Source organism: Pelophylax lessonae (genome assembly GCF_965119305.1).
Source record: "Pelophylax lessonae genome assembly, chromosome: 6".
NCBI lineage: Eukaryota > Metazoa > Chordata > Amphibia > Anura > Ranidae > Pelophylax > Pelophylax lessonae.
The window spans coordinates 47,442,595-47,586,773 of NC_138773.1; the positions used below are offsets into that span (position 1 = coordinate 47,442,595).

The window sequence follows — 144,179 nt, forward strand, 5'->3', positions numbered from 1 at the left end:
CACATGCTGCGGCTGTGGCCGTGCTGCTGAGGCATTTTTATCTCGGTGTGCAGAGTATGACAAGTGCCACTGAATGTCAAACTTGCTATAGGGCCGTGCCACAAACACGATTGCGGCACAGTAGCACAAAACCATAGGGTTAAATCAGGTGGTGAGGAGATGTATAATGCCTCCTCACCGCCCATCAAATGCCCTCTGAAAAGCGATCCGAACGTGGATCGCTCTTCAGAGGGCACCAAACTCCACTGCGAGTGTCAAAGAGCCTACAGAGGGCATTTGACAGGCGGTGAGGACATATCGCCTGATTTAACCCTATGATGCTGAACTACCATGCCACAACCCCATGCATTGCACGCAGTCTCATGGGACTCAATGGGCGAGCTTGATAGGCAGCAGTGTCTGCCAAGCTCTGCACTCCGAGTTAAAAATGCCGGGGCCGCAGAGGCTAGGCATCGCACCCGTGGCATTTGCACTGCCCCATCTGGCTCATTTTGGTGGGATAGCGCCCATTACTGCGCCTCGCCAACAAATCCTGCATGCGCGATTTTTTGGCAGCACCCCGTAACGCATGTTATTGCGCTGCGCTGAAACAGACGTTTGTTGGGGTGCCATTCAGAACAAATGCAACGACACCGCACAAGCTTGTCGCAGTAACGCAAGCGTTATCGTATAAACATGGTGTGAATGGACCCAGCTCATGTCATTCATATGCAAAATCAGACCCCTATAAGCAGAAATCCAGCCACACAAGCTAATACAATAACAGACCAAACTCTATATACTAGCTGCAGATATTCTTTCTTATTTAAAAGCAACGATTCAATGCAAGCTTCCCAGGCATGAGTGCATGAGATGAGTCTGGCAGCCAGGGGGTTAACTCTCAAGCCTGCAGACACACACTAGGCTTGAGTGCAGGGGGGGGGGCAGTCCAGGATATAGGGGGTGTGTCCAGGATGCATAGGGGTGTTCCCTGGGTGTACTGGGCAGGGATAGCACTCACCAGGCTCCACCCATACTCTCAGCAAGCAGGAGGAGAGCAGCGCCTTGCAGTTTTATACTGAACTTCACTGCTGGAGCTATGGGGGGGCTTTGACATGAGATTTCCCCCCCACAAACAACAATAACAAGCCCTGATACTCTTTCTAGGCAGCTGGAAGGACTTTTATTGGAATAAGCCCCATGCCAGCCATAGGAAAGACAGACTGACCAATCATCACAGGGAGAAGGGACAACCGGCAAGATGAACGGTTTGGGGTTCGATGACAGCTCCCTGGACCAGCTCAACCCGTCCCTGTGCCTCCATGAGAGCAGCGACATCGACACGGCCCTGCTGAGCGACATCGATGGTGGGTGACCCCGGCAAGTTTCCCTTTAACAGCAGTGTGGCTAAGGTGGTGTGATCAGGTGGTGGGGGGTAGTGCCCCCCCCTCTGCTGGGTGGTGCTTTGGGTAGATGGGGGTGCCCTGTCTCTGGTCCCTGCACCCCTTTGGATATGTTGATTGGTCCCTAGAACTTGCTATTAGCTTAAGTAAGTTGAGGAAGTGAGAATTGGCTAACTGGATACAAAGTATCCTTATTGGTTTCATTGTAACTGTCAATACATTGTAACTTTTAAATTCATTGCAACTGTTAATCCATTGTAACTTTTAAATTCATTGTAACTGTCAATACATTGTAACTGTCAATACATTGCAACTGTTAATCTATTGTAACTGTCAATGTTTGTTACAAGGTAAGTGTCAAAGCTCCTGAGATTACTTCCAAGGACACTTGGCTCCTCAAGAGGCGTGCTGACACTGATCTTGACTTTTTTTTTCAAAGAATTCTAACATTTTCTAACACTTGAACCAATGATTCTGCCAACGTCGTACGATGAGGCGATCCGTTACACCCTGAAAAGGAGAACAGGGACAAGAACCTTATTTTTAGACCCTCCAACTGTTCCTGCAAATTCAAGAACCATTGACAACTATGTCCCCATGCTAGGAGGTTAGGGAAGCACCAAGACTGTTTTCATGTTCCTTGCAGAACCTGATTGCATTCCTGCAGCTGGGACCTGTAGTCCTACAACACTCTAAAGTCGATTTGTCGTATTAAAGGGTGCAAGTTTAAATTTTTGAGAGCCAAGATTAATTTTTTTTTATTGGTTTCTTCGCTCGCTCTGACACGTGGAAATGTGGGCCAGTAACTTTCCTTGTGGCTGGAGTGAAAAAAAAAAAATAGCCTATCTGTGGCCTGTTGATATCATTCCCCCCCCATGTGCGTCCTGTCTATTGTAGATTCCCACAGGCGTCCTAGGGTTCCTGACTGAGGCCACACCTCCAATGTGACGCAGCGCAGGGTTACTGTCGGTCAGTGCCTTAGTTCCAGTGTAAACCTTCTATTCTCTATAGCTAGGCAGAAACAGCGAGGGTAGGCGAGAATTTGGATATGTTTGTTTTAATGCAGAATTTGTTTATTTTTTTATTTTGCGAACATTTTTTTTTTTTTTTTATACATTTTTTAATTATTATTATTATTATTATTATATTTTTTTTTACTTTTTGCAAACATTTTTTTTATACATTTTTAATTATTTTATTTTTTGCGAACATTATATATAATTATTATTTTATTTTTTATACTTTTGTAATTATTTTATTTTTTGCGAACATTATAATTATTATTTTATTATACATTTTTAATTACTATTATTAATAAATATTTTTTTATACATTTTTGATTACTAATATATATATATATATATAATAGTAATCAAAAATGTATAAAAAAATATTTATTAATAATAGTAATTAATAGTAATTAAAAATGTATAAAAAATAAAATTATATATATATATATATATATATATATATATATATATATATATATATATATATATATATATAATTATTATTATTTTATTTTTTGCAAACATTTTTTTTATATATATATATATATATATATATATATATATATATATATATATTTTTTGTATTATATTGTATTTTTTATACATTTTTACTATCAATAATTACTATTATTAATTCATATATTATTATTTTATTTTTTATTTTATTTTTTGCAAACATTTTTTTTATACATTTTTAATTACTATTATTAATAAATAAATATTTTTTTATACATTTTTGATTACTTATATATATATATATATATATATATATATATATATATATAATAGTAATCAAAAATGTATAAAAAAATATTTATTCATTAATAATAGTAATTAATAGTAATTAAAAATGTATAAAAAATAAAATAATAATTATATATATATATATATATATATATATTTATAATTATTATTATTTTATTTTTTGCAAACATTTTTTATATATATATTTTATATTATATTGTATTTTTTATACATTTTTACTATCAATAATTACTATTATTAATTCATATATTATTATTTTATTTTTTATTTTATTTTTTGCAAACATTTTTTTTATACATTTTTAATTACTACTATTAATCATTTTATTAACTTTTTTTTTTTTTTTTTTTTTGCTCAGATTTAGGGTCTCTGTGTTCTGCATTTGTTTTTTTAACCCCTAATTCTGAGTACCAATTAGGTTTGATCATTGTATTCTTTGGGGGGGGGGGCAATCCTATGCAGAGTGGTTCTGCTTCTATTTTTTGGTATCCAGCATTAGAAAGGATTGTCTCGTTGTTTGAACTGACATGCTTGGGGAGGCTTCTCATCTACAAACCCCCCTCAAAAAAAAAAGGGGGGGGATTCATGAAAGAAGCCCAGCTATAGGGCCTCATGCACATGGGGTGTTTGCCCACCTCTCCTTTTAGGTCCCTTCCACACTTGTAAGACCTGAAAGTCGCACGACTTGAAGCAATGCCTGTGTAATCTTGAGGTCTATGGACCTCAAGTCGCATCAAAGTTGGACCAAAGTCCAGGGAATACTTTAAAGTTGTTGCGAGAATAGAGCAGTGCACATGACTACAAATAGTGACTACTGCTCCTTCCAAAGAGAAGTGAGGGGGAGAAAAGGAGAGGCTTGGGAGCTCACTGAGGACATTCCAGGGAGACAGGAAAGTATGGAGTATGCCATCCAGTACTGGGCACCGGTGCTCAGGAAGGATGTGCTGGAACTGGAGAGAGTCCAGAGAAGGGCAACAGACCTAATGAAGGAACTGGAAGATCTCAGCTATGAGGAAAGAATACAAGCATTGAACTTATTCTCTCTGGAGAAGAGACGATTGAGAGGGGATATGATATCAATGTACAAATACTGTACTGGCGACCCTAGCATAGGAAACAAACTTTTCAGTGAAAGGGAATATAAAAGGACTGGTGGCCATTCACTAAAATTAGAAGAAAAGCGGTTTAACCTTAAACTGTGTAAAGGGTTCTTCACTGTAAGAGCAGTAAGGATGTGGAATTCTCTTCCACAAGCAGTCGTATCAGCAGGGAGCATCGATAGTTTCAAAAACTATTAGATGGGCACCTTGATGACCACAACATACAGGGGTATACAATGTACTATTGACATAAACACACACACACTCATCATAGGTTGAACTGGATGGACTGGTGTCTTTCCAACCTCACTAAGGCCCCTTTCACACGGGCGGTGTGCCCGCGGACTCCGTTTTGCTCAGCGGGAATCGATCCGCCGATCCCCCACTGAGCAGGCGGATGACAGCTCCATCTCCGCTCTGTGTGCAGAGACGGAGCTGTCAGATCCCCGCTCTCCTCTATGGGGGAATCAGATGAGAACGGACCGCCTGTCCGTTTTATATTCGATCCGATCCTCCAGGTGGATGGAAAATAGGGTTTCCATCCGTCCGGATTTCACATACAGGAATGGGTCGGATAGCAGCGGGTGTCAGCAGACATGTCACCTCTGACATCCACTGCCCCATAGGGCTGCATGGAGCATCCGATCAGGTTCGCCTGAAAAACTGACAGGTGGATCGGATCGGAAAGCCCGTGTGAAAGGGGCCTAACTATGTAAGAATGACTATGATGGGGTCATGATACTGCAGTATGGTATTGCATTGCAAAATTCCCCTTGGGGTCAGAAAGCGAGGCAGGCGTTCAGGAGGTAATATCGCCTCCTGAACAATGGCAAACTGGGTCTCAACTGCGACCACAGATCGCTTTTCAGAGGGGTGGTAAACAATTCCTGAGAGCACCACAGAAATGATCACAGGCTTTTACACAGGTGTATGAAAGCGTACATCCACATGAGGGTTGTATTTACCCGCATGGGATTCCCGGGTGTTCCGCTGGAAGTTAATTTGTGTGGATTAGCGCCTGCATGGACACGGCCGCTGCTCCCAGTTTGACATCCATGAGGGTGCTGGTGCGGGTCCCTGAACTGGCACAGTTTTTGTGTTCCGGGAATATGCGCCCACATAGATTCCAAATGGGTGGTTGCTTATTTAATGACGGAGGGGTGTAATTTGTCAATGAAGGGCAGTGCAACCGGTCCCCTATTTAGGGGCTTCTCTAGTCCTCCAGCAACACCTCATCTATCCTTTACTCCAGGGGTCTTTAAACTATGGCCCACCAGTTGTTCAGGAACTACAATTCCCATCATGCCTAGTCATGTCTGTGAATGGCAGAGTTTTACAATGCCTCATGGGACATGTAGTTCCACAACAGCTGGAGGGCCATAGTTTGAAGATCTGTGCTTTACTCCATTTGTATATCTGTGAAGAAAAACACCTGGCACTTCCAAGTATGGAGGGGGGGCATGGGACGCACTTCCTATGTGACACAGCTGGTGCTTGCTAATTGGTCACTCAGGTAACCAATGCTGTCACATGGGCCAAAGAAGTCGTGACTCGGAGCTTACACAGGGTTTCCTCTCCTCCCTACAAGTGCTGGAGCACAGGGTAGGTGAGTGTGTGCAGCTGCAAGAGCCGCCATTACCATCAGCCTGTCTCTGCCTGCATAGTCAAATAATCGCTTGCCTCTGGAAAGTCTGAACCCAGCATCTTTGTACAGTTTGAAAGTCTTCCTTTGTGCCGACACTGTTGCACCATAAACCTAGAGAAAAGCTCCCAGCTCTGTGAAATTATTTTTCTGTCAGGCAGCTTTTTGCTAGGCCGGGAAAGGCCACATCTGCTGAATCATTAGACTCCGGGCCCACAAAAGCCTGCCAATGTTTACATGTTTATTTCTGGTACTCCCCCCATGACAATGGATTTGCAGAGCCACGTTCCCTTCTCCTGACTAGAAACATCCAGAGAGGCTTCATCCAGCCGCGTGTGTCCAAACATTGCTTTTGTTACTAGGCCCGGCAGTAGAATTGCCTCAGACTGCTACAAAATGGAGGCCGGGGTGTGCAGCAGCACAAGAACGCTTCAGGACTGCGTTCCTCTGGTGCGCTCCGGCCGGGGCTGCGTTCCTCTGGTGCGCTGCAGCCGGATCTGCGTTCCTCTGGTGCGCTGCAGCGGGGTCTGCGTTCCTCTGGTGCGCTGCAGCGGGGTCTGCGTTCCTCTGGTGCGCTGCAGCGTGGTCTGCGTTCCTCTGGTGCGCTGCAGCGGGGTCTGCGTTCCTCTGGTGCGCTGCAGCCGGGTCTTCATTTCCCCTGGTGCGCTGCAGCCGGGTCTGCGTTCCCCTGGTGCGCTGCAGCCGGGTCTGCGTTCCCCTGGTGCGCTGCAGCCGGGTCTGCGTTTCCCCTGGTGCGCTGCAGCCGGGTCTGCGTTTCCCCTGGTGCGCTGCAGCCGGGTCTTCGTTTCCCCTGGTGCGCTGCAGCCGGGTCTTCGTTTCCCCTGGTGCGCTGCAGCCGGGTCTTCGTTTCCCCTGGTGCGCTGCAGCCGGGTCTGCGTTTCCCCTGGTGCGCTGCAGCCGGGTCTGCGTTTCCCCTGGTGCGCTGCAGCCGGGTCTGCGTTTCCCCTGGTGCGCTGCAGCCGGGTCTGCGTTTCCCCTGGTGCGCTGCAGCCGGGTCTGCGTTTCCCCTGGTGCGCTGCAGCCGGGTCTGCGTTTCCCCTGGTGCGCTGCAGCCGGGTCTGCGTTCCCCTGGTGCGCTGCAGCCGGGTCTGCGTTTCCCCTGGTGCGCTGCAGCCGGGTCTGCGTTCCCCTGGTGCGCTCCAGCCGGGGCGGCGTTCCCCTGGTGCGTTCCAGCCGGGGCGGCGTTCCTCCCAACCCAACCTATTGTACCGGGAACACCATGCATGTACTGTGCGTTTTGAAAAAAAGGCCATGCATGGGTTTTTTTTTTTTTTTTTTTTTTGTTTTTTACGGGTTATGCTAACGCAGGGCAGGTTTACACATGCCATAACAGGTGTTTAATGCACTGCAATGGATTCCTTAAAGTGGTAGTAAAGTCTTGTGTGACATTTTTTACCTACAGGTAAGCTGATAAGGAAGGTTACCTGTAGGTTAAATTAATATCTCCTCAACATGCACCGTTTAGGAGATTATCCAGCAAGTAGCAGCCAGTGACATCACTGGCGCATGCGCTCTGAAGGAACAGCATACCTGAACTGTTCCTTCAGAGCTCTGTGCTGTGCCTGCACAGGAGTGACATCATTGCGGCTTGGCCAATCAGACGTCCAGAGCCTGCGAACTTGGAAGGAAGGCTGGGTGAAGTTGGAAGCCGTGATAGCGCACCGCTGGAAGGCTTCATTTTAAGGTGAGTATTTCAAATACTAATATTTTTTATATTGCAGATCTGTGTCACAACTGAAAGCAGAGTTTGTGGTTGCTCCACCGCTCTCTATGGTTGAGTTGGACTGACAGTGCCCCACTTCCGCCTGTCAAACTCTGCAGCTCGAATCAAAAATGCAGTGACTGTGGCATGTGTACAGCCCTCCCAGACTGTAATATTGGCAATCTGGTGGCCAGTTGGTGGGTAGTAAAACTGTAGTTCAGCTGCCTGTTTACTGCAGTACTAGAAGGGGGCAATGATGGTGGGATCCTATAGATGAAGAGGTCAGGATTGTACTCTGGTCCAATATTCGACAGGGAAAAGTCATGGGAGTACTGGTGAGGGGGCCTTATTATGGATAGCACAGGGCCTAGGGTTGTACTCTGTGGTCCAATATTCGACAGGGAAAAGTCATGGGAGTACTGGTGAGGGGGCCTTATTATGCTTATTTTCCTTCATGAAAATGTTCCAATTTTACAGTCAGGGAAAGGTCATGGGAGTACTGGTGAGGGGGCCTTGATGGTAGGGCCATATTATAGATAGCACAGGGGCCAGGGTTGTACTCTGTGGTCCAATATTCGACAGGGAAAGGTCATGGGAGTACTGGTGAGGGGACCTTGATGGTGGGGCCTTATTATGGATAGCGCAGGGGCCAGGGTTGTACTCTGTGGTCCAGTAATGGTCAGGGAAGGGTCATGGGAGTACTAGTGAGGGGGCCTTGATGGTGGTGGGGCCTTATGGATAGCACAGGGGCCAGGGTTGTACTCTGTGGTCCAATATTACAGTCAGGGAAAGGTCATGGGAGTACTAGTGAGGGGGCCTTGATGGTGGTGGGGCCTTATTATGGATAGCGCAGGGGCCAGGGTTGTACTCTGTGGTCCAATATTCGACAGGGAAAGGTCACGGGAGTACTGGTGAGGGTTCCTTGATGGTGGGGCCTTATTATGGATAGCACAGGGGCCAGGGTTGTACTCTGTGGTCCAATATTCCAGTCAGGGAAAAGTAATGGGAGTACTAGTGAGGAGGCCTTGATGGTGGTGGGGCCTTATTATGGATAGCGCAGGGGCCAGGGTTGTACTCTGTGGTCCAATATTGGTCAGGGAAAAGTCATGGGAGTACTGGTGAGGGGGCCATGATGATGGGTCCCTATACATGATGGGAAAGAGGCCAGGGTTTGGCTCTGTTGACCAAATGGCAGACGTTGTGGAGGAATGGGAGTATTGGTGAGGGGAGATGATGGTGGTGCCATACAGATGAGTTTGCCAGGGCAGTGATAAATAAAGGGGAGCTCTGGCTGTCACTATGAAAGAAGGGGTGGTGGGGGAATGGTGAGGGGAAGTTGACAGAACAGGTGGGTGAAAGGTATGCTGCAGGGAGTCCATAAGTGAGGGGGGTTAGGTTTCAGTGTTGCGGTCAATGTTCTAGGTTATTTTCAGGCTTGGGTTAACCAGAAACCTGTACTGAGAGTTGATATTGCTTCTCCTCGGCTATATCTGGCCTAAGTACCTTTCCCAGGTATGCCACCAGCAAGGAACCTGCCTCCATGCCTCACCAATACTAGAGCCATTGAATCAACATGGCAGCCAAGACACGGCATTTCCAGGAACATGTTTTAGTTTTTCCTCCTTCTGGTCTTTTAGCTATCCTCATTAGAGATTACCTTTTGTCATCGTTGGCTCCCAAGTGGCCTTTTCCCCTATATTGGTTGGGCTGAAAAAAATGGTCGTAACCTCTGCTCATACTTTCTCGTCCAATTATGGCAAGCTGTCCTGCTGCATTCTCCTTGCAAGAATCTTCATCAGAATCGCAGCCATAAGAGTCATACAGGAAACTCTTCGCAACCCCTTCAGCGTAAAGATCACCTTTTTTAAATAGTAAAAGTAAATATTACTGCAATGTTTGTGTACTTCCACAAGGAGAATGAACGGCCGCTGAACTATGGGCTTTGCAAACATTAGGCACTTGATGATCTGTCCTTTGTATTCTCTGACTGTTCTGGATTGCAGTAGTAAAGTGGACCTGTCATTTACATTTACACTGCATGTGAATCCACAATTTTCATTATGATTATTATATTTGGGGCTTTGTGGGCCTTTCATGTTATAGACTGCAAAGAGTTGTCAATCAGACCAAGCAGGGAAGGGTAAGAGCCCCTGTCAGGCTTTTATTGCTTTGTTTGGAGATTTCCAATCCCTTTCTATCGGGGCATTCTTATCCTCCCTTCCCCATAATGGGGACACAAACACATTTTTAATAGGGCAAGAAGGGATAAGGTAGTCATACACTAGTAGTTTGAACGAACGTTCGTAGGAAAATTCTCTTAAGTACATTCAATCACATAACGAATGTCGTTCGAAAAGTACATTTCATTTTAAAACATTTGATTTTTGAAGTTAATGGACTTTCCTGAACAAAAACCTATGCTGTTAGAAATGAATTCCTTCATGAAAATGTTCCATTCTGCTCTTCTGAATTTTCTTGTTGCATTGGTCAAGAACGAACGTCAATGTGACCCCCTTCACAATTAGAAAATGAAATAAAGGTCCTTTAAAATGTAAACCTTTTCAAAGGAAATTCTGTCTGTCAACAATTCTCTCTCTGATCTGTGCAGTAATCCAGTGTGAGACTTTCCCTCTGTACAGGAGCTTCCTTTTAATAAAGACCGCTCACTACTGCTCTCTCTCATTGTACAGGGTGGCTGGTCTTGTCTCCGCCCCTCCTGTAGCTTTCTGCAGACCCCCTATAGTGGGTGGACCTGCTGGGCTCCTCCCACAGCTCTGCTCAGGCTATGTACATACAGCACATTATCACTACTGTGCAAACCCAGTTATTACCTTTTTTTTTAAAAAGACATTTGGTGCACTTATAGTAGATTTAGATTCTTTGCGGTTATTAAGAAATATATTTAAAAGTTTTTGTGCCAGGGGCTTTAAGCAGATTCTGTAATTCATCCAGATGCCATTTACAAGTAGGCCTCCTGCACATGGCTGATTAGGGCCGTGCACCATTCAGATGGGTGTATTTCTTCGGCGGGAACAGCCAGGTGTTCAGATCAGCAGCAGACAGGAAGCCTGTACAAATCAATACCGTCATCCATAGCTGTTTGCATGTTTTGTACATAAAGGTGTGCACTTGTACATGTAGACTGTTCACCGCCAGGGGTGCACATCAACCCCTAAAATGCAGGTAGGACAGATGTGCGTCTCTACATGTAGACTATTCACGTCCAGGGGCACACATCCGTCCCCCAATGCAGGTAAGACAGATGTGTGCCTCTCCATGTAGATCCTTCACGTCCAGGGGTGCTCATTCACCCCTAAAATGCAGGTAAGACAGATGTGCACCTCCTACATGTAGACCGTTCACGTCCAGGGCCACACATCTGTCCCTCAACGCAGGTAAGACAGATGTGCGCCTCTACATGTAGACCGGCCATGTCCAGGGGTGCTCATCCACCCTTGAAACGTAGGTAAGACAGATGTACGCCTCTACATGTTGACCGTTCACGTCCTCTACATGTTGACCGTTCACGTCCAGGGGTGCTCATCCAACCCTGAAACGTAGGGAAGACAGATGTACGCCTCTACATATAGACCGTTCACTTCCAGTGGTGCTCATCCACTCAGGGCCGGTGCTACCACTAGGCAAACTAGGCGGTCGCCCTAGGGCGCAGCCATGGTCAGTGCCACATTCCTCTCCTGTCACATCCTCATCCCCAGTGGAGGTCATCTCTAGAAATGAGGGCACTTTGTATATTAGGGGGGTAGCGTGTATAGGAAGGGGGTGTAGGGTTAAAGGGGGGGAGGTGTGTATAGGAAGGGGGTGTAGGGTTAAAGGGGGGCAGTGTGTGCAGAAAGGGGTGTAGAATTAAAGAAGGGCAGTGTGTGAAGTAAGGAGGGGGAGGGGCAGTGTGTACAAGAAGGGGTGTGTAGGGTTAAAGGAGGGTACTTTGCATATGAAGGGATGTGTAGGGTTAAAGGGGGGCAGTGTGTATATGAAGGGGGTGTAGGTTTAAAGGGGGGGGGTCAGTGTGTATTTGAAGGGGGTGTGGGGATAAAGGGGGGCAGTTTGTTCAGGAAGGGGGGTGTAGGATTAAAGGGGGCAGTGTATACAGGAAGGGGAGAGTGGGGTTAAAAGGGGGGGCATTATGTACAGGAAGGGAGGCAATGTTTACAGTTTGTTTTTTTTGTTTTTTGGAGGGGGGGGGGGTTGCAAGGAGCTGGTCTTGCCTAGGGTGTTAAATAGTCCAGCACCGGTCCTGCATCCACTCCTGAAACCTAGGTAAGACAGAGGTGCGCCTCTACATATAGACCGTTCACGTCCAGGGGTGCTCATTAATCCCTGAAACGTAGGTAAGACAGATGTACGCCTCTACATATAGACCGTTCACGTCCAGGGGTGCTCATACACTCCTTAAACATAGGTAAGACAGAGGTGTGCCTCGTCATATAGACCGTTCACGTTCAGGGTTACACCTCTGTCCCCCAACGTGGATAATGGCTTCATGTATGATTCCATGCAGACCGTGTCATCGGGGAGTAGAGATTACCTGCATTGGGGAAGATGTGCGCTCCTGGATGTGAACAATCTACATGTAGAGGCGCACATCTGTCCAATGGCAGGTGATCATTTAATATACAAGAAATGCGAACAGCTGTGGACGGGGTTATTGATTTGTACAGGCTTCTTATCTGCGGCTGATCGGAAACACCTGGCTATACTCGTCTCAGAAATACGCCTATCTGGGGGGGATGCATGACCCTGATCGCCCATCTGCAGGAGTCCGTACAGTTGGCCCATAGAGTTGGCACAGAAAGTTATCAACTCACAAGATTTCTAGTAATAAATTGAATTTTATTGAGACGATGGGGGATAAAACAGAACTCCCTACCGGCCGGCTACATAGCAGTCGCTCTCATATCGCCATCCTGTGTAGTGGCAATGTGATTGTCAGTTGGCCTGTCAATGTCCTATAATAACCCTGAGAAGGAGGAGGCAGAGCAACTGAACGCAAGTAACCTTGAGAGACGAGAATGGTTCTTCCTCCGTCTATGGCCAGCCTGGGCTGGCTCCTTTGGCTCTCCCTGATTGGTTCCCAGCAGTCACCTCATCTGCGAGCTCTGATTCACTCTGGTCCCCCCCCCCCCCCCCCCCCCTCTTGAGCTTCTTCCAGCAGAGGTGGAACTGCTAGAAGAGGTGGAGGGATGGGAGGGTGTGGGAAAGCCAGAGAGGGACACACAATTCCATGTCTCTGTACTTACACTTAACATATCCACATTTCTCAATGCTGCGTTGGAGTGTCAGCTCTTAGGGCGGGAGCGACTCCGCATTTTCTGGGAGTCGGGCTCCTGTGCCTGATACTTGGCGTACTCATGGAGTGCACTTTTGAAGGTACAGCATTAGCAAGCGGGCAAGCTTGGCATCCTGTAGCACCCTGTAGTTTGTACCCAGTTTCTGCACTTTGATGGGGGGCTTGAACTGCTTTAAACCTAGTTTTTAAAACTAGGTTTAACTTTTGCATATTGCCAATAATTGTTTTATCAATTTTTTTTTACAATGCCATTGCAGACGTTGAAAAATGGCACAAATTTTTGGTTGTACCCCGGTGGGTGTTTGTAAACAAATCGAATATCGTTGGCGATTCATTGAAAGGCGTCCGACCATAGTGTAGTTTTTTTTGTCAAGATTTGTCGGCGTGCAGGATCGTTTATGCAGTGGGGCAGTGAATTATATTGTCCCACGTGAAAGGTCCTTTCGCCGTAGAAAATGTTGGAAAGACAGCCATACGCGCATTGACTCATGATTGCAAATCAATATTTATTTTTTTTATCGCTTTTTAAAATAATTGAACGATTACAATAAGACCAATATATTGGATTCCATTTTAATTGATCTGTATATTAAGATCGGCTTCTGACAGTTTGTTCAGTTGATGGGAAATGATCATTGGCTGATGGAGTTGCCCGCACTGACATCAATTGGAAGCTGTCTAAACCAATCAAATGGAGGGTTTGTGGTTGCTGATTTTTATTTGATTCGGCTATTTTGGTCGCATTGCGTGATCAGGTCATCGTTTTTAATCCCTTCTGTGATTTGGGAGAACATTTTGGCTGCTTGGACTTTGCTCTGGTTGTTTTTGTAAATTCTTAGCTTAAGCAACCTGTAAGATCATTCCATAGATTGTACAACTCACATCGCCTGTAAGATCATTCCATAGATTGTACAACTCACATCGCCGCCATAGACTGTAGTGTAGTATTGTACAATTTTAACACACACTGCCTCATTAAATATAAAAACCTTTTTCACTTAATACAGTCCTTACAGTATGAGGCTAGTCTGGGTTTTATCCTGCAAATCCCAACATAAAGGGGGTGTGAGGTTGTGTGTTTTTTGCATCAGTTAATGATCGAAGGTAGAACAAATAAAACTAATTTGCGGTATGTATCCGGTAATCGAGCATACGTTTAAATCCAAGATGCATTACATGCAATAAAAATTTACCCCATTGTAAACTGCACAGAGCCTGTACAATCTACATTATAAAAAAATAAAAAAATCGACCGACAATGATGCATTTTATGGAGGGTTGCAGTCACACGGTCCTACAAAGCTTCAGACAAAATAATGCCTCGTACACACGTTCAGATGATCGTACGAAAAAAATCGATTTCGACCTGATCGCACGATAATCTGATTGTTAGTACACAGCTTTCGACAGCCGATCACGACAGTTCGTCCAACAAATTCCGAAGGGACAAACAGAAAAACTTCTGTCGTACGATAGCCTAGCGAATGACGATCGTTTAATAGTATGCGTCCGCTAAAAATCGACAGACAAAGACCGCGCATGATCAGAAACACTAAAATAACCCGGAAAAAGCCCGGCTGCCATTGTTTTTAGTTTTGCACTATCCGATACGAAGCTAAGCATCCAGGAAGCTTTTCCAGAATCGTACGACAAAAAAAATCATACGCTAAATACGCATTGTTGAATTCGATGTTAGTATCATGCAACAAAATGCGAACGATAAGTCGTCCGATATCTGAATGTGTGTACGAGGCATTAGTCTTGCATATTATAATTTTTAATAGTTCATATGTAAATTGTTTATATAAAAATTATTATCTATGAAGAATATTCTGCAGCCCCTTTTTTTTTTTTTTTTGACTGTATTTCATTAGTCATTAGTGATCAGTAAATTTCTATCAGTTCGTCAGAATATGCAGTCAGCAGCTGACACATCTAGATTGAGACTGAGCTTTACTGTTCTTCACTCTCAATCACCATACCACACTCTAAAGCAGGAGGCCCAGCCCGCACATGTAATGAAGAGAAATGGTTTTCAAGGCCCAACTCCAGGACCAACCTGCACTGCAAGGTTTAATGGCTCATTTTGGCTAAATGGAAAAGAGCTCTTTTTAGTGATCCTCCACTCCCCCGGCAGATGGTACTGCCCCTGTGGTGCGGAACAATCCTCTGCATCATTTCCAGTGAAATGCTAAAGACCCTCCATTGGTCTTGATGTCAGGACCTCTGCAATGTGGGGGAGAAGGTTAGGACAAATGTGGGGACACCAAATTTCTCACCAGAAGTCTCACTTCCTGGCGTATATACACTCTAGTAAAGGAAATCTGGGGAAATCTCCCCTCATTGGGGGAGCAAAGAGCAAATAAAACCTTTTGAGATTTTAACTGTTCTCTACACTGTCTAAGGCTAAACCATATTTATTTATTTTTTTATTTTTTTTTTGTTCTCAAAAGTGTATCCTCAAAAAAAATCTACAAATAGAAGTAGTTCTATTTATCAGTGACACACCTTCCTATATCAGTGACCCACTGATAAAAAATCATTTATGATTTAATCACATTGACCTACTGCAGGAAAACTTTTTTGAGGGGGAAAACATTTTTTTTTTTTAACAGTGATTCCTGAAACTGTCCCAAGTCTGCAATTATTTGTCCTGGGTTTATTCCACATCACCCTTCTCCCTTCTATGCAATAACTCCAAACAAAACATTTTTCTAGTGTGGATAGTGGCAAGGGGTTAGACCCTCTTCTTCTTTCTTCTTCTTCCTTCTTCTTTTTTCCTTTTTTTCTTTTTTTTTTTTTTTTCTTTTTTCCTATTTCTCTCCCAACAGGAGGATCTAAGCTCTTGGTATTTGAGGACTATTGTCAACAGAAATGAATGGGATATTCTCTAGTAGGGATGACTGCTCATTTTGGTGAGATTGTTCATTCCTGTCGGTTTCTAGGGACAAGAATTGCAGCAAAATGTCTCCTCTTGGAACACTGATAGCAATAAATAACTGAAAAGTCTGAGACCACCAAACCAAGAGTCCAAAAACTTTTACTATGATACCTTGTCGCAAGAAAACCTAATGCCCAATGTGTTTCTGGGGCTCAAAGATCTCCCCCCCCCCCCTTCTTCAGGGATCAGGCACTTTTTATATGGTTCAAAGGACAGAAGAAATGGAGCTGTCACCAGGGTTAGTTGTTCACAGGTGAACAATGAAATGTCCCCAGAATTGGATTAGCAGTTAAACTGGCCTTTTCTAAACCTTTTTAACACGAAGAGACCCTTAAAATAACCTTCAGGTCACAAAGAACCCCTGGCAGTGTCGACTAGATCAACAACTAATGGTACATTAGTGTGGTGGTCGGTGGGAAGGACATCTCCTCCTCCTCCTCCTCCTCCTCCTCCTCACCTTTACATTGGTGGTCGGTGGGAAGGACATTCTCTTTCTCTCTCTCCCCCCCCCCCTTTACTTTGGTGGTTGGTAGGAAGGACATTCCCCCCCCCTCCCTTTACATTGGTGGTCGGTGGGAAGGACATGGTCCCCCCCCCTCCTTTACGTTGGTGGGAAGGACATTCCCCCCCCCCTTACATTGGTGGTCGTGGGAAGGACATCTCCCCCTCACCTTTACATTGGCGGTCGGTGGGAAGGACATTCTTTCTCTCCCCCCCCCCCCCCTTTACTATGGTGGTTGGTAGGAAGGACATTCCCCCCCCCCCCCCTCCCTTTACATTGGTGGTCGGTGGGAAGGACATGGTCCCCCCCCCCCCTCCTTACATTCCCTCCCCCCTCCTTACATTGGTGGTCGTGAGAAGGACATCTTCCCCCCCCACCTTTACATTGGCGGTCGGTGGGAAAGACATTTCCCCCCCCCTTTACATTGGTGGTCGGTGGGAAGGACATTCCCCCCCCCCCTTTACATTGATGGTCGGTGGGAAGGACATGGTCTCCCCCCCCCCCCCCCCCCTCCTTTACGTTGGTGGGAAGGACATTCCCTCCCCCCTTTACATTGGTGGTCGGTGGAAAGGACATTCCCCCCCCCCCCACCCCTTTACATTGGGAAGGACATTTCCCCCCCCCTCTTACATTGGTGGTCAGTGAGAAAGACATCCCCCCCCTTTACATTGGTGGTTGGTGGGAAGGACATTCCCCCCCCCCCCCCCCCCCATTTACATTGGTGGTTGGTGGGAAGGACATTCTCTCCCCCCGCCCCCCCCCCCCTTTACATTAGTGGTTGGTGGGAAGGACATCTCCCCCCACCTTTACATTTTACATTGGCGGTCGGTGGGAAGGACATTCCCCCCCACCCCCCCTTTACATTGGTGGTCGGTGGGAAGGACATTTTCCCACACAAATAGTTGAAGATTATTGGCATCAGTGGTTGCTGATCTGAGAGGTTGAAATTGCTAATTGCACAAGAAAATTCTTTAACACTAGGATTGCCTGGAACCCCGGTTGAGAGGCTGTGCTGAACTGATCCTGGGCACCTGTGTATGGGTAATCCTGCTGACACTGCCATTTATGTGCCCTTTGAACCATATAGAACACCTTACCCCTGAAGGGACGAGATCCTTGAGCCACTTAAATGAGTTGTCGGTTTGCGATTAATCCATTGCAAGAAAACACAAAAAATAAATTGGACCCAATCACCCATGGAGCCTAATACCCAGGTTTATTTAAAGTGGAATTTCACTCGCTCAATTAACATTATTTCTAATCGTCGTGCTGCTACCATTCATAAAGAAAGAGGAAAGTATATCATATTTACTTGTGTTTAAACTTTTTTTTTTTTTTTTTCCTGGTTTCTTGCGTAGGCAAACGTCATACATCCCAGGAGTCTTCAGGAGAGGGGTTCTCAGCTAAGCACACCCTTCTGCATGCATACTGGAGCTAAGGGCAGATGGATTCCAGGAAGTAAATGCTACAGAATTCATTTTGCTCTTACTCAAGAGGGACAGTAATGCTAGGGTTTTTTTTAAAGTGATTTCTCAACTAAATAAAGCATAGAGCCAGGAATAGATGGGGGGGGGGGTTTGCTTTGAATATTAACCACTTTACCACCGGAGGATTTTGCTGTCTTACGTCCAGGCCACTTTTTGCGATTCGGCGCTGTGCGACTTTAACTGACAATTGCGCGGTCGTGCGACGCCATACCCAAACAAAATTTACGTCCTTTTTTTCTCACAAACAGAGCTTTCTTTTGGTGGTATTTGATCATATGTGCGCTTTTTACTTTTTGCGCTATAAACAAAAAAAGAGCGTTTATTTTGAAAAAATAACAATATTTTTAACATTTTTTTTTTTTTTTATATGAAATTCCCCCCCAAAAAAAATGTAAAAATCAAATTTTTTAAAAAATTTCTGGCCAATTTGTTTTCTGCTACCTATGTTTGGTAAAAAAAATCACGATAAGCGTATTTTGATTGGTTTGCGCAAAGATTTCTGTCATTTTTGGTGTTTTTTTTTTTTTTTTTTTTTTTTTAACGCGTAATGTCGACGATCTGCGATGTGTGTGTTTTTTTTTTTTTTTTTTTTTTTTTTTTTTTGCGGGACTGCGACATTGCGGCGGACAGATCGGACCCTTGACTGACATTTTTGACACTTTTGGGGGTACCAGTGACATTACTGCAGTAATCAGTGCTATAAATATGCACTGTTACTGTAAAAATGACACTGGCAGTGAAGGGGTTAATTTTATTAGAGGGAGGGGTTAATGTATGCCTGATGCTTACTGACGTGTGGAGGGGGAGGTGACTATTATGTGACAGAAGGACAGAAGGACAGATCGGATGTTCAGCTATGCTGAACACTCCGATCTGTCACTCCCTGTCACTTAGGAGATCCGCTCGCTCTGTTTACACAACCGGGCGGATCTCCTCACTCGATTCCCCCGACGATCGGGGAAGAGCGGCGGCGATCGCCGCTGCTCCTCCCCTGGCCCGACTCCCGCTGTGACTGAAAACAGCGGGAGCGCGCCTCCGGCGGCGCGCGAGCGCCGCCTACAGGGGGAGGAGTCCAGCGACGTAGGTCTACGTCGCTGGACGGGAACGAGCCACATTGCTGCAGTAGCAGCAATGTGAGCAGAGGTAAAGTGGTTAAAAATAAATCTGTGTTTTTGGTGCTCAGCTGCAGTGAAGATTCGCTTTAAGGAGTATACCTGTCTGTCTGAAAGACATCTTGCTGTAGCTACTGTGTCCTATGTGAATCCTATTGCATTTCCTCAACCAGAGGCGTAACTAGAACCTTCAGGGCCCTGGTGCAAGAAACCATGAGGGGCCACCGGACCCCTGGCTGGGGCCCTTCCCTTCAAGCCTGGGGCTCTTCCCACTGATCCTGGGGCCCTTTTTACTCTCTTTGCGGGACACTTTAGTACGGACCCTTTCACAAGTTCTGCAGTGGGCCCCCTTCCTGCCATCTTGGGGCTTCTCCATGGTGTTGGAATGCCAGGGACCGGGAGCAGGTGTGACCTTTGCGATCCTGGAAGTACACCCACTGGTGTCAGTAGTTTTTATTTTTTGGTATTTTATTTGTAATATTTTTTTTTTCATTTTATTTTATTTTTTACAATGTCACTGACTATGATTCTGTCCATTCAGAAAAGAAGGAGCTGGTAGATTACATATTTACCGCCCCCCCCCCCCTTCCTGGTTCTCCATTGTGACACATCCCCTGCAGCAGCCGGCAGGAGAGGGGAGGGAGCACAGGGGGGGGGAGGCAGGGGAGCACACAGGGGCCCTGAGACAGAAGTGAACTGGATAGGAGGAGTGGCGGGGGCAGCATACAGAGGAACCAATCTCCTCCTTTTTCCTCCCGCAACTACAGGAGGAAAAAGCAGGACAGCGATTTCTCTACATGCTGCCCCCGCCACTCCTCCTATCCAAGTGTACAGGGGAGCCGCACAGGCCCCCTGGAGCATGGGGCCCGGTTGCAACTGCAACCCCTGTAGTTACACCCCTGTCCTCAACCATGAAACCTTGATTAACTGTATTCAGTGCCTCCATCTATACATATTACCGCAATAAATACCTGACAGAAGTTCTAATCCTACCTTGCGCTTAACTGATCAGATAAAAACAATTTTGGTGCAAGAAAGGAAAAAAGATGTGTGCAAAATTTTAGTCTTTTTAGTTTTTTCTACAGATAGCGGCCACAGCTGAGTAGAAAAGCCTGTCCCCTGACAGCATGCTGCACAGATCTCTTGCTCTCTGCATGAAAACCGTGCTTTCTCTGTAGAGATCGCACTGCAATCTGTAACGCTCACGTCCCTTACTGATTGGAGAGCTCTAGCTCTGACCCGGAAGGGGGGTAGTTGGACTTCTACAGAGACTACGGCTTCCACGCCAAGAGCAAAGCTCCTTCTCTACAACATGCTGGCATGGGACAGGCTTTTTTATTTATGCCAGGATTTGTCTGTTTTTCTTTCTATAGTATTGTATGAAGGTTTTCATAGATGTATTTTTTTTTTCTCCCTCTAGATATGCTCCAGCTCATCAACAACAATGAAAGTGATTTTGGGTTCTTCGATGCATCGTTTGGAACAGTCAATAACCTGGCGCAGGACCCCACTTCTAAAGTGGACCTGGCAGGAGGGGCCGCCCTCAGCTCCCTGGAGGGGTTACTGGCTGCACCTACCACCTCCACCCCCATGAAGATGTTCCCGCTGTCCAATCCAGGTTTCCACAGCCAGCCAGCTGCCACCCCACTTCCGGACAATCTCATGCACCAGCTGAAGTGCAGTTTACAGAGCATGGTGAAGGATGAGCCCATGCAAATCTCCCCCACCCCACAGCATGTCCAGACCAAGCTACAGGCCCCACCCACAACACAGCATCTGCAGGGCATGCTGTTCGGGCAGAGCTTGGTTACATCTTCGCAGCCTCGGTTTAACAACCAGCCCGTGCCTGGGTACCAAGAGCAAAGCGCTGAGCCAGGTACTTGGTACCAAAGTAGTTGCACAATGGAAAATTGTAAACTGAATGTTCTGGGACCACTTTGTTGGGTACCCATAAGAGGTGTATGTGATTAGCACCCTGGGTTGACTGCTGCAGTCATGTGATGCTCAGGCTGGTCTTAAGGGGTTAGTTCACCTTGACCTAAAAACTGCCTATGCGGTTAAGGTGCACCTGTACAAACTGTGCCGCTTTGACTAAAGTTGGATTCCACCCTTGCAATAGATGTAGGCCATTTATGTACCTCCTGAAGCCTGGACGAAAAACTCAGATGGAGAGATGGAGTCATCCCGTTCTGCATTGTTGCGAAGACACACCCTACTGCTATTGCTCACCCCCAACAATATAGGAGAGAGCTCTCAATCCCCTGCACATGTTTGGCCCACTATCTCCTCCATTGCGGCATCACTGATCTCGGAGCTACTGCAGCAGGAGAGCATATGCGAGAGGGCTTGCATCAGCTGGGATTGCGTAGGTTGGGTGGGGCAGCAATAAGTCTAGGTGCAATGTAAAGGACTTTTATTGAAGCAATGCAAAGTCAGTTTGCAGTAAACCTGGCTGGTAGACATGGGAACACTCAAATTCCAGCAGCAGGTAGACAGCAGGTTTCAGCTGAACTGACAATGCCCCTTAAGAGGGGCAGAATGTGGCCTAGCTGATTTGTGCCCAAGTGACGAGGCTGTCCAGAGAAGTTGCAAGCCCCATTCCTTCCCTGCCGCTGGTTCTGAGCCTTTAAGACAGGGTACCCATCCTTGCGCTACTCACTGGCAAATGGGCTCCACCTGACCCAAGATGGCAGCTAGAGCCACATGGAACAGCAGCATCTAATCAGATTGTTCCCTAGTGACCCAGAAAACCGTAGAGGAACCGTGTCCCTCTTAACTTCCTTTCCCCTGCAATGCTGCTGCCTTCTGCACAGGAGAAGTAGACTGCACCTCCATACACGTGTCTTAGCAATGTCCTAGCAGCAAGGAAGGTTGAGGGAATGCCATCTAAGCACTAACAAGCAGGGCCCACTGATTTCTCCTGTATTGTAACTCCGTGTTTCACGGCACCCTTTACAATTAAGGACCATTTTAGGGCACCCTCTAAAATTATCGACTATCTCGAGGCACCCCATTTTAAAATGGTAAAAAAACGATTCCAATAATTTTATATAACACATCAACATCCACACATCTAGAACAACCAACATTAGAAGTGATTTATTCTTCCAAATCCAATACACTTTTGCACACTGGTACTGACTAGTATTCCAATGTTTCTTTTCTCCATCACTCAAAAATGTGACAACCTAGTGCTGACAGAGTGGCAGGGGAGAGTCATTGGTTGTTAGGACCCCGGCAGCTAGAAGGTTGTAGTGGTGCAAAATGAGATCCTGACGCTTTGCGTAACTAAAAGGTGGTAGGTTTCCTTCACCTGCTGGCTTGTATACAAATTTTGGGGTAATTTTTAGGCCCCATGCACACAGGGCGTTTTTTCAGCTGCTGTTAGGAGCATCAGACTTTAAGCTGCAAAAAAAAACGCCTCTCCATGTTATTCTATGGCCTCATGCGCACACACAGGGCTTTTAGGAGCTCCAATTGGAATAGGCGTTTTTGAGCTGCAAACAGAACCCAGGACCAGTGCTGTCTGGAGCTGCAGCGTCAAGCTGTAAAAATGCCTGACGCCGCTAATGGCTCATTAGCGTTGCTTATACAGCGTTAAGCCACGTTATACGTTTTTTTGAAAATCAGTGGTTCCCTATGGGAGCCCATTGATTTGAATGGAAGTCGCATCACAAGTCTGATCAGGATGATCCGACTTGCGGTGCAACTTGCGCTCTGAGAATCTTGAGGGGGAAATCAACACCAAAATGGGAAAAAAATGGGGTGGCCACCCCCCCCCCCCCCCCCCAAAGTTCCAAACAAGGCCCTTCAAAACGTTTTTCTTTTCAAAATGTCTCCTACCATTATTTACATACACTTCCTTTTTATGGGGTGAATGGGTAGGGGTACAATGTATCCCATACCCATTCACATAGGGAGGGGTCCGGGATCTGGGGGGCTTCCAGATTCCGATAAGCCCCCTGCCCCCTGCCCACGGCCCAGGGTTGTCTGGAAGAGGCCCTTGTCCTCATCAACATGGGGGCAAGAGCCCCCACCCCGCCCCAAAGCACCCAACTCCCCCCCCCCCCCCCATGTTGAGGGCGTGTGGCCTGGTTTGGAACCTTGGGGGGTGACCCCCCATGCTGTTTTTTCCAATTTGTGGCGTGGAATTCCCTCCTCAAGCTTCTCCAAGCGCAAGTCGCACTGCAAGTCGGATCATCCTGATCCAACTTGCGATGCGCCTTCCATTGAAATCAGTAGGCTCCCATAGGGAACCATTGATTTTGAATGGAGGCAGAAAAAACGCTGCTAAAAGCAACTTGGCCAAACGTGCAATAACGCCAATGGAAAAAGCTACTAAAAGCACATTTTTACAGCTGCTTTTTCCTGGCGTTAGAAGTGGCTCTGCAGCTCGTTTTTTCTGATGCCCTGTGTGCATGGGACCTTAGGCACCCCTAAAGATACCTCAAGGCACCCTGGTCGAAAAGGGCTGTAACTGTACTGTTTGTCCTAACGTTGTAAAGCCCTGAGAAAACTGTTGGCACTATATAAATCCTGTATAATAATCTCTAGGAGTTTTTCAGGCAGACTTTGGAAGGTTAGCAATTGGCTTACACCTATAGCAAGGGCATTTTTCAACTTTGGTCAAAGATGGACAGTTTCTAATCCTCAAATGTCCCTTACATGCATAGGCTGTTTTTTAAGTCTAGTTCAAACCCAATCTGGTCTCAGGCTGTTGTAGCCAGTCCTCTTGAAGGCTGAACATGTCCATTCAGAGTGTTATTTCATACATAATAGAGATACAAAGTAGTATTTTCGGCAGTTGTCTTGTGTTGGTGTGAAAAATCTGCCCATTCCTCTTCTCTAATTGTGTTTAACTCGCTTGAAGTGGCCTGTGCTCAGTTAAAACCTACTTTCCTCTCTTCTGCCAAGCCATACGGAGATTTTCCAACTTGGGAGTAATTACAGGTTTTCAAAGCTGAACTCCTTCCATCCAGATTTCCATCACAGCTCGGTCACACAGCACCACCCTGTTTATAGCAGGTGACGTGAAATATTCTCTGCTCCAGCATTACATAATACTTACAGGCTGAGAGACCAGACCTGTAAGTGGACAGTGAAGGGGTAGCAGCAGACGGGAGTTCATCCATCTATCACTCTGCTCTTCTCTCCATTCAGCATGCTCCCTGTTAACATATAAGCCCCAATAAGAACAAATATTTGCTAACTACAGAAAATGAGGATAACCCAGTTTGTGATGAGTTGTAGGGAATTCACCAAGCATTAGTGGTGACTGTAATAAAGCGTGTACCCGCACACAGGAATAATTCCTCAAGTATTGAAAAGTGCTGGTTTAGTTTAGCTGCTGCTGATCATAGAGGTGTAGGCAGAGGCATAACTAGAACCTTCAAGGTCCCCAATGCAAGAAACCATAATGGGGCCCTTCCCTTCAAGCCTTGGGCTCTTCCCACTGATCCTGGGGCCCTTTACTCTCCTTGCGGGGCCCTTTATTACGGTCCCGCAGCTGGGCCTTTTCACAAGTTCTGCGGTGGGCCCTCTTCCTGCCATCTTGGGGCCTCCCCACGGTGGTGGAATGCTAGGGCCTGGTTGCAAGTGTGACCTTTTCAATCCTGGAAGTTCACCCACTGGTGTCAGTAGTTTTTATTTTTGGTATTTTTATTGTATTATTTTTTAGCATTTTATTTTTTACAATGTCACTGACTATGACTCTGTCCATTCAGAAAAGGAAGGAGCTGGTAAATTACATATTTACTGACCCCTTCCTGGTTCTCTATTGTGACCCATCCCCTGTAACAGCTGGCAGGAGAGGGGAGGGAGCACAGGGGGGGGGGGAACAGGGGAGCACACAGGGGCCAAGAGACAGCAGAACACAAGTGAACTGGATAGGAGGAGTGGCGGGGGCAGCATACTGAGGAACCAATCTCCTCCATTTTCCTTCTGCAGCTACAGGAGGAGAAAGGAGGACAGTGATTTCTCTACATGCTGCCCCCACCGCCCCTCCTATCCAGGTATACAGGGAGCCGCACAGGCCACCTGGAGCATGGGGCCCGGTTGCAATTGCAACCCCTGTAGTTACGCCCCTGGATGTAGGCCTCACAAAGTCTTTGATGTAATATGGGTGTCCGCCCTGCTAATATGGAATCTACACAAAAATGCTAGTGCTAAATCAATACATTTTAAAGTGCAATATTATTATCGTAAATCAAAATATACAATCAATCAAGCAATAAAGTGAAAATTGTAAAATAAAAAGTCTTTAGTGCTATAAGGCTCCATTCACACCTGGGCGTTTTCAGCTCCAAAAACGCTCAAAAGAAACGCTTCCAAAACGCCCAACAAGTAAAACCCCATTCATTTAAATGGCCCCTGTTCACATCTGAGCGTTTTGCAAAACGCCTGTAGCTGAAAAAAGTACATGAGCTTCTTTTTGGGCTGATTACCAGCGTTTTTGATAGATGTCAATGAAAAACGCCTAAAAAAATTGCGGTAAAATCGCGGTAAAAATCGCTGTAAAATCGCGGTAAAAAACGCTACGCTCAAGTGTGAATGCAGCCTTAAGTGACAGTGCTAAATAAACAGTCCTGCCGTGCTTCCAAAGTGCTTGTGCTTGAAATACAGTATATGTCGGTGAATCCCTCCATGCTCCCCTCCTGAGTCCCTACTCACCAATATTATGATAGGTATTGGCATATAGTGCTTAATAGAGCTGCACGATTAATCGTATGAAAATCGCGATCTCGATTCACCCCCCCTGACGATCTAAACCTGACATATTCTTGATTCTTTGCATAGCTGAGGGAGCAGAGAAAACAGCTGTGGAAAACTCCCAGTAACTATAAACAAAATGATTACATTGTATCTTTCCTCCCGCAAACGCCTATCAGCATTAAGGCCCCATGCACACGGGACGTTTTTAACGCCGCTGTAAGCAGCGTCAGGCGTTTTCTTTTTGCAGCCTAAAAACGCCCCTCCATGTTATTCTATGGCCTCATGCACACTCAGACGTTTTTGAGCTGTAAGTGGCTTAGACGTTTTTAGGCTGCAACAAGAACCCACCACCTGCGCGTTCTGAGGACCAGCGTTACAGCGTTAAAAACGCCTGACGCTGCTAAAAGCTGAATAACTTTGCTATAACGTTGCTTAACGTGCGTTAAGCCACGTTATACGTTTTTTTTTCTTCCATTCAAAATCAATGGTTCCCTATGGGATCCTATTGATTTGAATGGAGGTCGCACCGCAACACCGCAAGTCGGATCCGACTTGCGGGGTGACTTGCGCTGTGGGAATCTTGAGGGGGAACGCCACGCCAAAATGGGAAAAAAACGGCGTGGGGTCCCCCCCAGGGTTCCAAACCAGGCCCTTCGGGTCTGTTATGGAATTTGAGGGTAGCCCCATGCCGAAAAAACGGCATGGGGTCCCCCCCAAAATCCATACCAGACCCTTATCCGAGCATGCAGCCCGGCAGGCCAGGAAAGGGGAGGGGACGAGCGAGCGGCCCCACCCCCCCTGGACCACACCAGGCCACATGCCCTCAACATGGGGGGGTGTTGGTGCTTTGGGGCAGGGGGAGCTCTGCACCCCCCACCTCAAAGCACCTTGCCCCCATGTTGATGAGGACAAGGGCCTCATCCCCACAACCCTGGCCGGTGGTTGTGGGGGTCTGCGGGCAGGGGGCTCATCGGAATCTGGAAGCCACCTTTAACAAGGGGGCACCCCAGATCCCGGACCCCCTCCCTATGTGAATGGGTATGGGGTACACTGTACCCCTACCCATTCACCCCATAAAAGGCAGTGTATGGAAATAACGACAAGAGACCTTTTGGAAAGTTTATTAAAAATCTTCATCCGACTCTTCTTGTCTTCTCCTCTCCGGGGTCTTCTGCTCTTTTGCTGTCCGCCCTTCTTGTCTTCTCCTCTCCGGGGTCTTCTCCGGGGTCTTCTGCTCTTTTGCTGTCCGCCCTTCTTGTCTTCTCCTCTCCGGGGTCTTCTGCTCTTTTGCTGTCCCCCTCTTCTTGTGTTCTTGTCTCCGGGGTCTTCTGCTGTCCCCTCTTCTGCTGTCCTCTCTTCTTTTCTTCTCCTCTCCGGTCTTTTGCTGTCGGCTGTCGGCTGTCTTCTTCCTCCGGTCCTCCTCCGACGACGTCTCCGCTGATTATGCCTATCTCCGGTCTCTTCAGCTTATTATATAGCCATTAGGGGCGTGGCCCCGATGACGTCATCTGGAGGCCCCGCCCCCTCATGTCACATATGACGTCATCTGTGACATGAGGGGGCGGGGCCTCCAGATGACGTCATCGGGGCCACGCCCCTAATGGCTATATAATAAGCTGAAGAGACCGGAGATAGGCATAATCAGCGGAGACGTCGTCGGAGGAGGACCGGAGGAAGAAGACAGCCGACAGCCGACAGCCGACAGCAAAAGACCGGAGAGGAGAAGAAAAGAAGAGAGGACAGCAGAAGAGGGGACAGCAGAAGACCCCGGAGACAAGAACACAAGAAGAGGGGGACAGCAAAAGAGCAGAAGACCCCGGAGAGGAGAAGACAAGAAGGGCGGACAGCAAAAGAGCAGAAGACCCCGGAGAAGACCCCGGAGAGGAGAAGACAAGAAGGGCGGACAGCAAAAGAGCAGAAGACCCCGGAGAGGAGAAGACAAGAAGAGTCGGATGAAGATTTTTAATAAACTTTCCAAAAGGTCTCTTGTCGTTATTTCCATACACTGCCTTTTATGGGGTGAATGGGTAGGGGTACAGTGTACCCCATACCCATTCACATAGGGAGGGGGTCCGGGATCTGGGGTGCCCCCTTGTTAAAGGTGGCTTCCAGATTCCGATGAGCCCCCTGCCCGCAGACCCCCACAACCACCGGCCAGGGTTGTGGGGATGAGGCCCTTGTCCTCATCAACATGGGGGCAAGGTGCTTTGAGGTGGGGGGTGCAGAGCTCCCCCTGCCCCAAAGCACCAACACCCCCCCATGTTGAGGGCATGTGGCCTGGTGTGGTCCAGGGGGGGTGGGGCCGCTCGCTCGTCCCCTCCCCTTTCCTGGCCTGCCGGGCTGCATGCTCGGATAAGGGTTTGGTATGGATTTTGGGGGGGACCCCATGCCGTTTTTTCGGCATGGGGCTACCCTCAAATTCCATAACAGACCCGAAGGGCCTGGTTTGGAACCCTGGGGGGGACCCCCACGCCGTTTTTTTCCCATTTTGGCGTGGAGTTCCCCCTCAAGATTCTCACAGCGCAAGTCGCCCCGCAAGTCGGATCCGACTTGCGGTGTTGCGGTGCGACCTCCATTCAAATCAATAGGCTCCCATAGGGAACCATTGATTTTGAATGGAAGGAAAAAAAAACGCTGCTAAAAGCAACGTGGCAAAACGTGCAATAACGCCAATGGAAAAAGCTACTGAAAGCACGTTTTTACAGCTGCTTTTTCCGGCGTCAGAACTAACTTTGACGTACGTTTTTTCTAACGCCCCGTGTGCATGGGGCCTTAGTCTCCCAGTAACTATAAACAAAATGATTACATTGTATCTTTTCCTTCCCTCTGCCAGGGAGAAAGGAAGTTTAACCTCTTAAAAACTGGACCTTTCTCTGACACTTGTTGCTTGCAAGTTAAAATCAGTTTTTTTTGCTAGTTAAGTACTTAGAACCCCCAAACATTTTATATATTTTTTTAGCAGAGACCCTACAGAATAAAATGGCAATTGTTGTAATATTTTATGTCACACTGTATTTGCGCAGCAGTCTTTCAAATGCAATTAATAAACTTTAATGAATAAAAAAAAAAACGTAACAGTAAAGTTATCACAATTTTTTTTTTTGTTACACAGAGAATCGTGAGAGAATCGTGATCTTTATTCCAAGCTAAAAAATCGTGATTCTCATTTTGGCCAGAATCGTGCAGCTCTAGTGCTTAATTAGCACTGTGAAGTATGGCAATCATCCTCCTTCTTCTTCTTTCCCATTTCCAAGCTCAACTGGTGGTGAAGGAAATGGTGCCGTTCCACATAGTGTATGGTTAGGATAATCTTCTTTCCTCGATGTTTAGGCTCACAATAAGGTACATGGTAGAAATGAGAGAAGGATTCTCATAGTGTAAAACTGTAGCATTTATTTAAAATGTAAAAACCAATCCGCTTACAAGTTAAAAAGCAGTAACGAACAGTGATTTCCCATGGTGAACGCTGCTGTGGCGTGCGTTCCAACCACCGGATATGACGCCACAAATCGGTCCCCTGACTGACGCGTTTCGCCGCCTCAGAAGGCGCCCAGTGGGAGGGGCGAGGGCCCCCCCTCCAAACATCTGGAAGAAATAAACAAAGTACACCAAGATTCAAGGAAGAATATACATGAGAAATGGATTTAGACAATATTTGTTTATCCTGGAATTTGTTTATATTTAAAAAAAAAAAATGTAGAATTTCTAAAATCCTAACCATCACAATTGGCATTTTTATTAATCTGACCTAATAAGATATCAATTTTAATGATACCTTTTTTTATCAGGTGCCTAATTCAAAATTGTCTGTTTTTTATTAGCTACACAAGTGGTCTCCACCCCACACAGCACAGCAAGTCAACCTCTGCAGAGCATCACAGGTCAGCCTCTGCAGAGCATTGCAAGTCAGCCGGTGCAGAGCATTGCAAGTCAGCCGGTACAGAACGTGGCCAGCCAGCCGCTGCAGTGCATTGCGAATCAGCCTCTGCAGAGCATCCCATCACAGGCTCCAACACTGCAGAGTGTGGCCACCCAGCCTATGCAGACTCACCCCGCTCCACAGATCCAGCAGTCGCTTACCATCCACGCACACACCATCCCTTCTCAGCAGTTCCTGACCACCACCAGCGGCACTTCCGTTGCCCAGCAAATCCAGCAGGTGCCGGTGAGTGAGCTCTGCATGTGTGAGGTTGCCCCTTGCTGGATTGTTTCTTTTTAGTAACCTCAACTTCTTCCCCTTTATCTGCATCCCTCACAGGTTCTGCTCCAGCCTCATTTTATCAAGGCAGACTCTCTGGTCCTTACGGCGGTAAAGACGGACACAGCAGTGATGTCGGGCGTCAAAACCTCGCCAACCACCACAACCATCCAGACTACGCCTCTGCAGATGCCGGTGAGGCGTTTAGATGGGACAGAGTAGGTCTAGGTTGTAGTCGCACGTCAGGCAGATTAAGGCAGCCTCCTAAGGGCATCCATAAATGGCCAGATCTCTCCCTACGCTCTAAACTCCCAGTGCAGTAAATCTAAGGATATGGCCAGGAATGGCCTACGCCTTTGAAAAGGCAGCCTGAAATCTCACCTCACACTTTTCCAGTAGTGGCAGTGAGCTAAAAACAGGAGCTGAACATTTTATGGAATACAAAATCGAATTCCCATAGTTGCCACACAGGCTTAAGATATTACTGCGGTTACGAGCATAGAAAAATGTATGTGATTGGACAGAAAAGGGGCAGCAGGATTAACAAGGAGGTCATCCATGTGCTCCCCCCCCCCCCCCATAAGCATGGGGAGCTTTCGTTGGCAGCAAAGAGGACAGCCAGACCCTATAAGATTGCCCATCTTTTATCCAATTTAACATTTGCTAAGAATAAACAAGTAGCTACAGAGCTGTTTTTCTTCCACTAGCTATATTGTGCAGCAGGTAGTTTGGGGGGTAAAACACTTTTCAGATACGTATTTCAAAAAATGGGATCGAGAAACATGGGGCTTTGCGGGCCAGTGGGAGTAGAAGGATCAGACCCAAAACCAGCTTATATAAAACAATTTTACATTTTATTGATTTTAGAAATAAAAAAACATGGGCAATCATGCACATGTTCAAAAGGACAAAACACATAGAAAGAATTGCTATAAAATCAATCAATAAGAACATAGAAATACATCCCGTAAGGGAAAAACCAAAAGCCTGTGTAGGATGGAAGATGGGTCTCAGAGTGGAAAGCGGTCAATGTAGGTCCCCAGCAAGCCGACGCGTTTCGCTCAAGGCTTCCTCAGGGCCTGAGAGACCATAACAGACCGGTATTTCTATAAATAACATCAAATATAACAAAATAACAATTAGTAACTCATAAGTCCATCAATGAAAATCATTGGTACATGTATGGTCATAAATAACAGTGGTTTTGTACTGACCCTTTTTAATGACTCAGGAGGTGGCAAGTTGTAGCGACACATAGAACAATAAATATCAGTCCCTCAGTATTCATATATAGCCTCCGTCAGAGGCGTAACTAGAACCTTCAGGGCCCTGATGCAAGAAACCATGAAGGGCCCCCCAGACCCCTGGCCGGGGCCCTTACCTTCAAGCCCAGGGCTCTTCCCACTAATCCTGGGGCTCTTTACACTCGTTGCATGGCCTTTTATTATGGTCCCGCAGCAGGATTCTTTCACAAGTTCTGCAGTGGCCCCCTTCCTGCAATCTTGGGGCCTCCCCACAGTGGTGCAATGCCAGGGTCCGGTCCCAAGTGTGACCTTTGCGATCCTGGAAGTTCACCCACTGGTTTGCTACCGGGCCCCCTGGAGCATGGGTCCCGGTAGCGATTGCAACCCCTGTAGTTACGCCCCTGGCCTCCGTGTTGTACATATATTCACATGATTTGTCTAAGCTTAAGTGTCCAGCCTCTTAATCACCACAAGAGCAACGCTGCAAGATAGAACCCATGTAAGTATATATATATATATATATATATATATCACTCTGGGTGTAATGGAGGGTATTTGTTTTCAGTTGATATTCGATGGCAAAAATGTATTAACCCACCTTTTTATGCTAGAAAGGCAACTTATTCTAGCTTGATAGCCAGAATTCTCCAATATATCCAAATATTTTTTATTGTTTTTTTATATGTATTTCAACTGTAAACGTTCCAGGGCTATCTCCGGCCCTGCTATTACTGTATGTAATAGTACTGTCAGTCAATTGTGTATGAATTGTTTTTTTCTCTTGTCTTAGACCTTGGTAAGTGGAGGAACCATATTAACAACAGTGCCGTTTATGATGGATCCAGACAAGCTGCCTATCAACCGTCTAAATGCCAATGGAAAGATGGCAATGTTAAACGGCAAGGGAGAAAAACGTACCGCCCACAACGCCATCGAGAAGCGCTATCGATCCTCCATCAACGACAAGATCATTGAGCTGAAGGACCTTGTGGTGGGAACCGAGCCCAAGGTAAAGCCCAGAAAAGGAACCTTATTACAGATCTACTGTTTAATTATAGATAAAGGAAAATGGCAAAGACTGATAAGTAAAAAGATGTCGTGGCCATGGCTGGACCCTTGCTATACTGAAAAGGGGCTCTTCTTCTTCCATTGAAATTGATTATCTTATTACCTATTATCTATTACCAAAACATTAGCGTACCAATAAACATATCCTGTTGATTGAACCTTTTCAAAATATATTAGTGCCTTCTGTTTTATCAGTAGTCCTAAAATCACAAGATGGCACCTACTACCACAGTAGTCACTCTCCTCCTTGTGAGTGAGCTCTAAAACTTGATGTCCTTGTGAAGGACCTCCTCTGCCTTAAAGCAGTAGTAAACCACAGTTTAAAAAAAATAAATAAAAACTCCTTTCTTTACCCTGCAAGGAAATGTCATAGTGTGCTAGTATGCATCGCATACTAACACATTATAAGTGACTTGCCCTAAAACGAAGCCCTCCAGCAGTGTGCTGTCACTGCTGCTCTTCACCCGGTCTTTCTTCCAGGTTCACAGCCTCCCGCTACATGAGTGGCCGGGGGGGCGCAGTGATGTCACTCCTGCGCTTGCGCACGGGAGCCGCCGTTTTACGGCACGGGCGCTTAAGGTCCTTCAGAGCGCATGCACCGGTGACGTCACTGACTACATACAGTGTGAATATCTCCTAAACAGTGCAAGTTTAAGAGATATTCACAGTACCTACAGGTAAGCCTTATTATAGGCTTACCTGTAGGTACATGTGGTAAAATTGAGTTCACTACCACTTTAAAACCTAAAGTCTTTCCTATCTACATGCTGTAGCAGGTATCTGGACTGCTAAAACTTCATGTGTGTCTCCTAAAACAGTTCCATTGTTTGGCAACCAACAATTTGGGAGCCTCCCAGCCCTTGGGAGGGCGTCTTCATAGGCCCACCCTTTAGAAGTGTGCTGTTGATCCATGTAAAGTCTTGATCCTGGTTTCTCAACCAGGGGTCCTCCAGAGGTTGCCAGGGATTCCTTGATCAATGACTAATTTCTGCCTCTGATAAGTTCCCACTGACACTGTAATTCTTCCCAACGCCCACGAAGCATTCTTCCCACTGACCATCACAGTGCGTCATGAGGGTTCCCTGAGACCAGAAAAATGTTTCAAGGGTTCCTCTGTGTTAAAGGTTGAGGAAGGTTGGTCTTGATACCATAAAATGTATGTCAAGCCAAAACACTTTTCCAGTTCTGGATAAAATTGGGGAAGGATTAAAGCTCCTTGTAGCATTTTTAATGCTGTCTGGGGCTCCAATAGAGAGTCAAGCTTACTTCTATCCTGCTGACAACTGTTTTACCAAACAGGAGGTGAGGGGGACACTCCACAACAGGGACTAAGACAGAATTAAAAAGCTGACCTGAGGTCTACTTCCTCTGACCACAGGTGTCCAAATTACGGCCCTCCAGCTGTTGCGGAACTACACGTCCCATGAGGCATTGTAAATCTGACATTCACAGACATAACTAGGCATGATGGGAATTGTAGTTCCTGAACAGCTAGAGGGCCATAGTTTGGACACCCCTGTAGGGCCGGGTCTACTCGATCAAATAATAGCATACTTCTTTCTAACGGTGTTGCTGTTGGCAAGTTCTCTTCCATTCGGTACATTCGGTAAATTGTTGTCAGCAGGACAGGTAGTGAGGGGATATTTTTCTAATGGAGCTCCAGATGGCAGTAATAACCAGGCAGGGGTACTTGCTTTTCCCCACTATATCTAAAACTGAGAAAAAGACTGGACATAAACTTTTTAAGTAGATGGGCCTTTTTGGTTATAAGATAGAAGGGTCCTTTATGACCAGCGTAACTTTGTGTAGGAATTGTTGATGCAACAGCCTCCACACCAAGAGAAAAGTGGGCTTCAGTAGCCTACAGTCCAGCACCTGTGGGAAAAAAAATATATTTTTTGGGTCTGTCGCTGGCACTCTAGGTTCCTCCTCCTTGCCAAGTGCCCCCATATCAAGCTGCTTTCCTGTGAGAGTGAGCAGATAAGACAGTGCTGCTGCAGATGGGCACAGTGAGGGGGCAATATTGCTACCTAAACCTTTTGGCCTTCATGCAGGGAATGCAATAAAGTGGTTCTAAAGCCTAAACCTTTTTTACATTCCTTGCATCAAGGTAAAAAAATGTTGCCCCCAACGGAAGCGGCTTCCCATGGGGGAACAAGACAGAGGAGTAGCCGGGAGCCCCGACAGAGGCCCAAAAAGAGGAGGTTCAGGGCCGCTCTCTGCAATTCTATTGCACGGAACAGGTAAATGTATATATGTTTTGTTGTTTGTAAAAGGTAATTTTTGTTTTTATTTAATTTTTTTTATCACTTTAAGGTCAAAAATGTTTAGGTTTTAGAACCACTTAAGGCTACGTTCACATGTTGGCGTAGAGTATCGCGGGCAGAATCACCTGGAAATCATTGCAAATCATGGGACGCCTGTGCGTTGCCGTTGATTTGCAATGGCACCCCAAACGCTGTGCGATGTTGCCGCGATTTCCGCCTGCCGAATCGCGGTAACATCGCGCAAACAAAATCGCTGGTCGCATGACGCCCCAAAGAAGCTCTTGTACCTTTTTTGAGCGTCATGCGACCCGCGATTTTGTTTGCGCGATTCGGCAGGCGGAAATTGCGGCAACATCGCACAGCGTTTGGGGTGCCATTGCAAATCAACGGCAACGCACAGGCGTCCAGCGATTTGCAATGATTTCCGGATTGCGGACAGAATCGCGGTGATTATGCCCTGATCCGCTACGCCAACATGTGAACGTAGCCTTAGTGAAGTTCTTCCTCTACAAGTAAACTCTGTGATGGTGGGGCTTCATGTAGTTTGTCTTGGAACAAGACAGGTTTGCAAGCTTTGGAGTTTACAGTATGATATATATATCATACTATTTTTATATGGCGTAGGTTTCTCCTACCTACATTATATTTTTAAACCAATAATGAACACTTGGAACAGATTGTTCTAGGTGTTTTGCCCTTTGTGCAATTTAGTCAATTTTATTTTTTTCCATTTTTTTTTTTTTCTTTTTTTTTTTTTTTTTTTGGTAACATTTTATTTTTTTGTTCTTTTCCCCACAGCTGAACAAGTCAGCCATTTTGAAGAAGGCCATTGACTATATTCGGTATCTGCAGCAGAGTAACGTCAAACTAAAACAAGAGAACATCATGCTCAAAATGGCAGCCCAGAAAAACAGTAAGACTTCTCTGCTATGTTCTTATTTTCTTGGCGCTAGTATAGTTGGCGAGCCGCAGCCTGTCATCATAGAGGAGAACGCAGTGATAATGCCTTTTTTGTTTAAGGCTCCGTTCACATGTAGGCGTTTTGGGGCGTTTTTGGGGAGTTTTCCTGCTCTAGGATCAGCTCTCAAAACGCCCAACAAGACCAATCCTATTCATTTCAATGGCCCCTGTTCACATCTGAGCGTTTTGACGCCGTGAGCAAAACGCCCAACGCTCAAAAAAGTACATGAGCTTCTTTTTGGGCAGATTACAGGCGTTTTCCATTGGTTTCTATTCAATCTAAAAACGCCTGCACAGAAAACGCCTGTAAAAACGACTGTAAAATCGCGCGAAAACGCTACGCTCAGGTGTGAATGTAGCCTCAGTGGCATTTGTCGCTGCTTCTTCGCTAACTGACAATTTGGCTTTCTCATGTATTTTGACTGTTCCCTGGATAAACCAATACATTTGTTTGATATCAGTGCGTTTATGGATTATCTCAGTGAGTGGTAGATCACATTTTGGTACCGGGAGTGCGTACATTACCACAATGTAGTATTCAGAATTTTTTTTTTTTTTTCTTCTCACTTTCTATGTTCAGATATTTGCACGCCCATATACAGATGGCAATCAGAAATGTTCAATAATCAAACAATTATTTGGACCGGTTCAATAAAGCTGTACAGTGCTTAGATATTAATTTTCACGGGGTCCCCTCTGTCCTTATTAGGTACTTTGAAAGACATTGTGGCGGGTACAGGGGTTAATATGGATGGTGTGAAAGCGGAGATGATGGATGTCCTAACGCCACCCCCTTCAGACGTGGGATCCCCATTGCACACTGGCAGTCCACTGTCCCAGTGTAGTAGTGACTCCGAGCCAGACAGTCCCTTCACTGAAGAAGCCAAGGTAAGGACCTTATTCACTCGCACGCCATTTCCTAAAACGCGTTTAAAGCTGAACTATAGGCAAGTATAATGTATTTGTTACATAAAGCAGTGGAAGTACCTGAATATGAACTGGTAGAAGCTTCTTGAAGTTCATGCACAGCAGCACTGGAGTGTGAGGGGAAGAAGCAGTACAAGGAGCCAATCAGGTCATGGTGCTTGACAAGTGGCATGCTGATATGAGGAGAGGGCAGAGTGATAAAGATGAGTTTATTGCTGTGTTATGGCTTCTTTCACTGTCCAGTTACAGGCTGGTCTCAGGAAGTGGGTAGAACTTAGGATGCTAACCATCAGATGAAGGATACCTGGGCAGCAGAAAATACTGCGGGGGGAGGGAATCCTGGATATTGCTGTTTCACGGCCGACTGCTCATGTACAAACTAGGCCGGGACAAGGGGTGGGCAGGAGGGACGGTTGCCCTGGGGGCAATGTTGCAGGGATAGGGGGGGGGCGCCTTGACCCTAACCCTAAGGGAAGGGGGGGGCGCAGTTTGGCATCCTTGCCCTGGGCACTGGTGTACATTGTCCCGTACAAGATTGTGCTGTCAGACTGGTCTCTCAACCTCCTGGGACACGCGATGAGAATGGCAAAAGTGGAAATAGGAACTTCTCAGAAAGAGAGGTACCTGCACCCCCGCCCTCCCCCCCCCCCCACCCCCCTCCCTCCCAAAAAAAAAAAAAAAACATTACAAATAGGAGTAATTGTGGGGGTGGGGGTGGATCAGCAGGACTTTCTCTTTGTGAAGGTGTCATTTAATTACAATTTTGTGTAAATTTTTATAAATGTATTCAGATTTGTGGAAGCCCTATTTTTTGTGTTGGAATAAATCCCTTTATTTCATACCTTGTCTCCTTTACTACACCAAAAGCAAAACAAATAAGTTTTTACAGACCTCACATTTCTCTTCCTTTCTCCTGCTGTGCCCTGAGAGCTCTGTTGGAAACCTCAGTTGCTCAGCCAGTTCACATTTCCTCTCTACTATTAAACCACCTGCAGATATCTTCAAACGCTGCATTTATATCAAAGGCGGCATCCCTAGGTGAACATGTTTCTACCTCCAATCTCCTGCAGGCATGAGCTGTAAACAAGGGCCTCAAAGTTTTCTGAAGAGATCTTTCCTCCAGGATGGCTGCCTATCCTTCTGTTCCTGTTCAGTTGTGCAACTGGCAGCCATATTTACAGGGAAGAGGGGAAAGCCCTAAAAATATTGTTTTAGGACTGCAAGCAGGACTGGCAAAATTTTGATCTATATATCGCCGTCTCCCAGGGCTGGCCCAAGACATTGTGCTGCCTGGGTCCAAGAATGAAATGCTGCGTGTGCCCCCCCAAAAAAAACCTACCAAAAGGCCCCCAAATTCATTACTTTATAACCTAACTAAAAATAAATTTATCAGGAAGTCAGATTTACGTGCAACAGCACCTTGTCTATATGCAAAATGATATGACAGACCGACCAATATGTTCAATTCCAAACCACAAACTCCTTATCTGTTTCCTCTCCTCACAGGCCATCCCATCACTGTTACCCCCCCCCCCCTGCCCCATCAGACTCCTCTCCATCACAGATGCCCCCCCCCCCCATTACAGACTCCTCTGCATCACAAGCCCCCCCCCCCCCCAATCAGGCTATTCTACAACACAGATTCCTTCCCACATCAGACTACTCTCCATCACAGATCCCCCCCCCCCCCAATCAGACTACTCTTCATCACAGATCCCCCCCCCAATCAGACTCCTCTCCATCACAGATTCCCCCCTATCAGACTACTCTCCATCACAGATACCCCCCCCCCAATTACAGACTCCTCTCCATCACAAGTCTCCCCCCCCAATCAGATTACTCTCCAACACAGATTCCTTCCCACATAAGACTACTCTCCAACACAGATTCCTTCCCACATAAGACTACTCTCCATCACAGATTCCCCCCTATCAAACTACTCTCCATCACAGATTCCCCCCTCCCCATCAGACTACTCTGAACACAGACCCCCCCCCCCCCCAATCACAGTCCTCCATCAATATTACAGACTGCCCCTTCCATAAGATTGCAGCACTCCCCCTCCCATACCTTCTTTACACAGGACGGGAAGCATGGCCGGGCCGGACAAAGGGCGGGACTTTTTCATGTGAAAGGCAGGGGAATGATTGCTGGGACCGCCCTGCTGTCTAGTAACCAATCATCCACTTGTTAACTTGAAAAGTACCGCCCTTTGACTGGACCTGCCATTTACCATCTTATGTAAATAAGGGAGGGGAGGGGGAGTGCTATGAACTTATGGAAGGGACAGACCTGCTGGACCAGGTGGAGGAAAGCTGTACATCTGATCAGGTGTCGTCGGTGTGCATCAAACTGCTGGAAAAAAATATATTCTTGGGTGTCAATTTGCTGCTTCTCAAAGTGCCGCAGCCTGGGTCCAATGGCCGGCCCTGCCGTTCCCATTCAGCGGAAGTCAACCTAATAACTTCTGTAGGATGGAAATGGAAAGATTTTGGTAGTCAGCAGCTGCTGATCATCGTATTCTGACAGCAGAGGAATCCCACTGTCAGAGTACAATGACACAGTGGAGAGGATTCCTCCATTCACTTCTGGGGGTATTTTTTATTTTATTTTTTTCAAATTTCTGGTATTGCTTATATTTAAATACATTTAGTGATGCATGATGTATTAATGGAATACAAAGTTGCATTCATTTGACCTTTTAGATCTGCCTGAAGCTTTGTTTTAAGGAATTGGGAAGTGTCTGGTCTCATCCTCATGCTCTATATACAAAGATTCAACAATTTTGTGTATAAATGTTGAACCATGGAAAGAATTATTTTCAGATCACAAAAAAAAAAAACAGCAACACAACCTTAATACTTGGTGAAAATCCTCCTCCTTCCAAGCTGTAAACAAGTCATACATTTTCCCACTCCTTCACCCACATCTGTACTTTCAGCTTTATAGTATATTCATTCACACGCATTGTTTACATTCTTCCATAGACTACCAACATTCCAGCATTCATAATGACGAGCATTGTCCGCTTCTGGGACTCTTGACAAAATTGTGTCCTGAACACGCATGGGGCCGTCCTTGGAGCATTGACATTTTTCAGCCAATCAGATGATGCATTTCTGCAGTTTAGGTTTCTTGCTGTCAGTTGCTGCACTTTGCGTCTCATCTTGGGGCCCTTTTTATGCTTATTGTGTTGCAGTAACTGCGCAAAACTGTGAAAACATAGGATAGCTTGCAGTGTGCTCATTGTCATTCTACACAAAGAACCACAGCATGGTTGCATTGTAGCTTTCCTCAACATGTGAACCGCTGATGCATGGTTCACAAACCTGTTAGGGTGAAACGCGTTAAGAGGGGCAGTCCCTGGGCAGGAGCGGTTTGTATGCTATTATGTCATTTGTGGTTAAAGTGTTTAAGAGAAGCTGATTTTAAATTCTTTTAACTCTGTACCTGTATAATCTTTTATTTTTTTCCCCAGGTGCAAGTCAAGCAGGAACTCCCATCCCCTCCTGGTACAGGGATGTTGGACCGCTCTCGCATGGCACTCTGTGTTTTTGTCTTCCTCTGTATCTCCTTCAATCCTCTGTCGTTCTTGATGAGTGGTTCCAGGAGCCAAGAGGCCCCAGATGTTCCCGGGTTTCATGGTAGCGGGAGAAGCATGCTGGAAATGCCTTCCCCTGGTAGGTGGTAATGATATGAAGGAACCTAGAATACGAGGCTTGCCAAGACTGTGGTCTGGCCTTAGACATCAGGAGCTCTAGATCTAGTCCATACAAGCAGTTGTAGCTGTGTTTTTTTTTATTTGTAATAAAACCAGGGAGTGGGCTTGGGACAAGGAAAACATCACCCCCCCCCCCCCCCTTTCCCTTCCCATGGACATGTACAATTTGTTTTCTTTTTTTTCCTCAATAGTTGTTGGTTCTTATTTAAAAAAAAAAATACATAAAAAAAAAAAAATATATATATATATATATATATATATATATATATATATATATATATATATTTATTATTATTATTATACAGGATTTATATTTATTATTATTATTATTATACAGGATTTATATAAATTATTATTATTATTATTATACAGGATTTATATAAATTATTATTATTATTATTATACAGGATTTATATAAATTATTATTATACAGGATTTATATAGTGCCAACAGTTTGCGCAGCGCTTTACAATGTGAGGGAAGACAATACAGTTACAAAACAATTCAATACAGGAGGAACTAGAGGGCCCTGCTCGTTAGAGCTTACAATCTAGAAGGGAGGGTCAAGTGAAACACACACTTTTCTTTAAAAAGCTGTCCATGGCTTTGTCTAGGCTGAGAGGATGTCAGTCTGTTGCAGGCAGGTGGAACCATTTCTTCAGTCTCCTCTCCCTCAGTTATCAGATTGCAACATTGTTACTTTATAGCATATCACAAGGTTGGAGGCTGTACCAGGGACTGATCTGTGTCAAATATTTGTGAACGCAGCCAAGAACTGCAGACAAAAGCATTTACATGGTTGTGTCCTCTCTGGGCTGCCATCTCAGTCCAGGAAGTAGATGGTGATCCTTGATGATGCCAGAAAAGCTGGTGCGGTCTTTCTGGGGACAAAAACATGCATTGACTTTAACATGAACTTGTGTTCTTCTTCTTCCACAGAGGGCTCTTCGTGGTTTAGCTGGTTTACTCCATCCGTTCTCCTCTGGCCTATAAACCTGATCATTGTGCTATGTGTCTTTATTCGCCTCTTCATTTATGGTGAGCCGGTTACACGGCTACATTCCGAGTCCTCAGTCCAGTTCTGGTGTCACCGAAAACAAGCCGATGTTGATCTATCTCGGGTAAAGTTCGTCTTGTGCTAAAAAACCTTATTTTATTCTTTATTACAAATAACAATTTCCTGTTCCTAAGTCCTCCATAGTGGATCACTCCCTTGGCTGTCTGGATGCAAATGCCCATCAGGGGCTCACCCTCATCCCAGACTGCCAACCCATCTAGAGAAGAACAGCCAGCAGCATTCCGTAAAGTCTGAAGCTTTTAAAACTTTATTGTTCAAGGACAAACTGCACAAAGCCCTGCCTAGGACCTTCTTCTGCATTTCCTCCACTACTTAGATTAATGGAGTGAAGAATCCAGGTGGGGGCATCATGCAGCTAGTTCTTGAATAGTAAATTTTTTTTTTTTTCTACATGCGCTGGACTTGATGGTCATCTTCTTCTTCTTCTTCTTCTTCTTCTTCTTCTTCTTTCTTCTGTCTTCTTTCTTCTGTCTTCTTTCTTCTGTCTTCTTTCTTTCTTTTTTTTTTTTTCTTTCTTTCTTTTTCTTTTTTTCTTTTTCTTTTTTTCTTTCTTTCTTTTTTCATTTTAGGTCAGCCCTGAGATCCTAATATAGATGGTGCACAGTAGACATTGTTGAAGCACATTTTCGATCTTTTGTCTCTTACATAGAGGGTGGTAGGATTAGAAATTGGAATAGAGGGAAAATCTTTCAACAGGTACAGGTGTCCAGGGATTGCTGTCTGAGGGAATTTCCCCTCACTTTGGACTTTGGCATGCGGTTTCCTGCTCCGCCATCTGAAATAAATGGAAAAGGAGGAGGAGAAAGGTGTCAAGGAGCCCAATGAAGTGTAGTACGGCCCTTTAAATTTGCACTTGCATTTGGTGAGTGGAAATATAGCTGAGGATGAGTGTGGCGCAGGGGTGGACTGGGCAGACAGTTTCCTGGCTGAGGGCTTTAGGCAGAAGTGGTGCGGCCTTTCTTATAGAGCATCAAAGCGACCCAGGGGGCAATTGCCTCCCTGGGCCGCTCTAATGCCCTGTAAAAAAAAAAAAAAAAAAGGCCACACCACTTCTGCCAGAAGCATTCTGCCAGGAAACTGTCCGGAGTAGAGCCGTCCGAAGCACACAGAGCAGGGATCTCCCGCTGTGACACAGTCTGGGGATGAAACACCGACCGCTGTCAGACAAAGTTCCACTTCCTGGACTGGCTGCTATAATAGTACACTGGTCCAATCCCGGTCCAGGAGCCAGGACTTTGTTTGACAGCAGCCGGCATTTCATCTCAAAGCTGTGTCACAGCAGGAGATCTCCGCTCTGTGTGATCTGGCCGGCAATCCTCCTGACAGTTTCCTGGCTGATCGCTTCATTTTTTATGGGCTCAAATCGCACTGCAAAGGTATCGGTTTCAGTTACCGGAGCACAGATACATGCAAATACTCAGTATCAGCACTGATGCCGGTATCGACGCAACCCTAGACTTTAGCTATTCCTTACACTACTAAAGGCATAGCTTAAAGGCTAAGTTCACATTTTTGGAATGTTAAATGTTCCAGCTCCTGCTGCCAATTCTCCCTTATTCCACACCAGCTATGGTTGCTGCCCACACAACCATCATTCAATCAGTTATCTGTGGATGAATAAACTACAAGTACCACCATCCACTGCTGCTGACGGCTTGTAGTTCTGACTGAACTGCGAAGGAGCTGATGAGCGCTCTCCTAGTTCATTCACAAGCTCTGCAGCTTTCAAACAGCCTGCATGAATGTATGGGCAGAAAGCTGAGGGCTTGTCTGCAGAAGCCTGATATTGCTCCCCCATCCACTAATCACAGGTGCAATGTTTTCCAGGATCCTTCAGGAAAAAATAATAAATGCGCATTTTTTAATATCTTTGCATGAAATTTTTTTTTTTTTTTTTAAATTCCAGTTGTATGACAGGGCTCCTCCAGTGCCACGTGTTACCTTTTTAGCCTGCCTGCCCTCTCCATTAACCCTTCTGTCTCATGATAAAACCAATACTTCAGGTGTGTGATAACCATGCACAACTGTCTCCCCACTCCCACAGGGGAGACGGTTATGCAGGACATGGAGGTATACAATGGAAAGGGGGGGGGTTGTGTTAAAATGTGTCTTCTACAAAATAAAGCGGTGTTCAGAGGTGGAGGCAGGAACGAATGACTGAAAAAGGGTTTAAAGGCCAACTCCATAATATTTTTTTCAAAAAAGGTGAATTCACAAGCAGGCAAGGGATTGTGGGTTCAATGCTCGGGCTCCTGCAAACCATATGCATATACTGAGGTACAGTTACAGGGGTTGAAAAAGCATTGTGATGTCTGAATCCTTTTCTGTGGGGACAGATAGGACAGAAGAACTCTTGGATTATGTATGGTGTGGGAGGTTGGGACCTGCAGACTGTGACCATGTTTTATATTACACCCTACATGGGTGTAGGATGAAATCTGGTGAAAACCATGGCCTAGGCCTTTAAGCAATGGGTTTTATTTTAAATTTTTTTTTTTTTTTTTCACCGTATTTCTTTTTAAACCTTTTACGTAAAACCATTTTGACCCTCCATTAATCAGGAGTGTAAAGTGACATTATGGTCTTCTTATCACAGGGGGACTTTGCCCAGGCCTCCCTTCACCTCTGGAAAGCCCTGAAAGCTCTGGGGCGACCTCTCCCTACATCTAACTTCGACCTTTGCTGCAGCCTAATGTGGAGCGTCATACGCTATGTTCTTCAGCGGCTGTGGGTGGGACGCTGGTTAGCGGGGAGAGCCGGAGGATTCCGCAGAGACCATCAGCTGAAGGACGATGTGAGGAAGAGCTGCAGAGAGGCTGCCCTGGTGTACCACCGCCTGCACCAACTGCACATGACAGGTATATTGTGGCATCAGATGACACTGCTGAGATTTCAATTTTAGCTTTGTGTAAAGTGGGGGAAGAGTTTAAACCTCTGTCAGGTTTTTATTATTGTCATCCAAGGGATTTCTCTATACTTCTTTTCACAGCGACGCGTGTCACTAAGACCAAGTGTGGGAAAACCTTCTCAATGAGGACTAAGTAGTAAAAGCCTGATAGAGTTTCTATTCCCTCATTGTTCTATGCATGGCTGTTGTTGGTCTTGAAGAGGAACAAAACCCATTTATTTTTAGCGATTTCAAAAAAGTTAAATTCCTGACCTGCCGGGAATGATGACTCTCTCATATTTGCTTGTGATCTCAACCAAACTGTCAATCCATCAAATGGCTGGTGTCATAACTGATCACATGTTCAGCACCATGACAGCTGCAGATGAATCGGAGGCCAAGATGGCAGCTTTATTGGCTGTAAAGGATAGGAGGTGTTGGTTCCGCTTTAACAACATCTAGTAGTGTACAGAGAAACTCATGGCAACCAATCAGTCAATTCTTGCTAAGGGGAATTCAGCAAAATGATTGATTTGGATCTTATGGCATGCCTATACAGCTCTGCAGTATTAAACAAGAAGCCATTGTTTTTTTTTTATATAGAGGACCAGATTATTAATCACCTTCTTTTTTTCCTTCACATCTCTTACTCTAGGGAAACATGCAGGAGGTCATCTATCTGCCATCAACATGGCGCTGAGTGCCGTCAACCTGGCAGACTGTGCTGGTAACACCATCTCGGTAGCCACGCTCGCGGAGATCTACGTGGGAGCTGCATTGCGTGTCAAAGCCAGCCTGCATCGACGCTTCCACTTTCTGGCGGTGAGCACATGTTTGGGACAAACCTAGATCTATACTTAGACATAAAAGTTAACCAAAAAAAATACAAAAAAAATCTATATTAGGGGGAAAAAAAGAGGGGTAGACTGTGATGGATCACTTGGTCCTTTTCTGCTGTCACTTTTTCTAAGCAGGTCTACTGCCCTGTCACTATGTTATTCTCCTACTTGCTGTACACTTACCCTGTCTGAGAAATATTACTTATCCTATATGATAAAGGTGCATGTAAGCCTCGTACACACGTACCGATCGTCGGCCGAACGATCGGCCGTCTTTTGTCCAGGGCTGTCGTGTCTGTTGAAAAATGCAAAACACTGCACACGAATTTTGTCGGCCAACAGCCGACTGCAGAATTGATGTCATGTGATGGTTAACTTTCCGTGTGTTTTTTCTTTTCTGAGCATGCCCAGTCTTGCAAATCTGCTGTCTGTCGGCCGAAATCTGTACTGACTGGCGAACAATCGGCCGTTCTGGTGTTGGCCAACAAAAATTTTAATGCTTGCACGACAGATTCTGTTCGGCCGAAAATGCGCTGTCGGAAGCATCATACTAACAAGCCTACAATCGGCCGATCGGTTGTCGGCTGAATATTTACGGCCGACAATCGGTACGTGTGTACGGGGCAGTAGTTCGAACTACTGTCAGGAATGGCCAACCAACAGATCTGGGAGAAAAAATGCAGAGAACTTGATTGGTGGTTCTGGGTAATAGTTTTTGGTCTTATACATTGATAAATGTATCCCAAACTTTAACAGCTTTAAAGAGTTATCTTAATACATCGCTTGCAGTCAGCTTGGCTATCCTGACCATAATTATATTGCTTATTTGTATAGCTTTGATTTGTAGCGCTCTATGTAGGCTATAATGGAAAGATTTAATTCTCCATTTTACACAACACGGAATAGGACGAGAGAAACAAGGTCCCCCTACTTATTAGAGCAAATAAGGAAAGGAGTATAAAACAAAATTATTAAAACTTCCAGGAAAAATACTAATTTTTAATTGTATTATAATAGCTTTTTTTTGGTTAGAACTTCTACCAGAGGTATCGAAGGTTGAGGAGATTTCCTTATACTTCCTGTGACATTGTCACCGGGACTTGAAATGAGGGAAAATCTCTAATGGAGAACACTGCATTAAAAAACCGATGTGTTAGATACAGTTGAGGGCGATGAGCAGTTTATAGGAAAATATATTGTATATCAGACATTTTCATATGCCCAGTAGCTGAAGATAGGTCGTACATACCCGCGTGCAGAGTAAGAAATGCATAGCAGCATGTGAGCAGTTATCACTGAAGGCTCCTGAAGAGTGGAAATGTGAATCGGGGACTTTGAGGTTTTCCAGTATGAAGGATGAGTGTAAAATATCAGCCATATAAATAGTGTGAATTGGCTAAATCTTATTGTTGGCTATCAGCTTGGTATGCCTGGGTCACATTGCATGGGCATAGGTTGATGGTGTTTCATGGCTCAAACTGCTGCTACTTCTAAGGAATTGTGTGTGTGTTCCCCCTTACTTCCTCTCAGTTTTTATATCCTCTCTGATTTTTACTTCAACCTTTGTGCATGTCCAGATCTATAGACCTTCCTTCTAAAGCTGCCCATACAATCTGATTGGAAAGCCTTTAGATTTTACCAAAACTGTGTAATGATGACCACCATTAATATCATGTTGTCTGTCTGCAGCCCATCCCCTGGCTCTGACCTTGTAATTCTCTCCTCTCCACAGCGCTTCTTCCTATGCAGCGCCCGCCAGGTGTGCCTGGCACAGAGCGTCACCATTCCTCCCGCCATGCAGTGGCTGTGCCATCCTCTGGGCCATCGCTTCTTTGTAGACGGGGACTGGAGTGTGCGGAGCTCCCCCCGGGATACCATCTACAGTACAGCTGGCAGTACAGGTACCTCAGTACAGATTCAGTACAAATTAGACAGAGGACATAATGTCTGGGGGTTAGAAGTCATTTTCTAGCAAAAAAAAATGCTGATTTTGCCATGTATGTGAAAAAATAAAATTGCCCTGGTAGGCAAGCGGTTAAAGTTGAACTCCCATCACTGACCAGATTTTATGTTTATGCGCAGTGGACCCTCTGGCTCAGGTGACTCAGGCTTTCCGTGAACATCTCCTGGAAAAGGCTTTGTTTTGTGTGGCACAGCCGGAACAGGGAAAACCCATGACTGATGGCGAGGGGTGAGTCCTATTTATCTTGTGAATGTAAATTATCTTTTCCATCCTCCTTTCTTTCAGTGTATGTCCAGCCAAAACTTTTTTTTTTTTTTAAAGAGTAAGGGGGAGTTAAAAAAAAACCCTGTAGGGTTATTTAGAAATTATCATTATTAATAATAAAAAAATATATACATTAAGAGACTATATATATATATATATATATATATATATATATATATATATATATATATATATATATATATATATATATATATGTATGTATGTATGTGTGTATATGTGTATATATAATATATTAATATTGTGTGTGTGTGTGTGTATATGTATGTATGTATGTATGTGTATGTGTGTGTGTATATATATATATATATATATATATATATATATATATATATATATATCTGTGTCTCAGCCAATTGGGTGAGTCCCAGATGGCCGAGGGACTCGTGCACGTCGCTGGTGGAAGATCTGGCTCAGGTAAGTATTAGGGGGTGTTGGGGGGTCTGCTACACATAGGCTTTTGTATCTTAATGCATAGAATGCATTCAGATAAAAACCTTCTGAATTTACAACTCCTTTAAGCCTAGGTGCAGCCAAAACCTAAAAATCCGCACAAGGCATATCACTTGCAGTCAGTAGGATGTGTCCCTTGTGCTGATTACTATTGTGAAAATCTTCCTATGTCCTGCCCCCACTACTACCGCCATAATCTTCTGGAGTGGTGAGTGTAAATTGAAACTGACACAGGCTATCATCAAGAGTGTCCAACTATGCCCGCTGCTTTCTACCCAGCTCCGCCGTTCATAGAATAAATACTACAACTTCTATGCATGAAGCAGGATCTAAAAATGGAGATGGTGGACCTTGCAGTCATCTGTCCATCCTCCATTCTTAGATCCTGTTTCATTCATAGAAGCTGTAGCATAGTGGAGGAGAATTTCAGGTAACTCAAAATAGGCATCAGCACAAGGGACTTTTTTTTTTCTTTCTTTGGGTAAGTTGCACTTGGGCTTAAATTGTGTGGTGTGGGTTTTTCTCCTCTCTGTGGAGTCCTTTAAGTAGAGATTGCATAGCTCTGTCTTTTCCCCACAGGGAGTTCGCTGATGCTCTGGAGTATCTACAGCTGCTGAACGGGTGCTCCGACAATGCCGCTGTGCCCAACCACACCTTTTCTATCAGCTCCAGTATGACCGCTCTCACAGGTGAGTGCCAAACCTCTTCTGGTACAAATTAGCAAAATTTACTAGCGAATTGTGATTGTTCTGTATTTTCGGGCTCCCCTATACCTGTACATACAACATATTTACATGTGACTGCACACACGTATTTGCTTAGGTACACACAGAACCGCCAACTACTGAGCATCATTGGAGACCCACCTGAAATCTGTCTAATCATAGGGATCAAGCAATTTGTAAATGTAAAGGCAACTATGTGAGGAACAGAAAGATGGGTGCATTTTGTACCAGATATGGGCCAGCCGGGTTAGCTGAATGTCCCTTCTGAGAGTCCCAGATGTATTTGTCGCCTATCCAATGATTGGCCTTCTGTAGTTCAGCTCTCTTGGTATGTGGGATGGTGACCTTACTGCCTGCTGCTTTGTGTCATGTGAACACTGCTAATTTTTCTATACAGGAACCGACCCCGTGGCCAAGTGGTGGGCCTCCATTATAATCGTGGCTATCAACTGGCTTCAGGGAGATGATGAAGCAGCGCAGCGTCTCTATCCAGTGGTAGAATATATGCCGAAATCTCTTCACGCCACAGAGTAAGTGAGGGGGGATTGTGGGTATTGGCCCAGCTTCACTTGGGATAGATCCGTACCCAGCACTGTGCACTGATCCTATACATTTCACCTTCCAACTTCTGTGTGACTGCAGTATTTTATTTCATTTCCTTTTTTTTTTTTCCCTGGTACAACAGTTGTGCAGGATGTGTTCATACTGTGCAGTCCAAGAGGCATCAGAGTTGGCTCAAGTGCGTTCAAAAATTTACACTTGAAGCAAAATTGTAGGTATTTCTTGCAGAAGAGACACTTGCCTGGCAGCTCGCAGTCTTCTATGACATGTAAATTGAGCTGAGCAGCACAGTTTACATCGCTGGCACTTGCTCTTGTGTGCTGGGATGACTCCTGTGCAGGAGTTGCCATGTTGAGCCAGCCATTGAACATGCCCAAAGGCTGGCACCTGGAAGGAGCTGGGGTGAAGATGCCAGCAGGAAACCCCTTGTGGGCTTCAGACCATTAGTGGTCAGTTTACTAAGAGCCAAAGGGAGCTATCAAGAGCATGCCATTATCCTATCAAAGATTGGTTGAACAGATGTGGAAACCACTGTCAAGAAGGTGGACTTTAGGGGCACATCATGAGATGAATCTAACCATGTATTTTATATAAAAGAAATATTTATTGGTTCCATTTTAAAAAAACACCTAAAAAAGTGATAAAGCTGGGCCGATTTGGGCATCTGAGAACAAGTCTCCTATATATGCAAATAGTGTACATCAAGCATCCAAAAAATATAGAGAATACATATGAAGATTATATAGATGTGAAGATACGTCTGTTCATAGACCTATTTTTTTCCTAGAAACTCTCTACCTAAAGCTGCCCTGTATGCCTTCAAAGCAGTAAGGATGCTCCTGGGGAAACAGGACAGCACTCAGGTCAGCCTGAGTCAATGCGACAAGGCCAGCGGATACCTGCGAGACAGCCTGAACTCCAGTCCTTCTAGTAATGCCAATGTAGACAAGGTGAGGAGAGCTGTGGGAAGAACTGTGTTATTATGTGTGTTCTGTTTTTCTTCCCACTAGGTGGCATTTTTCTCATTTCTGGACAGACACTGCTGTGGCTGTGGTGCATTGTAGTTGCATTGCATTTTCTATTCCCTGTGTGCAATGTGCCTGCAGTGCAATACAGAGGCAGCACCTAACCTGCGACATCTGACACTTACCCTTTAAGAACATTTACTTCTCAAGAACTGAAAATCAGAAACAAGAGGAATGCAAAACCTTGACTGTATTATCCCATCAGGGAGACTTCCCCCTAACCCCCCCAGTCCTCCCCTCACTTTCTAGGTAGAAACGACAGAAAATTTGAGGAAATCTCTCTAAAGTTATGAAATCGTTAAACTGTTGTTACTAGAACAAGTGACCCTGTTGGAAAATTTCGCCTTGCCTGGTTTTCAGGTGACAGCTGTAAGCTGTTGGATTTCCCATGATTATCTGTCCTTCATAGATAGAATCTTCTCTGCAGCCAATCTTCAACAGAATCTTCTCTGCAGAGACAGACTACAATAAAAACCTGGCAGAGGTTTGAATCCTTCCACACTCTTTCCAAACTAAAGAAAGTATCATTGCGGTCCTTCCCAAGCTCCAAGTGTGTGCAGGCCCTGAAGCCCAGGCCCATGGGAGATAGAAGCAGTGAGACAAGTGTGTATGGGTCATGAAGCCTAAATCTTTGGGGGGGAAAGGTGGTGGTGGGATGTGTGTTTAGACCCCAAAGCCCAGGGAGAGGGCAGCAGCAATTAAACATGTGCACAGGTCTTAAAGCTCAGGTCTTTAGGGTGGGCAGCAGTGAGTTGTGTGTGTCTGTGTGTATACAGGCCCTGAAGCCCAAGTCTTTGGGTAAAGCAGCAGTTGGACAAATGTGCATAGGCTCTGAAGCCTGGGTCCTTGGGAGAGGAAAGCAGTGGGAACAGTGTGCACAGGCCCTGAGGACTGGGGCTTTTGGGAGAGGAAAGCAGTGGGAACAGTGTGCACAGGCCCTGAGGACTGGGGCTTTTGGGAGAGGAAAGCAGTGGGAACAGTGTGCACAGGCCCTGAGGACTGGGGCTTTGGGAGTGGGAAGCAGTGGGAACAGTGTGCATAGGCCCTGAGGACTGGGTCTTTGGGAGAGGGAAGCAGTGGGACAAGTGTGCACAGGCCCTGAGGACTGGGGCTTTTGGGAGAGGAAAGCAGTGGGAACAGTGTGCACAGGCCCTAAGGAATGGGGCTTTGGGAGAGGGAAGCAGTGGGACAAGTGTGCACAGGCCCTGAGGACTGGGGCTTTTGGGAGAGGAAAGCAGTGGGAACAGTGTGCACAGGCCCTGAGGACTGGGGCTTTTGGGAGAGGAAAGCAGTGGGAACAGTGTGCACAGGCCCTGAGGACTGGGGCTTTGGGAGTGGGAAGCAGTGGGAACAGTGTGCATAGGCCCTAAGGACTGGGTCTTTGGGAGAGGGAAGCAGTGGGACAAGTGTGCACAGGCCCTGATGACTGGGGCTTTGGGAGTGGGAAGCAGTGGGACAAGTGTGCACAGGCCCTGAGGACTGGGGCTTTTGGGAGAGGAAAGCAGTGGGAACAGTGTGCACAGGCCCTAAGGAATGGGTCTTTGGGAGAGGGAAGCAGTGGGACAAGTGTGCACAGGCCCTGATGACTGGGGCTTTGGGAGAGGGAAGCAGTGGGACAAGTGTGCACAGGCCCTGATGACTGGGGCTTTGGGAGAGGGAAGCAGTGGGACAAGTGTGCACAGGCCCTGATGACTGGGGCTTTGGGAGAGGGAAGCAGTGGGACAAGTGTGCACAGGCCCTGATGACTGGGGCTTTGGGAGAGGGAAGCAGTGGGACAAGTGTGCACAGGCCCTGATGACTGGGGCTTTGGGAGAGGGAAGCAGTGGGAACAGTGTGCATAGGCCCTGAGGACTGGGGCTTTGGGAGAGGGAAGCAGTGGGACAAGTGTGCACAGGCCCTGAGGACTGGGGCTTTGGGAGAGGGAAGCAGTGGGACAATTGTGCACAGGCCCTGAGGACTGGGGCTTTGGGAGAGGGAAGCAGTGGTACAAGTGTGCACAGGCTCTGAAGCCTAAGTCTTTGGGTAAAGCAGCAGTTGGACAAATGTGCATAGGCCCTGAAGCTTCAGCAGAGGGCAGAAGCAGGACAAGTGTGCACAGTCCTTGAAGCTCCGGTTTTAGGGGTGGGCAATGGTGTGACAAGTGTGCATAGGCCCTGAAGCCTGGATCTTTGGGAGAAGTAAGGAATGGACAAAACGCTTAAGTCTTTGAGGAAAAGCAGCAGTGGGGCAAGTGTGCATAGGCCCTGACGCCTGAGCATTCCAACATAGGGCAGCAGCAGGACATATGTGCTCAGGCCTTGAAGCCCTTGTCTTTCAGGGTGGACAGTGGTGGGACAAGTGTGCGCAGGCCCTGAATTTTGGGTCTTTGGGTAGAGGGAAGCGGTGGCACAAATATGCATAGGCCATGAAATCCAGGTTTATGGGGAAAGGTAGCGTTTCGGTAAATGTTTAAGCCTAGGTCTTTGGGAGAGCAGCCATGGGACACATACACAGGCCTTGAAAATCAGTTTTGGGATAGGTTTCCCCAGCTTTAATCCCCAGGTCTTTGGGAGATGGCATGGTGGGGCAAGTTTGCTGTATGTAGTTTTTGATCAATTCTGGAGTATGTATTGAGTTTCACAATAAAAAATAGATTCTAGTGTTTGGCCGTATCCTATATGACCATAGAAGGGACAATGGTTTTTCAGCCTCTTGAGGCATAGTGTTGCTTGTTTGGTATTCTCTGTGAAGCAAGCAAAGTTTGGAATAGATGTTCAATAAAAAAAATAAAACCGAAAAGTTCCATGGTCTACATCACAGCACAATATACTGTAGTATAATGTAATTCCTGCTATCCAAGCTCACTGCTTCCACCTAGTGGCCATTCTGGTCATCTCCTCTGTATTTTAGGTAGCTGTTAGGAAGGGTCACAGCAATTGTTGGCCCTCACTTTATAACGCACTGAACCATAAAGGGGCTCGCTTACATTTTTATTTACTGATTAAAGCCAATTAAGTTTCAATAAAACAAAAATGCTGATTCGTTGAAGGAAATGGTTCCACCTGCATAACAATATCCATAAATCATAATGCCGCTTTTTAATCACCAGACACCGGTGTTACAATCAGCAGTTCCTCAGAATATGGCTCACTGTACAAAATGGCCGCTAGAGCTGTCACCAGGCAACAGATGTGATAATGATATATTGACATAGTGGCTCACTGGGGAGAGATAATAGAAATATTGATTAGGATTCAGGGCATACATGATACGTTTTAGCTGTGCGCAGCCATTACAGCGGTGTAATTAATACAGCCAGCCTTGTTATTAGCGTTTGGCTAGCTCCCCACCTGCCACTTCTGAATAATGGTCTCTCTGTCTCCCGCAGGCGGTGCAGCTCCTAATGTGTGACCTTCTCCTGGTGACCAGGACGAACATCTGGCAGCAGCAACAGCAGAACTCGACGGGGCAACAGCCGAGTCTCATCCACCCAGCGTGCCCCCAGGAGCTCAGGGGCTTTCAGCTGGATCTGAGCAGCCTGCGAAGACTAGCACAATCCTTCCGACCCGCCATGCGCAGGGTAAATGTGCCACCAACATGGCTTCATCTGCCTACTACCATTGTAATAAAATGCTTACAGAGGATTTGTCAAGAGAGCCTGTCACTTTGCCCTGTGACAGACTCCCTCCACATTTGCCTGCCAGAGCCCTTGAAAATACACATATGCACAAGTCTGTGACTTTCACCCCTTCCTGCTATTTGGCTTCTTGTGTGTTAGCAACCAATCATTGGGCCCTCCTGGGATTAGACTCTGGGCTCCAGCCGGCAGCAGAGGGCATGGGGATGATGTGGGTGTGGAGGGCAGTCAAGCTGGTGGTTCTGTCACTCTAAATGGGCAAGGTGCCAGATTTTCTTTAAAAGGGTCTTGATTACAGCCCTAAATACCACTTTTTCATATGACATGTTCCATCACAGGTCTTTCTACATGAAGCCACAGCTCGACTCATGGCAGGGGCCAGCCCGACTCGAACGCATCAGTTGCTGGACCGGAGCCTGCGCAGAAGGGTACCTCTGTCTAGTAAAGAAGGTGGGTAGCCTATAGATCAGCCTATCGCTTGTGTTCTGCATCTATGTGCCATTCTACTTGTGGAGATCCATCTCCATGCCCTATAACTGAGCTGCCAGCAAAACCCCTCCTGATTGGTCCTCAGGGAGCCCACAATTCCTGTGCAGAATACTGAAACCATCCATGTTAACAGCCTAAGTGTCCATTCACCTGACAAGTCGCAGTCCGTCACGCTCCCATTGTGCGGTACAGGAGCCGTTCTAATAGGAGCGACACAAGTCGCTCCAACTTAGAAAAAGGTTTCTGTACTACTTTGGGGCGACCTGGAGGCGACTTGCATAGACATTCATTTTATGAAGTCCGTGCAAGTCGCGCTGCACGCGACTTCACAGGTCGCCCCCTAAGTCGGAGCGACGTAGTGTGAACCGGCACTAAAGGAGAACTAAACCTTTTTTTTTTTTAACAGTTTGGAAAAGTTACATTTCTGCTGGGAAATGTAACTGTCACATTTACTTGTGCTCTCAACCAACTGTCAAACCATCAGATGGCTGGTGTCATACCTGATCACGTGCAGAACCATGGCAGTTGAAGATCAAACAAAGGACAAGATGGCAGCTTCCTTGATAAACATAGGAGGGTTTAGTTCCACTTTAACAGATCATTCTTCATGTTTAAAGAAGAAGATCTATTCGCATGTTTGGAGTCAGAAACATGGGACATGGGTGCATATAGTGTATATACACAACAATGACATCTTGTTATCAGCATATTTATGCCCCCCCCTCACAATACAGACTAAGCTGGATGACGTTTTTGTCGTAAAGAAATGGACCTAATCTCATCAAGTTTGACACACCACAATCTGAGTGTATGATATTCTCTTTGGATGAAGTAAGGACTTGCCTGATTAGATATAAATGGAATGGACTGTTTCGGTAGCCCTTTAAAGCCAAACTCCAGGCAGAAAAAAATATCACTAGCAGTGGGGGACAGCAAGGGGGTTTATGGCTTGTTTAGTGTAGGAAAGGAGAAACTGTTTTACTTAACATGATCCTCTGTTCCCCTGGCAGATGGAGCTCCCCATAACCCCCCCCCCCCAACTAGGACCCAGCAGTGGACTGTCCCTCAGTGTACTCTTGTCCAATACAGGGCTGCAGACCCTGCTCTGGTCTTGATAACGTCAGGACCCTGGACTTGCTAGATCAAGGGGGTGCAGAAGCTGTGGGGATCGGTGTAGCTGCAGGGGGAAGCAGAGGATTGAGTAAATGTCTTTTTTATTCGCCTAGATAATGAGAAATTAACCCATTCAGCGGGGGCACGGCCCCACTGCAAGGGTAATTTTTTTAATTGGCTAAGAGATGGGATTTAACACTCTCTAGTTATTGGTTAGCCTAAAGGGGACTGTACAAATTTGATTGCAACTAGTGTGGCTAGCTTAAAAGCCCGATTTAAAATCACAGAAGTAGATCTGCAGTCAGACATTGCGTTTACAACCTCTGTTTTCATAGTCTTACCGCCTTTTTGCCGTTACAGTATTTGTGTTGGGAGACTAAATGGGAATGTGTAGTCCAGTGGGTAACAGAACCACTCCCCCTTTTCTCCTCTGCAACTCAAGTCCATGTGAGACTCTTAGGGTGTGGCTATTGCTCAGCTATGCTACTACAGAGCACTGCAGTGTGAGGTTTAGAAGCAGAATTTTCATTCAGTAAAAAATCAGGAATCCTAATGTGTGGGGCTACAGATCTATAAAGGGTTGGGTGTGAGACTTCAGTTGAACTTTTTTTAGGAAATCTATTGATGTAGTAATGTGGTGATGCGCCTCTTGGTTTTTCAAGCATTCAGCAGTGGGTGAGCTCAGCTGCAGTGCCACCTTCTGTTGAGATCTGGTATTTCAGCGCAACCTGAAAAGTGCAAACCTGTTTGTGCTCCGCAGACAGCAGGATGAGGGAAGATGGCGTAGGAGGTTGGCAGTGTACCATGTTATGTTACAGGGAGGTAGCCCCCCCCCCCCACCTCTCCTTCTTTGTTTTTACTGACGACTAATAAAGTGTATGCATAGATCCCAATAAATTTTGGCTATAGGTCAGCGTTCTATAAACTAGCCTCAGCAGTAGATTTTGGCATGGTAGGCAAATGATTGGATGTTGGAGCAGTCCTTACTGAAGCTGCCTCTCTTTTATTCGCAGATATTGCGCGGCTGGTCAGTTGCAGTGTGACACTTCCGACCCTGCCCTGTCAATAATCACCACTGATGTTTTAAAGAGACCTCCTCTCTCCCCCCCCCCCCCATTGTGCTTGACCCTTCGTCTGCTGTCCTCTACCCCACCTTGCCCCCTCTCTGTGCGGACAAACCTCTCAGTCTATGGGAGCAGCAACAGAGTCCCACACCTATACAGGGGGCCATCTCAGGAAAAATGCTCCTCATCTATACTTTTACCTAGCAGAAAAGATGGAACTGTGTTATCAATGACTCAAGTCAGCACAGTAATGAGACCAGTTCTTGGGAACGTTGGGGGGAGTCCTTTTTGGTGTTCTATGAATACATATGCAAAGTCCTCCCTCTGGACTACAATAAAAGTCTTTTCTATCAGACCACAGGGGCGTGCTACAAAGAGGACACAACAGTCATGCTGTGGAATAATTGCAGATATTCATAGAGATGTGTGTAGAATTGCATTGACTTTTACTTGCAGAGCCCCGATGTTGGGAATGCTTTGGACTCACGTTAGGTGATGCTTTTGCTATATGTCACATGCTGCTCTGGTTCACAAATAGTCCAAGGTAGAACATATGCAAGAGTTTGTAAATATGTCAGCGTCTGCTCTTTCTATTAAAAATTTTTAATTTAAGAACTGACTGCAGCCGTCTGTCTGTTTTTTTTTTTTTTTTCTTTACAAGTTCCTAGCTGAAGGACGGAATTTGCCTGAAAGGAGAACTGCCTGGGTTGCTAATTGCAACTGTTATCACTATAGGATGGGTTTGAGAATGCAAAGAGAAATTGAATGCTTGCTAAGGGTAACATTACATACATGGGTCAGTATGACCGCTGGTGAACTGAAGGCTTGGCATGGAGGTCCTGTAATGGTATAGAGCACAACTTGGCTGCCTCCAATAATCCATAGCAGCTTGCTGGGAAAAGGTGACTGCAGATTATGTGAAAAATCCCGATCAGTGGTGAAGCTACTTGGTCACTGAGCCTTGTCTATTACAAGTTACTTGTAGAAGTATCTAAGTATCAAAATATCTGTTATGTATATTGGTCAATTTGCCACTTTTGGACTTTATCACTTACATTGATAACATGGAAAATAAAAGCTTGATAAATTAATTTTCAGTGTTAGATCAGTGCTGGCAGTTTTGGGTGTAGTTCCCTCAGAGAGCAAGGCCATACTGTAAGGATCCCTTGCACTAATCCTCCTTGTAATCCTAAGGCTAACTCTTCCTTTAACCCTAACACTAATCCTCCCTATGAACCCACTATCCCTTCCTCTAACCTTAACATTAAAGCTTAACCCCAACACTAACCCTAACTGTAACCCTAAGGTTAGTGTGAAGGGTACAGGAAGGATTTGTATGAGGGTTTATGAGGATTCCAGGGAGGGTTAGTGGGAAGGTTAGTATGAGGGTTCCAGGGAAGGTTAGTATGAGGGTTCCAGGGAGGGTTAGTATGAGGATTCCAGGGAGGGTTAGTGGGAAGGTTAGTATGAGGATTCCAGGGAAGGTTAGTATGAGGATTCCAGGGAGGGTTAGTGGGAAGGTTAGTATGAGGGTTCCAGGGAGGGTTAGTATGAGGGTTCCAGGGAGGGTTAGTATGAGGGTTCCAGGGAGGGTTAGTATGGGGGTTCCAGGCAAGGTTAGTTGGAAGGTTAGTATGAGGGTTCCAGGGAAGGTTAGTATGAGGGTTCCGGGGAGGGTTAGTATGAGGGTTCCGGGGAGGGTTAGTATGAGGGTTCCGGGGAGGGTTAGTATGAGGGTTCCGGGGAGGGTTAGTATGAGGGTTCCGGGAGGGTTAGTATGAGGGTTCCGGGGAGGGTTAGTGTTAACGTTAACACTAACCTTCTCTGTAACCCCCATACTAAATCTTCCTCTAACACTAACCTTCTTGAAAACCATAACACTATTTCCTGTAACTCTTGATGATCCAACACAACAGTAGTCTTCAGCCTAAACCTCCCTCATGTAACCCCTTGTTTGCATACCTACCACTCGTGTGTCCGGATCCTCTGCTGAAGACTAACCTTGTGCCAAAGGACACCAGTTCTGGGATCCTAGCAGTGGAATGTACTGGTTTGTGAGCAGCTGGTTTCTATGGCAGCACAAAAAGCTTGAATGGACAGGTCAGTTTGTAGAATGGTGCCATTTTAAGTATGGATCTTATCTGCATTGTGTCGTTAAATTGAACTTGCAACATCTGCACTGGTTTCCAATTCTTCACACCATTTCCCTTTACAAAGCAGCGGAAATGGCAGCAGAGTCCATCCCACCCCACCCATATACCACCACATATGAGTGTAGTTTGCTGTACATGCTCTGTAAATCTGTCACTGATCGCTTACCCTGAGAGAACAGTCAGATGACTGATTTTAGAAGGCTATCCGTGTTCTGGTGTTCTTTTCTGTAGTTCACAATACAAATCGCAGAGCCGCATATCGTACTCTTCATAATGTATGCCTTTTTGGCTGTCAGTGACATGTGCAAAAAAAAAGTGAGGGCAATAAACTAGAGAAATATCCATTCCTGGGTTACTTGTCAATTGTAAACTAAGAGGACATGTCTATTATTAAATAAATATATAATTATTATTATTTTTTTTTTTATTATTATAGCTTAGTAACCTGAACACCAAAAGCTGTAATGATTTTGCATAGTGTGCAGTAGCCCATGGCAATCAACCAAAATGTATCATGTTAGTTAGTAGATGATATCTGGTTGTTCTGGTATTTGTAGTAGCGGTCCAATAGCCTCCAATTACATACAGACTGTCAGATTCAGAACTCACCTCAGACATTCCTGGCAGACAAAGTGCAAATGTGCGGTTATCACTTCCGCATCTTTGCAAGTATGCACACAGACACAAGCACAGATATTTTTCTAGCTCGTTTTAATAGTGTGGCATGCAAAAAATATTGACCGGGCAACTCTGATTTCTACTTTATTTTTTTTTAACACATGTTCTGTACGCAGCACATGATTACGTACAATTTGGTTGCATTTTGGATCAGTAGAAAAAAAAGCTGTATGCCTGACAACTGAGTGTTCAGACCGCTGTGCACAAGAGGCTTATAAATGCTAGAGCATCCCTGCCACCCTCCTGGTTCTGCAGGTAATCACCAGTGGAAATGGAAACCTCCTGGTGCAGCAATTTGATTATGTTTGAGAACCACACCAGGACAGACGGACAGGATTACAGCCTCACATTAAATATGATCTGGTGCCCCCCAGTGGTGTATCTCCATCCCTAATATGTGTCCAAAAAAATGTGAGTATGCCCACTTTCTAAAGTATGAGTGCAAACTCATGTTTTTAAGAATTACAGCCTCAGCTGGGGCTTTCTGCCTCCTTCTCATCCCCCTCAGAAAAGCCGTCTCAGCTAGAACTTGATCCAGTCATGGAGTTAAAACAAAAATAAAACCCACATAATGTAACTCCAGTTTCATAAAAACCATTATGAATACCGGCTTCAGTGTGCGCTTCATCAGAGGCACAATAGAAATGCGTCAGCAATGGAGTTAGTGTGTGTAGTTTTTTTTTTTTTTTAATGAATCTGTGTTAGCTATGCTTTTTTTTTATCAATTTGTTCCTGTATCAAGTTCTGCCTTAAAAAAAGGCAGTGAGAAGAAGGTGGAAAGTCCTGGGTGAGGCTGTAATCCTGTCTGTGCTGGTGTGGAGCTCGGGAATAATCAGCATTACAAGGGGCAGTTGCTATGGCTGCTAGGAGTGCCGGTAAGCAGCAGCCTGTAACAACGTGTTTTGGTCCCTTTCATACCGCTGCGCTTAAAAAGGTGGTATGTGTTTTTGAAAACATGTGTATTGCATTTTTGGTTGCCATTCTGGACTTCTGTCTCCCAGCATGCGCCTGTAAAACTTGGGCATGTGACCAAAAATGCAAAAGGGCGCTTTTTTTTGTTGCTTTTTCCAATAGAAATCAATGGAAGGTGCACTTTTAAAAGTCCTGCATGCTGCACTTGTCAAAACACAACGCAGAAATGTGAACAGTTACAGGGAACAATATTCATGCCTTGCTTTCACACTAGAAAGGTATGTTTTAGCACCGCAAAACCGTGCCAGTGTGAAAGGACCTTTTTATAGTCCTTGCGGGTGTGGGGTATTGAATCTGATGGGAATGTCTGAAATACAGTTCTAGTTATTTGGTAACATAGGAGAGGCTGGACATCAATCCATACGAGCGCAGTGTTAAATTTTGGAACCCTGTTTTTAGGTTACTAATCAAGTTCACTTCATACTACCTAAACCTACACCATTGGCTTTATATTCATTGAATATTTTTTTTTTTTTCCTATGTATCAATCCTTTTTCCACAGAGAATGAATGAAATCCTTTCAGAGTATGGTTTTGCTTATTGAACTTCTACTAGGGCCAGTAGTTATCAAACACAGCACTTCTTACACCATGATAAGTGATACCCTTTCATGTTGTAGCTATCCTAATGCATCCCATTGCGGTGCCCATTCATGTTCCAACTGGTTGTGACTGTACAATCTGAGGACAAACCTAAAGAGGGCCCAGAGCAGCAGGAATGGGTACAGTTACTGGGAGCACAGAGCAGCATAAATGGGCACAGTTACTGGGGGCACAGAGCAGCATAAATGGGCACAGTTACTGGGAGCACAGAGCAGCATAAATGGGCACAGTTACTGGGGGCACAGAGCAGCAGGAATGGGCACAGTTACTGGGGGCACAGCGCAGCAGGAATGTGCACGGTTACTGGGGGCTCAGAGCAGCAGGAATGGGCATGGTTACTAGGGGCACAGAGCAGCAGGAATGGGCACAGTTACTGGGGGCACAGAGCAGCAGGAATGGGCACGGTTACTGGGGGCTCAGAGCAGCAGGAATGGGCACGGTTACTAGGGGCACAGAGCAGCAGGAATGGGCACAGTTACTGGGGGTCCAGAGCAGCAGGAATGGGCACAGTTACTGGGGGCCCAGAGCAGCAGGAATGGGCACAGTTACTGGAGGCCCAGAGAAGCAGGAATGAGCACAATTACTGGAACTAATCTCCCTGTTGCCCTCCCTGTATTTAAAATGCTTAAATTTGTGAATGAACAGGGAGTCTCTATACAGAGCACTTTCTGTTTATTCATTCTGCAGCGGATGCTGCAGAGAAAGGATCGAGGAATCTGTGTGCTCAATCTCTTTCTTTGTCTCAAAAGTGAGTCAGCCCACATAGGTCTGTAAAAAAAAAAAAAAAAAAACATTATTGAGGGCTCACCCTCACAGGTATTCTGGTTGCATAAATGAGTGGTTTGTTTCTAGTGGCTGGAGCCACCTGTTAGGCTTGGTTCACTGTTCTGTCAGGCTGTATGGGGTCCCATGATTTTTTAACATCAGCCCTGGGTTTATGCGTCACACCAAAAATGGACAGAGGGATCTGGTTCAAAATGTGGGACTGTTGGAAGCTATGGATTGTACAATCTGATTGTATAGGCTGTGGTTGGCTTTACCAACAACTATGTAGTGCAAGGGCCTAACTACACCATCCATTCAGTTTATAACCAAGCTGTTTGGCCACAGGGTTACATAGCTATTGGTGACAGTAAAGGAAGCCACATTCTTTTTTTGTTCTCCCATTCTTTAAGGCAGCCGTTGTCAATCTATGAGCTAAATAGGACCTCAAATGTGGTCCCTGACATCACCAAAGGGCCACACATAATGTTTAATATATGTAACGCTTGAAAGGCCTGTCAGAAACTGCAGACCTAATAGAGGAAATGGGGGTCAGAGGGTGTGGACGTGATACATTGTTGGTTGGGGATACGCTGCAAGAAAAAAATATGAAACTGGTAACCTGTTACATAAGGCTAGAAGAGATCATTGATATTACCCTAATCAATGTTCCCACTATAGATTACTCAGGTCTGCACATCCTATACCAAAGGGCTGCAGATTGGGCACCAGGGCTTTACAGGGGCAATCCAGGTTTCTTTGAGTAATAAGATTGTTTAGAAGGTTTGGAGACCCCTAAACAAGAGGAACAAAGGGCCAGTTTACTGTCCTTTAGACTTCTAGGGGGGCTGGACTGTGGTCATTGGGACTAGACATTGTCCTGGCATCAGTGGCAATAAACAGTGCATTCTTTGCATTAGGAGGAGGAATGGTGCCCCATTGTTGGTGTCAAAGGAATGGTGCCCTATCGTTGGTGTCAGTGAAAAGAAAGGTGCCCCATCCTTGGTGTCAGTGAGAGAAATGGTGCCCCATCTTTGGTGTCAGTGGGAGGAATAGTGCCCCATCTTTGCTGTCAGCGGGAGGAATAGTGCCCCATCGTTGGTGTCATCGGGAGGAATAGTGCCCCATCGTTGGTTTCAGTAACAGGAATTTATGCCCTATTGTTGGTGTCAGTGGGAGGAAAAATGGCCCAAGGGCCAGATAAAGGTAAACAAAGGGCCACAGTTTGGAGAACACTGTTCTAGATGCTTTATTAGATGTGGTTAAATGTTCTGACTCTGATCTGTTAGCCTCTGTGTTCCCAGCAGGTACCCGAGAAGCTGCGCCGACCACGCGGGAGCACGCCGAAGCCCTCCTCCTGGCGTGCCGCTACCTGCCTCCGTCATTCCTGTCTGCCCCAGGGCAGAGGGTGGGCATGCTGGCCGAAGCTGCCCGGACTCTAGAGAAGCTCGGTGACAAACGCACCCTGCAGGACTGTCAGCAGTTCATCCTGACTCTGGGTAGCAGCACGGCTGTGACCTCAAGCTAGGAAAACTTCACCACCCCGCCAAACGGATCTCTTGCAAAACGCGTCAAGTGATCACTGGATAACTTCTCAGTATTCGCTTCTACAGACTACACAGAAATCAAAAATGAATAGGCAGCCACATTTTAATGGCTGTGATATTTCAAACAGCATTTCAAAGTGTACCTGTGCCCTAGACAAAGCGGAAGTGGCCATTTTTTATTCACGGGAACCTGTGTCATGAAGTGGGAGCCTAAAGCCATTTACCTTCCTGAGTGGGGACCAGCCCTCAGTCAAGTAATAAGATGCTGATTGCTTGGAACGGACAGTCCGGCACGTCTATACAAATTGGCCAGTGCAAACATGTCTAGGCCACAGCTGCACCATAATGAATACAGTATAATCACAAGTACAGCTTCAATCTACCATTATGCATATAAAGTATTTTTACACGATTTGCCTGCCCATTGCTATGTAAAGGGGAGGAAGGTTCAGAAACGATTGTATATGTGAAGGGAAGCCTCACAGTCTGGGTAGGGCCTGGAAACTGGAAGAACCTGACACTTTTCTATCAGACTTACCTGAAAGAGGAGGCCTAGTGCTGCAGACCAGAGGATCCAACCCAAATTCAGGTCAACATGTGCAATACAGTTGAATTATGGATTTTAATGAAGAATCACCTAATAAATATGAATGGATGGAGTTTTCGGCATCAAAGCCGGTAAGAGTTAAAATTTCAGAGAAGTGACCGAAAAAACCTGTGACGTATAAAAAAATCCCTACAACATCTGTGACTGAGTCTATAGATTCAACTCCTCAATGGATTATGGTTGAAGAAATACAGGGCAATGGCTCCAGTGAGGCTCAGCAAACACAGGGTATCCCGGAATTGGGAGACTCGAGGTTTGGAATCCACAAGTATAAAGTCCAAGGAGAGCACCAAAGTGCTAACAGTGTTCATTCCCAACAAGATAACACAGCCAATGCATTTCACTGATATACTGATCACTTCTTCAGGGTTCAAACATTGAAAATTGTTGGGAGGGCTGAAAATGGCTCACTCACCTCTATTATTTACTTGGAGAATGAAACATGGAAATTTTTCAGGAGCAAAATAGCAGCAGTCCTCCCAAGCGTATATAATATCTGAGCTCTGAAGACGGGGTAACAGTGTACCCCTGAAACACATTGGATGTTTTATATTATCTTGTTGTGAACTAACACCATTATTTATAATATTTTGGACTCACAGTAGGGTGCTTTCCCTGAACTTTTTACGCTTACAAAACCTCTCGACGTCTTTGGTAGGTCCAGGGCTGCACCATAGTTTCTGACGTCAGTAGAGCTAAATCTGGTCCTTGAACACTCTTGCAGACCTGGAACTATTATTGGTGGTCCGCAGTAAAAGAAAGGTCTTGGCTATTGGCGGCTCCTGCGATCAGTATTTAGGCCAGTGATATCTCTGCCCTTACACATTGCTTTGTTGTGTAGGAAAATAGAACTTGTCACAAAGCTACTGAAATTCCATACAGCCAGGCTTAACTTGCAAAATGGATGCAGGCATGGGGTGCACATACAGATTCAGCATTGTGTCCTTCTATATCTTTGGTTTAGTAAATCAGAATTTAGGTGAGACATCCACGTGCTAGAGCAGGGGTCTCCAAACTACGGCCCTCCAGCTGTTGCGGAACTGCACGTCCCATGAGGCATTGTAAAACTCTGACATTCACACACATGAATGGAATTTTAGTTCCTCAACAGCCGAAGGGCTGTAGTTTGGAGACCCCTGTGCTAGAGGAAGCCATAGTTGGGATTTAATGCAAACCTGCATTTTAACTCCCACTAAGCGCCATCCTGTTCCTGTAGTTAGCTCTGCAGCCAATCTCTGCTGTTTTGGTTTAGGAAAAAAGAACTTCTGGGTCTGGGCAACCATGAGGAAACCACCTACCTCCCTGCCATGAGCAGCCAAATGTTCAACAATACCTGGTATTTGCCAATACAGGGGGTGGCAGTGGACATTGGAGTGGGAAAGGTAAATGTAATCATAGACATTGGAAGGTGTCTACCCTCTCACCCATTTGTACTCCCCCCCCCCCTACTGCACATCTACATAATGGAGGGGATATCATTGCTGCAGGATATTACCGTATGTAGTGGAGAATGAAAGCTTTGATCCAGGATATAATGTAGTGGAGAAAGAAGTGGCTAGGTGAGGATAGCTGATTTTGAGGGTAGGCTTTAAGGATCCCCTGTAGCTTTGCCTTGATTGGGCAGGGAGACTGGGTCTTTTTAAAGGCCAAACCTTTACAATACTAAGATATGGACTGACTCATTCATAGGTGACATTTTCTAGTTATCCTTGCTGTACTTTGTGTGAACCTCATTAGGCCTGCTGCAGCCATGGCCATGCAGATGCCATGGGTGGCCTTCTCACTGCTGCTGTCCATTGAAGAGAAGCCGAACCCTGGAATTATCCAACCACCGTGGAAATGTTAGATTTATGCCAACTTAGCCTGCAATCCACATGAATTTCTTGATTCTTACAGTGTTGTCAACGATTTCTCAATTTCCTCCCTGAAATTCTGGTACAAAATTCAAAGTTTCACGATTGTGGTCATCTGACCCCCAATTTTCTAAACTGAAATTAACAAAAACTGGTCCGGCAATAAAGATCCTGTTAGTTTTTGTTGTCTCTAGTTTCCAGGTTCAGCCAGTAACAATCTCTTATACAAAGTTCCAGTGGGTTCAAGGAGGGAAAGGCTCCTGATTGTATTGCTTTGTTGCAGATCTTATTTTCTTATAGTCTCCGAGTGTTTTTTGTACAGAGGATTTATGAAGATATTTATAATTTTCTTATACAAAGAAAAAATAAAGTAGATTATTGCTTTCCAAACTGACTCTATTACTTATTTCAAACATTGACAATCGCGTTCTGATTGATACATAAAGGCTGGAAATCATTCCTCTTCTGGAGAAAAGGCTGCTCCAGGTTCCCTTCACTGCTGGCCATGTGTCGGAGGAATGTGGTCACATGATTCGTGCTGAAGAAGACGTTCAGAGTTCAGATTGGCTGAGCCTTTCTTTATGCAGAGGTCATGCCTTCAGGCATATGGCCAGCATTGGGGAAGTGTGAACAACCTCAGATTTCCAGTCTGAGCTCCATTGAACAGAAGATAACAGTCATGAACACATATTCTGAAATCTTGTAGTAGATGCATTAGAAAAATGGATTTTTGTAAAATCTTACCGTAAAATCCTTTTCTCTTAGCTCATTGACAGACGTAGTCCTCGGTGATACACCACCTTCGGGTTATGTTGCCTCCACAGGAGCAGGACTAGACAGGAAATTAAAAAGCTCTGGCCACACCCTAGGGGCAGTCCCAGAGGGTATATCCTCTCTCTCTCTCTGCCTCAGCAAATCAGTTATGTGAAAAAGCAGTCTTTAGAGATTTTAACCCAACCCAACTCAAAAACAGAGGGGCGGGGACTACGTCTGTCAATGAGCTATGAGAAAAGGATTTTACGGTAAGATTTTACAAAAATCCATTTTTCTCTAGCGCTCATTGACAGACGTAGTCCTCGGTGATACACCACCTTCGGGACGTCCCAGAGCAGTATCACAAATGAGGGGTGGGAAAATGGAAATCAAATCCCAATCTAGAAGGCCCAACCGGTGCCAACTAGAAGTTTACAATGCTCATCCTTAATGATGAGACTCAAAAAAGAGAAAAAATTTTTTTTTTTTTTTTCAAACAGAAAAAAAAAACCCTCGAGGTAGACCACCGGTCTCCTCAAATTGCGGCCTGCAAAACCTTGCGGCCAAATGAGGCATCCGCCGATGCCGTCACATCAATTTTATAGAATTTTGTAAAGGTATGTACCGACGACCAGGTGGCCGCCTTACATACCTGGACCACTGACGCCTGATGGCGAAAGGCCCAGGAAGTACTGAGCGCTCGAGTGGAGTGCGCCCTAACAGGGAACGGAGGACTCTGACCCTTAATAGAATAAGCCTGTACCACCGTCTGTCTAATCCATTTGGCAATGGTCGCGGCAGATGCAGGCAAACCCTTTCTGGGGCCATCCGTGATCACAAAAAGTGAATCCGTCTTACGGAATGATTCCGTAGCTTTCAGGTATACCCTGATTGCCCGAACCACATCCAAGGAATGCAACGCATGTTCCCGATGATGCTTGGGCTGAGGACACAAGGAAGGTAGTACAATATCTTCATTCAGATGAAAATCTGAAACCACCTTAGGAAGAAAAGATGGCTTAGGATGAAGTACTACCTTATCCCTATGAATCACTAGGTATGGGGACTGGCATGATAATGCAGCCAGTTCTGACACCCTGCGAGCAGAAGTAATAGCCACCAAGAAGGCCACCTTCTGGGATAAAGTAAGCAAGGGAATCTCCCTGATGTTTTCAAAGGGAGGTTTCTGTAGAACCGACAAAACCAAATTAAGATCCCAGGGCGGTAAGGGCGCGCGGACTGGAGGAGCCAGGTGCCGCACCCCCTGGATGAAATTCCGCACCAAGGACTTGGTAGCTAAAGGTTTCTGAAAGAAGATTGCTAATGCTGAAACTTGACCCTTGATGGTGCTCAAGGCTAGCTTCTGCTCAACCCCTTGTTGCAAAAAGGCCAATATTCGAGTCACCGAATAGGTACGTGGAGGAAATCCTAAAGATTCGCACCACGCAATATAAGTCTTCCATGTGTGATAATAGACCTTGCTGGAAGTCGCTTTCCTTGCTTTAATAAGGGTAGGAATGACTGAAGTAGACAAACCTCTGTCCTTCAGTACTTGGGTCTCAATGGCCAGGCCATTAAACCCAGCGACTGTAAAGCATGATGGTAAATTGGTCCTTGAGACCACAGACACTCCCTGAGACGAAGTTCCCACGGAACGTCTGCGACTAGCATGTCCAAGTCGGCCAGGCCGGCTTGAGGAGGCCAGCCTAGAATTTCTAGGACCACTGGCGCTGATAGAATCTGAACCAGGCGTCCCTAGAGGTATCTGGCCCCGACCATCCGAGAAAGTCTGGTCGTTTTCTGTTCCCACACATTTATCAGATACCTGATTGTTATCAGGAAGGGTGATCTTTTCTGGTTGAACCTCAGGGACCGAAGTCACCCGACTAGAGGCTACTTGGCCTATCTGGTCAACCAGATCCGATTCCTGTGAGGTATAGGGACTAATCTTAGGAAAAGGTAAAGGAAAAGATCTATTCAGGGAACGGTAACTACCGCTTCCTGTAGTACTTAAATGTTGGAAGGGAAGAATCGCACCGGTAGTAGTGGTTGAAGCTCGATCTAATGTCCTGAATACCGGTGAAAACGTCCCCCCACCCTGAAACCGGGTGGGGGCGCACCTTCAGGCTGTGTACTCCTTTGCTTCGGATTTGGCTGGGTTGGTCCTCTGCTTGTCCGACCAGCCCTTCTTGAACCCTCCTGGAGGAGTCTTGCCTTTCCCGCTAGTACCAGCCGGGCGCCCTTTATGGGCGGTAAAGAAAGGTCCTCGCTTGTTGCGAGGTCCCTTAGCTTTAGCAGCCTGTGGCAAAAAAGTGCTCTTGCCCCCAGTGGCATCCTTGATGATTTCATCTAGGTTGGCCCCAAATAGACGATTCCCCTGAAAAGGGAGATTTGTCAAGGTCTTTTTGGAACCTAGGTCAGCTGACCAGCATTTTAACCACAGCACACGTCTGAGGATCACCGCTGACATAGATGCATGCCCTAATAAGGGAGTAGTGTCCAAGGCTGCGTCACAGATAAACTGTAGCCCTTGATTGTATAATCTGTTCCATCAAATCAGATGTCTCCTGGGGAATATCTTTTCCCCTAAGGTCTTGGCGTACCATTTTCGCCCATTCCGTAAGTGTCTGGGAAACTAGACCAATAACAATTACTGGTCTAAATGCTGACCCTATCAGAGAGAAGATGGTGCGGGACTCTGCTTCCATCTTTCGATCCACCGGATCCTTAAAGGATGAAGTGTCCTCCACTGGGATAACCGTGGCTTTATTCAGCCTGGAAATAGGTGGATCCACCACTGGTGGTACCGTCCATTTCTTAATGATGGATTCCTCAAACGGATAGCGTCTAGCAATACGCTTGGAAATAGTAAAGGTACGTTTAGAATGCTCCCATTCTCCTTTAATCTGATTACCGAAACATTTGGGTACAGGAAAAACCTTCACCGTTTTGATGGGCTTATTAGTACCAAAAGGAATCTCTGTTTCAGTTGCCTCTGCCGGTAAAGCCTCAAGTTTTAAGGTTTCCTGCACTGCCACAACTAGTGCGTCCACCAATGCTTCTTCCTGAATTATAGCAGGAGAAGAAGCGTCCTCCTCACTGTCTGAGGGGGCTTTACCTGGGATAACAGCCTTTGCAGAGGAACCTGCAACTGCAGTGACCATCTCTGAATCAGAGTCAGAGGTGTCAGATAGTATAGGGGTAGGCGGGGGTCGCTTCCTTGACCCCCGTCCCTGACAGGCCGCCTCCACCCGAGCCACCATAGACTCCAAAATTGCTGTAAATGACTCTACACTCTGTGCACCGGCGGGTCCCGTGGCCCCCTCGAGGGAAACAGGTGGGGGAATATGTGTGGCAGGGTCCATGATAATTCCAGTCACTTCCTGGATAATATAATTCAAAAATAAAAAACTTTTTTTTTTTTTTTTTTCAGACCCCCAGCGCCACAAAAAGCCCCTTAGTGTTACCTGCTAGGGATCCCTATCGATCGAGAGAGAGAGAGAGATAGACCCCCAGGCTCACCACTTGATGCTCAGAGTTTAACTGCAACAGGTTACAGCGCTGTCTTGACAAACAGGAAGTCTTTTGGCTGGCTGCCCAGGAAGAAAGGAGGCGGCTCCGCCCCTCTGCACGCCTTCCGGCGCCTCCCCTAGCTCCACGAGGTGTTTGGATCACCTCAAACATGGCCGCCCCCATGCTGGAGACACGAGGCTACGCCAAAATGGCGGCTCGTGCGATCCAGCAAAAAAAAATGGCGGCGGCCTGTACTGAATAGCAGTGTGCTGCAGGGCACACAACACTCTCTCTGCATGGGGATTTGGCGTGGTTGGCGGTACCGGCCCTGGCGGACTGCATGGCCATTCAGGAGGCCTGCTAATAGCTGGAGATCTGATTAGGAAGGCAGTCTACATGTCCGTGGCTTCTGACTGGTAGGTAGCTTATTCTTATCACCGTAAGATTCCCAGAATGCCACAGATTATAATCTTTTTAACATGTATACAATTAGATTGTTAGCTCCCAAACCAAGCCTCCTGGCTTTTTGCACATAAAATCACACTCAAAGTAGGAGGATCTGTGTCATTTATAGGATAGAGAGGGACTCTATCTTACCATACAGAGAGGGGCCCGCGTTCACCACAAGACCCGTCAGGGGAAAAGGGGGAACATACTACTCACCATACCGGAACCAGGCGGGCACCAACTCCTGACAGTACCCCTCTCCACCGGGGCGGGAGGGCTGTCGACCGATATGGACGCCGTGACTCATGGTCTTTGGCGTTTCAGCGAGACGTTTAACTCGCGGGGTCAGTCCTTTAATGGGACTTTGTCGCGGCCGACCCAGCGCGGAGCTATGGCCTGCACGCGCTCGTAGGCTGAACTGGGGTGACCACCGGATCTCAACATCCAGCCCGTCGCCCAGTTAAGCTTTCTTGCTTGAAGATCTCACAGGAACACTGGAGAAAAAAAGCTGTCTAAAAAATCCTTTAAGAAAAAAATCTTGCCAGGACCTAAGATCCCAGCAAGGTATCTAGGTCCTTACTCCTAACTAGACAGAAAATAACTGATTTGCTGAGGCAGAGAGAGAGAGGATATACCCTCTGGGACTGCCCCTAGGGTGTGGCCAGAGCTTTTTAATTTCCTGTCTAGTCCTGCTCCTGTGGAGGCAACATAACCCGAAGGTGGTGTATCACCGAGGACTACGTCTGTCAATGAGCGCTAGAGAAAAATACATTTAAAGAAGTATCACCATTATTTCCATATTGCTAGAGAATCCCATAGGAGGCCAGAAGCATGGAGCACTTGGGCCCGTTCTGATCCATGCTGTGGTTGCTGAGCTAGCATGGTCAACAGCACACCATCCCCCTCCCCCAGCCACTGTTTGACCATGCTTTTCAAGAGCAAACCTCTCTGGCAGCATGCACTCCCTACAGACAAGCACTGTCACTTAGGGCCGCCATCGGATATTTTTGGACCCCTTACACAGCTTTAGGCCTGGGCCCCTCCAAGCCTGACCAGCAAGGGCCTGCCCATGGGCCATCCCACCAAATCCACACGCCGGCCACCCCACCTGTACTCACTCAGCCCCCCTTACACCCGTATATATACAGTATGTCAGCCCCCTCACTCCTGTATATATATGTCAGCCCCCCTCACACCTGTGTGTGTGTGTGTATATATATATATATATATATATATATATATATATATATATATATATATATATATATATATATATATATATATATGTCAGCCTCCCTCACTCCTGAATATATGTCATCCCCCCTCACACCTGTATATATGTCATCCCCCCTCACACCTGTATATATGTCAGCTCCCCTCACACCTGTATATATGTCACCCCCTCACACCTGTATATATGTCATCCCCCCCCCTCACTCCTGTATATATGTCAGCCCCCCCTCACACCTGTATATATGTCACCCCCCTCACTCCTGTATATATGTCAGCCCCCTCACACCTTACATAGTTACATAGTAGGTGAGGTTGAATAAAGACAATAGTCCATCTAGTTCAACCTGTGTAGGTGTGTGTGGCTGTAATCATCTCACATACCCCTGAATGTTCTGATCCTTGAGATGTAAGTCTAAGAGTCTTTTGAAAGCCACCATACTACCCGCAGAAACCACCTCTTGTGGTAGAGAATTCCACAATCTTGTTGCCCTAACAGTAAAGAACCCCCCGCGTTGCCTGAGGTTAAAACGCTTCTCCTCTAATCGCATTGTATGCCCTCGAGTCCTCATGCAATCCCTTCGAATGAACAGCTTTTTTTCTAAGCTGGGATCCCCATTAAGATATTTATAAATTGCTATCATGTCCCCCCTCAGACGTCTCTTCTCCAGGGAGAATAAATCGAGCGATTGTAGACGCTCTTCATAGTCAAGGTCCTCCAATCCCCTAATTAGTTTAGTTGCCCTTCTCTGGACTCTCTCCAGCTCCAACACATCCCTCCTGAGGACTGGCGACCAGAACTGGACGGAATACTCCAGATGCGGTCGGACCAGAGTTTTATAAACTGTATACACCTGTATATATGTCACCCCTCTCACACCTGTATATATGTCAGCTCCCCTCACACCTGTATATATGTCACCCCCCTCACACCTGTATATATGTCACCCCCCCCTCACTCCTGTATATATGTCAGCCCCCCCTCACACCTGTATATATGTCACCCCCCTCACACCTGTATATATGTCACCCCCCTCACACCTGTATATATGTCAGCCCCCCTCACACCTGTATATATGTCACCCCCCCTCACACCTGTATATATGTCACCCCCCCCTCACACCTGTATATATGTAAGCACCCCTAACATCTGTATATATGTAAGCCTCCCCTCACATCTGTGTGTGTGTATATATATATCAGCCCCCCTCACGTCTGTATACATGTCAGCCCCCTCACTCCTGTATACATGTTAGCACCCCTCACACCTTTATATATATCAGCACCCCTCACACCTTTATATATATCAGCACCCCTCACTCCTGTATATATGTCAGCCCCCCTCACACCTGTATATATGTCAGCCCCCCTCACACCTTTATATATATCAGCACCCCTCACTCCTGTATATATGTCAGCCCCCCTCACACCTGTATATATGTCAGCCCCCCCCCTCACACCTGTATATATATATCAGCCCCCTCACACCTGTATATATATATATCAGCCCCCCTCACTCCTGTATATATGTCAGCCCCCACTCACACCTGTATATATGTCAGCCCCCTCTCACACCTGTATATATGTCATCCTCCCTCACACCTGTATATACATCAGCCCCCCTCACATCGGTATATATATCAGCCCCCCTCACTCCTGTATATATGTCAGCCTCCTCACACCTGTATATATATGTCAGCCTCCCCTCACACCTGTATATATGTCAGCCCCCCCCTCACACCTGTATTTATGTCACCCCCCCCTCACACCTGTATATATGTCAGCCCCCCTCACACCTTTATATATATCAGCACCCCTCACTCCTGTATATATGTCAGCCCCCCTCACACCTGTATATATGTCAGCCCCCCCCCCCTCACACCTGTATATATATATATCAGCCCCCTCACACCTGTATATATATATATCAGCCCCCCTCACTCCTGTATATATGTCAGCCCCCACTCACACCTGTATATATGTCATCCCCCCTCACACCTGTATATATGTCACCCCCCTCACACCTGTATATATATCAGCCCCCCTCACATCGGTATATATATCAGCCCCCCTCACCCCTGTATATATGTCAGCCCCCTCACACCTGTATATATATGTCAGCCTCCCCTCACACCTGTATATATGTCAGCCCCCCCTCACACCTGTATATATGTCAGCCCCCCCCTCACACCTGTATTTATGTCACCCCCCCCTCACACCTGTATATATGTCAGCACCCCTCACACCTGTATATATATATATATATATATATATATATATATATATCAGCCCCCCTCACGTCTGTATATATGTCACCCCCCCTCACACCTGTATATATGTCAGCCCACCCTCACACCTGTATATGTCAGCCCCCCCTCACACCTGTATATATGTTAGCCCCCCCCTCACACCTGTATATATATCAGCTCTCACACACCTGTATATATATCAGCCTCCCTCACTCCTGAATATATATATGTCAGCCCCTCTCACTCCTGTATATGTGTCAGCCTCCCCTCACACCTCTATATATGTCAGCGCCCCCCCCCCCCCCGCCACCTGTATATATGTCAGCCCCCTTTACACCTGTATATATATCAGCCTCCCCTCACACCTGTATATATGTCACCCCCCTCACACCTGTATATATGTCAGCCCCCCCCCACACCTGTATATATGTCAGCCCCCCTCACTCCTGTAAATATGTCAGCCCCCCTCACTCCTGTATATATGTCACCCCCCCCCACACCTGTATATATATCAGCCCTCCCCTCACACCTCTATATATGTCAGCCCCCCCCCCCCACACCTGTATATATGTCAGCCCCCTTTACACCTGTATATATATCAGCCTCCCCTCACACCTGTATATATGTCACCCCCCTCACACCTGTATATATGTCAGCCCCCCCACACCTGTATATATATATCAGCCCCCTCACACCTGTATATATATATATATATATATATCAGCCCCCACTCACACCTGTATATATGTCAGTCCCCCCTCACACCTGTATATATGTCATCCCCCCCTCACACCTGTATATATGTCATCCCCCCTCACACCTGTATATATATCAGCCCCCCTCACATCGGTATATATATCAGCCCCCCTCACTCCTGTATATATGTCAGCCCCCTCACACCTGTATATATGTCAGCCCCCCCTCACACCTGTATATATGTCAGCCCCCCCCTCACACCTGTATATATGTCAGCACCCCTAACACCTGTATATATATCAGCCCCCCCGCACACCTGTATATATATCAGCCCTCCCCTCACACCTGTATATATGTCAGCCCCCCTCACACCTGTATATATGTCAGCCTCCTCTCACCCCTGTATATACATCAGCCCCCCTCTCTCCTGTATATATGTCATCCCCCCTCACTCCTGTATATATATGTCATCCTCCCTCACACCTGTATATATGTCAGCCCCCCTCACACCTGTATATATGTCAGCCCCCCCTCACACCTGTATATATATCAGCCCCCCCTCACACCTGTATATATATCAGCCCCCCCTCACACCTGTATATATATCAGCCCCCCCTCACACCTGTATATATGTCATCCCCCTCACACCTGTATATATGTCAGCACCCCTCACACCTGTATATATGTCAGCCCCCTGCACACCTGTATATATTTCAGCCCCCCCTCAAACCTGTATATATGTCAGCTCCCCCTCACACCTGTATATATATCGGTCCCCCCCTCACTCCTATATATATGTCTGCTCCCCACATACACACAACCGTAAACACACAAAACTCTGGCCCCTCCTTGTACACAAACAGCCCCCCTCCCTTTCCTTCACAGCCCCTACTTGTAAAGGAGGTCTTCCTACCTTCTCCCAGCTCTTGTTAATACAAAGCTGAGACGCAGAGGAGCTGCAGCCAATCACAGTATAGAATACTGTACAGAGTATAGAGTACAGTACAAGCAGCACACACAAGGAGTGCACATGCAAATAGTAGCCAGAGGTGGCAGTAATGAGCTTGATGTCTGAGCTCAATGGCACAGAGCAGCAGAAGTTGCTGAGTTTATTTCTGTAGTGCACAACACGACCCCCCTTCACTTGCTCCTGCCTTCTTCTAGCCTGGCCCCTTGGAACCCTGGGCCCTTTACATTTGTATCGGCTGTCCGCCTCTGATGGTGGCCCTGCTGTCACTTACCACAGAGGGGGAGGGGATTTTGTCAGCTGCAGTGGGCTGTGTTAAAAGAGCATTGCTGTACTGATCTGTCTTAGCTGACCCTGGTTGAACTTGCCTGTCCCCCCTGCATGAAAAGAAGAAGTGGCTGCAGTGCAGCCTCCCTATAGGAACACCTATAAATTGGGCCTTCTGCCTGGGGTGGAGCTGACACCCAGTTCAAACAGAAAAAAATAGTGTGCTTTTATAGCACAATGTGGCCACAGATCAGAATGGAACTAAGCCTGGGTTCACACATATACGCTGCGGTAAACGCAGTGATCCTTGCAGGTTTCCTGCACCACACTGCAATTGCACTATGTTTGTGATCCGCTGTGGGTATCCACACAGAGTTAACGATACCGCAAACACATTGCAGTTTGCCTGCACCAGATTGCATGGTACGAATCAACCATGTGATCCGGTTTTGGCTCCAAAAAAAGGTGCCTGCACTTCTTTGGTGTGACGCAGTGGGATTTGAGCCCTGTGCAATTCTCATGCAGGTTATAGTGTGAGCCCAGGGCTAAATGTTGCATGCATTTGGTTCCTTGGAGGATACCAAAAAGGTCCAGAAATTATGGTTAACTTCTTTAAAGGCCAACTGAACTTTCAGTTTAAGGCTGTGTTCACACTTGTGCCATGCCAGACATTGCATGTGATTTGCACCGCATTGCTGTGTAAATCACATGCAATATCTGTGCGATGCAAATTCACCATACAGTTTGTATGGCTAGATCGGCATCGCATTCGGACCAAAGTGGTGCAGGACCCTTTTTCGGTCCACACTAGATTTGGATTGCATGGGTGTTCAGACCCATGCCTTCTGAATCCTCTCTGATTCCACAGTTTGCACTGTGTTCTATGAATCGATTTGGGGGTGTCATTAACTTTACAATGACACTCACAGTGGTTCACAGAGAGCAGTGTGAACTGCCTGCGTGTCTGATGTGATGCCGGAACGCGCACAGGAATTGTGGTCTTAGGGCCCTTTCACACCAGCGTACCAATCGGGTTCACCTGTCAGTTTTTCAGGTGGACCGGATGGGACCACCCATTGATTTGTATGGGGCGACGGATGTCAGCAGACATGTTTGCGCTGACACCCGCCGTCATCCAATCTGATAAAAATAGATGTATGGTGATACGTTCGCAATCTGCCCAGCAAATCGGATGACAATCGGATAGAAAAGGACATGCAGCCCGTTTATATCCAACAGCCCCATAGAGGAGAGCAGACTGTGCCCTGTCTGCTCTGCATAGTGGAACGGACACTGACCCGTCAGCCGGGATCAGCGGTGAGATACCTCCCTGAGCAGGCGGATTTTGGTTGGGTGGATCCGCTCCGTCTCAAATGGGCCTTACTCTTTTTTTTTTTTAATGAAAACAAACTGCTACAGCCTGAGTAGAAAAGCCTGTCCCCTGCCAGCATATAGCAGATAAGGACTTCTGCAGAGAGACCACTGCTTCCACGGCAAAATTCTGACACTCCCTTCCACTGGAGTCAGAGCTCTCCAATCAATCCACCTTCTTATACTAAGAACCAAACAAAGGCCTTGCATACAAAATGGCTTCCTAGTTCATGTATGAGAGACAAGTCTCCTTTAAAAAGCTCCACAGATGCCCCCAAACACAGAGACATAGGAACGGTTCATTGTAGATTTTATTGACATTCCCAATAGCCTCTTTTAAAGAAAATAAACATCTTTTAGAAAGCTCAGTACACACATTCTTCAGTGTGAAGCATTTTTTTACTAAAAAGAACACTAGCTTTAACTCCTCAGTTGCCGGAGGAGCTGGCAAAAAAGAAAAACAAAAAAAACAAAAAACAAAACCACATTGGGCTTTTGCAGGCCTCCCGGCAGCTATGGGGTTAAACATGTACAGTCTTCATATATTATATATGCATATGTATACACATATATACACACACACACACCATAAAATGAGGCATTGTCCGTACATTTGTCAAACACTTTCTGTATGTACAGTAGGGCCGGGGCTTGCGGTGAGTTAGGTCAGCTGATGGGTCTCAACGTGACTTCCCCCCCACTTGGTGGTGCCCTCCAGCGACCCACTTCTGCTGCAGTACCGGGATTAACCTGGCAGGGGGCGACGGGATGAAATGGTGCCTCTGCAGTAGAGTCAGAATGGCTGAACCGAGAAAAAGTTGAGACACTGAGATAACAACTACAGAATGGTGAGATTGGTCAAATGATGACGTTTTAGTACACTTAATGAACAGCAGCTGGGGAAGGGGGGGTTAAAACATTCCAAAAAAGACAGAAAAAAAAAACCTTTTTCGTTTGGCAGTAATCTGTCTCTCTCTTTTGTACAAATCCCCTTGTGATGCAGAGTTCGCTGCTGTAGCCATGTGGCGGCCATCTTGTCCAGGAAGTGAACGGCGCTCCCTAGGTCAGCTCCAGGGCCTGGATTTTGTCTCAGGAAGCTGCACTGGGAATACTGTTGATCTCATGATCTTTGGAAGGTGGCAGAAGTTTGGGAACAAATGTTATGTGGAAGATACCTTCGATACCGTCCAAAAGTCACTGATGAGGTCACTGGCGCTGATAAAATCAACCTTTTTCCCTTTTGCTTGGACACCATTCCTGCTTTACACGAGCCGAGACGGCTGATGAGGTCACATTATACCTGTCAAGCCATACTGTCCTGATCCTGCTGTCCTTGCCCCTCCAACGCTGTTCCTGCTCTGTCCACACATGGGCGCTGCAGAGCCTGACTCCTCTCTGCAAATACAGTGACGGTGACCAGCTCCTTCCCTCCTGCTGGACGCGGTGAATGTGTGGAGTGAATAAAAGGTCGTGGGTGTAATGAAAGTGATGTCAGCTTTTAGGATGGTTACACCAGGTGTCTCTGCAAAAGGTCATTCAACAAGAAGTGTCAGTAAAAGTTCTACACACATCTTAAAACTCACAAAGTCTGATTTGTAGCTGTACCAGATGGTACTAAACTGAAAAAGGTTTCATTTATGTTAGCTGTTGAGCAAGGATGGGAGTGCCAAGTGAAATTAGACCTCCTAGTATGCTAAGAAGCCAGAAGCTCCTGGATTGGCATGACAGCCAGGGAACTAGCATTACGAGAAGAGGTAAACCATTGCAGTTTCTTTTAAAGCAGGGGCCTCCAAACTTTCCGAACAAAGGGCTAGTTTATTGTCCATCAGACTTTGAGGGGGCCGGACTGTGGCCAGTAGAAGTAGAAAATGCCCTGGCGTCAATGGAAGTAAAGATTGCTCCATCATTGCTATTAGTGGGACGAACAGTTCCCTTATTGTTGGTATTAGGGGAGGAAATAGTGCACCATTGTTGGTATCAGTGGGAGGAATAGTGCCTAATTGTTGGTATCAGGGGAAGGAATAGTGCCCCATCATTGGGTGGAATAGTGCCCCTATTGTTGGTATCAGTGGGAGGAATAGTGCCTAATTGTTGGTATCAGGGGAAGGAATAGTGCCCCATCATTGGGTGGAATAGTGCCCCTATTGTTGGTATTAGGGGAAGAAATAGTGTCACATCATTGGTGTCATTGGGTGCAATAGTGCCCCATTGTTGGTATCAGTAGGAGGAATAGTGCCCCGTTGTTGGTATCAGTAGGAGGAAAAAGTGTCCCATCATTGGTGTAATTAGGTACAATAGTGCCCCATTATTGGTATTAGGGGAACAAATAGTGCCTCATCAATGGTGTCATTGGGTGGAATAGAGTCCCATTGTTGGTATTAGAGGAAAAAATAATGTCCCATAATTGGTGTCTGTGGGAGGAATAGTGCCCCATAGTTTGTATCAGGGAACGGAATAGAGTCCCATCATTGGTATCAGTGGGAGGAATAGTGCCCCATCATTGGTATCAGTGGGAGGAATAGTGCCCCATCATTGGTATCCAGTGGGAGGAATAGTGCCCCATCATTGGTATCAGTGGGAGGAATAGTGCCCCATCATTGGTGTCAGTGGGAGGAATAGTGCCCCATCATTGGTGTCAGTGGGAGGAATAGTACCCCATTGTTGGTATCAGGGAACGGAATAGTGCCGCATCATTGGTCTCAGTGGGAGGAATAATGCCCCATTGTGGGTATCGGTGGAAGCAATAGTGCCCCATCATTGGTGTCAGTGGGAAGTATAGGGCCCCACAGTTGGTATCAAGGGGAGAAACTAGTGTCCCAAGGGTCTGATAAAAGCAAGGAAATGGCCACATCCGGCCCTCAGGCCACAGTTTGGAGATCACTGCTTCAAGAAGTATGCTTTCAAACATAGTACACAAAAACTTTTCAACCCCCCCCCCCCACCCCACCAGATGCACACTTACCTCCATCCCATGGCTTGCCACAGTATTTACAATACATCCTTTGGGGGAAATGCCCTGGAAACAGCTTCTTAAAAATCTATGGGGATCCACTGTGCAGGCATGGCCATGGAAGATTGGTTACTGGATGGGGGTATGTATATATCTGGAGAGGGTATTTTAGGTTGTGGGGGAGGGATTTTCTTGGCAGTGCTCATATCCGTTAAAGTGGAAGAAAAGCCTAAGGCCCCTTTTACACGGAGGTGGATTCTGTTGTGATCAGCAGGGGATCTATAAGCTGATTGGAGCAGAGCATCTGTGTCCACAAAGCAGACACAAAAACAGCCTGCTCTGCTCTATGGGCGGCCGGAAGTAAAGAGACTCCGCTGTCCATTTACACCCAGATACCTCCGATCTACTCCACCTAATCAGAAGAAGATAGAGTCCTCTCTCGATGTGGCGGTTTTGACCTTGCCAGCAATCGATGTTGCTTCATGGGCTATGCCCTCACGTTCAATTCTGGGGTCAGTCTAATGCCTGTCTGGCTTTGATGGGAAGGACAGGCCTCTTAGACTATGTACATTTATGGTTTATATGTGCTACCTGTGACTGGCATGGGTTATTTGTTACATTTGAAAAATTAAATAAAGCTGTGGCCTTGCCCATTTCCAACTTAACCAGCTTCGGTGTCATTTTTGGGTAAGGTATTTGTTTGTTATTTGGTTATATGAGCATATGCTTCTTAGCAGTCACCTTCCAATCAGGTCCACCCGAAAAACTACCTGATCGGAACACCTGTCTGAAAGAGGCCTAAGTCTAATTATTCTTAAAAATCCCCCTCCCCCCTACATATCCTGCCCAAAGTGTATACTTACCTATTTTGAATATGCTCTGGTCCGGTCACATGATACTGCAGCCCCTGCTCAGAGAGCGCTTGACAATGGTTGGGAATTCGAGAAGCTGTGTAGTCACCCATAGGCTCCTATGTCTAGGCCGTTGTCAGCGGTCCCTCCTCTCCCCTGCAGCAGCTGCTCACTAACACAGGGGAACCTGAGCTGCGGGATCACATGACCACACTGGAGCAGATTAAAACCAGATAAGTACACACATCCTTTTTAACTGTAGGTTAGGCAGGATACGTAGGAGGAGGGGGGAACGAACATTTTTAAGAATAGTTACTCCTATCCTTTTCTTCCACTTTAATTTAAATTGAGTGACGTGCTTTGACTATAAGCACAGTTGCTGCATCACTGCTGCATTCAAATCATGGTAACTCTGTGGAGTAAAACTGCCACCATGTGGTCACAAAGTAGTACTACATGAACACACCAGACCAAATAAAATTCCCCAGCTGGGGCAGATTTATATTATGTGCGGTGAGCTGCAGTTGTGCATAGAGATGAAAAAAAAATTAACACTGTGATCCTCACACCACCCCTACATAACCAAACCAGTGCATGCAGATTACATACAGTGCCTTGAAAAAGTATTCATACCCCTGGAAATTTTCCACATTTTGTCATGTTACAATCAAAAACGTAAATGTATTTTATTGGGATTTAATGTGATAGACCAACACAAAAAGTGGCACATAATTGTGAAGTGGAAGAAAATAAATAGAATAAAAAATGGTCTTCAACATTTTTTACAAATAAATATGTGAAAAGTATGGCGTGCATTTGTATTCACCCCCTTTACTCTGATACCCCCAACTAAAATCTAGTGGAACCAATTGCCTTTAGAAGTCTTCTTATTAGTAAACAGAGTCCACCTGTGTGTAATTTAATCTCAGTATAAATACAGTTCTGTGAAGCCCTCAGAGGTTTGTTAGAGAACCTTAGTGAACAAACAGAATCATGGAACCAAGGAACACACCAGACAGGGCAGGGATGAAGTTGTGGAGAAGTTTAAAGCAGAGTTAGGTTATAAAAAAAATATGCCAAGCTTTGAACATCTCACTGATCACTGTTCAATCCATCATCCGAAAATGGAAAGAGTATGGCACAACTACAAACCTACCACGATATGGCCGTCCACCTAAACTAACAGGCTGGGCAAGGAGAGCATTAATCAGAGAAGCATCCAAGAGGCCCATGTTAACTCTGGAGGAGCTGCAGAGATCCACAGCTCAGGTGGGAGAATCTGTCCACAGGACAACTATTAGTCGTGCGCTCCACAAATCTGCCCTTTATGGAAGAGTGACAAGAAGAAAGCCATTGTTGAAAGAAAGTCATAAGAAGTCCCATTTGCAGTTTGCGAGAAGCCATGTGGAAGGACACAGCAAACATGTGGAAGAAGATCTGGTCAGATGAAAAAAAAAATTTAATTTTTTTGGCCTAAAAGCAAAACGATTTTTGTGGCGGAAAACTAACCCTGCACATCACCCCGAACACACCATCCCCACCGTGAAACATGGTGGTGGCAGCATCATGTTGTGGGGATACTTTTCTTCAGCAGGGACAGTGAAGCTGGTCAGAGTTGATGGGAAGATGGATGGAACCAAATACAGGGAAGTCTTAAAAGAAAACCTGTCTGCAAAAGACTTGAGACTGGGGCGGAGGTTCACCTTCCAGCAGAACAACGACCCTAAACATACAGCCAGAGCTACAAGGAAATGGTTTAGATCAAAGCATGTTCATGTGTTAGAATGGCCCAGTCAAAGTCCAGACCTAAATCCAACTGAGAATCTGTGGCAAGAATTGCTGTTCACAGACGTTCTCCATCCAATCTGACAGAGCATGAGCTTTTTTTGCAAAGAAGAATGGGCAAAAATGTCACTCTCTATATGTGCAAAGCTGGTAGAGACATCCCCAAAAAGACTTGCAGCTGTAATTGCAGAGAAAGGCGGTTCTACAAAGTATTGATTCAGAGGGGTGAATACAAATGCACACCACACTTTTCAGATTTTTATTTGTAAAACATTTTGAAAGCTATTTATCATTTTCCTTCCACTTCACAATTATGTGCCACTTTGTGTTGGTCTATCACATAAAATCCAAACAAAATACATTTACATTTTTGGTTGTAACGTGACAAAATGTGGAAAATTTCAAGGGGTGTGAATACTTTTTCAAGGCACTGTAAATATATATACTGCTCAATAAAATTAAAGGAACACTTTAAAAACACATCAGATCTTAATGGGGAAAAATATCATGCTGGATATCTTATACTGGTACGGACTGGGTAATGTGTTAGGAATGAAAGGATGTCGCATCATTTGATAGAAATGATAATTATCACCCTATAGAGGGCTGAATTCAAAGACACCCTGAAAATCAAAGTTAAAAAATGATGCAGCAGGCTAGTCCATTTTGCTGAAATTTCATTTCAGCAACTCAAAATGGTCCTCAGTAGTTTGTATAGCCGCCCCCCCCCCCCCGTGCTTGTATGCATGCCTGACAACATTGGGGCATGCTCCTAAGGAGACCACGGATGGTGTCCTGGGGTATTTCCTCCCAGATCTGGATCAGGGCATCACTGAGCTCCTGAACAGACTGAGGCGCAACCTGGTGGCGTCAGATGGACCAAAACATAATGTCCCAGAGGTGTTCTATTGGATTTAGGTCAGCTTGGGGGCCATTTAATGGTATCAATTCCTTCATCCTCCAGGAACTGGCTGCATGTCGCCACAGGCATTGTCTTGTACCAGGAGGAACCCAGGACCCACTGCACCAGTGTAGGATCTGACAATGGGTCCAAAGATTTCACCCCAATACCTAATGGCAGTCAGGGTGCCATTGTCCAGGCTGTAGAGGTCTGTGTGTCCCTCCTGTTCCTCCTTGCACAAAAGAGCAGTTGCCCATCCTGCTGATGGGTTAAGGACCTTCTTTGGCCCTGTCCAGCTCTCCTAGATTACCTGCCTGTCTCTTGGAATCTCCTCCATACTCTTGAGACTGATGGAAGACACAGCAAACCTTCTGGCAATGGCACGCATTGATGTTCCATCCTGGAAGATTTGGACTGCCTGTATAAACTCTATAGGGTCCAGGTATGGCCTCATGCTACCAGTAGTGACACTGACCGTAGCCAAATGCAAAACTAGTGAAAAACAGTCAGAAAAGATGAGAAGGGAAAATATTTCAGTGGCCTCCACCTCTAAAACCATTCATGTTTTGGAGGTCATCTCATTGTTGCCCATCTAGTGCCCCTGTTGTTAATTTAATTCACACCAAAGCAGCTGAAACTGATTGACAGCTTCCTCTGCTAACTAGCTGACCAGATCATTATCCTGGGAGTTTCATTGACTTTATGCTATACTCTGATTAAAAAGCGTTCCTTTAAGTTTTTTGAGCATAGTATATAAATAGATACATATATATATATATATATATATATATATATATATATATATATATATATATACATACACACATACATGCCCTAAACCTACGTATTCTCAATAGCTTTTCAATGACTGTAAACTGCCGCAATGTGTTGCAGCTCTTTTAACAGCATCTGAAAGCAACATCCTATACATAAATGAATTTTGGGGATGATTCTACGTTAGATTGGGGGACAAGGTTGGTGAAAGGCTGCATTTACATTTACAGGCCCGATTTTTGGGTTTTACAGGGACTTCTGTAAGAATCAATTGCAGGTAACGTGTGAAAGTAATCAGTGAGCTACTAATGGTGTCCAGCATAAACAACAACTGTGCCAAAGTTAGAAATTTCAATCAACTGACCTTATCTATATTTTCTGTGAACAAATGCAGCAAGAGTCCAGAGAGAACCTCACAGGGTCACTGGGAGTGTACTTCCTGCCAGTGCTATGTAACATCCTCTCTCCCTCTGCCTCACGTTTTCACATTCGGTTGCTGAACATTCTAGTGTGGTGCTTCAAGTGCAGATTTACCAATCACATTTAATCATCCAAGGCAGGGGTAAATCTGATTGGTGGAACTCAGTAGCTTCTTTGCTCCCCAGTATATGAGAGACAGCAACCTTAGGACTGACTGAGTAGGATTTGCTCCCTATATGATTCTGTGGGTTTATTTTCCGATTTGAATGGAGTGTTCCAAAAATAGGGAGATTTTGACTTTTTATAATGCGTTTGGTCTGGTTCATAATTCAAAAAAACGCACATTAGGGTTTACCTCCTCTCTCACGTCCATGGGCTCTCACGTCCATGTATAGTAAAAGATACCCAGTCAGGTTGTAATGAGTTATGTCAAAGCTCATTACAACCAAACACGGCCTGCACTGTATATCAATGGGATTACTGAACAGGATGTGCGCTGTGTGTAGGAAAATCCTTCCCCCAGAAACAGTTTATGGTATGAAATGCTTATGAATGCCATTGGTCTGCATTACCTTATGTTTAGGACATCGTAATGAAAAGTTCTCTTCACTTAATAGGCAGCCTGAAATAAAAAAAAACATTTTTACATATTACAAAAGGACTGCATAGTCCTGTATTTTGTACATTTTGGCTTGTAATCATTACATTTTCTTTGCCCTTCCCACCAACACAGACCCTACTTGTCCACCACTCTACCCCTGGTCCCACTCCAGCACCAACCCTACCCCATCCTAGTCCACAACCCTACATGCTCCACCACCCACCCTACCTGTCCACCATCCTATCCCTGGTGCCACTCCAGCACCAACCCTACCCATTCCTAGTCCACAACCCTACATGCTCCACCACCCACCTGACCTGTCCACCACCCTACCCATGGTCCCACTCCACCACCCTACATGCTCCACCACCCACCCTACCCCATTCCAGTCCACCACCCTATGTGCTCCACCACCACCACATTACCTGATCCATCGACACTACCCATTACCAGTCCACTACCGTACCCACTCCACCACCCACCCTACCTGGTCCCGATCCATCGACCACCCTACCCCATTCTGGTTCATCACCCACTATACTACACCTTCTTACCTGCTCCACCATCCACCCTACCCCGCGCACCAGTCCACCACCCTGCACCACCCATCCTCCCTATCTTGGTCCACAACCCTACCCACCCTACCCCAACCCAGTCCACCACCCTACCCACTGCACCACCCAAATTACGCTGTTCTGGTCCAATATCCTACCCCATCCCAGTTCATCACCCTACCCGCTCAGCAACCCACCCTACCTGGTCCCGCTCCACAACCTACATTACCCCATCTAACATTATCTAATAACCTTCGATCCAAAACATTTTTCCTTCCCCTTTTTTCTTTTTTTACTTCTAAGTACAAACTGTGTGTACTTATACAGTGGGTACGGAAAGTATTCAGACCCCCTTACATTTTTCACTCTTTGTTATATTGCAGCCATTTGCTAAAATCATTTAAGTTCATTCTTCTTCCTCATGAATGTACACATAGCACCCCATACTGACAGAAAAACACAGAATTGTTGACATTGTTGCAGATTTATTAAAAAAGAAAAACTGAAATATCACATGGTCCTAAGTATTCAGACCCTTTGCTCAGTATTTAGTAAAAGCCCCCTTTTGATCTAATACAGCCAGGAGTCTTTTTGGGAAAGATGCAACAAGTCTTTCACACCTGGATTTGGGGATCCTCTGCCATTCCTCCTTGCAGATCCTCTCCAGTTCTGTCAGGTTGGATGGTAAACGTTGGTGGACAGCCATTTTTAGGTCTCTCCAGAGATGCTCAATTGGGTTTAAGTCAGGGCTCTGGCTGGGCCATTCAAGAACAGTCATGGAGTTGTTGTGAAGCCACTCCTTCGTTATTTTAGCTGTGTGCTTAGGGTCATTGTCTTGTTGGAAGGTAAACCTTTGGCCCAGTCTGAGGTCCAGAGCACTCTGGAGAAAGTTTTTGCCCAGGATATCCCTGTACTTGGCCGCATTCATCTTTCCCTCGATTGCAACCAGTCGTCCTGTCCCTGCAGCTGAAAAACACCCCCACAGCATGATGCTGCCACCACCATGCTTCACTGTTGGGACTGTATTGGACAGGTGATGAGCAGTGCCTGGTTTTCTCCACACATACCGCTTAGAATTAAGGCCAAAAAGTTCTATTTTGGTCTCATCGGACCAGAGAATCTTATTTCTCACCATCTTGGAGTCCTTCAGGTGTTTTTTTAGCAAACTCCATGCGGGCTTTCATGTGTCTTACACTGAGGAGAGGCTTCCGTCGGGCCACTCTGACATAAAGCCCCGACTGGTGGAGGGCTGCAGTGATGGTTGACTTTCTACAACTTTCTCCCATCTCCTGACTGCATCTCTGGAGCTCAGCCACAGTGATCTTTGGGTTCTTCTTTACCTCTCTCACCAAGGCTCTTCTCCCCCGATAGCTCAGTTTGGCCGGACGGCCAGCTCTAGGAAGGGTTCTGGTCGTCCCAAACGTCTTCCATTTGAGGATTATGGAGGCCACTGTGCTCTTAGGAACCTTAAGTGCAGCAGAAATATTTTTGTAACCTTGGCCAGATCTGTGCCTTGCCACAATTCTGTCTCTGAGCTCTTCAGGCAGTTCCTTTGACCTCATGATTCTCATTTGCTCTGACATGCATTGTGATCTGGAAGGTCTTATATAGACAGGTGTGTGGCTTTCCTAATCAAGTCCAATCAGTATAATCAAACACAGCTGGACTCAAATGAAGGTGTAGAACCATCTCAAGGATGATCAGAAGAAATGGAAAGCACCTGAGTTAAATATACGAGTGTCACAGCAAAGGGTCTGAATACTTAGGACCATGTGATATTTCAGTTTTTCTTTTTTAATAAATCTGCAACAATGTCAACAATTCTGTGTTTTTCTGTCAGTATGGGGTGCTATGTGTACATTCATGAGGAAGAAGAATTAACTTAAATGATTTTAGCAAATGGCTGCAATATAACAAAGAGTGAAAAATTTAAGGGGGTCTGAATACTTTCCGTACCCACTGTATATATGTGCACTGTTTTTGCATTGAAATTGCTCTATTGGTCACCCTACTGTTCCTAGATACTTGTACAATTGTGCTAATGTATGTATGCGCTGCATTTTGTGCTCCTTTACCTAGGTATGCGCCTACCTCCCATGACCGATTGCACTATCTTCTTTAATTGGACTTGGTGGAAAGGCAAGTCGCTGATGTCCATCTCATCCAACCACAGAATACTTTGCATTCATTCAGAAAATGTAAAGCATTCTCTAGATTGCATCCATGCTGGGCAGACAACATTCGGCGTTCAATAAGCAACAGGGCAGCAGCTCAGTATGGGACCCAGAAGCAAGTGGAGATCACTGGAGTAGCGATGTCTACTTCAGTGGTTTCCAGCTTCCAGGGGGATCGGCCAGGTATGGTATATACATAGTTACATACATAAAATTATTTAGGAAAAGCCAATGTATTTCAGGGGAATGAAGCCTCCCCCTTCTTCAGGGCTTAAATATACCCAATGGTGTTCATTAGAGAAGAGGGAAAACTGGATGGCTCTTGGACATCCCAATATCATTAATCTAACGAACACCATCTGGTTTTAATTACATTTCATATATTTTTAGCCATGAATTGGGAGGGGGGCTTTTTTCTCTGAAATGCGTTGGATATTCTCAATCAAGAAATATTTTACATTAACTGTTCATTGAGCTATGTGACTATTCAAAAATTGATTATCTGTAGCCAGGTGCGCTCCCCACGACCAGCGAGGAAACCTCCACCCTACCCTGGCCTTCTCAAAGAAGAACTACCTTTCTCTATAGATGATATGGATCAGTCTAATACTCCCTTACATCGACACTACATCAGTGTGTGTGCTGATCGTTTTGCCTTACCTGCCTCCATGGCACACGTGTAGTGGTAGGACTGGACACAACCCTTGTGGCTGCAGCCCACGGTGGCCCCGGGTTTTTGACACTTGGGACAGAGCTGCAAGACAAAAAGGGGAGTCAGCGTTTGCAGCAGCAGACAAGGGATGAGGTTATACAGGGTCAGGAAGAAAAAAGAAAAAAGAGGAACCGTACGCAGGATTATGATTCACTGCTATTGCATGCCACTACCCAGAATCCTTAGCAGCGGCAAGAATGTCTCTGTGTGGACTTGTCTAAGAAATGTCAACAGGAACACAATGCCCTAATCTGTGGTTTACAGGCCAATATATACACGTTACACCATGTTCCTTTCTACTTCCCTCAGGAATGGGGTAAGGCATGCCGAAAAAAAACTAAAAGTGTGTGCCAAGCTAAAAAAGATAGAGTGGGGAAGGATCAGAGCTCCTGTCAGGTTTTTACTGCTATCTAGGGCTCCGTTAAAGAGCCCTACCCTCACTTCCTGTCCCAATGACAACATTTTACCAGACAGGAAGTGAGGGAGAATCTGCTCCAGGGACACAGACAGAAATAAAACTCTGACAGGGGTTCTAGCACCCCCCCCCCCCCCATACTCTACTAAAGACATGCATCATTTTTTATTTCCTTCTGTGTTGAAGGGCTGTCTGGTAAACCATCATTGCCAGCTCTGGCTGAAGGTAAATCTCTGTAACAGAGCCTTGGATAGCAGGAAAACCCAACAGAGGATCTAAACCATTCCCACCCTATCCAAATCTAAAAGAAAACAACTCTTACAACCATATACAACTCTTAAAGTGGTTGTAAACTTTTACATATACCCAATGAAGTGACTGGCCTCACATGATACACAGAGATTAAACAAATCCTCCATATGTTGTACCTGTTTATCTGCAGTTTTCTTCTTTGTCTACATCTGTTCAAAGAGCAGAATGTATACAGCTTCTCTGAGTTGCTAGAAAACAGGGGGCGGAGAGCCTGAATTACAATATGCAGAGCTCAGTGAGGAGAGCTCTGAGAGCTGATTGGAGGGAAGAGACACCCCCCCCCCCCATTCACACAGCTCCCAGGAACAGAGCTGAGGCTGTCAATCACAGACTGTGTGCTGGAGCTCTCTCCCTGTCACCATTTTACCGCTTGGTGTCAGGAAAACTTGTCAGAAGTGACTCATGCTGATAGCAGAGGAAGGAAGCAGCAGAGAGAAATTGCACTTAGTGCTCTTAATTGCACATTATAGAGGGATATGTTTGTTCATATTTCATGTCTGAGGTTTACAACCACTTTAAGTCTGACCTCCAGCCTTCCCTTCAGTCTGCACAGCCCACCTCATTTCCTGGCTGGAGGACAACCAGCATCATCTTGTCCTTCCCTTCCTACTCCCTCCATTCGTTGGATTTCAGTTCTTTCATTCATAGAGGCTCAGCATCGCATGTGGGCATTACGTAGGGTGGCCTGGATACAAATACTGCCTGTCTAGGAACATCCACACTTCCAGACCCACATCCAGCCATCAAGGTATTTTGATATTTGCATACCTACTCTCCAGGAGCCACCCCACTGCTTGCATCAGGGCTGGGGGTTCTTGAGAAGAGTACTGAAACAGGGTGCTGTGATGTGTTCAGGAAGCTACATACAGCCCAGCAAACCCCTCCCACCAGCCAGGATCTGCCTGAATTGCATAGAGAAGCACAAAAACCCAGTGATGAGGTTGCTGGGTCTCAATTTAGGGGATGTAATAAAAACAGAAAGGGTTTATCAAAAAACGTCTTTACAATGTTGATGAAGTGGAGTAGAGGGGCAGCAGATAAAATGTCAGCTTTAACTGCACTCTTCCCTCCTGGTTCAGAAATATAATGATTGCCATGGGGGTGAGAAGATGAGGCCCTGAGCCTTTTGAACACAATGGCTGCTGGCATCCCCTCTTGTCTATCTTTAGCTTTCAGTCATGCACAGTGCATTTCACAGCAGCCTCAGGACAAGCAGTGCCCGTAGTGAAATCTGTAGCATCACTCATGTGAATGCGGCACTAAAATAAGTTGTAGATTAGGAATCCAATAAGAAAATAAAATGTAAAGGTCCATGATTTTTTTTTTCTGTGACAGTGATATTTTAGTTATAGATGGAGCTTGGTGGGCTGTGACAGCTCCTGGCTGGCTTCCAATAGGTCTTGGATACTCCAATGATAACAGGAAATCTCCCAAAAGAAACACCAAAAAAAAAAAAAAAAAAAATATATATATATATATATATATATATATATATATATATATATATATATATATATATATATATATATATATATATGACAGAGGTTCTAGCCCTCATCTACACCATCTACAATATTTGAAATGTTTTGGTTAGAGGGAACGGGTTGTGTTGCACTTAGTAACTCACCGTATGCCCTCAATGCATTATGGAAGAAGGGACATCCTATGACCAATTCAGTACTTGCTCCAGACACCGGGACAAATGAATCCGTCCCATTGGGTTCCCTTAGGGGCTCGTAGCTGGCACAAAATCTGCTTTCTACACAATAAGAACGGAGCGCAAGAAAAAGTGTTTCTGCATTTTATTCTGCTTATTAAGGAAAACCCGGCTCGGCATCCAAACATCAGAAAAGGAGGTGACAATGACGCAGGAGCCAGCTGTAAGTTATGGGGTATCTGTATGAGAGGATATATTTAGGTTATCTATGTTGTGATATGGGGTGGTTAAAGCGTAATTCCACTTTTATTAGGAAAAAAACATGGATGATCTCTGTACATTGCAGGGATTTTACCAAACTTTGTTCAGATTCCTAACTTTTGTCATTTTGAATATGTTAGTCTGTATCCATGTGGTAAAGTGAATCTAATGGTATTGATTTCATAATTATCAACCAGCTGCTGCACCTGCAAAGCTCTAATGAGGGAAGCGTCAGGGTCTGCATCCTTTTAACCGTGATTTCCTATTGGGAGTACCTCACCAAAAATGACATTTTTGTTGCAGGGGATGCCTGAGATCTGACTTGTATCTTAGTGCAGACTTCTGGGAAAATTGGTGAGCCAATCACACAAGCAGGAAATGATGTTTCTGGGGTGTGGTCAGTATACATTCTGTGTACAGAACAGTTCCAGGCGGCCATATTGCATTGCATTTTCAGAAAATTACAGCAGCTGCAGATTGAAAAGGAAAGGTAATTTTTTTAATAACATTTAATTACGATATGACTTGTGTCACAATTGTATAGGCTGGATTATTTTTCTTTATTTGCTATTTTTCCCCCCCACAAAAGTGGAGTTACCCATTAAGCTCAGTGGTATTGCATTTTTAAGTGAGTTATGTCAGTCCGAACTTGTGGTTTAAGGGCTAGGCAACACACTTTTTATTAAGCACAATGAACAGAAAAGTCCACAAAACACAGTTTTCTCCAGTCAAAAACAGAGAACAAAAAAATACCAAGCCACCTAGCTCCTTTCCAGCAGCACCACTGCTCCTGGCATTGGTCCTTCAGACCTAGCTATCTCTCCTTGCTTACTCAGCTGCAGTTTTTGCAGGTCTCCAGAAAGACCTGGACACAGAGCCCTGAGCTATGGCCAGCTCCTAGTTCATTACAGATATGCACACCTGTGTGTACTCACCCTACAGATGTCCAGGAAGACCTGGACACAGAGCCCTGAGCTATGGCCAGCTCCTGGTATGCACATCTGTGCACTCACACACCCTACAGGTCTCTAGGAAGACCTGGACACAGGCCCCTGAGCTATGGGCAGCTCCTGGTTTATAACAGATATGCACACCTGTGCACTCACACAGCCTACAGGTCACCAGGAAGAACTCGACACAGGGCCTTGAGCTATGGCCAGCTCCTGGTTTATAACAGGTATGCAAACCTGTGGACTCACATACCCTACAGGTCTCCAGGAAGACCGAATCAAGGGACCCTGAGCTATGGGCAGCTCCTGGTTTATAACAGATACGCACACCTGTGCACTCACAAAGCCTACAGGTCTCCAGGAAGACTTAGACAAGGGGCCCTGAGCTATGGCCAGCTCCTGGTTTATAACAGATACGCACACCTGTGCACTTACACAGCCTACAGGTCTCTAGGAAGACCTAGACAAGGGGCCCTGAGCTATGGCCAGCTCCTGATTTATAACAGATATGCACACCTGTGGACTCATATCCTACAAGTCTCCAGGAAGACCTAATCAAGGGACCCTGAGCTATGGGCAGCTCCTGGTTTATAACAGATACGCACACCTGTGCAATCACATACCCTACAGGTCTCCAGAAAGACCTGGACACAGGATTGAAGGTTTCATTCCACCCATTCCACCCACTTTTAAGCCTTTAAGCTGAGGGATAAAACATATCAGGAGAGACTTCAGGAACTTAATATGTACAGTGAAGGTGAAAGAACGGAAAGGGGAGACATGACTAAAACACGAGTTTGAGAAGGCATGCAGTGCACCCAAAGTGGATTTATGTTCTTTGTGATTATTGAGGACTTTAGTTAAATACATTTTTTTGTGTTCCTTGAGTTCAGCTTTAAGCCAACTAGAAAAAATTGCTCAAAGCCAAAAAAAAAAACCTATAGCTTTCAGTAACCACTTTCTGCCAGTAGGTGGCAGAATATAATAGTGCATCTACCACCCCCATTTTCCTCCAAGTCATCCACCAAAAAATGAATCACATGACAGCGTCTCTTGGCATGTTCTACTTCAACTTAACCCTTAATATGTTTTTTTTAGGTTTTATTTTTAACTTTTTAATTCAAGCCATATAATGCTTGCTGTGTTATGTGCTGATAACATAACTAAAGAATGTTATATAAGTAACAGAGGTGTAGAAGGCCCTTGTTATGTCAGTGGTTGCCTGGTGACCAGAAATAAAATAATTACTTATACAGTTTGGGTGTGCCGTTCATCTCATTACACGCCAAAAAATATAAAATATTGGTGTTTTTATAAACCTTGCTGGGTAAATGTTAAAGTTTGGAGGGCTAAAAAAAAAAAAAAAAAAAAGAACTTTACGGTTTCCTACTTTCACTGGCTGTTGCAAGGGCAAGGCCACTCATAACTCAAATATTATAGGGTGGTTGTTCTGAAGTTCCCCTTGACTTCTTAGGGATACCAGTTTTGAGATGTCTATGGTGGGTTTCCAGCTCCGCCTAGCTAGGTCAATGACTGCACGGAGGATCTTTCATAACAGGAGCATCGCTTCAGCCTCGTAATGGCTGTGGTAATGGTACAAAGCCAGAAATACAGCTGGGCTGTTTTTTGAGAGTTCTCAATTCCCATTGCAGAACTCCATGAAAAAAAAAAAAAAAAAAAGAATAGGTCAATAAAAGTAAAAAAAAAAAAGCAGCTTTGCAATATTTACCTTCAATCTGGAGCTGTGCCCTGCAGTACCTCTTCTCTACCACTAGATGGTGCCAATCTTTCTGGCTATATGTCAACCCACTTCTAAGCTCAGGTTGTCAGCATTTATTGACCATTAAAAATGCTCCCCCAAATGTCTACAATAGCTGGTTGTTAAGGAGCAGGCTGGGAAGAGAGCCACTGCGTCATTAGCAACTGATAAATCATCAGCTGTCAGCGGGTTCCCTGCTGACAGCTGAATGTAAAAAGAAGAATTGCCTGCAATAAAGAAAAAATCTGGGGGGAAAAAAAGGCGTGAGGTCCCCCCTACACCATTTTTTTTCTAAATATTGGCATGGGGGCTTCCCTCAAAATCTATACCAGACCCGAAAAGGCCTGATAAGGATTGGGGGGGGGGGGGGGGGGGAGTGACCCCACATAATTTTTCCCGATTTTTTTTATTGCCGGCAATTATTTATTTTATAGTCTGCTGTCAGTGAGGAAGCCCGCTGACAACTGATGACTCATCGGTTGTTAAGGACACAGCGGCCGGTTTCCCAGCCTGTTCCTTAACAGCCACCTAAAATTCACACTGTACTAATGCGCCGCAACCATGCTGCAAACCGCATGGCAGTGCGGTTGCGATGTGTTACCAAAGACATGAATAGGAGGCATTGAAAGGCTTTAAACGCCTCCTGACTCGACCCAAGGCTTCAATTTTCAAGCAAAGCGATGTGACGCTAACGCTTTATGTTTTGACAATGTGAACAGCACTGTGTGCTATCCATTATATCATTTGCATAGGCGTTTGAGGGGCGTTTTTAACGCCAGTGTGAACTTAGCCTTAAGCCTGGTACACACTAACAGTTTTTGACAGTTTTTTCTTAAACGGACAGCCGCTGTACTAACCATCTGACATTAGTACAGCGAGAACACTCCGATCTGCGCTCTCTGTCATTGGCTGAGAACGCATGCTCATCCAACAGAAGCTGGCCAAACAGCTGGTTTCTGTCGTACAGACCAACATACACACATGGGGAATGTCGGACGTCTTTGTTTTGAACCGGCAAATGTCTCCCGACATTGGGGCCGTGTGTACCCGGCTTTACTCACATTGCTTCGCCTTATTATTACGGTCTGAAAACACAATGGGGTTGATTTACTAAAAGCAAAAAGACTTTGCAAGTGCATCTTTACCTCATTTACTAAGCTCTAGAGCACATGTGTCAAACACAAGGCCTACAGGCCGAATCCGGCCCTCCAGGGCATTTTATGTGGCCCTCGCACCTCTCCTGCAGCTTCAGGAGAGCTCCAGCTCTCCTGCGTTCCTCCTCCAGATTCTGCACTTCCTGCTTTCCAGCAGCACCTCCAGCTTCTTCCCAGCAGCAGCACAAGGTAAGGGGGGTGCACTGTGATGTAAGGGAGGGTACTCTTGACTTCCGATGGTGGGGGGCTCTTGACATCTAGTCTTACAGATACAATTGGCCCTGTTGAGGGCAATCATGTTGCTTTGCAATCATGTTGCGTTGCGGCCCCTGATGAAGTTGAGTTTAACACCCCTTCTCTAGAGCAACTGCACTTGCAAAGTGCAGTCTATTTGCCTTTAGTCAAACGATGGCATTATGCCTAAAGAAGGAACATAATATACAACAATAGAACATGGGAGGGATAACAATATCTGTGAGACAGAACAGACTACAAGGGAAGCTGAAAACTAAGTGGCCACAGCATTATACCTTGCATGAATAAGTCATTTTAGAGTTTGGAAGGAGAACACTTTAGGACAGTGATGGCAAACCTTGGCACCCCAGATGTTTTGGAACTACATTTCCCATGATGCTAATCTACTCTGCAGTGTTGTTGAGCATCATGGGAAATATAGTTCCAAAAAATCTGGGTTGCCAAGGTTCGCCATCACTGTTGTAGGGTGTGAATTATCAACTGTGTTTCCCACAGCAGCAACCAATCACATTCATTTATAGCTGGCTAAAGGAAACACAGGTGCAAGACAATTTGTGATCTTCATCGCCCCCCCATAGAAACCTCTGTTTTTCTCTATGGCAAACTGTGGTTACTACAGAGCATGTTGGATGTCAGTAGAGATCCACACATAATAGGGGCCCTAAGGAGGTTTTGATGTCAGCTACAATAATGTGCCTAATGACAGTTGAACCGGTCACGCCATCCGCAGGTTTCCAATATATGCGAAGTGCGGAGTCTATATACCCTGCCCTTTTACTCTACAGAACCGTTTTTATTACTAAAGTACAGGCGTGTTTGAAGTTTCCCTTCAAAGTCAATTAAAAGCATGTCTGCACTAGAAAAATAAAACAAGAACATATTTTACAATGTGCCTTAAAAAAGTATTCAAACCCCTTGAAATTTTCCACATTTTGTCATGTTACAACTAAAAATGTAAATGTATTTTATTGGGATTTTATGTGATAGACCAACACAAAGTGGCACATAATTGTGAAGTGGAAGGAAAATCATAAATGGTTTTCAATTTTTTTTACAAATAAATATCTGAGAAGTGTGGCGTGCATTTGTATTCAGCCCCCCTCCTTGGCCTTCATAATGCTGTTTGATCACGAAGGCTGGCCATACATGTTCAATTTTCTTGTACAATTTTCTGTTAGATTTACCAAAATCCATATAATATGAAGTCAAAACTAAACAACACTTTAAATTGTATCTTATAAGGCAGGCCTTTGTACTACATAGTTGAAGGCAAATCTAAAGAAAATTGTACAGAAAATTGTATAATGTATGGTCAGCCTAAGGTTCTCTAACAAACCTCTGAGGGCTTCACAGAACAGCTGTATTTATACGGAGATTAAATTACACACAGGTGGACTCTATTTACTATTTAGATGACTTCTGAAGGCAATTGGTTTCACTAGATTTTAGTTAGGGGTATCGGAGTAAAGGGGGTGAATACAAATGCACGCCACACTTTTCAGATATTTATTTGTAAAAAATGTTGAAAACCATTTATCATTTTCCTTTCTCTTCCCAATTATGTGCGACCTTGTGTTGGTCTATCATACTGATGGCGAACGTTGGCACCCCAGATGTTTTGGAACTACATTTCCCATGATGCTCATGCACTCTGCAAAGTAGTTGAGCATCATGGGAAATGTAGTTCAAAAACATCTGGGGTGCCAAGGTTCGCCATCACTGGTAGTCAATGCCAATAAAATACATTTACGTCTTTCGCTGTAACATGACAAAATATGGAAAAGGGGTATGAATAATTTTCCAAGGCTCTGTAACACTGAAACTGAACTCCAGGCAAACAGAGAAAAACCCAGTTGAAATACATATACAGGAAATGTCATAACTGCCAAAGAATTTGTATTTTTCTCCATTCAGTCTCCTACTCAAAAAAAAAAAATAAACACATCTCTGTAATTCTTAAAATATGCTGCATTTACTTTGGATATGGTCAATATTCTAATTAGCTTCCTTATTTTCCAAATGTCCTATTTACTAGCCCCTGGTGAAATGCTGGCAACAGCCATCTTATTTGTGGGCATCTGAAGCCTGCGCCAGTGAGTTCCGGGATGAAGTGCAGCTGACTACACAGCATGCATTTCTCCCTCTCGTACATCACAAATCTTCTACTTTCCTCCCCGTAGATCCTCTTCTTCAAAATATGGCACCTAACTCGCCCCCATCGTGTCATTTTTTGTCTGGAAATAGCACGAAATTAGATGATAGGGCTCCCTGAAGACTCCTAGAATAGATGACGCCCATATATCCCAGGAGTCAAGGGGATCGCCTAATGACGTAATGGCCTTGGCAAACGCGACCGGAAAGTGAGGGGAAATTAAAAGAAAAATAGGTACTTCTAAATAAAATATTGCTAATATCTTTTTGTTATTGGGCATTCTGATCAGCAAAAGATGAAAATATGGGTGAAGATCTGCTTTAAGTAACACAACCTAATTGGCTTTGCACTCCTTGTATGTTGTTGGACAGTGAAGGAGCAGCAGACTGATGAGGTCACCTCTCTGCTCTCTCCTCATGTATGTTGCTGGTTTGCACATGTGAATGCAAGACACCTTATTAGTCCCAAGCACTACCCATCCTTCTCCGATTGCAAGAGGATAAAATCAAGTCAAATGTAGGCATTTAAACTAGTTGTATTCAAAGTTGGGCTCCTCCCTTCAAATTACTGAATTTAGGTGTTTCCACTGATGTGTACCAATATTGCTAAGCTTTGACAAAAGCAAGCGAAGCTTTGAAAAAAAAAAAAAAATCTGGCGATTGGCTTTAATGTAGAGCCGCACCAGATTTTGCAGTCTCCGGTTTTCATAAATCAACCCCAAAGGGACATGGTGGCGTGGGACCTGGTTGTTGCTGCAGAGAAGAGGATCCCAGCAGGGCAATGTGTGGGTGAATATCCCAACTGTGGCCATCTCAGCATTAGGTAAGCGGGGGAGAGGAAAAAAGAATAATGGGGAGGGAGGGGTGGGGGTGGGAAACTCCTACCGTACAGAATGCCTTCGAGATGAATTGGAACCACTGTGAGCAAGGTCTTCTCATCTAACATCAGTACCTGACCTACAAAGATTTCCTTTAGCTGCATGGGTTTAATCTACTACAGTCACCCTCCAAAATCTTGAGCTTCTGAGTGGAGGATGTTGTAGTGCCAAAGGAGGAAGGTAGGGGGTAACTCCTCATTAATACCCATGATTTCTGAATGGTATGTCTAACAAGCCCCTATATGTGTGATGGTCAGGAGTCCACAACTTTTCACAATATAGTGTAACTGCATACTTTTTAAATATAGTTGCCTGCAGTCCGGCTTTAACATGTTATTTTATATCACCAAACACATGACAAATACAATCACTTACCCCTGAAGCTGCCATCTGAATGGCTTCATGGATGCCATACAGTTTCCCAGCTACCAGGTAAACGCCACTGGTCCAAACTGCACAGGCCTCATGCACCCAGTGCTCCTGCGTTTCTGGTTCTGCAGAGTGTGCCTCGGGCATTTTGACACACTGATGTCTCCTGGGTTTCTCAGTCTCTGTCACCTCCAACTTTTTGCTGCAGCAGTAACAGCTGGGTAACTTCCTGAGCATTCCACGAGCACTAGATCGTAATGTATTCGGTTTGACTATGTCAGTGGCTCCACCATCTGTACAAGACGGCCTCCCTCCACCTCCTGTGCAGAGGGGATCCACGGCCTTGGAAGATTTTTCTGTGTCCTCTGTTTTCGGTTTATCTTTCAGCCTGGATTTCTTGTTAGGCAAACAGTCCATTGGATAGTAAGGCCCACACAGGTCGCCCAAGTCTTTATAATTGGCCGGGCAACGGCACAAGCAGCAAAGGAGACAGCCAGAGCTGACTGATTTGCACACTAAAGGTCCCAGCTGCATCCGGGAGGAAAAAGGCAGGCTCCCTTGGTTGGCAAATGCGATAGATTGAGACGCTGAGTGAGCAGCGCTTCTTTCCTTCTGTAATCGAGCCTCTTCCCCTGCACTATTTATTACAGTGCAGATGGTGGTGAATGTATTTTTTTTCTCCACCTGAATGTATGGTGTGAAGAGGCGGACTCGATTTTCTGCCCTCACTGGTTTAGCCAATACATACTTCAGCTTGATTTCTGGTTCTTTAGGAGTAACAGGAGGTATGTTATGCCTCTTTCCCCTTTTCTTGCTCCCAGGTGGTTGACTAGTTGACTTTGAGTTGTTTTGAGAAGAACACTTGCGTTGCCTCTTGTTGTAACCATTAAAGGTTGGATGCTTTGTTTTTTTCCTGGCCCTGGTCTGTGTCAAGGTCTCTTCAGCAGCTTCAGGAATAGCAGAGCCCTCCTCCAACTTTTTGCACTCATTGGGTCGATATTTATTGGTTAGCAAAGAGTTTTCTGACAAGGACTTGTCTTTTGTAGTCAGAAGCACAGAAGGAGCAGCTGCTAGTAGGGTTTTGACAGCAGTTTTCGAAGTGCTCTGAGAACTTTTTGACCTACCTCTCCTCAGCTTTGTTTTAGGAACTGTATTCAGTTTTTTTGAACTTTTGCATTTTCCCTCTAGTTTTGCCACTGGTTGTGTGCCAATTTCTCCATGAAGAGAATTTGAAGTCACTTTTTTCTTGTGGTAAGGTTTACCTTTGAAGGACCTATTGCCACCTCGGCAGCTAACAGTGTGCATTTCAGCTTCTGACTTTGGGGAATCAATTTGTACCATGTCCTGAGTCAACAACTTGGCTTCAGAATCCATTACTAGGCTATTATCTCTTAGCTCCTTTCCTTGAGAAGGAACAACTAAGGGATTGTTACTAACTGCTCCAGTATTAACAGTCTCTCCTATGGGAGCACCTTGTTTCTTCTGATTTGGTGATGTAATCTTTTGTACTATTGCCTCCATTTTAAGTCCTCTGCCTTTTCTAGGTGGCAAAACCTTTGTTTTTATAGCACCATGATAAGATGTCCGTGAAGTCATTTTCAAGCAAACTTCAGGAGCCATTCTCATGGAAGGTGAACTTAGGATGACTTTACAAGCCTTCTTAGAAGCAAGCTTTAACTTGACTTTTTCCTTTTTGACGGGCTTCATTTTTTTGAACAATTTGGGAGGATTCTCTGACTTTTGTTCCTTTGTCTTTTTGCTGCGTATAATCAAGTTTTTCTTTTTGGCTGGGACTGGTGAAATAAAGGTTGATTTCCTCTTCAGAGAATGCAAAGGCTTTTCTGAGTTTTTTACATTTATTCCAATGCCGGGGGTTGCAAGTTTCATTCTTTTTCTTATTTTTGGCATAATTGGAAATGTGTCAGCTGCTGCACAGTTGTTTGTTATAATCTTCTTTAAAGAAGTACGTTTCTTAAGCACAAAATTCATTCCTCTCTTCCCTCTTCTTCTTTTGGCTGGAAATAACTCCTGCTTCTTGCTACGAGACCTCAAAATCATAGACTGTTCATCCTTTAGGATGCGGATTTTTTTGGATTTTGGACCAGCACTGAGAACAGAAGACTGTTTATTTTGCAGTACTATTGTTTCTTGGTCAGTGGGGGTGGACATTATTTTCTCACCATTTTTTCCACCCCTCTTTCCAGTTTTATAAGGAACCCTCTCTTTCTCATTGAATGCTCCTCTTTTACTAAGTTTTTCAGGATGTGGTGCTTTTAAGGTTACCCCTGTGCCACATTCTTGTGGTTCCACTTTGGCAGTGGAGGAACGAGTGCACATCCTTGCTGATGTAGGTTGTGTTACAGGAGTCTTGTCAACTTGAATTGCTGTTGTGGCATTTAGATTTTGTGTTTGCATGAACTCAGCTCGGTTCCCACCTTTATCGCTACTTTCCGATGTGTTCTGTGCAGACATTTCCACCACCTTTGCTTCTGCTGCTTTGCACCTTCGACCACGTTGAGGTTTCTTCACAGGTGGCTCTTCAGCCAAGATGGCTGGCTGTTCATTTGTTGCTTGTTGATCAACTGTTTCTTCTGCCTCTGGCAGGATTGAGACTTCTTCTTTTTCAGCTTCCTTTACTTCCGACTGACTTCCACTACAGTCTTTCACGATCTCTTTGCTCTCTTCATTGTTTTCCTTTGTGTCCTCCACTGCTTTGATGTGTGGCAATGTAGATTCAAACCAGCTGTTTACTTTGGATTCAGTCTCAACAGTTGGACCAAGCAACATGATTGAGCTGTCTGATAGCTGTGCACATTCAACTAAATTCTCTTTCTCTTCAGCGCTTGGGTTCTCTATGGATTCTGGAGTATTAATGGAAGATAAGGCTTCTGAATCCCTCACCTGCTTTGGGAGGGATTCGTCATCCATGAGAGACTTTCTTTCTGAAAAGTCACATAAAGAGGAATAGTCTTCAGGCTCCAAGTTGGATTCTTTTTGGGATGGGAGATCAGGGATGTCTTGAAATTCATCTTCAGTGTAACAATCTCTGGTATCCTCCAACCACTTCTCATTGTCAGTTTTGCCATCTTCTGTGTAGGTCAACTCCTCTGCCACCTCCTTGGTAAACTCTTCCCCAGAGTCATTTTCCAGAGGGGTTTCCACATCCGGAACATCAAGCTGGCTATCAACTTTATTTTCCTTGTTTTGAAACAAGCCCTTCTGGAGATCTGAATGAAGAGTCAACTCAATTTCTTTCCACCTCAGACAAGACTCTGACATGTTCTTATCTGGCCACTCAAATGGATCTGAACTCTTTGGGGTTGTGTTAGCCAATGTATTAGAGTAAATAGCATAGCTTGAGCTAGATGTTGCATTCTCAATGGTTTTCTCTAGAAGACTGACAGATTTATCGGTGGTGTCGACAAGCTTTGTTTGCACTGTTGGAAGTTCGTTAAACTCACTGTTGTTCTTCATCTGTGTTTTATCTTGTGTAACTTTCTTCATAGCATCTGGAATTACTTGTGGAGCCCCTTGGTCTGACCAGGTGTTCTTAACGACAGATTCCACACATCTGTGATTTTCTAGGTTAAACGGAGATTTAGGTGTACTGTTCAGTTCTGGGGAATCAGCCCAGGCCTTTTCTGCTTTCTCATTATCAATAGCGTCTTGAAGAGCAATGATTTCTGTAGACAACTCCTCTTGAGACAGTGCATTAACCAGTAAATGGGGACACTCCCTTTCGCTACTCACTAACTTAGCAAATGTCTCTAGAGGAAGACTACTATGGATGCTTTGAAATGAATCATCAGATTTTGTAGACATATTATCAGGTGAAGTCACAGAACAGGTGGAGATAGACTCAGGTTTCATTTTGGTATTGTTGGCCCTCCCAGGGCTTCGTCCTGTTCCACAGTACATGTAGTTTCTCTCTAGCTGGTCTTCAGAGCCACTAAGGTAGTCAGTATCCTGCATTTCGGCATGTACAGACTGTGGAGTTCCCAATGTTTCAGAAAGAGGCGTGCCCATTGGTTCAGAAGAGTATGCACTGCTTTCAGAGCTACAATGTTGCGTTTTCATTGACTCTGGGGTCCTGGGGGAAGTCTTAATGCCTTTCTTTTGGGGAATACCAGACTTGGACAGAAGCAACTGTTGGACAGTACTAGAGATGTTCTCCACTTGGGAAGTGAGAGCTGTAAGGCTCTGCAGACTGAGGTCAGAAAGCAAAGTCTCTGGAATTTTGTCATTTTGTAGACTTTTAGTCTGAGACTCAGGGCTTGAAGTGCCTGTGGGGGAGGGATTAAGAAGAGGCATGTAGTGACTGTGATCAGAAATACCCATAGGAAATGTATTGGGATTATGCTGCTGCTGTTGCTGGTTATACTGGAAGTTTTCAAGGTTTGTCATGAGAGGAGATGGCGTAGAACTATAAGATGGAGATCTGCCCACTGATCGGGCTGGGGAATGGCTGGCGCTGGGGCTAAATGGTTGGTAATACTGCTCTGGGGTCCTACTGGGGGCCTCAGGCTGGCAGTATGCTTGACCTTGTTGGCTATAATGTTGCCCATGGTATTTGGCCATGTTCTGATAGTGCAAAGATTCCTGCGTGTGATGTCGCTGTGATTGTTCATAGGAAGCCATTCTAGATGTCTGGTAACCATGCATGGCTTGCACCCTTTGGCCAGCAGCAGCAGCCATGGCACGCTCATGTGGAGGGTTAGATGGGGCAGTGCAACTCTTGAAGGAGTGAGAGACAGGGCTGCCTGCTGGCACTGAGGAGTATGTGGAAGTTGGAAAATTCTGATTAAAATGGGGGGACTGAGAGAAGGGGTGAGGGGAAGATGGGACTTCATTTTGGACTTTTTGCCTGGGCAGCTTAGGATAGTTAAGACTGGGCTGCTGTTGTGGGTGGTGTAGAGAGTGTGAACGAAATGACATTTGTCCAGAAGGGTCCTGGTACCCCCTTCCTTCTCCAGGAGATTTTTTAATCACATTTTCCTCGTATTTTGCCCCTGTCAGAGCCTGAGTTTGTCCCCAGTTCTGCAGGCCATCTTCACCAGAGTACTGTCCAGGGTACACATTGGCTTCAGGGAAACTGGCAAAAGAGACCCGGCCTTGTAGCTGCTGGACGTTTATGTGCTTGTCGCCCCGGGGGTATTTCTCCCCAGAGTTATTCTCATAGCCTTGGTAGGACGTCTGGGCATAGTAGCCTTTGGTCATCTGTCTCTGACGCACGCAATTGAGCCCAGGCTGACTTTGATGCCTGTAATTTTCCAGGCGTGAGGAATCCTGTGAAGATGGTTGGTAGTTCTGCTGGTTGCCGTGGAAACCACACCTTTCCCGAAAAGACTGCATGACTCGGTCTTGTTATCTGTAGGAGAAAAAAATAGAATATATCAGTATATCAGTATTTAGAAGCAATGTTTTTCATATGCTACAGTTCTTACCCCACTACCCCTTGGCTGCAAATTCTTGCAGACACAAAGTAAGGAACTGAACTGTAAATCTTATTAAAGCACTCAAATCGGGATTTGGAAACAATAGTGAATGAACAGGCTTACTAGTATACAGTCTGTTTGAAATGTTCTGATAAAATTTGATTATGCCATCTCATGATCACCGCGCACACAAGGTTTCAGGCTGTGGTCCTCATTTTCAAAAGGTCAGGAGGAGGATGTGTCTGTGCTACCCATGGCAACTGGATGCCGTCTTATTTGCCCAGTGTAGTACAGAAGAACTGATGTGATTGGCTCCTATATTAGTACATTTTTTATTCCTGGCAGGAAACGTGCTCCACTGTCCTCTTTTTTTCTCTAGTAACTGTGATACCTCAGTAACACTGCCTCGTTTACTGGGTTTTAAAGCATCATCATACGATCATTTATGTAACTAGAGAAGAGCACTATTACGGCTACTTAACCTCATCAGTTTGTGGCTGGTGGTTCTGGTCAGCATGGAAGTGACTTCCCTGGAGTATGGTGAATCCAAGCACTGCTGTCTGAAAAATGTAAGCAAATAGGCTTCTTAAAACAAAGACTTCTGGGTAAAAGACTAATTTTGATTGGAAAGCTTGTGAGTGAATGTTCCACCCAGCGGGGTTTTCAAACATCTATTTCCAATGCGCAGTATTTAAATTGTCCCTACTTGCACTTGGTAGTTTAGAGTGATCACTCACTCAAAGCAGGCATTAATTTTCAAATAAACATTTTTCGAGCAGGCTTTTTATTGCAAAAGATTATTTTCTCTTTTGCAATGAAACTTTACTGTTTGCAGGTTTAAGTAGAACAGGGGTTTCCAACCTTTCTAAACAAAGGGCTAGTTTATGGTCCTTTAGGGGAGCTGGAGTGGCCAGTGGAAGTAAAAAATGCCCCCTGCGTCAGTAGGAGTAAAACAATTACATAGTGCTTGTAGGCAATACAAGATGGAATATTACTCCATCATTGGTATTAGTGGGAGGAATAGTGCCTAATTGTTTATATCCGTGGGAGGAATTCTGCCCCGTTGCTGGTGTCAGTGGGAGGAATAGTGTCCCATCATTGGTGTCACTGGGAGGAATAGTGTCCCAACATTGGTGTCGGGAAGGAAAAATGGGAATTTCTGACTTACCATAAAATCCATTTCTCTGATGTTCATTGACGGACACAGTTCCCGATATTCATAACCATTGGGTTAAACTGCCCCCTACAGCTATAGCCACTCAGTTTTGTCCACAGAGGGGTGGGTGCTGTGTCTATCAATGAACATCAGAGAAATAGATTTTACCGTATGTCAAAAACCCAATTTTTTCTTTCAATCATTTATGGACACAGCTCCTGATATTCATAATCATTGGGATGTCCCAAAGCAGTGTTAAACATGAGGGGTGGGAACAACAACAAAATTCCCAAGGCTAAACATTAGCCAACCAGGCAACAGGAGCCCAACCAAACAACTGGAGCTCACCTGAAAAAAAAACAACACACACTCAAAGAGGATCAGGTCCTCTTAAACAGCAGCCAGGCAAAAAAACTTTGTGGACCCACTTGTCTTGCACCCCGGAAGTCCACGGATCCAGAAACCAGCGAAGACTTCCCCCAACCCCCGATACGGGTAAGGGCGCACCTTCATGCAGAAGGAGCCTTGTTCACGGGTCTGGAGAAGCCCGGCTTGCCAGACCAGGTTCGTTTGGATCCTCCAGAAAAGGCCCTGAAAGGCTTTAAGCCCTTGTTAGTCGACCCTGGGGGATAAAAACATCTTATGAGCTGAGAAGGAAGGCCCAGGTCTACGACGAGGTTCCTTGCCCTTGATAGCCTGCGGAAGAAAAGTACTCTTTCTCCCTGTGAGACCTCTAATGATGTCATCCAGGGTAGCTCCAAACAGGCGATCTCCTTGAAAAGGAAAACCAGTCAAGGTCTTTTGGAAGTCTGATCTGCAGACTAGCACTGAACGAAAGAGAAAATTCCCCATTGTTGGTGCCAGACAGAGGAATAGTTCCCCACTCTTGGTGTCAGTGAAAGGAACAGTGCCCCCTTGTTGGTGTCGGTAGGAGGAATAGTGCCCTGAAGGCTGGATAAATGCAAGCAAAGGGCCGCATTTGTTACTAATAAGGATGGAGAATCTCATTTGCAAGGTTCAACCAGGCACCTGCCCCAAGAATGAACATATTAAATAATAAGAAAGTCCCAACAGAGAGCAAACGAATAAAGTGGGAAAGGGGATTTATATGTGCCAAAATTAACAAATATTGAAATACAAAAATAAAAAACAAAGCAATTTTATTAGTACATTTAAATTCACCATACAATCAAAATCACAATCAACTACCCTATAATCTCATAAAAGTAGTACAAAGATATTTCATAATATGCAAAAAGACAAGTAGATTGATGCGTTGCTCTTGGCTTCAGCTTCTTCAGGTAGTTTTAAAATATGCACGTAGGCTAAATAGTAATCATCCCTGAAAGGAATACGTCATATGTAATAGTATACAAAAATCATAATCCTGATTTTAAAGCCTATGTATACAGTGGCAAAAATCAAGGTGGAGAATCACCTTATCAAAAGTGCATCTTGCATAACAATAAACCGTTAAAAAAAAAAAAAAAAACCTGATCGGGATAAACATGCCAGAAGGGGGTAGTTCCCTAAATAGAATGATGCTTATAAAGTGATGGCAGCCCACTTCAGGAGGCACATGTAGAAGAAATTAACATCAAGCAGCTAATCTTTACTTCAGACCACTGGTATAGAATGTACACTTAGCTTGTCATGCAAAGCTCAGTGTACAATCTCTGTGTCCCTCAGTGCTGGGAAAAATAAACTCTTGCATGCATGCGCACAGATACATCATTTCAGCCAAATAGGTAGTCCAAAAATGTTGAACTTGGAAGAAGGGAAAAAGATGCCAGCGCCAGACCACTAGAGTGGAGGTGAGTCAAACTCCAACCGCCATAAAAACAAAGAAGGAGCTCATGCCACAATACTCATGTCCTCACTGGTGCTGTTCCCCATTGTCTTGGCACTTTTCCACTGCAAGTACCGGCTCGGCTCTACTCGGTCCTGCTTGGCCCGGTTTGCTTTTCCACTGCTGGTACCGCATGGTACGGTGTTGGAACGGTTCGGTACGGTATGGTTTGCTTTTCCACTAAAGTAGTACTAAAGTTAAGTGGGTGGGATAACAACGGGGTGGGTGGGATTCTCTGACCAATCAGTGGCTAGTAGTGACTGCATGCAAAGGATTGTGGGGTATGGTACCTCTTGGAACCACAATCGAGTAGGTACTGTTTTTGAGAGCCGTACCGTTCGGTTCCATGCAGTGGAAAAGCGCCGCCGTACCATACCGAACCGTTCCTACACCATACCATGCGGTACTAGCAGTGGAAAAGCACAAAAGCGAGCCGAACCGCTCGGTTCCATGCAGTTGAAAAGCGCCATTACTCAGTCCACCACTGGTCAAACCCATTTCCTGTTACTGCAAGGTGTCATGGGTTCGCCCCGCTCATTTTTCGCTGGAATAATGTACCTTGTGCGCATGCATGCAAGAGAGTTTATCCCAGCACTGAGGGACACCACCACTCCAGTGGTCTGGAGCTGGCATCTTCCAAGTTCAGAATCTTCGACTACCTAATTGGCTGGAATAATGTAATTTGTGTAGGAGGCTGTGGAGAAAGCCCTATAGGAGGCTGTGGGGATAACCCCAGAGCCTTTCTGTGCATAAATGAACAAGGTAAGCTTTAAAGCCTACCAAATAAATATAGGGGTTTCTATCTTAGATTTCCCTGAGTGCACTGCCTGTCTCCGTAGTTTTCAATGGTGCTCAATAAAAAAGTGAAGAGCCACTTGAGAGACATCTCAGAAAATGGTTATTTTTATATTCCACCCATCTTCTTTTCACGCTCAAAACATAAGACAGAACATATGTGCAAAAGGTTTTTCAATAAATCTACAAAGTTCTTCTTTTCCCCTCAAAGTCTACACAAAGCAAGTAAACGCAAAAGCTAAGAGTTATATTTCCTCCAAAACCTGAAATGAACTTTGTGACGGCACACAGCAAACCTCAGAAATTTTAGCTGACCACTCACATATGCAGCGGGACGATTCCCTATCCCAGGAATGTGTTGATATCATTCATAGGATTGTGAGGGCCGCTACGGAGATGATGAGCCAATATCCAGGATTATGAACTGCAGTTATTTATTTGTTTCAGGTACCTATATAGCGTCATGAATTTACCCAGTGCTTTACATATAAAGTGTTCATTCACATTGGTCCTTGCCCTCAAGGAGCTTACAATCTAAGGTTCCTAACTCACATTCATACATACACATACTAGGGAAAATTCAGACAGGAGCCAATTAACCTACCAGTGTGTTTTTGGAGGGTGGGAGGAAACTGGAGTACCTGGAAGAAACTCATACAGGCAGACAGTGTTATAGTTGGGATTCGAACCAACAGCCCTAGTGCTGCTAGGCGGAAGCTCTAACCAACTACTAACCCCCCCACCCCGTTCATTACTGTACATACATCTGTTGGTGATGAGCTGTCAGTGCTCATGCAGTTGGTGCAGCAGTCTAGGGATTTGAAATCCCCGCTTTTCTCCCTCTGTTCTCTGCAGTGCTTGTGGGGCGAATCAAAATGCTGACCAATCAGAATCAGACCAACTGAAATCTGCTGATATTCCCCAAAACTTAAGGGAAATAAAGTTTTCACTTTTGTTCATCTCTAATGGACCTGCCCTAATCTGTTTGCAAGAATCTTGTACAACACAGGTGTCAAACACAAGGCCCGTGGGCCGAATGCGGCCCCCCAGACCAATTCATGTGGCCCTCGCACCTCTCCTGCAGCTGCGGCACCCCCCTCGTCTCTGCCCCCACCTTGTCTCTGTAGTCAACAGCAGAGAGGACAGAACTCCTTTGCCAGATCCTGCACTCCTCTGTGCAGCTGTAGAAAGGCTACTCTTTGCCCCCCCCCCCCCCGGATAAGGGTTCTCTGGACATCTAATCCTACAGATATAACCAGCCCTTTGAGGGCAACCATAATGCTGATGCGGCCAGCGATGAAATGGAGTTTGACACCCCTGTTGTACAAGATAGAAGGTTAAACGCCATACAGCATGTAAGTGGGTGCAGCGGTGTATCAGTTGTGGATATTTTTTAACTGATTCATGACAAATGTTCCCATACATGTGTAATATATATCTCTCACCCACAGGTGGTTTAGTGAGCTTTGACGTCATGGGCAAAGATGGTTGCCGCATATCCAAGTGACCATGTGGTTTTGGGGGAAGTGCAACCATGTGTTGCTGACCTCATTCACAAAATGACCTGTGAATGGTCAAGAGGAATGATTACATACTGTGGGTGGTCTCTGGTATGCAGGACTATAAAAAGAGTCCATAGCGTGAGGAGTAGTCTATTTTTTGGAACTGTGGAAATACCAAGCATGCAGCCAGGACTTCTTATTGTGCCGTTCCTCCAGCTATCCAGTGTAAACTGTTGACATTCAACTACCGGAGTTAAGTATTATTTGATATTTTGGGATATTAGAAATAGGAGTGTATGTTTAGGTCATGATATTTTGTGTAATGTTTATGGTAACTTTTATGTGTAAGAAGCTTTAATGTATTTTGATGTCCAGTAAAGTTTTATTTTATGCTTTTTATGAAAACTGCTCTTGGTGTGTCTGTTAATTTAAATATTCACTAGCTATTTCTGTGGCTGACCTTCATTATAAATTTTGTTTTTCCCACCTTGGATACAAGCCGCAATAACACACCCAGTCCAAGTGCGATGTAAGGAACTTCTATTGAAGTAATGCAAAGACAATTAACAATAAACACAGAGGGACAGCCCGACCCGGAACGTTTACGTACTCCAACAGCGTGTAGAGAGCAGGTTTCAGCCGAACTGACAGCGCTTGTTAGGAGGGACAGAATACGGCCTGGCCGTCCTATGCCCAAGCCGGAAGATGTCCAGAGGAGTTCCAATTCCTATGCTTTCCCTCATTGTCAGGAACCTTTTCCTGACGCTACCGGTCCTTACTCAACCCACTTGAAAATACGCACCAAGCCTGGGAGCCAGGGCCCGTAAATGGGCTCTGCCTGACCCAAGTTGGCTACTAAAGTCACATAGGGCAGCAGCATCCAATCAGGATAGCTTCCCCAGTGACCCAGAAAACCATAGAAGACCCATGTTTCTCTTGACTTGCTCTCCAACTGCAATGCCACTATGGATACATATCACCTACAGTGGAGAAAGTTGACTGCACCTGCCTACAAGTATGTGACTGAAACATTAATTTTCCATTTCTGTAGATTCTTCTAGTTTTCCCCTTTTTCCCAATTTAATCTGGTTTCTAAGTGGCTTTTTTTTAACCCCCAAATTATGAAGGTCACATGAAACACGGGAAATATATCAGATTTTTTTCCCCTATACAGGCTGATGGCCTGAGGTCCTAGTTCTATATTTTCTTAAAGTTTAGATCTAAGCTTTTGGTTAATTTGGCCATATGTACACTTCAATTCTCCCACATGCATATGACTGTTAAAGATGTGGGGACCCTGTGTTATTGATATGTCCAGACTGATATCGTGGTGGTCCATTTGGAGCGGCTTCTCAATCAGGGTTCTATGGAACCCTTGGATTCCTCTTTAGGTTGCGAGGGGTTTCTTGAGCAGTGAGTAATGGTGGATTGATCTTCCACCTACACTGAACATCAACACAAGGAGGACATTTTCCAATAACCACCAATGTAATGGGTCACTTCTACATTGACCTCTAATGTTAAAGGATACCATTGTTTTTATGGTCTGCCTTTTTCTTCTGTAGCTATTGTCATTTCAAAAATATTACTGAGATTTCATAGGGCGTTGGTAACAAAATTATCTGCCTTGGGTGACACACAGAGGTTAGGTACTCCACATTACTTCTATTATTAAAAACGTCAACTTAAAGCGGAGTTCCACCTAAAAAACAAAAAAATACATAAAAATACCCCCGGGACAGTCAGGGCTAGTACATTCCACAATGGATAGCCTCTGAACTGTCCCGGGCTGCACTTACCTGCAACAAGAAATACTTACCTTGAAAATGTATTCTCCAGCGCTGCCATCTCAGGTGTGGGCAGCTTGAAGCCAGCGCGATCCTCTTCTGCCTCCTCTTCCGTCCTGTGATGCACTGTGCCGGCCCCGCCGTCACTTCCGGGACTGCAGCGTCATCCCTGCACAGCTTATGGGCATGCCCAGAAGCTGTTTAGCAAGGTATGAGGGCGCCTGCACTGGAACTGACGTCGGGGCCGGTGCAGGCGCATTGATTCCTGGGAGCGATGACGTTCAGCTCCCAGGAATCATTGCAAGCCAGGAAGTGACGACTCGCCGTGGCCGCCGAGGGGAGGAAGAGGAAGTAAGGTAAGTAGTATGTTATCTTCTAAACCAGGTAAGTAAAAAAACAAAAAAAATTGCGATTATCCATTTGTTTTTCAGGTGACCCGGAGTGAGAAGATGGAATGAACTTTCATTTTCGGGTGGAACTCCGCTTTAATGATCACGTTCATGTACTATGAGCTGTAGGTAGAATTCCTTTTAGCAGCGGTTCCCCAATAACCTGAAAATTATTTTCAGGGTTCCATAGTTGGTAGGTTGGCTCGAAGGTTTGAAAATATTTGAAATGTTTAATCCTTTTCTAAAGATGTGTGAGGACAAACGGACAATCATTTTTAACTGTAGTGATGAGAACAATTAAAAACTAAAGAAGGAAGATTTTACTAATTTCCAACATGGATAAATTAAATTAGAACTGTTGTTGTGGTCTTAATCAAAACAAGTGAATGCACATGTGCTAGGAAAAGTTTCATTCGGAATAGGAACATTTGTGGTCATGAACATTCATTCTTTTAAAAAATTATAAGGGGAATTTATCAAAACTGGAGCAGACAGAATCTGTTGCAGCTGTGCATAATATCCAATCAGCTTCTATCTTCAGCTTGTTCAGTGAAGCTTTGAAAATGAAAGACAAAAGCTGATTGGTTGCCATGTAAATCTGCTCTCTAGTCAGTCTGCTCTAGTTTTGATAAATTCCCCTCAATGTATGGTATAGGAATATATAAATATATGAAATACAATGGAAGGTTTCTGTATAGTGCAGCCTTTCTCTAACTTTTTACCACAAAAGGAACCCCTAACAATTTTTAGGTTTTGGGGAACCCTTACTAATACCAATTCATTGGAGATCAATGGGAAAAATGTTCCTTACATTGGTGGTCAGTAGGAAGAATACAGCCCTACAGTGGTGTTCAGTTAAAAGAATGCTCCTTACATTGGTAGTCATTGGAAAGAATGCTCCTTACATTAGGAGACAGTGAGAAGAATGCTCCTTACATTGGTGGTCAGTGGAAAGAATGCTCCTTACATTGGTGATCAGAGGGAAGAATGCTCCTTACATTGGTGGTCAGTGAGAAGAATGCTCCTTACATTGGTGGTCAGAGGGAAGAATGCTCCTTACATTGGTGGTCAGAGGGAAGAATGCTCCTTACATTGGTCGTCAGTGAGAAGAATGTTCTTTACGTTGATGGTCAGTGAAAAGAATGCTCCTTACATTGGTGATCAGTGGGAAGAATGCCCTTTACATTGGTATTCAGTGGGAAGAATGCTCCTTACATTGGTGATCAGTGGGAAGAATGCCCTTTACATTGGTATTCAGTGGGAAGAATGCGCTCTTTTTATTGGTAGTCAGTGGGAAGAATGTTCCCTACATTAGTAGTCAGTGGGAAGAATGCTCTTTACCTTGGTAGTCAGAGGCAAGAATGCCCCCTTACATTGGTGGTTGGTGAGAAGAATACTCCTTACATTGGTGGTCAGTGGGAAGAATGTTCCTTACATTGGTAGTCAGTGGGAAGAATGCTCCTTACATTGGTAGTCAGTGGGAAGAATGCTCCTTACATTGGTCATCAGTGAGAAGAATGTTCTTTACGTTGATGGTCAGTGAAAAGAATGCCCCTCACATTGGTGGTCGGTGGGAAGAATGCTCTTTACATTGGTGATCAGTGGAAAGAATGCTCCTTACATTGGTGATCAGTGGGAAGAATGCTCCTTACATTGGTGGTCAGTGGAAAGCATGGTCCTTACATTGGTGGTCAGTGGAAAGCATGGTCCTTACATTGGTGGTCAGTGGAAAGCATGGTCCTTACATTGGTGGTCAGAAGGAACCACTTTGCCAAGTGGAAATGGCCCTGGAACTACATAGGCACCATCTAGTTCTATACAGTCAAAATGGTGTATATCCACTAAAACCCCATTGGCCGAATAACATAATAATGTATATATAAACATACTTCTAATGCACTATACTTCTACATTTAAAGAAATTATGTTTTGCATTTTTCTTGTGTTGATTTCTAACCATTAAAATAAACCTGCTTAATACTCTTAGATAGTAAACTCTAATGAGCAGGGCCCTCTAATGCCTACTGTATTGCATTGTATTGTATTGTAAGTGTACTCTCTGCCCTCATATTGTAAAGCACTGCGCAAACTGTTGATGCTATATAAATCCTGTATAATAATAATAATAATAATAATACATCTAGAAATTCATTCTGGGTGAAATTCTGAAGGGCTTTCAAACGAAGTTATGGCATCATTGAATTTTCTGATGAATGATCTTTCAGAGTTTTGTACAATGCGTTCAATCACAAGTCTGCACGTGTATGGTCAGATTAAGAATATCGGAAACTACTAGGTTGCAGCCACAAAAGATAAACGTGGGGTGAAAATCGAAGCTGCTCAGCAGGTAGGCCACATCTGACACATCATGTCCGAGTAGCCTACACCACTAAAACACTGGCAGGTATGTAATTGTGGAGTGTGAAATATGAAAGTAGAAAGAGCATGCTGGGACTAGATTCCTACATACACGAGCAGGGCCTGCACCGCAGTCACTCATCAGGTCTGGAGTCGGCACCGGTCCTTCTGTGTGACTTCTGAAGGGGTTTGTCACATCCGCACCTGTGCCCCTCATTAGTTGAGGTTACCTAGTACTCCTTTAGAGCTTGCCATGACAGAAACGACTCCTCTCCCTCCTCCTCTTCCTCCAGTACTCACGCAGCTGGCTCCCTCCCAGTGATTTGTGCAGAGTTGGGGAAGGGGGGGGGGGGGGGGAGAGATCAGCAGCATCATTACATGATCTATGACTGAAGCTTCACAGAAGGTGCTTTGGTGGAGCCAGACGCTGCATACAAATGAGTAGTAGGCAAGACTCGGAAGCCCTTCCTTCTGCAAAATTTCCTATATCACTCGCTTGGGGGGGAGAATCACACAGGCGGGAACTTAATTAGCGCTTAACCCCTCGTATGCCAAGCGGCGAACGATCAATGTGAACATGTTTTCCAACATGAAGTTCCTTGGCCACTATATAGAAATAAAAGCACACATGGCCTCTACATAACAAAGGCACATAAAGAGGAACGCCATTGAATAATCAAATGTCTTTATTGGCAGGCTGGCTAACTCACACATTTATAGGAAGCCTGTCAGCAATTGCTAGTTTTACAAAAGGTTTATCCCATTTTTAATACTTTCTAAGTCAGCGAGTCGGAGCATGTATGACGCAGTCATGTCAGAACTCTCCAACTAAATACTTGTCCCAGGACAACGAATCAAACAGGACGAAGGACACTGCTTCAGTCTGGCTGTTGTTTTGTTGAACAACTATCACAAAACACTGGAAATCTATTCGCACAAGATTCAGGCAGCTTTCATCAAAGATTCACAAACACTATATTATCAAAAGTATTGGGACGCCTGCCTTTACACGCACATGAACTTTAATGGCATCCCAGTCTTAGTCCGTAGGGTTCAATATTGAGTTGGTCCACCCTTTGCAGCTATAACAGCTTCAACTCTTCTGGGAAAGCTGCCCACAAGGTTTAGGAGTGTGTCTATGGGAATGTTTGACCATTCTTCCAGAAGTGGATTTGAGATGATGGACGAGAAGGCCAACTATTTCTACAATTGTTTAGTCCAGCAAAGATTTATTTTTCATGGCAAAAGGTTAAAGTAAAAAAGCCAACACATTTCAGGGGCTCAAAACTCACCCCATTAGGCTGCCAGAGGAGCGACCCGAATCATCATGATCTTATTAATCTATTTTATGATTGTTGTCCAGTACTGTTTTCAATCACTATCAGCAAGGCAACAAGCCCTGATGAACCTGGGACTTTTAGGTCCCTAAAAAATACATTGGATTTTTCTTTTGACCTCTTTTCTTCAAAAATAAACCTTACTGAACTCACTTTAGAGCTTTCTCTATTCTCCAGATCTCCTCTCCCCCCCCCCCGATCCCCCCACCATGACTTTACTATTGAGATCAACAGCACAACCATTGGTCCTTCAACACATGCCAGGGTGCTAGGTGTAATCCTAGGCTCTGACCTCTACTTTGGGCCACACATCCAATCGCTGGCTACATCTTGCTGCCTTAACCTCCACAATATTTACAAAATTTGCCCCTTCCTGACTAATGACACCACAAAACGTATTCACTTCTTGGTTATATCCCGCCTTGACTACTGCACCTCTCTCCTCACATGCCTACCTTTACACGGGCTATCCCCCCCTTCAGTCTATTAGGAATGCTGCTGATAGACTTATACATCTTACTAACCGATCTGTGACTGCAACCCTACTCTTCCAATCCCTTTACTGGCTTCCACTAGCCCAACGTATAAAATTCTAAATACTAACCACAACATACAAAGCCATCCACAACACTGCCCCCAGCTTCATCACCGATCTCATCTGCAGATATCGCACAAATCGTCCACTTCGATCCTCCTAAGACATCTTGCTCTCTAGCTCCCTTTTTACCTCTTCCCATACTCGTCTCCAGGACTTCTCCAGACCCTCTCCCATCCTCTGGAACACCACTGTGTCCAGTCAGCTCCTACCCTGTCCGCCTTTAGACGATCTCTGAAAACGAATTTATTTAGAGAAGCCTACCCCACCTCCTCCTCTAATTCAGTCACTTTCATCAGATCATCCCCTGCTGCTATTACCTTTTTTACCACCTCCCCCTCCCTTTAGATTGTAAGCTTCACAAGCAGAGCCCTCCTATTCCTTTGATATCGAACTGTGTTGTAATTGTACTGCCCCCCTTTTTATTGTAAATCCTATATAATAAAAATTATAATAATATTCTGACAACAGACATTACTAATCTTCAGTATGGCTGAGGTTATGAATGTGCGTATGTATGGAATTGGGTAAAATCAAAAATGCAAGCAAATCCAGTCTTGGATCTATGCATGTTTTTCAAAAAAATAACACTGGAAAGCAAGATTGAATTTTTGCAATAAATATGTAAAGTTAATAGGATATGTACACCTGTCTTCTTTTTGATTCATGGTAGCTCATACAACATCCTGCTTCTGTGTATTGCAAACAACAAGCAAGTTAATAAACAGCCAACTCAATTCTCCCATAAAACACAGCTGTTTAATCCAACGTAGTTTTAAAATGCAGTACATGCGATGTTCACCAGTCAAATCAAAGTGTAAAGAGACAATCATCTTCTACGCCTTGTCCACACTATTAAAGCTGGTAACTAACTGAGGAAACATAAGGAAGAAGGAAGGGAGGGTCTATCTAAGGACTAAAGCAACTAACCCCAACATGCAGGTAAACTAGAATATGCCATTTCAGAAATACAGTAATAAGTTGTAGTTACACTGAATGGCCACTGAATGTCAGCGCTAAAACATTTGTAGCAAGGTTTACAGGCCTGTGGCTTGATGTGGGTCTGCCATTAGTACTGGTAATTGCTCCAGCCCATGTGAGCTGTGACCCTGGGTGTAACAACTGAAGCAGCGACAATTCTGGCATGTTCGTTTGTGGTTTTTATTGGAATAAAGGGGATGGGAGAAGGGAATAAGTTGGATACTCCTTGAAGCTTGAGCTAATTACAATTGGGACTTTACTTCTGAAATGCCCGTTGGCGCTTCCTTGAGGCCAGCGGGCGCCAGCCAATGCTCACTGACACTGAGAACACTCTGTAGAACAGAAGAAGTGCTGAATCCTCGACTTATAATCCATAAGATCCAAGACTGAGAACAGTAGAACTCCTGACACTGTTGTACTGTGAAAGTCACTAAATACTTTCCCCCGCCTGGCACAGCTTGAGGTAGTATGTAGTAGAACTCTGTATAGCTGTCACTGTAACTGGCACGCTTTGTACAATTCAGGACCCAAACTGCAGGTGCCCCCTTTAACCTCAAACTCTTCAGGGTCCACTGACTAGGTACCCCCCTCTGTAGCTTCAGGGTCTTCAACCTAGGTACCCCCTTTACAGCTAGCTGACATTGGATCCGAGAACCTCTTCCAGGGTGGTCCCCTCTAACACTTCAGGCAGACCCCAGGGGCAATCCTCAGTACTCACGACCTGTGTAGGCTTTCCTGGGACTGGACCCCTCTCTCTCCGCAGGCTCTCGGCACACCGGATCCCCTCAGCTCAACTCAGCCCTCTCTGGACACTCAGGCGGCACCCTGAGACATCCACCTTCCTCAGACAGGAGGAGAGACAGCCGCACTCTCCTTCCTGGGACTCTGCTCCCTCCAAAGACACCGTGCCACGCACTTCCCACCAAACTTATACCCACTCCGAGAATCCTTTGCAGCATAATCTGCCTTCTGGGGTAGTTACAAGCTGGGATGTGTCCCCTGATTGGGCTTCCCACACTGCCCTATGAGAATCCTCTCACAGGAGCCAATGGGGATACTTCTCCCCTCAGCAGGCACATCTGAAAGCCCTGACACTGTAGGCTAAATAAATCACATCCCTGCTGTGAGGCAGACAAGGCCCACTATACATTTACCTAGCACCTACCTGTAGGGTGCTACACATTTATTCATTCAAATCCAATGCAAGCTAAGTGTTCCAGAACACTGGCCAAAACCATTCGCTGCAGAATGCAAAGCAGACAAGAAGCCCTTCCCTTTACCAAATCCCTGCACTACATATTGCACATCACTTCACGGCAGCTGAGAGCAGGTTCCAAAAATCACAAAAGCAGCACTCCCAAATCCTTGCCCTGGCAACTTCATTCATTCAACATTGTCCCAACCCGGCTCTGTACAGGACTTTCTCACTAAGCCCCATACTAAGTAAAACGTGACAAAGAGAGGAGCCTGGCATCGATGGGTTTAGCTGAGCAAATACAATTACAAGCTGCCTGGCGGGGAATGCCCTGCCTGAAGATGACTGGCTTCCGGGTGGGCTGGCCAACATAGGTTTAAATCCTACTCCAACCACACCTAAAGTCATCGCTACTTGTGAGCTGTGGAATGTATACCCAGTTGCTGAAGTGCTTTGCCACATGCAGTGCAGAGATTGGTGAAGACCGCACAAACCTTAGGCTCTGTAACACAGAGGGTTATTTTCCAAAGGTGGAGAGTGCAAAACTGGTGCAACTCTGCTTAGAAACTAATCCAGGTTTTCAGGTTAAGGCCCCTTTCACACATACGGTCCGTTCAGTTTATCAGTTCAGTCACGTAAAAATGTATCAGTTTTCCATCCGTTTTTCGTCAGTTATCCGTTTTTCATCCGTTGTCATCCGTTTTTCATCCGTTGTCATCCGTTTTTCGTCCGATTCGTTTTTTTGACGGATGAAAAATAGGGCATTCATACGTTCAAAAAAACGGACATTGACGGAAGTGGATGAAAACGGATGTTAACTGATGATCATCAGTTGTCATCCGTTTTTACATAGAGATACATTGATGTCCGTTTTTCATCCGTCAACGGATGGATGAAAAACGGACAAACGGACAGCATGTGTGAAAGGGGCCTTAGGGCTCTTTCACACGGGCGATCCGATCAGATCCGCCTGTCAGTTTTTTAGGCGGATCTGATCGGATCCTCCATGCAGCTCTATGGGGCAGCGGGTCTCAGCGGAGACACCTCCGCTGACACCCGCTGACATCCGCATCCGATCCTGTGCGTGAAATCTGGACGGATGGAAACCCTATTTTTCCATCCGTTCAGTAATCGGAGCGGATCGGATCTGATGAGAGCGGACAGGCGGTCCGCTCTCATCCGATCCCCCATAGAGGGCAGTGGGGGCTGAGACACCTCCCTCTCTGCTCTGCAAGTGGAGACGGAGCTGTCATCCGCCGGCTCAGCGGGGATCGCGGATCGATCCCCGCTGAGCAACACGGATCCGCCTACAGAGGCGGACCGTGTGAAAGAGCCCTTAAGGCTCCGTTTGTCCGTTTTTCATCCATCCGTTGATGGATGAAAAACGGACATCAATGTATCTCTATGTAAAAACGGATGACAACTGATGAAAAACGGATGAAAATCGGATAACAACTGACGAAAAACGGATGAAAAACGGATAACAACTGACGAAAAACGGATGACAACTGATGAAAAACGGATGAAAAACGGATGAAAAACGGATGAAAAACGGATGAAAAACGGATGAAAAACGGATGAAAAACGGATGAAAAACGGATGAAAAACGGATGGAGAACTGATACGGTCCGTTCAGTTTATCAGTTCAGTCACGTCAAAATGTATGTGTGAAAGGGGCCTTATTTCCAAAGCTTAAAGAGGTTGTAAACTCGTTTCAAAGTTTTTTTTTTTTTTTTTACAACCTGCAAGAGAAACACATAATGAGCTAGTATGCATCGCATACTAGCTCATTATGAAATACTTACCTTACAACGAGCCCCCGCCGTGCCGCTCACTCACCTGTATGACTGGCGACATGTTCAGTCACCCGTCTTCCGGGATCGCGGCATCCGGCCATCTGATTGGCCGGAGCCGCGGTGACGTCACTCCCGCGCGGGAGCCGACGGTCACGGCACGGGACTCTGAAGGAACGGCACGAGCGGCCGGTCCTTCAGAGCGCATGTGCCAGTGACGTCACTGGCTGCATGAAAGGTAAATATCTCCTAAACGTTACATGTTTAGGAGATATTTACAGTACCTATAGGTAAGCCTTAATATAGGCTTACCTATAGGTACAACTTGCCGAGGAGTGTTTACTTCCGCTTTAATTAAACAAGCTAAAGTTAGAAGCTGATTGGCTATCATGCACAGCTGCACCAGATTCTGAGTGCACCTATTTTAGCAAGAATGCCCCACAGTGTGGGCCTATGTTTTACAGCCGGTGGGCTACATAGGTATATTGGCCAGCAGGATCTTGGAATTTCCCAATTACTGTTCCCTCTTATTTTCTATTTACTTGCTTAGTGAAAAGAACTGGCTTCCTTATTTGTGTGCATTCAATGGGAGATCTGGCTAGTCTTGATCTGAAGGGAGGGTGAGGAGAGGAACTAAGAAGAAAAAGCGATCAATTAATATCCAAGCTCTATAAAAATCCATCCAACCACAGGAAAAAAAAAATCTGAGAAGCTTTCACTGTTTGAAAGGAAGCAAGTCTTTTTCACAATCACGGTGTGAGGCTTTAGCTGACTGAATGGAGCTGCAGATTAGCTATTGTGCGGAGAATAAGCCGGTTACAAGCCAATCCTTCAGCGCGGTAGAGGGAATAGAGGGGTTAATAACATACAATGTACCTGCAAAATATTCAGCAATCAGAAAGCAAAAAAATCACAAGAAGGCTTCCACATTGTAAAAGGTTCAGTGTGAGCAGAGGTGAGGACTGTAAGTAGTTCCAGTGGAGATAATGATGGACAAAGCTGCGATTACAATTATTGGGGTATTTAGGGAGCCTGGCAGTTTGAACATTCGATATTCCAAGCATGCTTGTTTTTCCGCAGAACTATTTTCTATTATTTTCTGGGTTCAAGGATTATGGGCCTATCCACACCTAAACGCAATATGCGTTGTGTTAAGGCAGCCTATTCATTATGAATGGGCTGCAAGCACACATGGATGAAAAAAAAATGTTCATGACCCCAACAGTGTCAGGCTGTATGTTATGTGCGTTTTGGTATGCATGCATAGCACTCAACTGTACAGTGCACTGGGATGCGATTCACAACAAATGGCACTTCAACACAGTACATAGAGAGCAGGTGCAAGGTGGTTGAAGACGGGAAAAGGGGAGGCTTTGGGTGTCAGACTGCTGGAGACCTGTGTTGCTGTGTGTGTGAGACCAGCGGTCTGACTCTACAAGGTGCTGCCTGAATAGAGTATTAATCCCCATGCTGCACCAGTTGGGAAGTAAAAAAAAACCTTAAGGGGCTGTGTATTTATTACCAGTAATCTTCTGTTTTATGCTCTTAGTCTCTGATGTCTCCTGTAGTATGTCCTCAGTTTCTGACCATCTTCTTTAATAGGCCCTCAGTCTCTGATGCCTCCTGCAGTATGTCCTCAGTCGCTGATGTCTCTATCTCCTACAGAATGTCCTTAGCCTCTGATCATCTTCTGTAGTATGTCCCAGACTGTGACCATCACTTGTAGTATGCCCACAGCCTCTGACCATCTCTTGTAGTATGCCCACAGCCTCTGACCATCTCTTGCAGTATGCCCACAGCCTCTGACCATCTCTTGCAGTATGCCCACAGCTTCTGACCATCTTGTGTAATACATATTCCGTCTCTGACCATCGTCTGTAGTGTGACCTCAGTCTCTGATTTCTCCTGTAGTATGCCCACAGCCTCTAAGGCATCTTGTGTAGTACATCTTCAGTCTGACCATCTACTGTAAAATGCCCCTGTTTTTGGCATCTCCTGTAGTATGTCCTCATTTTCTGATCATGAATGTAGTAGGTCTCAGCCTTTGTCCATCTCCTGTAGTAAGCCCCAGCCTATGCTCATCTCCTGTAGTATGTCCCAGCCTCTGCCCATCTTCTGTAGTATGTCCAAGCCTTTGCCCATCTCCTGTAGTATGCCCCAGCCTCTGCCCATCTCCTGTAGTATGCCCCAGCCTATGCTTATTTGCTGTAGTATGTTCCAGCCTCTGCCCATCTCTTGTAGCATGTCTTCAGCCTCTAACCATCTCTAACCGGTGTCATGTGACTCGTTAGTATTACAAGGTCTCAGGTGTAAATGGGAAGCAGGTGTGTTCAATTTGGTGTTCTCCCTCTCACTTTCATACTGGTCACTGGAAGTTCAACATGACAAAACTCTCTGAAGATCTGAAAAAATTATTGTTGCTCTACAGGCGGATGGCCTAGGCTATACGATGATTACCAAGACCCTGAAACTGAGCTTCAGCGCGGCGGCCAAGACCATACAGCGGTTTAACAGGACAGGTTCCACGCAGAACAGGCCTCGCCATTGTTGACCAAAGAGGTTGAGTGCATGTGCTCAGCGTCATATCCAAAGGTTGTCTTTGGGGAATAGACATACGAGTGCTACCAGCATTGCTGCAGAGGTTGAAAGGTGGGGGGGTCAGCCTATCAGTGCTCAGACCATATGCCGCAAACTGCATCCAATTGTTCTGAATTGCTGTCACCCCAGAACAAAGCCTCTTCTAAAGATGATGCATAAGAAAGCCCGCAAACAGTTTGCTGAAGACAAGCAGACTAAGGACATGGATTACTGGAACCATGTCCGGTGGTCTGATGAGACCAAGATCCTATTTGGTTCAGATGGTGTCAAGCGTGTGTGGCGGCAACCAGGTGAGGAGTACAAAGACAAGTGCGTCTTGCCTACAGTCAAGCATGGTGGTGGGAGTGTCATGGTCTGGGGCTGCATAAGTGCTGCCGGCACTGGGGAGCTACAGTTCATTGAGGGAACCATGAATGCCAACATGTACTGTGACATACTGAAGCAGAGCATGATCCCCTCCCTTCAGAGACTGGGACGCAGGGCAGTATTCCAACATGATAACGACCCCAAACACACCTCCAAGGCGACCACTGCCTTGCTAAAGAAGCTGAGGGTAAAGGTGATGGACTGGCCAAGCATGTCTCCAACCCTAAACCCTATTGAGCATCTGTGGGGCATCCTCAAATGGAAGGTGGAGGAGCGCAAGGTCTCTAACATCCACCAGCTCCGTGATGTTGTCATAAAGGAGTGAAAGAGGACTCCAGTGGCAACCTGTAAAGTTCTGGTGAACTACATGCCCAAGCTGTACACTCACTACTTTAAATTGTAGCAAAGTGAAATTTCTTCAGTGTTGTAACATGAAAAGATATAATAAAATATTTACAAAAATGTGAGGGGTGTACTCACTTTTGTGAGATACTGTATTCAGTCTTTGACCATCACCTGTAGTATGACCTCAGTTTCTGATGTCTCCTGTAGTATATCTACAGCCTCTAAACATCTGGTGTAGTACATCTTCAGTCTGACCAACTTCTGTAGAATGTCCCCAGTCTCTGGCATCTCCTGTAGTATGTCTTTATTCTCGAATCATCAATGTAGTATGTCACAGCTTATGCCCATCTCCTGTAGTATGTCACAGCCTCTACCCATCTCCTGTAGTATGGCCCAGCCTATGCCCATCTCCTGTAGTATGGCCCAGCCTATGCCCATCTCCTGTAGTATGGCCCAGCCTATGCCCATCTCCTGTAGTATGGCCCAGCCTATGCCCATCTCCTGTAGTATGGCCCAGCCTATGCTCATCTCCTGTAGTATGTCACAGCCTCTGCCCATCTCCTGTAGTATGTCACAGCCTCTGCCCATCTCCTGTAGTATGTCTTTATTCTCTAATCATCAATGTAGTATGTCACAGCCTCTGCCCATCTCCTGTAGTATGTCACAGCCTCTGCCCATCTCCTGTAGTATGTCACAGCCTCTGCCCATCTCCTGTAGTATGTCCCCAGCCCCTGCCCATCTCCTGTAGTATGTCCCAGCCCCTGCCCATCTCCTGTAGTATGTCCCAGCCCCTGACCATCTCCGGTAGTATGTCCTTAGTCCCTGGTCATCACCTGTAGTATGTCCTTAGTCCCTGGTCATCACCTGTAGTATGTCCTTAGTCCCTGGTCATCACCTGTAGTATGTCCTTAGTCTCTGGTCATCACCTGTAGTATGTCCTTAGTCTCTGGTCATCACCTGTAGTATGTCCTTAGTCTCTGGTCATCACCTGTAGTATGTCCTTAGTCCCTGGTCATCACCTGTAGTATGTCCTTAGTCTCTGGTCATCACCTGTAGTATGTCCTTAGTCTCTGGTCATCACCTGTAGTATGCCCTCAGTCTCTAATCAGTTTCCTGTAGTATGTCCTCAGTCCTTGTACTTTTGCTTTAGTATGTCCACAATAGCATTCTGATGTTACATTATGTACTGTAAATAATATATAAGGTCCTCAGGCGATATCAGGGGGTGTACTTAAGGCCCATATGTCTAGTGACCAACACTGCTTTACAACCTTCTAATCCCACCTTGCAGCAGTTAATACAAAGGAAAAGAACTGTAATTTTCCCTAACAGCGTGTTTTACTTTCAATTAAAAAATCCGTAAAAAAAAAAGAAGGAAAAAAAGAAAAAATGATTTGCCTAACCATTTGCTTCCTTTTTCATACCCTCAGGAGAAGGAATCTGGAATCTGATGGATTGCTATGCTTTAACATCCCTGCTGCAATACTCCAGTCTACACACATAAGCCTAAATAGCATTGGGAAGCATATTGGAATTATGAGAAATGAGGGGTACGCTGAAATCAGGGGTCCTGTCTTTGTAACGCGTGCTTTTTCTCTGGCGGTGAAATGGTGGCTGTATAAAACAGACGGGCTCTGCCTGACTGGAGCTGACACACTATTACCCATGTAGCATCCTCTGCCCCCCCAGGGTCTGTAACTTCCACACCTGCTGCTGGGAGAACAATCAGAGCAGAGAGTGAGCGGGAGCGCAGGCAAGCCGCTGTGCCTGGGGTTACCCGCTGGTGCGCGAATAGGAGATGAGAAGCAGGGAATTAGTGCGCCATGTCTGCTGCCCACCTTTGAGGGGGTGGCAGGAAAAATCAACCGAGGAGGCAAATGATCATAGATGACCCATAAACCACTGCGTGTGGCGCTGTCTGCTCCAGAACACAGGCCTTGTTTTTAAAAACCAGAGCAAAAAAAATTGTCACAATGCTGCCCACAGCTTCTACTCTTAAGGCTATCGAAAACATTTCAGTTACGGAGTGAGCGGGGAAAGGTTAGAATCTCTGGCCTTTTACTGCTCTGTGTTCCCGTTGGAAATATTTTCCCTCCCTTCCTGTCTCTGTGACAATTCACCAGGACAGGAAGTGGGGAGTGTTTACTGAAGTCCCATATCAGTAGAAACACCAATTTTTAGAGAGAAGGCAGGTCCTTTTTTCCAAGGTGACAAGTTGAGACGGTCACTAAGATGGTCTCTGCTTGTAATCTTGAAATAAAGGGGGTCTGCAAACCCTGGAAACTTTGTTTTTGCTGATATGGAACTTCAATAAACAGTCGTCTTGGGATGTCAGTTGCAGTGCTGGCGTTATTCTATGTTTGGGTTTGAACGGTGTCACCATTTAGCTAAGCCTCGGGTTATAGGACATTGGTGCCATGTGGTATGATGAAAGAAAGAAAGTGAGAAGCAAAATAGATTGCAGTAGGGGAAGACTAGAAAACGTGCCTAGAAGACAAAGGGTCACTCAGGCAGGAAACGAGGAGAGACACAAATGGCAGCAGGGAAAGACTTGAACCTTTGTGAGGATTTTCCCCCTACTTCCTGTCTAGATGACGAAGGGTCACACGGACAGGAAGTGAGGAGCGACACAAACTAGTAGGGTAAGAATAGAAAATGTGTGAAGATTTCCCCTTACTTCCTGTCTAGATGATAAAGGGTTACCCAGACAAGAAGTGAGGAGCGACACAAATGGCAGCAGGGAAAGAGTTGAATCTTTGTGAAGATTTTCCCCCTACTTCCTGTCTCGATGACAAAGGGTCACACAGACAGGAAGTGAGGAGCGACAGAAACTGTAGTAGGGTAAGAATAGAAAATGTGTGAAGATTTTCCCTTACTTCCTGTCTAGGTGACAATGTTTCACCTCAACAGGAAGTGAGGAACCAACACAGATTGGAGTTGGGGAGCCTAGAAACTGTGTGAAAAGTTTTCCTTAATTCCTGTCTAGGTGACAACGCTTCACCAGGACAGGAAGTGAGAAGTGACACAGATCGCAGTAGGGGGCTCATATAAACCTTGTGAAGATTTTTCCTTCCTATTTAGATGACCATGTTTTACCAGGATGGGAAGAGAGGAGCCACACAGTTTGTAGAAGTGGAAGGCTAGAAATGTGTGAAGATTTTCCCTTACTTCCTGTCTAGTTAATCAAGGGTCAACCGGATAGGAAGCGAGAAGCGACACAGATTGCAGTAGGGGAAGACTAGAAAACGTGTGATGATTTTCCCTTCCATTCTGTCTCTGTGACAATGTTTTATCAGGACAGGCATCGAAAAGTGACACAAATTGCAGTAGGGGAAGCTCAGAAACCATGAGAAGATTTTTCCCAACTTCCTGTCTAGGTGACAATGCTTCACCAGGACAGGAAGTGAAAAGATTGCAGAAGGGGAATCATATGTATATTTTGAAGATTTTACCTAACTTCCTGTACAAATTACCATGTTTCAGCAGGACAGGAACTGAGGAGCCATACAGATTGCAGTAGGCCTGTAAGGGAAGCCAAGAAACCATGAGAAGATTTTTCCTTACTTGTATAGATAACCATGTTTCATCAGGACAGGAAGTGAGGAGCCACACAGATTGCAGTAGGGAAAGCCAAGAAACCATGAGAAGATTTTTCCTTACTTGCTTTATAGATGACCATGTTTCAGCAGGACAGGGAGTGAGGAGCCACACAGATTGCAGTAGAGGAAGCCAACAAATCTTTTAAAGATTTCTCTTCACTTCCTGTCTAGGTGACAATGTTTCACCAGGACAGGAAGTGAGGAGCCACACAGATTGCAGTAGGGGAAGCCAAGAAACCATAAGAAGACTTTTCCTCACTTCCTCTCTTCATGATGTTTCACCAAGACAGGAAGTGGGGAATCGACACAGATTGCACTAGGGAAATCATATAAACCTTGTGAAGATTTTCCCTTCGCTTCCTGTCTAGGTGACAATGTTTCACCAGGACAGGAAGTGAGGAGTGACCCAGATTGCAGCAGGGAAAGCATAAAAATCATGTGACGATTTTTCCTCACTTCCTGTCTAGGAAAGTGAGATGACATTTTTCCAACAAGACCTCCAACAGTAATAAAGCTTGAAAAAGATCAACTCTTTATTTCAGTGTAATATGAAATATGAAGGGCTCATTCAGAGGGGTGCTGAGACCTGTCCTCCATGCTGGGCCGCCTCTTCCTGTGTCTGCATCCACTTTGGAGATGCACGCATGCCGCCCATAGAAGTGAATTCAGAGGCAGCAGCTATGCGTACACAGTCGCATCCCAAAATCTGAGCAAAAAGGGGCTCGGCACCAAAGGCGGGTCTCAGCTCCCATTTGAATGAGCCCTCAAAATGTATAATAAGACAGAGTACCAGTGACCTGGTGGAGGCCAGGTCTCTTTTTCAAATACAAGCCTAACCTCTGGAAAACACCAGGTTACAAGGCCTTAAATGACTTCATTTATTTTAATAACCAACACTGAAGCCAAACCTTTGTATCGAGGTGACTTAAATTTACCTCAGATTAGCCATTTATTGAAATTCTATTAAGCACTTAAGACTCTTTGGAACCAAATTTACCTCATACGTTGTTCGTACCGTATATCGATTACTGCACTTTTTTGTGGTTGTGGCAGCCATTTTGTCTTCTGTATGCACATTCAGGTGAGCTTACAGAGAACCTCAAAAAATACTGAAAGCTTCACTCAATAAAAACATCCAGAAGGTGCAGCAACCTATAGCAACCCATTTTGGTACATTAAAGTTGAATAAAAGATCTTTTCTGACCGGTTGCCAACAGTTACTGCGCTTTTCACCTCACTCTTTGCCTTAAGGAGTAATAAATCAAGCCGTGTCACTGCCATTTTCCTGGTTATAAATAATTGGGCTTCACCTTATCGCCGAGCTCTGGCCTAAAAAAATGTATGCGTGCGCAAGGCGTTTCGGCGGATAATTGTAAGTCTGCGGACAGACATTTTAACAAGCGGCTACCGGAGCCTGAATGTGGCGTGACATTTAGAGGACGCCGCATATTAAAATGCCACCTGCTCAGGATTCAGGAACAGACCTTGGATCGCACAGCTTCCACTGACGTCTAGTAGAAAGAAAGCCGCACACGATAACACTCCCAGGATATACAAAGCCAGGCGCATATGAAATACAGATGACTTATAAGTAACAAATTTGCTTCCGACGCGTTGTGTGTCGGTGTCTGCGGCTAATCCGACGCATATATACACACCATGCATGAGAATTATAGCGTATATTGAGTTCTTAATTTGAGCTATTGCTGCAAAGTTTTCCTGAAAGCAATGTTTGACCCGATTTTCAAATTTCCATATTCTCTTGATTGGATTTCATCTACAGATGTATAGACTTCTCCTATGTAGATGTTAGCACTGCTGCTGAGATCACAGGGTAAGTCACCTTTATCCGTCTAATTCTTACAGAGCCCATAGCAACCGATCAGAAATAATCTTGTACCGGTCTATCTTCAGCAGAGTGAATTCTGATTGGTTGCTATGTGTGACTGCACCTAAAGGGTGAGTTCACCTTTACCAAAAAACTGCCTATACAGGTAATGGGTGCCTATAGATAAAAACAAACTGTGCAGCTTTGACTTAGACTCCATTCACACTAGCGCGAATTGTCAGGCGACTTGGTCGCCTGACAAGTCGCGGTGGGTCGCTCGCCATTGATTAGCACAGGACCCGTTCTAATAGGAGCGACACAAGTCGCTCCAACTTAGAAAAAGGGTCCTGTACTACTTTGGGGCGACCTGGAGCGACTTGCATTGACTTCAATTATATGAAGTCCGTGCAAGTTGCGCCAAGGTCGTGGTGCACGCTGTGCACCGCGACTTCACAGGTCACCCCACCAAGTCGTGTCGCCGCAGTCTGAACGGGGTCTAAAGCTGAATAATGTCCTTGTTATAGGTGTAGGCCATTTATATACCTCCCCAAACCTGACTGAAAAACTTCCAGAGATGGCATCATCCCATCCTGCCTCGTTGCTAAGATGTTGCTAAGCTTCTCAGTTGTTGCTGATCACCTCAACCATCTAATGGGAGTGTCTTAGCAACGTCTTAGCAACAAGGCAGGATGGGATGATACCATCTCTGTGAGTTTTTCAGTCAGGCTTCAGGAAGTACGCAAAGGGCCTACACCCATAGCAAGAGCATTATTCAACTTTGGTCAACGCTGCACAGTTTGTTTTTATCTACCTACACCACTTACCTGCACAGGTGTTTTTTTTTTTTTTTTTGGTAAAGGTAAACTATACCTTTAAAGCTGACCGCTAGGCTGATATAGAAGAAACAAATGAATGCATATCTATAGTTATCAATACATCATTATTTTTTTTTTTTTTATTGCACACAGTGTTAGTTGCCTGTACTGTATATTACCTGGTATCAACCTCCTGCAGCCCCTGTACAACAGAGCTCAGACTTGGAGAGGGAGAAGCACAACGAACCATTTTAGTTTTGTTGCAATGCAAGGAGCATGCTGATAGGAGGTCGAATGCAGAAAGAGAGATTACCTCATTAGCCTTCAGTTTCATCTGTCACTGTCCAGTCACAGAATAATGGTTACTGAAAATCAGCTAGGAATATTTCCTTGAAATATGGCAATTAGTTCATATACAGGAAGTAGACACAACACATGTGCAAAGCTTTGGTGTCAGAGGTAGACATGGTGCATGTGCAGAGCAGTGGAGTCAGAGGTAGACACAACGCATGAGCAGAGCAGTGGTGTCGGGAGGTAGGAACAGCATGTGCACAGAGCAGTAGTGTCAGAGGTAGGAACAGCACATGCGCAGAGTAGTGGTGTCAGAGGTAGAAAAGGCACGTGCGCAGAGCAGTGGTCTCAGGGGTGACACAGCATATGCGCAGAGCAGTGGTGTCAGAGATAGACACAACATATATTTAGAGCAGTTGTGTCGAGAAGTAGGAATGGCACATGAGCAGAGCAGTGGTGTCGGAGGTAGGAATGGCACATGTGCAGAGCAGTGGTGTCAGAGGTAGGAGTGGCCATGTGCAGAGCAGTGGTGTCGGAGGTAGGAATGGCCATGTGCAGAGCAGTGGTGTCGGAGGTAGGAATGGCCATGTGCAGAGCAGTGGTGTTGGAAGTAGGAATGGCATATGCGCAGAGCAGTTGTGTCGGAGGTAGGAAGGGCACATGCGCAGAGCAGTGGTGTCGGAGGTAGGAAGGGCACATGCGCAGAGCAGTGGTGTCGGAAGTAGGAATGGCATATGCGTAGAGCAGTGGTGTCGGAGGTAGGAAGGGCACATGCGCAGAGCAGTGGTGTCGGAGGTAGGAAGGGCACATGCGTAGAGCAGTGGTGTCGGAGGTAGGAAGGGCACATGCGTAGAGCAGTGGTGTCGGAGGTAGGAATGGCATATGCGTAGAGCAGTGGTGTCGGAGGTAGGAATGGCATATGCGTAGAGCAGTGGTGTCGGAGGTAGGAAGGGCACATGCGCAGCAGTGGTGTCGGAAGTAGGAATGGCATATGCGCAGAGCAGTGGTGTCGGAGGTAGGAATGGCATATCCGTAGAGCAGTGGTGTCAAGAGGTAGGAATGGCATGTGCACATAGCAGTGGTGTCGGAGGTAGGAAGGGCACGTGCACAGAGCAGTGGTGTTGGAGGTAGGAATGGCCATGTTCAGAGCAGTGGTGTCAAGAGGTAGGAATGGCATGTGCACATAGCAGTGGTGTCGGAGGTAGGAATGGCACATGCGTAGAGCAGTGGTGTCGGAGGTAGGAATGGCACATGCGTAGAGAAGTGGTGTCGGAGGTAGGAATGGCACATGCGCAGAGCAGTGGTGTCGGGGGTAGGAATGGCACATGCGTAGAGCAGTGGTGTCGGGGGTAGGAATGGCACATGTGCAGAGCAGTGGTGTTGGAAGTAGGAATGGCACATGCGTAGAGCAGTGGTGTCGGAGGTAGGAATGGCACATGTGCAGAGCAGCATCATTGCAAAGCAGCGGTGCAGCACCATTGCAAAGCAGCGGTGCAGCTTTTGAGCGCTGACAACAATGAGGGGACCGGCCACTTTACCAGTGTCAGAATAGCGCTGTTGGCTCGGCAATAAAAATAATACCATAATCAGGAAAATGCAGAATCATCAGGTAATTTCTTTGCAACTACTTAAAGGATAACAAAAAATGAGTATATTAGAAGCGTTCATCTTTTACTGGAACATAAGAATTATTTTCATTTTTGCCGGGAGAGACACGTGAAAGTGGCTCTTCACCTTCACAGTCACTGGTTTTTCAGCTGCAAGAGCCTGCCATGTCCCAGGAACCAAAACACTTTATGGATGTCATTTAATAACATGGAGCAAAGATCAATAGCGTTCAGTAACCCGTGGCAAATAATTATCTCAGCAGTGAAGATTAATATTAATGAATGCTAATTAGGCCGGGTGCAATGAGTTGCTCCTCACATCTCCCCCTTGCAGTAACGTCTACACAGGCACCACAACCCTTTATATAATCAGGCAAAGGGCAGTAAAACCCAAGCATCTGACCGGCGGCCTAAATGATGATTGGTTGCTATGGGTCACATTATTGGTCTTTGTTCTGCATTAATAAAGATGAAGTTGCTGGAGCCAGTTGTGGCCCCACATGTCTTATACCAGTAGTGTGTGGCAATCCAAGGTTCTGGTGGTAACCAGGTAAATATCATGGCAAGGGCAGGGTGTGTAGAGGCAGGCAACCTTGGCACTCCAGCCGTGGTGAACCTACAAACCCCATGAGGCATTGCAAGACTGAGATATCCACAGATGTGTTCCCAGAATCCGAGGCATGATGGGAATTGTAGTTTTTCCACAACTGAAGTGTTGAAGTTGCCTGCCCCTGATGAAGGGGTTAGGGAAGTTTAATATGGACCTTTTAGTAACATTACTAGTCTGCATGAATACAAAGATGGGTCACAATAGAAAGAGGCAGTATAGTTTTCCAAAAAAGCACCTCCAGAAGCTGTGCAGGGATGATGCTGAGGCACCGGAAGTGACGGCGGGGCCGGTGCAGTGCATCGTGGGACCGAAGAAGACGGAAGAGGACACAGAAGAGGATCGTGCTGGCTTCAAGCTGCCCACACCTGAGATGGCAGCGCTGGACAATACATTTTCAAGGTAAGTATTTCTTCGAAAAGGTAAGTGCAACCCGGGACAGATCAGAGGCTAGCCATTGTGGAATGCACTAGCCCTGACTGTCCCGGGGGTATTTTTATTAAAAAAAAAAGTTTACCAGGGTGGAACTCCGCTTTAACCCCTTGCCGACTGTGCTAAAGCAGAATGACGGCTACAGCGCAGTCGTTTAGTTCCGGGATGCCGTCATATTACGGATTCCCGTGATCGCACCTGCTGCGCCTCCACTGAAGGGTGATCTGTGATCGCAGTGTCCAGAGGACAGCGATCGCAGATTGAGGTAAGGAGCCAATCAGCGGCTCTTTACCATGTGATCAGCTGTGTCCAATCACAGCTGGTCACGGAGGAAAGCGGAAGGCGGTTATCAGCACTCCTTTCCTCAGGCTGACAGTGTGAGGAGCGAAGAGAGTCGATAACTGGCTTGTGTAAAAGGGACACGTACACTGATAATTAGGGCACTGATTATAAGTGTCCTGATTTTCATTGCAGTCTCAACAGTGCCCATCAGTGCTGCCAATCTTGCCCACCAGTGCCTCCTTATCAGAGTCACCTATCAGTGCCACCTACCAATGCCCATCAGTGCCACCTACCAGTGCCGCCTACCAGTGCCCCCCATCAGTGCACATTAGTGATAAAGAAAAATTACCCGTTTGCAAAATTTTATAACAAACTATGGAAAAGTTTTTTTTTTTCTAAATTCTGGCTTTATTTATTTAGCAAAAAATATAAAACCCAGTGGTGATTAAATGCCACCAAAAGAAAACTCTTGTTGTGTGAAAAAAAATTATAAAAATGTCATACGAGTACAGTTTTGCATGACTGCGTAATTGTCATTCAAAGTGTGACAGCGATGAAAGCTGAAAATTGGCCTGGGCAGGAAGGGGGTAAAAGTGCCCGGTAGGCAAGTGGTTAATTAAGCTTTGACAAACCTGGAGGCTGATTGGCTTCTATGCAGAGCAGCACCAGATTTTGCATGCTCCAGTTTTAGTAAATCAACCCCATGGTGACAGGCTGCTCACATATCTGTGTCATCACTGAGCAAGCATCTCAGTCCAGGAAACAGATTCTGACCCTGATGCCTGAATAAAGGTGGTGCTGTCCTGGAGATAAAAGCATATGAGGGCATTGTCAGGGGAAGCACTGTGAGAGGCACTTATACTGACACATTACTTAGCATGCATGTGCTAATATAAAAACAATATCTGATGCTGGTTCTACTTTAAATTTTAGAATTATTCATATCATAAATCTATGGAGTAAATACGTTTTTTTTTTACATTGCTGTGAAGTCATCACACTGGGTGTGGGGCACCTTCTCGTCTCTGGGCTGTCTTTCGCACTGTCTGCTATCGCATGCAGGCCCAGGGGACAATAACAGCGTCTCATCAAGAGATTTCAGTCTCAGACAGCGCTACGATTGGCTCTCCCTGGGGTCTATTTTATATCGTTCAGAAACAGATGGTCCCTTTAAGAATCAAGATGAAAGTGGTGGAGGGAAGAGAGAAAGGCGTGCAGGACCATCGTAGGATCCCAAGCATTTCCCACATTTGGGATAAAGGTCAGCGGGTTCTTCATCAGATGACCTTCTGAGGGCACAGCCGCCATGAACTGGTTCTAGAAACCGCAGCCTATCCATTCCTTCATCTCTGTATGCTGCATTCACATTATACAGTGTGTGCATTCAGAATACACACCACCACTCGCTTGTGTTTGCAGGTATTACTTCAGATACCCCCCATTTAGCGGATATTTCACAGTATGAAAACGACATTGGCTATGCTTATTAGTAATATACACTCTTGTGTGACCACGATGCTTCAAAAACCTTGAAAGCAAAAATATCAAGATAAAAAATATAAAGCTTCTGCTGCAATATACAGTGCAGTACAACTTTATTTCAGACAGTACTATTTTTCTCCCACTAGATGTCCTCAGTATGATGGCCAGCATCATTTAATCCACGTCTTCGGATTCCAGGTTGTTATGGACTTGCCCCAGCCTGTGACTGGACAGTGAAAAGAGAAGCAGCACAGTGATGAGCTCATCTCACTCACTCTGCTCTCTCCTCCTATCTTCAGGCTTCTTGTAAGCACACTGCTAGTAGTTAAAATATACATTTAATGATTATAGAACTGCGTTAATGAGTGTCTTATGTATCTGTCTAGAGTTCAGCTTAAAGTTTAAGGCCCCTTTCACACTGGCTTTCCGATCAGGTCCGCCTGTCAGTTTTTTCAGGCAGACCAGATTGGATGCTCCATGTATCTTTATGGAGCAGCGGATGTCAGCAGAGACATCTCTGCTGACACCCGCTGCTCTCCGATCCAATCCTGCCCATGAAATCCAGACCAATGGAAACCCTATTTTCCATCCGTCTGGAGAATCAGAGCGGACAAAAAACGGATAGGCGGTGCGTTTTCATCTGATCTCCCATATCGGAGAGCGGGGATCTTACAGCTCCATCTAAGCAGAGACAGAGCCGTCATCCGCCTGCTCAGCTGATCGATCCCCGCTGAGAAATACAGAGTACGCCGAGCGCACCGCTCATGTGAAAGGACCCTAAAGGGAGGTGTTAGAAACTCTGATGGGTTTTTATTGTTGTCTGTCTTCCCGATGGGGAGATTCACCCTCTCTCCTTTGTCCTGGGGACCATTGAAACTGATGAAAAATCCAAAATGTTACAGTTGTCACCAGAACAGGAGGTGAGGGGGAAACCTTGTCCAATGACAGCTACAGTATCTAAAGTCTAGTACACACAGGCCGAATGTCGGGCGGCATCACATCACGACATTTGGCCCATGAGTACTGCAGCCGATGTTCTGCCGAAAACTCCAACTTGCCGAGATCTCCAACCACGTTATTTCCAGTGAGTGTACACCAGGAATAATTGGAGATTTCGACCACTTGGTGTTTTCACACAACACCGGCAGCCTATACACTCCGGTAGATGCAATAATTAGTGCAGACTGTTAGTTGCCCGCTAGTTGTCGCCGCCTTGCAGGCAGCCATGTTTCTGGTTACTAGTGAGCGCACTAACAATCTGCACTAATTATAGTATCTACCGGAGTGTATAGGTTGCCGATGTTGTGTGAAAACCCCAAGTGGTCAAAATCTCCAAATATTCCTGGTGTACACTCACTGGAAATAACGGCGTTGCCAATGTCCGCAAGTTGGAGTTTTCGGCAGAACACCGATCCAACAGAAGCTGGCCGTTCAGCCAGCTTCTGTCGAAGTGGCATGACCGAAAAAAGGTCTGCCGATCGACTTCTTCAGAATGGCTGACCACAGTGTTCTGGCGGGGGCATCATCCCCTTGTCAGAACACAATAGCACAGAAGGGGAGATGGCTGTACTAACATTGGATAGTTAGTACAGGAGCTCCTCCTGAGCGGTCAGGTTTCTTTTTGTTCAGCCCTGCTGCAGCAGGGAGTGGGTGGAGCGGGAGCCTGATTTTGACAGGTACCCGCTCCCACTTCCGTTCCGAAGTTCTCCTGAAAAGCAAAGCATTCTCAGAATGGTGCCTGTGTCGATCGGTCGACCTCCTGTGTTCATTAATGCATCAGGCTGGCTGGATCCGGGAAGCAAGTGGAGTTCAATAGATTAGCAATGTTTACTTCAGTGATTTTCAGCTTCCAGGGGCATCGGCCAGGTATGGAATATACAGTACATAGTTACATTGACCCAAGCTGGACCAATGTAACTATGTAAAAATATCAATACTGAAATTCATGTTTAATGTCACCTTGTTATTGGTAGACACCAACTGTTTATCTGTCCAGCTTCACTGATTGATTTTGCTTACTGCCTGTTCAAAAATGTAATGATGAACACAAATTAGAAACCCTAAGTAAACATCTGAAATGAAAACATAATCAACGCTCCGATAGACAAGAATGGGTGGTATCTAGGGATTGCCATTTCAAAATATAGCAATCATATCCCAGGCTTGCTATGTCAAGGACCCTTCTGCCCAATCCTTGGAACAAAGCTATGATGTCTATATTTCAATCCTCCGCCTACAAATACATGGTGGTTCCGCAATGCCTTCTGTGGAGTAGGACCACGTTATGTATGTGATCAGGCCACTAGGCAATTCTCTGCAGTCACCAGTTCTCATACCTGCTTCAGCACAATGGCAATGCCATAAATGATGGGGTACACCTAATTCAATGTCTATCATAGGGCATTGTTGGGCAGAATAATCTGGTATAATCTGGGTAATCTGGCAGTGTCAGGTGGGCTTTTTATATGCATGTCCCATGTATACTCTGAGGCTGTAACAAGCATGCTCCATTAGAGGACTGGACGCCTTGAAATTTCCCAAGAACAACCATGGCCTGCGGACAAGCCAAAGGAAATATTAGACAGCCACTTAACCCAAAAATCCAATTAAATTCATCCACTGATCTCCATCATGGTAAAGAAGTGGAAAAATTAATATGTAACCAGTCACTAGAGTTGGCGATTTTTTTTGTTTGAGATAAAAATAAACCTTTTCTGCCTACATGGGAAGATCCAACTCTTTGAACTTCCTCCAGGAGAGGAGTAATGCCAATAATGTATGAGTGTGGGACATGGGACAAGTGGTTCAGACTATGGTCCACAGATATCCTTAGTTGACTGTTGGCATCAGGTAGTCAAAATAAATATTCAATGCTGTATTACAAGGAGACAACCAATCGGCCATAGGTCAGTAAGTGGTGTTGGATAGACTGTCTTCTTCAAAATAGAATCCATGGCCACACAAGGCAATCACTTTATTAAACCTCCCAAGGTATTTAGCCAAATGCAAGGCCAAGAGCGACCTGGTGGTACACCATTTAGACCAGGTGTGTCAAACTCAATTTCATAGTGAGCCGCTTCAGCATTATGCTTGCTCTCAAAGGACCAGTTGTATCTGTAAGACTATATAAATGTGTCTACTCATTATCATATAAAATAATTGCCTCTGCATTTGATTATTACAGGTTTTCGTAATAACTTAAGGCATAACAAGCTCTAGTAGAAGTCTAGGAAAAATAATGGCAAGCAGATATTCAAGTGTACAACTATTGTACAATTTATTGAAAAATTTATTTTGGTCACACGGGGCAGAGCTGGAAGGAGAAAGTGCTGGGTCTGAAGGAGGACCAGAGGAGGCCTGGAGTCAACTGCCGGAGTCTGCTCAATACGGAGACCAGGGGAGGCGGAGACAAAGGTGTGCAGCGGCTGCACAAAGAGGCACAGGATCTGTAGGAGGATTTCTGTCCTCTTCTCTGATGCAAACTGCTGATGCGAGGGGTGGGGGTTCAGGTGGCAGAGATGAGGCTCTCCGCGGCTACACAGTGAAGCACAGAACCTGGTGGATGAGTTCTGTCCTTCTTTCTGCTGCTGACTGCTGAGACGGGGGTGTGAGGAAGAGATGAACCTCTCCGTGGCTGCACAGAGAAGCGCAGAACCTGGAGGGGAAGTTCTGCTCTCCTCTCTGCTGCCTGCTGAGACGGGGGTATGGGGCAGAGATGAGCCTCTCCATGGCTGTACAAAGAAACACAGAACCTGGTGGAGTTCTATCCCCCTCTCTGCCTCAAAATGCTGAGATGGGGGTGGGGGTTTAGGGTGGCAGAGATGAGCCTCTCCACGGCTGCACAGAGAAGCGCAGGACCTGGTGGAGGAGTTCTGTGTTCATCTCTGTTGCTGACTGCTGAGATGGGGGTGTGGGGCAGAGATGAGCCTCTCCGCAACTATACAAAGAAACGCAGAACCTGGTGGAGGAGTTCTGTCCTCCACTCTGCTGCTGACTGCTGAGACGGGGCGGGGGGGGGGGGGGGGTGTAGGGCAGAGATAAGCCTCTCTGTGGCTGCACAGAGAAGCACAGAACCCGGTGGAGAAGTTCAGTCCTCCTCTCTGCTGCTGACACAAGGTGGGGATGAGGGGGGTGCTGCAGCAAGGTGAGGTGCGTGGGCATAATGAAATGGGCTGGTTGGCTGGATTCGGCCCATGGGCCTTGAGTTTGACACGTGATTTAGACAGAATCAGGGAAGACCTGAACTAGACAGCAATGGGAAAGCTGGATTGTAGCTGCCCAGAATGGAGAAAAGGGAGGTAGGTCAATTAAAGTAAGGCGTTAATGGGCATTGTTTTGTTGCATATGAAGTGCACATCAAAGACAGGTCGGCAGATTCCCACTGACTTCAAAGGCACAGTGTGGATGACAGATCTAAGTCTGCGTTTGACCTGCTTTGCTTTTGGACGCAGCTAGGCCTACTGAGATATGTTGCCTTCCCAGACAAAGCAGGTCATATGCAGCCTTTTGCATTCTAATACATGCGTTTAAGCAGTGCTGCAATCCGAAGCAGAAGAAAAGATTTGACAACAACCGCCTACATGAGCCCCTAAGTCAGTTCCTTTCAGAAGAACTTGCTGACAATAGCAGTGTCAGCCTTGGAATCCTTTGATGCCAGAAAGTCAGCAACAGTTCATGCACATAGAAGGAACAGAGGAACTCCATAAAGGGGCTGCTCGGTGTAAATACATATAGGCTGCTCTATCATCCTACAGTCAACATGAAATAGTTTTGAGTGGAGGTCTCCTTTTAATTGAACATCGCAGCAAGATCTGTTTATTGCAATTTTTTTTTTCTCCTCCTGTGTCTGTATTCCAGACTTTGCACTTTGTAATTGTGGAGTCCAGCCAAAGAGAGCAGAGACTGTTCCCAGAGGTCAGTGGGTGGGAAGCAAAGCAGACTCTCAAACTAAACATGAAAAATGGGACACAGCTGCTTTATGACCAGAAAGCCTGCAACGGCAAAATACAAATACGCAATCGCGGTACGTGACAGCTTGTGATGCGTTATAATCTTAGGGTTTCATACTCCGCGTCTTATGGTACATCTGAAAATGCTATTTTTAATTCTTTGCAGCGGTTTGGGCACAGTTAACTGCAGAGTCAGTCAGGGACTGACTACTGGTCAGAGACGTGCTGCTGCATATAAGGGCTTATTGTTTCTGTAATAACCAAGCATATTAGGGCAAACTATAAAGCATATGGTGATGGAACGCTCCTGACGTCTATGTCACACTTGTGTCTAGTTATTTTGCTGTGGTTTCAAGCCAGAAAATCTAGTCATGTGTTCTCAAACTGCAGAGCTCCAAATAAGAAGGTAGGTAGGTCATGCTCTGAAAAAAAAATAAAAGTATAAGCAAAAGCAAACCAAACAAGCTAAAACATTATTGATTAATAAAAAAAAATCTTTGTGCACTACCAAAAACATACAATTAAGCAAATAACAGAGCTGCAGCAAATGCCAATAATGTGTTCCCACACCCAAAGGACAGCTAACAAAAAAAAAGGATGTCTTATGGGCAAGTGACGTAACACGTAGGGCAGAGCCAAAACTTGAAGCGTTTGTTTTTACAAAGCTGGTAACGGATCTGTGACTTTAGAATTATAATGTGAGTGTGCTATATTGCGGTTTAGGATTTTAAAATGTAAATAAATGGTATCACACCATCGGAGGCCTTTTTTTCCTTTATAAGCATCATTTAATGGCTGAATGGAAGGATGCCTAGGATATAAAGGAGATCAGTCGGTAATTGAAAGGGGACCTGTCTACCAGTACCTATTGAGTTGAAGATATCACCAGCTGTTTGGATAAAGCTTATTTTGACCTGTATATTGATATAGGTCCACGTTCCAGGTGAGTGAACATTCTTACTGGTGGTGGAGCATTGCACTGTTTCTGGTGGAGTTATATGCAATAAACAGAAGGATTGCTAATGGACTTTTTTCTGGACCTATATTGATTATTATTAATCTTTTAGTGTTAGTTGATTATATTTACACACTTATTATGATGTAATTCATGGTATTTTATTTATTTTGAATACATTTTAAGTCACTATACACATGTTTTGGAGTAGAACAACACTGTTTTTTTTTTTGTTCTTAAAACTGAAAGATATTTTCAGCTATTTAAAGCAATTTTGTAGACCAGTCATTCTCAACAGGGGTTTTGTGGAACCCAAGTGTTGCTTCAGAGGTTGCCAGGAGTTCCTGCAGATGTGGCTGATTGACCTAACAATTAATAATGCCTGCAGAGTTCTGTGGACCAGCCATTTTTATCTGGGATTCTGTGAAACACAAGGGTTCCTCCGGAGTTTGCTAAGCGATTCTTGAACTGTGACTAAATGACCTCTTGTTTGAATGTGCCTGTCTGCTTAGACCAGTCATTCTCAACCATGGTACTGTGGAATCCAAGGTTTGCTCCAGAGATTGCCAGGGGCTCCTTGAGCTGTGGCTAATTGACCTTCCATTTGATTGTGTCTGCAAAGTTCTGTAGACCAGCCATTCTCAACCAGGATTCTGTGGAATACATGGGTTCCTCCAGATGTTGTTAAGGGTTCCTTGAGCTGTGGTTGATTGATCTCCTGTTTGATGGTGCCTTCATTGATCTGTAGACCAGCCAATCTCAACCAGGGTTCTGTGAAGCCCAAGGGTTGCTCCAGAGGTTGCCAGGGGTTCCTTGATCTCCCATTTGATGGTGCCTGCATACTTTTGTAGACCAGTCATTTTCAACCAGGATTCTGTGGAATACATGGGTTCCTCCAGATGTTGTTAAGCATTCATTGAGCTTTGTGTGATTGACCAGCCAAGCAGAATTCTGTTGAACCCAAGGGTTCATCTGGAAGCTGCTAGGAGTTCCTTGAGCTGTTGCTAATTGATCTCTTGTATGATGGTACCTGCAAAGTTCTGGGACCAATGCCAGAGTCATGATACCAATATTCTTTTTAGCGGTCTGTAAGAGTGGTATTTTGATCACCACTGTTAAGGGGAACATTTTTCCACTGACCACCAATGTATTTTTCCAACTGACCCTAGTCCTGAAACCTATTTCAAGGTTTCCTTTGGGGTAAAAATTGAGAAAGGTTGTTGAGGACTGAACATTTACGGCAACACTGCCCAATATTTACTGGTGACATCAACAGAGAACAGTAAAAGCAGCCATATTAAGGTTTGAAAAAATATTAATGAGAAGCCACTAAATAATTTTATAAAGCCTGTGACATCACTGATGTGTATTATTTTTGCACCTTAAGAGGTTAAACCAGCCAGCCACCATGGGGTTCATTTACTAAAAGTAGAGAGTGCAAAATCTGCTGATGCAGTGCATGCAGGGACGGTTCTAGACTATTTCGAGCCCTAGGCAAAACCAGCTACTTTCACCCCCCCCCCCAAAAAAACTGTATATATTGCCCCCCTTCCTGCACAAAATGCCCCCCCCCCTTAACCCTACACTCCCCTCCCTGTACACATTGCCCTTCTTTCACCCTACACCTCCCTTCCTGTACACACTGCCCCCCCCCTTCCTGTACACATTACCCCCCCCCTTCCTGCACACACTGCCCTCCTTTAATGCTACACCCCTTCCTGCACATACTGCCCCCCTTTAATGCTACACCCCTTTGGGCTTAGACCCCCTTCCTGTACACACTGCACCCCTCTCTAGAGGTGACATCCACCGGGGATGAGGAGGTGACAGGAGAGGAATGTGGCACTGGCCATGGCTGCACCCTAGGTGGCAGTGCGCCCTAGGCGGCTGCCTAGTTTGCCTAGTGGTAGCACCGGCCCTGAGTGCATGGTAGCCAATCAGCTTCTGACGTCAGCTTATTCAATTAAGCTTTGAAAAAAAAAAACTTGTGGGTTGATTGATCAACCCCTATGTTTTGTTTTAATAATACTTGCATTATGCTCCTTCATTCCCCACAATTTGCTCCATCTTTCTTAAACTTGGCATGGAATAGGCTTCAGAGGGAGGCACTGGAAGATCAGAGCGAGAACCAGGAGTGCAATAAGATACAAGCATGCTTTGTGGTTTGTAGATTATACGGACAGGTTCGCCCTGAGAATGGCTAGAGTTGGTCTGCTTTGCCGGCGTTCAGGAGCTGCTTACTGATGAAAAATGAATTGCTGCAATTATCAGTAAGCTAATGGCATATCAGAGGACGTCAAGGAAAGGCTGACTCCATGGGAGTTGTAATGGAAGAATTAGACATTACGTAGAGGTCTGACTATAGAACAAAGGTTTGATGCCAGTACCCACAATCCATTGCGTCTTAACGTAAGTAGTGCCATTCTGTACACACAAAAGCTTTAAAAAGGTACACTCTACGGGACATAGCCTGCCTGAGCAGCACTTTTTCCCCCAGGAATGGCTATACTGTACAGGTCCACTTCAATTGCTTTTGTCAGCAATCTGTGAAACCTTCCTTGTGATGCAATAAGGGTATTCTCAAAAACACCTACTGTAAGCTCTTTACATAAAAAACAAGTTTTAAGTTTCAGCTTTAAGAGGTTTCTCCCAGCAGAGATAAAGGAAGTTATGCCGCATAGGTTCCAAAGTCAAAGGTAAAGATGACTTAAGCCCTGTACACACGCACAGATTGTTGGCCGTAAATTGTCGGCCAACGTCCGATTGGCCGATCGTAGGCTTGTTAGTATGATGCTTCCGACAACCAACTGCGACTTTTCGGCCAAAAAAATCTGGTGTGCATGCTATAAAATTTTTGTTGGCCAACATTAGAACGGCCGATTGTTCCTCAGTCAGTACAGCTTTCGGCAGACAAAAATCAGATGAGCAAGACTGGGCATGCTCAGAGAAGAAAAAACACAGGGAAAGTCAAACATCACTTCTGAAGTTGGTTTTGTTGGCCAACAAATGTCCAGTGCAAGTCTAGAGCACATTTCAACCAAACAACACTGGACAAAAGACGGCCGAACGGTTGGCCAACAATCGGTGCGTGTGTACAGGGCTTTAGGTTGAACTCAAAGCAAACAGCTCAATACATACAAAAAAGACACACATGGGGTCTTTTTGATCCTCCAAATGATTAGTAGTTCTGTCCATCCAGTCCAGAATAGGGTTATAGTGGGAAAAGTAACAAGCACACATTGTAAGCTATTTACATGACTCCACCAACTCATCAGTTAGAGTTTAGAGATTTAGATGTCCCCAAAGCACACACTTTAAAAAGACCTGTGAGGTTTGCAAAGCTCCATTTATACACATACACAATTACACAATCTACTCCCATGATGATCCATTAAGTCATTACAACCCTTAATTAATCCAGTCATCCTCTGTGGCAAAATGGCGGGCACGTGCCATGGCTGAGCGCAGGCAGTCAGCAGACCCTACCGACAATAGCAGTCATATGGCTAGATAGAAGTCATATGGCATTACCGTGGAGATATAAAATATGCACCGGTAAAAGAAAAAAATTGAAATAGATGGCCCCTTGGGACTGTAGCAAACACATAGGATTTAACTGAGAGAAATCCAAATGTACTTTCTTGCCCTCCGGGGTCGTGGAATGGGGCCGGGAAGGTTATAAATAGCCCATGTTTGGCTGCAAGTTGCCCAGTGTGCTGCAAGCCCGTAAGGAATAAATTATTTATAGGCTTCCTCCTTGCGCATTCCCAACACTATTTATATCGCGTTCCGCAGAAGGGGCATCCGTAACAATTTTAGACGCTAACGGTTTAGTGCCAAATGGTCGGGTGGCCTCGCCACGTGACGAGAAACAGGCTGGCAAAGAAATCCTAAAAGGACTCTCTTCTGAAAAGCGTCTGCGAGATTTAAAGAGGCTTGTTTAGCAAAGGAAATATCCTTCTTAATTTCTGGAAAATAAAGAGAAGTTATACTTAAAACTGAACTTTGGGAAATGTCAAAAAACGACACCACTCTGTTCAGAAGATATTTTTCCATTGCCGCGGGATACGATTCTCTATGTAGGATCCCACAATATATAGACTGGAGCTTTGTGTCCTATTCCAAAACATAAAGACCC

The 144,179-nt window shown here is 45.3% G+C and overlaps 2 protein-coding genes across 6 annotated transcripts in view; one reads left to right on the top strand and one right to left on the bottom strand.

The window, feature by feature from the left end:
• The first annotated feature begins 1,133 nt into the window (after positions 1-1,133).
• On the top strand, positions 1,134-62,935 carry SREBF1 (sterol regulatory element binding transcription factor 1). Of its 3 annotated transcripts, none has more exons than XM_082260697.1 (19): positions 1,134-1,346; positions 20,393-20,848; positions 29,505-29,848; positions 29,942-30,076; positions 31,916-32,134; positions 35,259-35,373; positions 36,130-36,308; positions 39,826-40,027; positions 41,008-41,189; positions 43,743-44,004; positions 44,689-44,855; positions 46,605-46,773; positions 46,955-47,063; positions 48,150-48,259; positions 48,693-48,825; positions 49,644-49,806; positions 53,249-53,440; positions 53,836-53,947; positions 62,635-62,935. In XM_082260697.1, exons 1-19 carry the CDS (start codon positions 1,241-1,243, stop codon positions 62,856-62,858), a joined length of 3,579 nt encoding a protein of 1,192 aa, XP_082116823.1. In that variant the 5' UTR covers positions 1,134-1,240; the 3' UTR covers positions 62,859-62,935. The 3 variants fall into 3 exon arrangements, with proteins under 3 accessions (XP_082116823.1, XP_082116825.1, XP_082116824.1); XM_082260699.1 differs by lacking the exon at positions 62,635-62,935 and adding an exon at positions 56,113-56,204; XM_082260698.1 differs by lacking the exon at positions 1,134-1,346 and adding an exon at positions 12,858-13,010.
• A 14,188-nt stretch (positions 62,936-77,123) lies between these two features.
• Positions 77,124-144,179, bottom strand: part of RAI1 (retinoic acid induced 1) — a 330,449-nt gene continuing 263,393 nt past the window's right edge. For all 3 annotated transcript variants that reach the window (XM_082261244.1, XM_082261242.1, XM_082261243.1), the window contains 4 exons: positions 98,720-104,081; positions 88,501-88,594; positions 85,084-85,133; positions 77,124-78,352 (listed from right to left, as the gene is read on the bottom strand). In XM_082261244.1, coding sequence (XP_082117370.1) covers positions 78,338-78,352; positions 85,084-85,133; positions 88,501-88,594; positions 98,720-104,065 — 5,505 coding nt within the window. In that variant the 5' untranslated portion in view covers positions 104,066-104,081 and the 3' untranslated portion in view covers positions 77,124-78,337. The remainder of the gene's footprint in view (positions 78,353-85,083; positions 85,134-88,500; positions 88,595-98,719; positions 104,082-144,179) is intronic.

Excerpts from the sequence above, each read along its gene's own strand:
- SREBF1 (XM_082260697.1), top strand. The coding sequence starts at position 1,241 with ATGAACGGTTTGGGGTTCGATGACAGCTCCCTGGACCAGCTCAACCCG. Across the intron at positions 44,005-44,688 it reads GCACCAACTGCACATGACAG|GGAAACATGCAGGAGGTCAT; the intron begins GTATATTGTGGC and ends CTCTTACTCTAG. Across the intron at positions 53,441-53,835 it reads TCCGACCCGCCATGCGCAGG|GTCTTTCTACATGAAGCCAC; the intron begins GTAAATGTGCCA and ends GTTCCATCACAG.